We start from the raw sequence: 139,691 nt of genomic DNA, 5'->3' as shown, positions 1-139,691 counted from the left end.
AAGTCGTATGTTGAAGCCCTAACTCAGTACCTCAGAATGTGGACTTATTTGGAAATAGGACCTTTATATTGTTTTGTTTTTTTTAATATATTTTATTGATTTTTTACAGAGAGGAAAGGAGAGGGATAGAGAGTTAGAAACATCGATGAGAGAGAAACATCGATCAGCTGCCTCCTGCACACTCCTCACTGGGGATGTGCCCGCAACCAAGGTACATGCCCTTGACTGGAATCGAACTTGGGACCCTTGAGTTCGCAGGCCGATGCTCAATCCACTGAGCCAAACCGGCTAGGGCTGGAAATAGGACCTTTAAAGTGGTGATTAACTTAAAATGAGGCTGTTAAGGTGGGTCCTAATCTAATCTGAGTGGCTTCCTTATGAGAAGAGGACACACAGAGAGGCACCAAGGATGTGCTCACACAGAGGGACGGCCACGTGACGAGGCAGCAAGAGGGGGGCCATCTACAAGCCCGGCAGTGAGGCCTCAGGAGAAACCAACCTGCCGGCACCTCCACCTTGGACGTCAGCCTCCCGAACTGAGAAAATGAATTTGTGTTGTTTAGGCCACTCTGTGGTTCCTTGTATGGCAGCCCTAGAAAATTAACATGACTGGTGTCCTTATAGAAAGGGGACGTTTGGACACAGACACACACAGAGGGCAGACGGCGTGAAGACACACAGTGAAGACGGAGTGTCGGAGCAAGGCATCCTCAAGCCACGGCAGGTCACAGGCTGTCCTCAAGGCGCCAAGCCCGGAACAGCGGGAAAGATCCTCCCCTATGGGTTTCAGAGAGGGCATGGGCCAGCTGGCGCCTGGATCTTGGGTGTCTGGCCCCCAGAACTGCGAGATCATAGATGTCTGTTATCTAAGCCACCAGTTGTGGTGTTTTGTTCTGCCAGCCTAGGAAATGACACCGCCTCCCAGGGCCTCCATCCAAACCAGCACCTCACCTGCACTTTACTGTCAAAGTCAGTCTGGGTCAGCCCAGACCCAGATGGTGGGAAACAGGCTATCCTATATAATAAAGAGCTAATATGCTAATTAGACCAAATAGCAGAACCACCATCCGGACGACCTTCTGGACGAAGCCAGGGCTGGGAGGACCGAGGCAGCCGCGGCTGTGAGGGCCGAGCCCCTTGCACGAATTTCGCGCATCGGGTCTCTAGTATATATACACACACCCCTGGAAGGCAGGGGCTGCCAAGTCATATTGCAAAATGGTGGGGATACAGGGAGAACAATTGTGGCCATTTTTTGCAAACTACCAACCACACTTAGTTACTCCATCTGTGGAATGGGGCCGGTGATCATGTCCAACTCAGCCTTCTGGTGAGGAATCAACAAGGCAGTGTAGATAAAGCACTCAACACAGAGCGGGGCACAAGTCAGGGCTCCATAAATGCAAGGGATGGTCCGCCAAGTGGGCATTTCTGAGCGCGCGGTCCTTGTTCACTGAGCCCCAGGGCCTGGCATGGAATAGAAGTTCAGGAGGAGTCTCGTGAATTCCAGCTGGTTTGGTGCGGCGTCCCTGGCTGCCTGCAAGGGCTCACCCAGTGCCACGTCAGGGAGGTGCCCGGTCCACGGTAAAGAAGCTGCCATATAAGCCAACAGCCTCATTGCTCCGGCAGCTGCGGGGGAGAAAATGAAGGCCACTCAGTGGCCAGGCTCCCTCTTTCCGGAAGCTGCTTCCTGAGCACAGGTTCCTGTCTCCTGGTCCAGGCAGAGGCAGTGACTGCAGCAAAGAGGGCCTGGCCACCTCTCCCTGAGCCAGGCAGAGTGAGCTCAGAGGCGGGTCAGCTCTCCCAGGTGCACGACTCTGCGCCATCCTCTTCCCCACATTGCCACTGACGCACAGAGGTGTAAGCGCTTGGCAGCATCTCTTTCCTGCTCCAATTGTTCTGAACACCGAAGACATTTGAGTAACGGAGGGTTTCAAGGTGTCAGGCCGTGGAACAGAGGTCACAGGGCCATGTGCCACTCACCAGGCGTTCTCACAAAGCAGTATCAGGGATCCGGGGACATGCGTGGGCGTGCACATGACCTCCTGCTATGGGTTGAATCCCAGAAGACGGGATTTTCAAGCTTTGTTTTAGAGAAAGAGGGAAAGCGAGGGTGGAGGGGAGACATTTGCCAACCAAAGTGCAATTTATGAAACGAAAATCGGGTGTGACATTCAACTAAATTAGCAATTTATAGATAATTCACAATGCTCATATCATTAAGCAAATGCACTTTAAATTGATTTCAAATTAGTGTCCTAATGATTTCCCCCAGGTCCAGTCTCCGCCAGCCCCCAGCGCAGCGTGTTTAATGGGAGATAGGTGTGCAGTAACAGTCTCTTTATTCCATAATTGAAGCCATAATTGAACTTGAGGTCATATCCAAGGGCCCTATTGATCTACACAGAGAGGGAAAGTGCTGACAGTGACCGTCTTTAGGCCTGAGGGGAGGGGCGGGGCATGGGAGAATCCTGCAGTGGCGGATTTGGAGATCACCTCCTGTATGACCTGCAGGTAGCCTAGGTGGCTGATGAGGAAGTTCAATCACCTTGAGGCAGGCAGAGCTCTCCATCCCAGTCCTGCAGGGACTCCCTAAAAGTGATGTGAAGGGTCTATGTGACTCCGAGATTCCCAGAGCCCCAGGGTGCACCCCTCACCCTCTCTTATCTCACCAGGCCTACCTGCTCCCCAACTCTCCAGGCCAAGGGAATCTAAGCCAAGGTACATCAGAAATGTGTTCTACTTTCCCTTTCTCCTCACCCTAAGTTTTGAGTCCTTTAACCCTCAGCTCAGCCCAGAACTCCCCAACTCCATCTCAAGAAGGGCAGGTGGAAGGTATTTGGTTCTTTCTTTAAAAAAATATTTTTATTGATTTCAGAGAGTAGGGGAGAGGGAGAGAAAGATAGAAACATTAATGATAAGAGAGAATCATTGATCGGCTACCTCCTGCATGCCCCCCTACTGGGGAATCGAGCCCACAACCCAGGCACATGCCCTAACCAGGAATAGAACTGTGACCTTCTAGTTCATAGGTTGACACTCAACCACTGAGCCACACAGGCCAGGCGGTCTTTGGTTCTTGTTGGCATAGGTCTGATTGCTTTCATTTCATGAGTTACAGGACATTGCCCGCTCTATTACTATCTCTAAAGGGGCTATAAGAACCTTTAGCTTCATCTCAAGAGAACATTGGAGCCTCATCTTATTCTACACCAGCCATTTTGGCTGTTCTGAATCCAGGGGTCTTTTCTCCAAAAAGTATGCCAGATGAGTAAACGTGGGAGGAGAAAGAGGGGTCCAGAGGAAAGGAGTGAAGAGAGTGACAGACACCTTGTGTTGAAAAAGGAGAGTGGGGAGGGAGGGGAAAGGAAGAGAGAGAGGTTTCACAGAGGAGTAAATGTGTAATGGGAAATCTCATGATGCCAAAGTCAGCGAGAACAGCCAGACTGTGGGCACTGGATCTCCTAATAAATGTATCCGTTTAGGACAATCTGAAAAATACTCCATGTGCTTGGAGCTTCCAGGGCTCCTCCATGGCCCCAGGGTGAACACCATGCTCCTAGCTCAGCTGTGGGCAAACTACGGCCCGCGGGCCGGTTGAAATGAATAAAACTAAAAAAAAAAAAAGAACGTACCCTTTTATGTGATGATGTTTACTTTGAATTTATATTAGTTCACACAAACACTTCATCCATGCTTTTGTTCCGGCCCTCCGGTTCAGTTTAAGAACCCATTGTGGCCTCGAGTCAAAAAGTTTGCCCACCCCTGTAGCTCTTCCTGGCTGGATTCTTCTCTCAGACATGTTGCAGCCTAGGGTGTGGAGAAAGAGGGGGAGTTACCCATTCTAAACTCTGAATCATTATTGCATTCAGATTCCATTACAGGAGTCAGTCGTGGTGATAGCCAAAGAGAGGGAAGGTCCAGGGGAAGAATGTCTCTGGTTTCTAGGAAGAGATTAGTAGGGAATAGTCATCTAATCAATATTGATCAATAAAGTGTTCCAGAAAACCCTAAATCCACATTATTAAACAGAGCCTTCCCCAGAACATCTTCTCTGTTGAGCAAGAGAATGCATAAAAGGCAAAACCAGGAAGAAGAATTTAATTTGTTTTTTCCAAAAAAAAAAATGACTAACTTAAAACAGCCACTTTGGCAACATATGTACATTGTGACCAGCAATTCCACTCCTGGGTGTAGACTCAGCATAAAGAAGTGCTTTGTCCATAAAAAAAAAAGGCCTGCACAAGAAGGTTCACAGCTTTATTCAAATTAGCCTCAAACTGAAAACAACCCAAATGCCTATCAACAGCAGAATGGATCAATAAACGGTGGTGTTTCACACAAAAGAGTATCATAAAGCAAATAAAAAGAATAAACTAATGATATGCAGCAACATGGATGAATCTCAAGAGATAATGTTGAATGCAAGAAGTCGGACACGGCGGAGTTCATACTCGATTATCTCATTTATATGAGGTTGAAGAACAAGAAGAACTAATCTATGGTGACAGATGTCAGAAAAGTGGTCACCCTGGGTGGGAGGTGGCACGAGGAGGTGGTGCTGAAAACGTTATGTATTTTTATCTGGATGGTGGTTACACACACACACACACACTTAAGCTATATAGTTAAGATTTGTATACTTTATATAAGTTATACCTCAGAAATGTTAACCCATATTTTTAAATGGTCACTCCATCACTCCGAAATGTCAATCATCATCTGTCACTCACTTCTCGAGGGCCATGAGCTTTGCTTCCCTTTGCACCTGAAGGGAATCGGGGACATGCCTGCCCACTGTGCAGATGAATGAGGACACAGGTGCGGAGGATCTTTAGACAGGGGCACCCCTACAGACCACTCGGCTACGGCTGGACTGACAGGTGTCATGGCGAGTGCCGACTGTGACTCATGGTCTGTGGCACCTCTGTCCTTTCTCACGGCATCATCGATGCGGTTCACAACGCCTGAGGCTGGACACGCTCCTCAGAGCTGCCAAAAGGGCTCATCATCCCATAGCCCCGCCTCTCCCTAGAGCAGAATAGGATGGCTGTGGCAGCAGCTCCTAAATAGCTTCAAGAGATACCAAATGATAATTGAATTATAGTTCAGCCTTGTAATTTCCAGCAGCTATCATTTCAGAGTGACCCAGCTGTGGCAGGGCGCAGTGACCACACGCCCCAGGCAGCTGCCGGAGCTGTTTCAGCACCTCGGACAGAGGCGCCCTGCACACAGCCTGTTCTGTTATTCAGCACCCGGGACAGCGACTCGTTCTTTACATGAGTGTGGAAATAGACTGGGTTGGCAAAACGTATGTGCGGAAAATAATCTTCCCCTGGTTTGCTATTTGGGCACAACGTTACTGCTCCCAGCTTTGTAGGACAAATTAAATTCTGACAGCATTAAAAACGTACGTGTGAGGAGAAGACTGGTTTGGAGACCACCCAACAGTTACCTCATTTCCACCTCTACCTCCTTCCTCTAGCCCAGGTGTTGCCCCAGGGACTTGTGCACCAGGGAATGCCCAGGTAAATAGAGTTTCTCATATTTAGAATTGCCAGCGTAGTACATGAGTGGGAAAGCAGAACCCCTGGCACCCAACGTATTTTCCCTCTGAAACTTAGATGCAAGAATACCTTCCTCTCTGGGAGAGGAAAAAGGGGGGTTACTTAGAAAGCTTTCCCTTAAAAGATGTGCACCATCAATTAATTCATCCACTCAGCTACTAGTCATTGGAATCCTATTGTGGGCCAGGCCTTGTGCTAAGCACTGGAAATAGAGGGACCAGCCAAGTAAATACCCTGCTCTCGTGTGGTTGACATTGTAGTGGGAGGGAAACACAACAGATGCATAAGCATATCAGTAATTGGAACAATTTCAGTTCGTTGTAAGTTCTATGAAGAAAGTAGGCAGAGGGATGGGCCGGGTAGTGTCTGGGTGAGAACGTCTCCAGCTAGGAGCGTCAGGGAAGGCAGCTCTGAAGTGGTGATGTTTGAGTTGAGACTTGAACAATGAGAAGGAGCCAGGCTTGTGAAGAACTGGCCGAAATTCTTTCCAGGAAAAGGGTGCAGCAACTACAAAGGTGCTGAGGTGGAAACAGGTATGGCCTGTTCAGAGGACAGAAAGGAGGCCAGTAGCTGGAGAAGGGTGCCTGGGGGGAAGACATGGAGGAAGTAAAGTCTGAGAAGTTGGTAGAGGTCTGGTCACGTGGGCCCTGCAGGCCAAATAAGGAGTTTGGATCTTAAGCATGGGAGAAATGTGACCTGATTTATGTGCAAAACAGCCTGCTTTTTAAGCTGCTATGTGGAGAATGGACTGGGGGAGTGAGAAGGGAAGCTAGGACACCAAGCTAGCTGTTGCAGTTGGCCACTGAGAGACGGTAGGGATGATAACCCCTCCTCACCTCCCACCACATGCAATGGTATCTCCAAAATTAAGGATGCATTTCTCTGAGTCATGCTCCTTTCCTCTAGTCCCTCTTGTAACCAGTGCCACAAATCTGTGAGATAGTATGAGAGAACATGCACAGGGTGACGTGTTGTGGCTTATTTACTGTTGAATAAATGAATGCATGGTGGCATCACTTCAGAGCCACCTGGCTCATCTAGAAATATAATCTATAGGCTTTTTATGCCCTTTCTTCTCAAACTCTTTCTACTAAGGGCTACCACTTGGGGATGAGGGCATGCAGAGCATTTAATCCACTCCTCAAGGCTCCTCATCTGAGAAGCAAACCTCGTCACAGCCGGGGGGAGGTATGGGCTCATGCGGATGGGATGCTGATGGGGGAGACTCTGCACTATCCATTATGCAGCGAACAAAAGCATCAATACATATGACATTTAAAGCATGAATACTGCAGGGACATCACTTCCCATCCAGCCAGAGGACCCAGGGAGACCACAAAATGCACAGCGTGCAAGCCCACGCTCTACCCAACTTGGCTCACCAGCCATCGGAGCCTTGAGAATTCCTACCAATACGACTGCCGGGAAGGGAGCAAATGAACAATGGGGGGGTGGGGGTGGAAACAAGGACCGGCTTGGCTTAGCATCAGGGTCCCTGGCACTTGGTCTCATCTCATTCGCTAACTCACTCAAGGATGTCAAGCAAATCCCTTCCTCTCCTGGGGCCTCAGTCTTTTCAACTGTAACATGGGGAGATTTGCTTGAACTGCATCACCCTCCAGCTCAAGTCGTCTGTTAACGGCCCTAAGACCCACATTTCCCACACTCCTTTTGTATGTCCTCTGGACCTTGAAAAACCATTATTGTGCCCATTTTCCAGGATGGGAAAACTGAGACCTCAAGGACGCAAGGACTATTCACAAATGTACAAACGGAGCTACAGGAGGCTTAGATTCCATTACAACTCACCCAGGTAAATCCTAACTCTTACAGAAGGGGCTGACAGCAACACATTCTGCAAAACCTTGCTCTCCTCACTCTCCAGACCTCCCTTTCGCCGCCTCCCAGGCCTTCAAGCCCCAGCTGGGCCCTGCGACCTCTCTGGTCATCAGTAGGAAGTGCGCTGGGACTGCGAAGATGCCTGTGTGCCACGCAGCCTCTCGGTATGCATTGCCATTTCAGTTTCAAGACCACTGGCAAATTCCATCGTGGCCAGGCCCTTGCACTGGGCTCGTCCCTGGAATCTGTTCAGCTCATTAGCGTGGGGAAGGAGAGGAAGACACTCTGGGCTTTATTCTCTGGTCTTGATGTAGCAGGTGTTCCCTTTGCAGCGCCTTGGGCCTCGGAGGAATCTGTGACCCGCCTGCGTGCGCCTGTGTTTGTTATGGAAATTACCACTCACCACACATATAAATCTGCATGAGAGTCTCGTCATTTCTAATAGTTCCACAGGCTGCACCGGGAGGAGCCTGGGTGCGGCTGAGGCTATTCGGAGATGCTAAGACCTCCATCTTTTTGCTAACCTCAGAGGAATCTTCATCCCTACAGAGTTCACGCAACACGCTGTGCCTGGCACTGTGCTCACGGTTTCCCATGCACCACATCTAATCCTCTGATAACCCTCTGACCTCCATGGTTTAGAGGACAATACCGAGGCTCAGAGAGGTTTGCTCAATGCCACAGGAATGAACAGCAGCTACTCTTGTTACCCAACTTCAAGGTCATCTCCATGATTCTTGGATTCCCTGGGGGATAAAATTGTGGTTAGAGGAAAGGAAGGAATGGCGGTATTATACCCCACAGAAGGTGGGAAACCACCCCCCGCCCCCCAGCAGTCTCCCGCTAGTCTCCGCTGGAAGATATTCTGCCTTCCTCTGGAGGAAGCTTTTCTTCCCCAGAATGAGCCTTGGGGCTCAAAATATTAGTCCTTTACTCCCATGCGGCACAATCATCTCTCTCCCTCCCTTGCTCTGTTGTTGAGAATGCTTCCGGTTGTGCCAGAAACATGAAAATCCAGGGCAAAACCTGACTGGGGGCACGCCTCTACCCCAGGCGCAGGCAGCGTTGTTAGAACTCTGTGTCTCCAACTCCCGGCCCTGCAGCTGTCTGCTTGGAATCCTTCTGGAGGTAGACCTGCCACAGCTGGCAGCGAAGAGGGTCACCACGGCCCCAGAACCGCATCCTCCCAGAAAATTCCTCTCTCAAGTCCACAGATCGACACCAGGGAAAACTCTAACGACCCTGCTTGGGGCCTATATCCACTCCCAAACATCTCGCTGTTGCCAGAGCAATGGAGTAATCTGATTGACGAGCCTAGACAGGTGACCACCCCTAGGGGAACAAAGGGGACACCATAATGGACAACCTTACCAAGAGGGTGTGTGCGTTGTATCTTTGTCTACATGGCCCCCACAATACCTCCATCCCACATGCTCTTTTACAATGTGACATTGACATTCCTCCCATCTCATGGTCGAGTTTAAGTCCCTTCCCCTTAAATCTGGGCGGACTTTGTGGCTGCTCCAACCAATAGAACACAGCAACAGTGGTACTGCCCTCGTTTCCTGGCCAGCCCTTAGAAACGGGCAGCTTTCACTTCCTTCCTCTTAGGACACTGACCTCTTCCAGAAAGTCAGAGCCGCCGTGTTGTGAGGAAGCCCAGGCCACATGGAGAGGCCCAGGGCAGGTGTTTGGACTGACAGCCCCAGTTTAGGTCCAAGTGGACAACCAACAAGAACCCGCAGCCGTGTGAGTGACGCTGCCTCAAGACGATTCTTGCCCCTAAACTGGGTCCTCCTCGGTGAGGCCCCAGGCGTCATGTGTAAGCAGAGACAAGCCATCCCTGCCATGCCCTTTCCCAATGCCTGACCCCCAGAAGCTGTGAGCATAATAAAATGGTGGTTCTTGCCCTGGCCAGGTGGCTGTGCTGGTTGGAGCATTGTGCCATACACCAAAAGGTTGTGGGTCCAATTCCCAGTCAGGACATATATGGGAACAACTGATTCAAGTTTCTCTCTCACATCAATGTTTCTCCCCGCCCCGCCCCCTCCCTGCTGCTTCCTCTCTCTCTCTAAAAATCAACAAAAACATTTGGGTGAGGATTTTTTTAAATGGTGGTTTTTAGCCACTAAGTCTATGGTAATGGGTTATGTAGCAAAAGATAATTAGAATCGTTATCTTTTCTGTGTGTGTGTGTGTGTGTTGGGGAGGTTGCTCCCCACAGTAATTAGGAGGAGAATGGACAAGTACATTAGACAGACCAGCACCATATCTCACCTGAAGGCCTGCCCATGGTGCCCGCCCCTTTTAAATGCACGAACTGTCATTACCAGGAGAGTGATAATGCGATAAAGGCCATGAAAAAGCCGGTCCATTCCAGGCCGAGCCTCACATTACCCAGCTAGCTTGGCAGAGTGTTAAAGCCCTTACTAGGTTTGTCTGTATACCTTCCTCTTATTCTACCCAGGGAGCTCGCTGCCCCTCGAGGCAAAGTGTCCCTAAGCAGGGTCTCCACCCTGTCCCAATCCAGGATTTACCTTCACCTCATTTTCCTTGTAAAGGGCCCCCCCCCCACCCCACCCTGCCGCCGAGTTGCACCATGTCAGTGGCATTGACCTTAAAATCTCTGTCCCTTTCGCCAACCAGACCCAGGCCAGTCATTCTCACAGCCCCTGCAGCCTTTCCTAGGCTCCTCGCACTCCCCTGCTCCCCCTGCAGCCTCCTGGATCCTGACACAGGAGCCCCCTCCAAATTCTGCTCCTCTGCTTTCTTTTCTGCACCTATTTCTCCCTTCCAGGCTCTGCAGAGCTGCGCTGCCTTCTTCTCTCCTCTTTTCCGAATGCTTAGATTCTAGAGAAGGCTCCCTTTTCTCCACCCTCTGCTTCCCAGAGTCACCAACCCCCAGGAAGAAATGAAACCGCTCTCCCCCGGGGACCGGGGGCCGCTGTTAAGATGCGGGCTCTATGTCAGCCACCTGGCTGGAACTCCTGGCTCTGCCACCTGCCAGCTCTATGCCCTTTGGCACATTAGTCAGTTTCACCACGTCTCGCTGTCCTGTCTGCAAAGGAGAGATGACAATAGCGCCCACCTTGTGGGGCTGTGAGAATTAAGCAAGACAGCCCGGGTGAAGAACTCTGCACTTTGCTCCTTTGTGATGAAAGGAGACAAAGGCTCTCAGACTCCTGTTGGAATAAGAATCCCAGCGGGAGAAGAGGCGCGCCCACCCTCCTCCTCTGGTTTCCCAAAGACAACTGGCGAGTACTTCTACCTTCCGGAAAACAAACAGCCATTTCAATATCAGTGCCAGGGTAATAAATGACTGAGCGAAAGGATCGATCGGGATCTTGGGGTTTTTCTCTCGAAGAGTGCTTACCACGGGCGCTGCAATCACCTCCGGAGGCAGGGCGCCCTGTAAGCTCTTTTGTTAGCAGTAACAGGTGCAAGGATGGATTTTCGCCGCAGCCTGGAACCAGCTCCTCTTATAGCTGCAGGGGCAGTGGAAACACGTCTTTACTGCTTATCTCGCTGCGATTTCTTTCACCAGCCGTCAGGACTTAGAGTTTCAAGACTCAGTGTCGGAATTAGTCTGCGGGTAGGGAAGCGGGCGGGTAGGGAAGCAGGCTTTGGGAGGTCAAAGCTTACAAGATAAAAAAGAAAGAAGGCAGAATGGTGTTCTTAAATGAAATGTGAGCTAGTGGACTGGTTTTATTCCTACATGGGCACATTCAGGACATGTTCAGCACCCTTTCTGCCTTTGTTCTTAGGACAGGTAACCCTAGGAAAGCCAGCATGCGAAGGCCAGTGTCGCTGTGATGAACGTCGCGCAGTCTAGCAACACCCAAGTTATTTTAAACTATTTCAAATTCTTCAGCTGCATGTCTCACGCCTTTCGAAGGGGCGCATGCTCAGAAGAACTTCCCCGCTGCCTTGTCCCCTACCTTCCTTGTCTCTCCCACCTGCATCCCTCTCGTTCTACATCGGATTCTAGTGCCTCCTTCCTCCCAGACCACCCCCCTTGAGCCCTGGCTCCAATGCCCGACCCTCTTTATCCAGCGGGGGTGGGGACAGGTGGGGACACGCCAGAGTAATCCTTGGTGTCCAGTCACACCCCCACGCGTGTGACAAGGACCCTCGGTGGCTCCTGTCTCTCTCCTTCCTAGCAGCATCAGCATTCCCAATGTGACGCTCATTACACATCACCCCAACTCCAGTCCCCTAGGACTGCAGCAGATCAGACTCGGGGAGGGAGCGGACAATGCAGGAGAGAGAAGGTTCCACTTCTCCCAGCTCAGGCTGTTCACGGCACCAGGCCTGGAACATTGGGAACCGTCCTGGTGATGCTGCTTTTTTAATCTCAACCCACAGCCGGGATGCTGGCCCTGCCACCAACTCCCAGGGCAACTGGGCATGAGTTGCTAGAGTCTCCCCTGCCAGCGCAACCAGGCCCAGATCAATGTGAGGCTCACACATGGCAGCACTTTGGAGGCCTCCCTGCCCCTCCCCCCAACCAGAGATCCTCCCTCACCAGCCTCCACAGGCCCAACACACCACCGTTCATCTTCTTTCTTCCATTCAAGAAACTGCCTCTGATGGGAGAGAGCTATAATACTACCAACAATAAAAAATATATTTAATTTAAAAAAAGAGAAATTGCCCCCGAGACATTTCCTGAGAGCAGCAACCTTTCGGCCCTGGGGGATGAGTGTATTGGCCACAGGAACTTTGTCTGGCACAGAGTAGGTCCCCAATATAGGGAGGTCGAATGAATGAATCAGCGCCCACTGATACAAGAACGTAGACTAAGTTAGATCACGTTGTTCACTGACCCTTGGCAGAGAGCTAGTCTTTGAAGGGACAGGATGCAAAGGTTATTCATTCATCCTCTTGGCAAATCCTAGCTGAGCCTGCATGCCAGGCACTGTGCTAGGCACTGGGGTGTAGGTGAACAGGCAGGAACTGTCCCTGCCCTTGTGGGGGTGAACAGAGCTTCCCTGGTGTGACGTCAGGACACCCCTGCCCCACTCAGAGCAGAACTTACTCGGCGCCGCGGACCTCGTCTCCAGAGAACCAGCTCTCTCCAGGTTCCCCACTGTCCTTCCCTCCCTCCCCCAGGAAACTTAGAAAGGGAGAGACCAGAGGTGAGGGAGCCAGCGTCACTGAAAATGGCCATCATCAGGTTAGACAAACCCCAGGTCCCCAGCCAGCAATGCCCACAGCCCCAGCTGCCAACCAAAGGGATGAAAAAACTCATCCATATTTCATCACAGGCCCTCAGCTCCCTCTGCTGCCACAGCTTCCTCCTGTGGCCCATTTCATGCCTCCCTGCCCTGGAGCAGGCTCCAGATCAGAAGAGACATACAGCCCCTGAGCCAGCAGCCCCTTTGCCCAAATCTCTCTTCTCTCTCTCTCTCTCTCTCTCTCTCTCTCTCTCTCACACACACACACACACACACACACACACACACACACACACACATTCTATGATGGACTCAGGTCCCTCTTGAGCCCAGCCCCCACCTTCTGTCCCTTCCCACAGGCCAGAGGAGAGCCATTCACCCTTCATCAGGCAAGGCATCCCTGCCACCGGTGTCCCCACCTCCCCTGAGCGACCTGGCCCTGTGCCCGCTACAGACCTGATGGGCGTAGGCAAGTCAGCACAGGGCTGCCGGAGCCCACCTCCAGCCCCTGCAGGCAAATCTAGGACAAGACCGGGGATTTTCAAACATGGAAAGAACCTCAGAGTTGACGGGCTGCTGTTCATTTTCTCCCTCCCCCAACAGAGTGATCTGCATTTCTCTTTTCCTCCCTCCTTGCAGAACCAACTAAAGTCGCCGCAGGGCTTGGCGGGATGCAACAGTCTATGGAAATCACAGGATTGTATTAGCTTGGCCACCAAGAGGCCAGGGGAGGGGGGAGTCAGCTGAAACACAGCCCGGCTGGGTCTGGGGAAGGCATGAACGGGAGCGGGGACCGTGACGCCCCGGGGACACGGGGGAGCCTCGTTCTCACCCAGCTCTGGACTTAGCTCACTCGGTTGTAAATGAAAGAATTGAATCGGAGCAGTAATTCAAGAAAGAGTGCCGACTCACCCCTCCGGAGCGGGGCTTGTTAGCAGCCCGAGCTCCAAATGAGGCAGCTTCTGAGAAGAGCTTTGGGGTGTCCCTAGACTAACCCAGTGGTCCCCAGAGCGACCGGATCATCTAATCAAGAGGGCCCCACCCACCCCTCCAAGCCCCACTCTTCAGGATGGAGGGCCTGGGGACCTGTGTTTTCTAAAAGCTGTTCTGCTGAGTCTAGTCACGAACCAGGTTTGGAGACAGCTGAGCTGGAGGGTTGGGGGACGAGGTGGGGCAGGGACTCTCTGAGCTTCCACAGCATCGAGCAAGGAGTACGAGGGCCCAGGCTGTCTGGGGAGCACCTCCCCTGTCTCCCCACAGGGAGGGCACAAGCAGGGACAGGCATTCTGTGCCCACCCTCCCCCCCACCCCCAGAGGGGCCGGTGCCAGATGGGGCTTATCTGCCTCCCTGAGGCTTCTTGGCTTCTTTGTAGACACAGCAGGTCAAGGGCTCCCCTGTAGCCGGAGTGTCTGTTTACAGTTCATTAGCCATTTGACAGAGAGGCTCCCAGAGCAGGAGACATAAAGAGGAAGTGTCAGGGCCCAGGCTGCGGCAGACCCGTCAGAAATGAAGACAGAGCTGCTCCGAGATGAGGAGGTCTGACAGTGGCAGCAGCAGCCCGGCAGACACCCGGCCTCGCAGGTGAACACAGGCGAACGCAGCAGCTCAGCCACCTGCCCAGGGGCCGGAGACCCTGTGACCGGCCTTCCCAGGATCTTGCTGCAGGATCTGATCTGCCAGCTCCCACAGCTACGCACGACCCAGGAACCATCAACATGTCTGGCAGGAGAAATAATGCCATAGCCCTCCCTGAGGTTTTATCTGGCCATTCAAAATTATACTTACAAGAAACTTGTCATTTTGTGGGGAAATACTTATCTATATACTAGAGGCCTAGTGCACAAAATTTGTGCACTCAGGGGGGTCCCTCAGCCTGGCCTGCACCCTCTTGCAGTCCAGGAGCCCTCGGGGGATGTCCGACTGCTGTGGAGGTGGGAGAGGCTCCCACCACCACCACTGCGCTCACCAGCTGTGAGCCCAGCTTCTGGCTGAGCAGTGCTCCCCCTGTGGGAGCGCACTGACCACCAGGGGGCAGCTCCTGCACTGAGCGTCTGCCCCCTGGTGGTCAGTGTGTATCATAGCGACTGGTCATTCCGCCGTTTGGTTGATTTGCATATTAGCCTTTTATTATCCTATCTAATAAAAGAGAAACATGGTAATTGGCGTACGACCGCTACCCTTCCATTGGCTAATCAGCGAGATATGCAAATTAACTGCCAGCCAAGATGGTGGCCGGCAGCCAGGCAGCTTGAAACTAACATGAGGCTTGCTTGCTTCAGTGAGGGAGGACTCCAACGTTCCCCGCCTGCTGCTGCAGGCCTCTGAGCTGCAACTCTAAGCAACTATGTAACAAATATAGAAGCTAAACAAAACCCCAGAAACCTGCTTTAATCCGCCGGGCTTCAGCCAGCAGGATCGCAACATTGTAAGCAAAGGCCAGAAACCTACTTTCAGCAGCAGAGGCCTAAGAGCTGGAGCCAAGCCTCAAAGCTAAAGCTGGCCCAGAATAAAAAAGAAAAAAAAAAAGAAAAAAAGGAGCGGTTGGGAGCTTCAGTCACCCCCAGCCTGAAAACAGCCCTCAGCCCCTCACCCAGACTGGCCAGGAACCCCAGTGGGGACCCCCACCCTGAAGGGTGTGTGACCAGCTGCAAACAGCCATCATCCCCTCACCCAGGCTGGCCAGGCACCCCAGTGGGGACCCCCACCCCGAAGGATGTGTGACCAGCTGCAAACAGCCATCATCCCCTCACCCAGGCTGGCCAGGCACCCCAGTGGGGACCCCCACCCTGAAGGGTGTGTGACCAGATGCAAACAGCCATCATCCCCTCACCCAGACTGGCCAGGCACCCCAGTGGGGACCCCCACCCTGATCCAGGACACCCTTCAGGGCAAACCAGCTGGCACCCACCCATGCACCAGGCCTCTACCCTATATAGTAAAAGGGTAATATGCCTCCCAGCACCGGGATCAGCGGAGCCACGAGGCCTCCCGGCACCGGGATCAGCGTGACAGGGGGCAGCGCCCAAACCCCCTGATCGCCCTGCGGCTCTGTGTGTGACAGGGTACAGAGCCTCAACCCCCCTGATGGGCCCTGCTCTGTGAGTGACAGGGGGAAGTGCCCCAACCCCCTGATTGGCCCTGCTCTGTGCCTAATAGGGGGGAGCTCCCCAACCCCCTGATCGCCCTGCTCTGTGCATGACAGGGGGCGGCGCCCCAACTCCCCAATCGGCCCTGCTCTGAGCCCGACCAGGGGCTGCACCTAGGGATTGGGCCTGCCCTCTGCCACCTGGGAGCAGGCCTAAGCCAGCAGGTTGTTATCTCCCGAGGGGTCCCAGACTGCCAGAGGGCACAGGCCTGGCTGAGGGACCCCCCTCCCCCCCGAGTGCACAAATTTTTGTGCACCGGGCCTCTAGTATAGGATATAAAAGCCTAAGCAACCAGCCAACTGGCTGAGCGTTTGACCATCTGACCGGTAGCTATGACATGCAATGACCACCAGGGGGCAGACACTCAACACAGGAGTGGAAACCACAGGCATGGAAACATGGAACAGACTGATGAATCTCAGAGGGAAGGAGAGAGAGGGGAGGGTGGGAAGAGATTAACCAAAGATCTTTTTTTTTTTAATATTTTATTGATTTTTTACAGAAAGGAAGGGAGAGGGATAGAGAGTTAGAATCAATGAGAGAGAAACATCGATCAGCTGCCTCCTGCACACCTCCTACTGGGGATGTGCCTGCAACCAAGGTACATGCCCTTGACCGGAATTGAACCTGGGACCTTTCAGTCCGCAGGCCAACGCTCTATCCACTGAGCCAAACCGGTTAGGGCAACCAAAGATCTTATATGCATACTAGAGGCCTGGTGCACGTGCACCAGTGGGGTCCCTCGGCCTGGCCTGCGCCCTTTCGGAGAGCCAGTTTCAGCCCGATCCCCACAGGCCAGGCTGAGGGACCCCACTGGTGCACAAATCCGTGCACCAGGCCTCTAGTATGGTATAAAAGTAAATGTGTGTGCGGCAAGGGAGCAAGATACAAAATTGTGTGAACTGTATCAAACCTGTGAAATGAAAATCACACATAGGAAAGCAAATGAAATTTTCCAAAAATTGTTGATGATGATTACTGGGTGCTGGGTGCTCTCTTTCTCCACTTCCTTTTCTACAGTTCCCAAAATTTCTGTCCTGAACGTCATTGTTTTTGTCGTGGCAGCAACAAACTTTATGATTGAAAGAAAAAGACTCAGTCATTTACCACCTGAGCTTGCTCCACCTTGCCACCCACCGGCTTAGGACAGGCCTGATGGGAACATGGGATTCATGAAGTCCAGCCTTCCCTGCCCCAGATCTGGCCCCCTCAAGCCCCAAGCTCATGCTTCCTGCCTGAACTGGGGGAGGCCTGAGCCCCATCCTCAGCCTGGCAGCCCCAGGCAGAAGCCGGCTCTTGGAGAGAGCGGAGGGAGGCCCAGGGCACCCCGCCCAGGACCCTAATACATGACAATGATATGCAGGTCACACTGCAGTGTCCACAAGTCAAGTCCTATCAGAATACAGCCACACCTGCTTGTTTACATATCGCCTGTGACCGTTGTCCAACGATGAGGGACGTGGAGTTCCAACAGAGACCTCCAGCCATTTCCTCTCCGGCTGTTAGAGGCCTGCCCGCCTCGGACCTAGCGTCTTGAATTCCCTTTATCACCTGGCACAGCTGTTTAGGCACCGAAGAGCTGTTTCACCAAAGACCATATTTCCCATGCTCACTAGGCATCATGAGGAAGGGGGGAGGCCAGAAGAGTAGGCCGCAGAGACTGTGGGGGAGCCCCCGACTTAGAGACCTAGAAACTCCAAAACGCAGGCACCCAGGTTCCCACTGGCAAGTGAGAGGACCCAGAGGACCCCGGGTGGATGGGGAAAGACAAGGCCGTTTTTTCACCTTCTCTGCTTCTGACCTGGCGGCGGAAATGTGCAAGCACAAGGGTGGGAAGCAAAGGTCGCTGCTCTCCCCTCCCGGCCTCCCCGGTGCCAGCACTCCCGGTATGCGGGGCCCCAGCCTCGGCGCGCCCTGGAAATCGGTTCCCTTTAAGGAGGGAAAGCTATTTTCAAAAGGAAATTCTGTTATTCTCTTAAAGCAAAATCCTCAAATGAGTGAAGTCTCCAACCGTGCAGCCACACACAATGGAGAAAAGTCGCCAAGTAAACAGCCACTAATCAGCCCTGACCCACTTCTGGGTCTCGCCTCGCTAAGCAGCCTCGTCATGCTTATCTCTCATTGCCCCAGTTTTCCTCCCTGGGTTCCCAGGCCGGCTTCTCCTCAGCCCCAGGCAGACGCAAACGGTGTTATTTAATATCTTTCATGTGCATCTTTGAGCCTTTGGATTACAGCTGTAGTCGATTAGCAAACGCAGGCTGCTCAGAGGTCGTGCTGCTGTGCGGGCCGGGCCCCGCCCACCTTTGGGGGTTCTGCTCACACTTTGGGGTCCTAGGTTGGTCTATGAACGAGGATGACTGTCCAGGTGGCCGTACCTTGAGGAAGGGGCACCGTCCTTGAGTTTGCCCCTGAGCTGGCTTCTGAGGAAACAGCTATAACGCACCCCGAGGAGTCACTGTCCTCTCAGAACTCACAGTCTCGTAAGGAAATCAGACACTGGAGAGGAAATGACAGGGGGACAGTGAAAGGGAAGGGATGGCTGGGCCCGCATGGCTCCGTGGTTGAGCGTCGACCTATGAACAGGAGGTCAGGGTGCCATTCCCGGTCGGGGCACATGCCTGGGTTGTGGGCTTGATCCCCAGTGTGGGGTGTGCGGGAGGCAGCCGGTCAATGATTCTCTCTCATCATTGATGTTTCTATCTCCCTCTCTCCCTCTCCCTTCCTCTCGTAAATCAATAAAAAAAATATTTTTTTTAAAAAAAGAAAGAAAGGCAGGAAAGGATTGAGGTGGTACTCTGGGAAATCTACTTGTGGGGGATGGGGATATAGGAATCAGCCAGGTGACAGGGCGGGGGAGGGGAGGGCCGAGAATGTTCCAGGCCAGGGAGCATCCTGTGAAGAGGTGGCAGCAGGAGAGAGCATGTCCTCCCTCTCCAGGAGGGTCCTAGCCGCCCCTCAGGGCAGCCGGCGTCTGTCCCCGCACAGGAGCGCGTGTGCTCGGCCCCGAACATCCCCAAGAGGAGTGGTGTCACGCCTCGATGGAAGGAGAAGGCAGAACATTTCGGCTTGTTCTGTGGTAATGACCTGCGTCGTGGAACTGGGCCAATTTGTAAGTACACTTGCGCTTCGGGCTCAATCACAGGTGCCCGTGACCCAGAACACACTGCGTCTGGGAGAATGGACGTGGGAATCGAGGGGGCACAGCAGGCAGCTCAGCCAGACCCGGCCCAGGAGCCAGGCCCAGCAGGCTGCCACCAGGGAAGGATCCAGGGCACCCGAGGTTCAGCCCCACCTCATCCCGGGCCTCTCCTGGGCTGGCAGCAGGCCCAGGTAGTACTTATGAGCAGAGGTTGCCTGTGTCTGGACTCACCTCTGCCAGCTCTGAGCTGTGTGACCCTGGGCAAGTTACTAAACCTCTCTGAGCCCCGTCTATCCAATGGCATCATAAGAGAACCCTCCTCATCGTGTCATTCATTCACTCACTCACTCCTTCAACCATTATGAATGAAGTGCCCTCACGCAGTCCAGGTGTCTTGGAAAAACCCAGGAAGAAAACCCACGTGCAGGTGCAGCACGGAGCCTGGCCCACGATGATCTGCGTGACCACTTTCTATCCGCGAGCTCCCCAGACAAAGGCAGGTGGCAGCGCATCTGGGGGCAGCAGCGCGAGCAGAGAGGCAGTTCCAGGGAACCGCCGGGAGGCAGATGTCAGGGCCCTTATTCCCGATGGAGGTGGAGACGGGTCACTGGCTGCTTCAACATCCGGGTGGCGGATTAATGTACTGGGATGCTGAGTTGTGTTGTGTGAGTCTCTCTCTCTCTCTGTCTCTCTCTCTCTCTCCTCTCCCTCCCTCTCTTCCTGGCCTTTCCTTAGAAGCAGTGGCTCAGTGGATAGAGCCGAAGGGGGGCCAGAGGGGAGAGTAGGGTGGGGAGCTTAGCTCTGCTCAAGGATGCATACGTAGGTTGCAGGCTTGATCCTGGCTCTGATTGGGGTGCATATAGGAGGCAATCAATCAATGTGTCTCTCTCATCATTGATGTTTCTCTCTCTTTCTCCCTCCCTCTCCCTTCCTCTCTGAAATCAATAAAAAGAAAAAAAAAAAACAGTGGTGATTTGGCCAGAGTGGGGGTGGCAGACATACCTCGGGAGAGAGGTGACCTTTGCCACCAGCCTTTCAGAGCCACTAGCGGTGGCCGTAGGGTCATGCGTGAGCTCTGAGAGCTCCATTCAGCCTGTTCCAGTGGCCACAGCAGGGACCACACTTGCCCAGGAGCTGAAGTCTGGGCCACGCAGAACCAAAACGATCCTTAGAAATAGCCCCCCTGTGATGCGGGTTAATGGGGACGAAGGGAAATCGCAAGCTTGAGATCAGGAGGCTGGGTGGGGGGAGAACAGCCTTCTTCTGGAAGACCTGGAGCTACCCCCCCCCCCTGCCCCCCAGGCAGCTCTGGCCAAGGCCGGGCATCAACCCTGAGTCCCACCCTTGTCCTCTCCAATGCAGGGCTTTTTCATGTACAGGGACCAGGGGTCGCTGACCCCACCTAGACCTGAGACTCTCTAGATGTTCAGTTGGACGTGTCTCACAATTAAAAAAGCAAACCAATTATTCTGTTAGCGAAGGGTAATGAGGTTTTAATTTTTTTCTCCTTCCAACATTTTCTTTCGTTTGTCTGTTACTTTGAACTGTCGCACTTACCACGTCCTTACCCCGAGCCGGGCACTCTGCCCACATTAATCCTTGAAACACTCACAGCAGTTCTCCGTGGGGTCGGTACAGATGAGGGAGCCGAGGCTCAGAGAGGGGGCACGACTTCCCAGGACCACACAGCTCGGAGGGGACAGAGGCCGGCTGCTGGGTCCGCGCCCCTGGCCTCTACTCCATGCTGCCTCACAAAAACATGTGACAGCCTGTCCTTGGGCTCTGGTGCTAGGAGGGTGGCCTGGCAGGCAGTCTACTCCTGATGGCCGGAGGGATACTTCCTTTGGCAAGATTAGGCCACTAGCACAGCCGGTGTGGCCCAGTGGTTGAGCATCAACCTATGAACCAGGTGGTCATGGTTTGATTCTTGGTCAGGGCACATGCCTGGGTTGCAGGCTTGATCTCCAGTGTAGGGTGTACAGGAAGCAGCCAGTCAATGATTCTCTCTCATCATTAATGTTTCTATCTCTCTCCCTCTCCCTTCCTCTCTGAAATCAATAAAAATATACTTTAAAAAATGATTAGGCCACTAGAGGTGCTGACATTCCAATTCAGGGTGACTCACTCCTGCTCAGGACGAGCTCAGGGTCCTGGGTTATCTTCGGTTCACCCTCTCTTGGGCGTGAGCTGTGCGTCAGCTCTCGTCCATCTGCCTCTCATCCAAATGTCCCTGCCCCTGTGTCCCTCCTGCCCCCGGCACCCAGGTCAGTCACCCGTCCCCCTGCACTGGACTCCACGGGTCAGGCAGTCCTCTGGGGGTGGCTGTGTCCATGTCCTCCGAGGGCTTTTGAGACCATTGCTCCGTGAGCCCCATGGGTCCTACTGTCGGTGTCTTCTCATTGTCTAACAATGTGGTGACTTCGTGCCCTGCCAGTCTTCAGCCACGCTGGACGAAGGCCGGCCACTCCCTGCACGGAAGGGACTTCTGTCCTTGCTCGTCCCCAGGCCCCTGCCTTTCTCCCTGCTGATGATGGTAGGGGAGGCAGGGTACTGTCACCCATGAAATGAAAGAGACTGCACTCCAGGAATGCATTGGCTACAGCCCAGGAATTCAGGAGACGACATGGGGGGAAGAGGTGGTGCTCCATGTCGTGCCATGAAAGTCCAAACATTTCCCCCAAATGCCATCTCGCTCACTCGCTGGGTCAGACTTGCATTTGTGGTCATGGTCGCCGAGGTTCAGTAACAACCCGGGAGAGAGTCCGCAGCAGGCAGGATGCAGAGGCGGCGCTGGGTGATGCGTCTCCGTGAGTGATGCTCTCGGAGGGCGGGTGGATGGCACCAGGGAACCGCAGCGATGAAAAGACCTATGTTGTTCCGGCGACAGCAGGTTCCAGAGAGCCGGGCACCCTGCCAGGGTCTGAGCTCCATGAAGACAGGAGCTTGCCTGCTATATACCCTGAGCCTAACACTGTGCCTGGAACAGAGCAGGTGCTCAGTGGATGCTTGCTGAGTGCGAGAATGACCCGGCAGAGCCTGGAGGGAGAGAAGCCGTGGTCAGCTCTGTCCCTCCTCTCCTCTCGCCCCTGGTCCGTGTCAGTAATGGGCCCACAGCCACTCCGTCGGTAGGCACGGATCTGGGTCTCCCAGCCTTTTATTCTGTGGCCGGTTAGATGTTTAGAACATCTTTTCTGAACCACTTCCATTTAGATTTTCTTGGAGCATCTGATGAAGGGAAAACCACAGTGCCCACACAGAGCTGTGCTCAGGCGGTGGGGGATGGCTCCATGCCACTGCTGGGACCAGCAAAAGGGCATTCACATCCAAGACAGACCACGGGAGGGGAAAGGATGGAAGGGAGGCGGCCAGGACAGAGAATGGGAAAGGAGAAGATAAATGCCTGTGGTATTATTTTTCATTGCCTCTACACTATAGCAAGAACAATGGAAATCGAAATAGAAGGTGGGAAAAAAGCACCCATGGTCCTGATGCCCTCCACAAATCACGTTCTGACATATTTATCTGTGAGGACAGGCCTTGGACAGGGCTGTGGGCAGTGGCTCCAAGGACACAGCAGGGGACCGGATCCAGGGCTGCCCCCGAATTCTCAGCCTCGCTGCGATGATGGCACGTGAGCTGTGGCAGGTCCACCTAGGTCCCACGTCGAGAGAGGGACAGAGCCGCAGGAGCCTGCAAACACGAGTGGCGCATCCAGGAAGAGGCAGGTGCTGCAGTGAGATGAGAGGGAGCAGGGAGGGCACCAGACAGGGAGTCGATCTCAGTTCCACCCTTCCTGGCTGGTGAACTCAGGGAGGTTACTTAACCTCTCTGAGCCTCCGTTTCAGCCTTTGCAAAATGTGAATGCACTTATCTCACAACTTATTGTGGAGAGTAGATAATACAATGTTTAGACATTTACATTCATATATTTATGTATAATCTCTCTATATATAAAAACCTAAGCAACTGTAACGACCGAATGACCGGAATGACCAGAACGACCGGTTGACCAGTCGCTATGCATGCACTGACCACCAGGGGGCAGACACTCAATGCAGGAGCTGCCCCCTGGTTGTCAGTGCACTCTCCCAGCGGGAGCACCACTCAGCTGACCGACCTTTCCTGGTGGCCCACAAACCCGGCGGCAGCCACTCATTTCCTCAGCAGTCCTGCAGATCCAATCTCCTGAGAACGGGCCAGGCACTGACAGACCAGTGCTGCCAGCCTCCTCTGGGGCACCACAGCCACTTCCCCTCCCTAGACGCACCGCAAAGAAGAAACAATACAAAAGCAGCTTCCAGGTGGCTCCCAACAACTGGCGTGAATGTCAGCAGGACAGATCCGGATCCCGGGCCGGCAAGGGTGTCCCTCTGCCCATCCGGAGGGCCGATCGCATCCCGGGCCACCCCCTACCCACCTCGGGACACCAGGCCTCTAGTTTATATATATAAAAGCCTAAGCAACCGAACGACCAGTTGATCAGTTGCTATGATGCGCACTGACCACCAGGGGGCAGACACTCAACACAGGAGTTGCCCCCTGATGGTCAGTGCACTCCCACAGCCAACCTCCCACGGCCCGCCAACCTCCCACAGCCCCGATCAGCCTATGGAAATCGAAATAGAAGGTGAGCCCTAGCCAGTTTGGCTCAGTGGATAGAGCATCAGCCTACGGACAGAGGGGTCCCAGGTTCGATTCTGGTCAAGGACCAGATTTCGGGCTTGCAGGGAGCGTGCAGGAGGCAGCCAATCAATGATTCTCTCTCATCATTGATGTTTCTATCTCTCTCTTCCTCTCCATTCCTCTCTGAAACCAATTCTATATATATATATATATATATATATATATATATATATATATATAGAAGGTGAAAAAAAAATACCCATGGTGTTTGCTGGCCAGGCCAAGGGACTCCACCCATGCCCGAATTCATGCACTGGGCCTCTAGTAATATATATAAATATATATATACATATGTAATAATATATACAGGCAGTCTTCGGGTTACATCGGACTCGACGTACGTCGTTTCATGGGTACGTCGCCATCTCCCATTTATTTATATAAAAAAAAGTTCCATCCTTTCAACGTACGTACATATGTGCTTTATGTTTTTTATTATTTATTTGCCACAAGTAAAGGTCAGGAATTGTTATCTTTCTTTTAAATTTTTTTTGCTGTTTCACTTCATTACTGCTGCGTATGTGCTCCATGTGAGTGACGTAGGTGCGTATGTAGGCTTACGGAGAAAATAGCCTTACATCGCGCCGAAGGAATAGATCTCTGACGTAACCTGAGGACTACTGTAAATGCTGATACAATTCAGCACATCTGTATATCATTTTGCATATGGAGTAAACCCTCATCAATAATAGGTATTGCTATTACTGCTGCTGCTATTATTATTATTATTATTATTATTATTATGTTAAGGGAATAGCAGAGCGGAGAGAAATCAAGAATTAAAATGCTAGAAACTAAGATGGCGGCATAGATAAACACCGGGAAATAGTCGCCTCCCACAACAATTGAAAATTAGCCCAAAGGACGGAGCAAACATCGTCCAAAACAACAGGAAGGCTGGCTGAGTGTAATTTCTACAACTAGAAGAAAAGAAAAGCACGCTGAGAGCCAGAGGAGCTGCGGAGGCTGAGTGCAGAGGTACGCTGTGGCTCGCGCGCGCAGAAAGGGGGTGGCACCTGAGGACGCGGCTGTCTTTTTGAATCACAAGCTCCCGACTGCTCTGATCTCCGGTTCTGGGAAGTCTCTGGGGACCCAGGTCTCATACGGGCAGAGGCTGCTCTCTCAGGCGGCAGCGGGCGAACTTGGGGGCGGATTTTCCTTGGAGGTGCTTGCAGCCATTGCCGGGACACTGAGACGCGCGACTCCGGGCGCGGAGAATCAGCCATTGCTTCTTTCTACGCCCTTTGACTCCCTGAGACCCCGCCCCACCCGGGCTGCGGCAGAGGCTTTTGCATGTGAATGCCCCAGAACTTTGCAACCTGATAATTACCTAACTGCAGCCGGGCCAGCCAGACCCGGAACTTCCAAGAGAAGGCCCAAGGCCCTGCAGCTTGCATTGCTTCACAGCTGAGCCTCTTCGTGGCTCCTGCTGTGTGGCCTCAGGCAGGGGCTGAATTAGCACCTCCTTAGATCCAGGAGCCACTGTACCCAGTGGTCAGAGGGGGACCATTCTCCCACTTCAGACACAGCTGCTTCCCACAGCCAATTGGCCTGGAGGTCAATTCCTCCCAGTGATCCTACAACAAGCGAGGCACCAAGAGTGCACCAAGAGTGTCCACCCCAGGTAACTGGGGAGGCTGAGCCACTGGGCCCTACAGGACACCTGGCGCGCAGGGCCACTCTATCAACACAGGGAAGCAGCCAAAATGCGGAGACAAAGAAACAGGTCACAATTGGCAGAAACGGAGGAGGCCAGACGACTGGATATAGAGTTCAAGGCCACGTTTATAAGGTTTGTCAAGAATTTTATGGAAACCGCCGATAAATTTAATGAATCCCTCAAGGAGTATGGTGAGACCATGGAGGTCATGAAAAAGGACCAATTAGAAATTATGCATACACTGACTGAAATAAAGAATACTTTACAGAGCTCCAACAGCAGACAAGAGGATCCCAAGAATCAAGTCAAAGATTTGAAATGCACAGAAACAAAAAATACCCAACCGAAAAAGAAAAAAGAAAAGAGATTCAAAAAATATGAAGATAGTGTAAGGAACCTCTGGGACAACTTCAAGCGTACCAACATCAGAATTATAGGGGTACCAGAAGGAGAGAGAGGGCAAGATATTGAAAACCTTTTTGAAGAAATAATGACAGAAAACTTCCCCCACCTGGTGAAAGAAATGGACTTACAAGTCCAGGAAGCGCAGAGAACCCCAAACAAAAGGAATCCAAAGAGGACCACACCAAGACACATCATAATTAAAATGCCAAGAGCAAAAGATAAAGAGAGAATCTTAAAAGCAGCAAGAGAAAGACAGTCAGTTACCTACAAGGGAGTACCCATCCGACTGTCAGCTGATTTCTCAACAGAAACCATGCAGGCCAGAAGAGAGTGGCAAGAAATATTCAAAGAGATGAATAGCAAGAACCTGCAACCAAGATTACTTTATCCAGCAAAGCTATCATTCAGAATGGAAGGTCAGATAAAGAGCTTCACGGATAAGAATAAGCTAAAGGAGTTCATCACCACCAAACCAGCATTATATGAAAAGCTGAAAGGTATTCTTTAAGAAGAGGAAGAAGAAAAAGGAACTCTTACCATTTGCCACAGCATGGATGGAACTGGAGAGCAGATAAATACCACAAGATCTCACTTATTTGTGGAATATAATGAACAACATAAACTGATGAACAAGGACTGATCCAGAGACGGAGAGGCATTGATTGGACTGTCGGGCCTTGGAGGGAAGGTAGGGGAGGGTGGGGGCAAGGGGGAAAGATCAACCAAAGGACTTATATGCAAGCATATAGGCCTAACCAATGGACACGGACAACGGGGGGGTGAGGGGGTGAGCGGGGAGAGGGGGGGGGGTAGAGGGTACACATATGTAATATCTTAATCAATAAAAAATATTTAAAAAAAAAAAAAAAAGAATTAAAATGCTTTTCTTCCTGTGCTTAACCAACATTCTGAACCCAGTAGACGGAGGAGCGAGCTTCTTTGGAACTTATTCAAAGTGCAAGAAAATGGTTGTTTTCCAGAAAGATTGAAAAAAAAAGCATCATGACTTATCACGCACGCACACATATTCGCTCTAATCAAAACCCCGCTGACGGGAGCCGCTCCCGGTGCACTGGCCTCCGCAGGCTCCACGGGCAGAGCTCCCACCGCAGAGTCTAAAATCCACCAAGTGGGGAACCGACAGCTCAGAAAATTGCAAGAGGCCTGTGATTTAAGGAAACATGCGGCACGGGAGGTAAATAAGCTCCTGATTCTATCTGCCTCCCGTTTCTTCACAGGCGCCCGGAGGGAGCACAGCCGTGGGAGGGATGGGAGGCAGGAGGCGCGAGGGGACCGCACAGGCTCTGGGTCCGAGGCCCAGCCTCCTGCCCCCCTGGATGTGTGTCACTCTAAGCCAATCCATTGACATCGCCAAGCCTCCACTTCCGTCTGTAAACCGGATCACCGGAATCTCCTCTCCCTGGGCTGGTGTGACTAAGGAGATGGTGGGCAATCAAATAGCAGGATGACTGGCAGGTAGGGTGCCCTGGCAGAGGTGCCGTGGGCGCCCCCCAGGCCCACTGGTGCTCCCCATCCTGCAAAAGCCAGTGGCTTCCTACTGCAGCCCTCGCCCTAGCTTCACTCACTGCCCCAGCTCTTCCCGATCTGCAGGAATGCCGGGCAAGTCGGTGGATAAACACCTGGCTCTTTGCCCCTCCCCTGGGGCACCTCTAAGGTGTGCTCTCCGAAGGCTCCTGGGGTCCCCAGGGGAGTGAGCCCAGTTGCCCACAGTGGTCACCTGCTCATGAACACACCCTGTCTGGCCTCCTACCTCTCCCAACTTCACTCCTACCAACCAGTGTTTCCTGGGATCACCCTCGAATGCACTGCTGGCATTTGTGTCTCTGTCCCTGTCTCTGGAGAGACTCAGTCATGTCAACTTTCAAACAATAGGAAGGGGATCAGGCAACAATGTGGTCACATCTTGAGTCTGAGGTCCCAGCAGAACATCTAGTTCATGTCCGGTCTACCGCGCCAGAGAGAAGGCGGAGGAGACAACTGGGGATCCCCCACGGAGACCAGATTGGGCTTTGGGCTCTTGGTTGTTTGGTTCTGATTTTCCAAAGACTTTTAGAAGCAGAGACGAGTTGCTCAGACCCTCGTTCGGGTGGACTGAACCGCGCACATACATCCCTGAAGGGAGGGTAAGGCAGGTCTTGATAACGGGATCTGCAGCCAGCGCTTCCTCCCCCTTTGGGGGTGTGCGTGCCAAGAACTACCGCCTCGTTCTGTCCTCCATCTGTCCGGGGCTCCCGGGAAGCGGCAGGAAAGCGCCTTCAAGCTGATCTTGAAGATACGCTTTCTGTTTTGTTCCCGTTGGTGACATCTTGGCTGCACTGAGCGTGAACCATTTCCCCATGAGGTCACTGAGACGTTAGCAAGGTGTGAGGGTGGCGCCGCCTCTTCTGGCCGCAAGTCTGAGCAATAGCTCACTCACTGATAATCACGTGTGGATTCAGGGCCCAGGAGGAGAGGGACAGGGCGCTGGGGGCTGTTTGAGCGGATGGCAGCCAGAGGGAGGGTGTTGAGCAGGTTTCACGCAAATTTACAAAGGGACGTCCGGAAAGAAAAGAAGGCGCTGGGCAGGTAGCTGGGGGCACAGACATGTGTGGGGCAGGTGGGGAGAGGGAACCCGTGCCGAGGTTGACAAGGAAGCGGAAAAGACACAATTTCAAAGAGAGGTGGGGCCGGGTAGGAAGATATTTCATTATCAAATTAGAAAAAAAAAAGTGGATGACCATACCCAGTGCTGTGGAAGACATGGGGAAAAATACACTCCCTAACACAGTGGTTCTCAACCTTCTGGCCCTTTCAATTCAGTTCCTCATGTCGTGACCCAACCATACAATTATTTTCGTTGCTACTTCATAACTGTAATGTTGCTACTGTTATGAATCGTCATGTAAATATCTGATATGCAGGATGGTCTTAGGTGACCCCTGAGAAAGGGTCGTTCGACCGCCAAAGGGGTCTCGACCCACAGGTTGAGAACCGCTGCCCTAACACGACTCGTTGGGTGTCATTTGATGTGTTTTTTCTGGAGGGCAAGCGAAGAAGGTGTGTGCCAAGTCTTTAAAACATAGACACCCTCTCCAGTAATCTGGCTCCCAGTCACTCATGCTTAGATTTCATTTCTGAAATGCTCTTCATTATCTTGTTTCCAATCATGGAAAATTGGGAACCATCTACATTAATTCTCAAAGGTCCCAGGCACAGGTCAGAAGGTTGGGGTTCTCATGGTGGGATGTGTGCCTTTGTAAGAAGAGGCACCAGCAGCTTGCTCCCCAGCGCCCTTTCTGCCACACGAGGACATAGCAAGAAGGTGGCTGTCTGTAGGCCAGGTAGGGAGCTCTCACCAAGAACCAAACTGGCCACACCTTGACCTTGAACATCCCAGCCTCCAGAACTGTGAGAAACAAAGGTCTGTTGTATAAGCCGCCGGGTCTGTCGTATTTGGCTGTAACAGCCTGAGCTGATGATGTGCGTGCATTTCTGGGTTTTATGTGGCAAGCCAGACTTCTGAAGTCCGATCCCCTCCCACTTTTTAAAGGTAACCTCTTCTGAACATGGACCTCCACGGGCGTGGCTGCGTTGGCCGTTTCTGTCGGGTGGCTGTAGCCCCGTTTATGGGGAGTTCCAGGGACCCAGAGTCCCGAGGCAGGGCTCAGGGTGGCAGCTTCGTCCCGACTTAGCAGCTGGGTCGGGGTGGCAGGGGTGGTGGCACCAGTCACGGTGAAGAGCAGCCCTTCCATCTCCACGAGATGCTGCCCGGCCACAGGAGCGACAGCCTCTCCCTGTTGGTGGCCCAGCTCTGCTTGTGGCGGAACGAATCGGACCGGAACCTGGGCCTTCAGCCCCCAGCGACTCTCTGGGCCGCTGAAAACTCTACGGAACGTGCCTTCACCCTGACACCAGCCCGAGCGTCCTCACCTCATTTCAGGGGCAGAGGGAGGCAGAGTTAGGCCGGCCCTTCTTCTCGCTCTGTCTATGTTTATGGCACAAACACCACACCCAGCTTCCCCGGGGCCTTCCCTTTGGGTTCTAACAGTGACTTCCCAACCACTCCTGCCTCTTCGTGCTCCGGCCATAATTAATCCTGGTGCCCGACCAGGACCAGGGGTCTACAAGGGCCTGCAAGGAGAGGAAGTCGCAAACATCTTATTTCAAAGATCTAGAACCCCGTAACTGGATGTGTCTGATATTTAGAAATGGTTGTGTGTTACTGATGGATAATGAAGGCTAAATAAGAGGTAGCACGGGAAGTTGTGGGGGTGGGGGTACGGAAAGCCGTGGGGGACAAGGGAACAAACTCTATGAATCGGTTCCCTGGGAAGAGGAGTGGAGGGTTTGCCCACTGGGCCCCCTAGATGTGTGCCATCCGATGCCGTGGCCGCTGGCCACACGCGGCTACTAGGCACTTGAGAGACGGTTAGTCCCAACCGAGATGTGCTCTACGTGTAAAAATACCAGATTGCAAAGTTGGTACAAAAATAAAAATAAAAAGAATGTGAAGTAGCCCATGAATAACTTCTCCATTGATTACGTTTCAGGTTGCAGTGATAATAGCTGGGATCTATTGAGTTAAATGAAATATATTATTAAAATCAATCTCACCTGTTCTCTGTACTTCTTGCCTGTGGCTGGGGGAAGGTCTTACATCCCGTGTGTGGCTGGCATCCTGTTTCTACTGGATGGCACTGCCCTGGAGCATCTCGGGGAAGCCTGAGTTTGGGGGCCAGGGAGTGACTCGATTAAGGGGACATGAGGGACTTGGGGCAAGAATTCAGACAATTGGCGGTGAATTAAAGAGGGAGCGTGGTGAATGGTTTGAGGGGAGAAAGGGTCCAGGGAATGATTTTAGGATGGGGAGTTTGGGGGTACAAGCCAGAAATTAGGGTCCAGGAGAGGGAGGGCAAGTGTGCCGGAGAGAGGATGACTCTCTGAGCCAGCCCAGAGCGGGCTGGAGGACAGGGGCAGACTCTGAAGAGGAAGCCCTTTGCGGGCTGGTAACACAGTAGGATGTGAGCAATACGTCGTGTGTCATCGACAAAAGACGGAGTCAATCCCAAAATGTCAGCGCTCTCTAGGGAGGGGGACGACCATTTCCCTCCAGGTGGGTTTCTCTATCTTCCTAGTTTCCATTGTACGGTGCTGATCTTATCATTAGCCACCTAATAATTGCTTTCTTTTAAGAATCCAGCGTAGCTCAGTGGTTGAGTGTTGACCTAACCAGAAGGTCACGGTTCGATTCTTGGTCAGGGCACACGCCCAGGTTGCAAGCTTGATCTCCAGTAGGGGGCATGCAAGAGGCAGCCAGTCCATGAATCTCTCTCATCATTAATGTTTTTTTCTCTCTCTCCCTAAAATCAATAAAATATATATATTTTTAAAATAATCCAAGAGGCCTGGGAAGCTTCTAGGTCAGAGAAGGACACACAGAGGCCGTTGTTCTGAGAACCCTGAGGTTCACCCCAGGCCCCACCCGGGCTTCTGGAGTCTGAATCCTGGGCTGGGGGCTCCCGGGATTTGGCGAGGAGCCCGCCTCAGAGCCTGTGGCCTTGCCGCACAGCCCGTAAAGCTGCCTGGAGGCACCACGAGGCTTTAATATACAGGCGTGGGCTCTGCTTCCAGGCGGTGGTGTCATCCGTCTCTGAGATCGATGGCCCCTTGGGGTTGCTGGCTCAGCAGTCAGTTCTCAGGCAACAGCCAAAAGTGAGGGCTGCTGGGGAGCCTCCCAGCCAGACCTGAGCAGGGGGAGGGGGGGAGAGAATAGGGTCAGCCACCACCCTGGGGGCCCTGCACACCACAGGTGCCCAGAATTGCCTATTGCCATCAATGCCTCAAGCCCTCTGACCTTCATCCCCTGCTTCCTGCAAGAGCTGGTCTGGGCCATCACTTTCCACCTTGAGCTCAGGATAAAATGAGCTCATAACTCATGTCGGGAGCGCGTGTGCCCAGCACTGGGGAAGCGCTGGATGAGCCTCGCCCCCCTGAACCTTCACACCAACCCTGGAGGTGCTGGCCTATTACCACCCCATTTTACAGATGAGGAAACTGAGGCGGGGAGAAGGTAGGCCATTTGCCCAAGGGAATGAAGGCCCGGGCAAAATGAGAACACCGCGGTGTGCTCACTGCAGAGCGACTCTGAGCTTTCTTGTTTACCTGCCTCAGCCCTCAGCGTGCACACCTGAGAGTCTCGGGCAGATGCAGGGTTTGGACTCGAGGCAAGAACAGAATTTTGCATCTCTCTCTCCATTACCCAGCAGCAAGGTGGAGGATGCCTGGGGCTGGCCTCCTGGGTGCCAGAGAGGGGCCCAGAAGGCACTGTGCTCCATGCAGCATCATTTCCAACCTGTCGGAACTTGCCAAATGAATTACAAAATAAAGCCCCAAATGACAGAATAATGAGCCATTCATTTGAAATGTAAAACAAATAGGTAACTCTCCGGTGAGCAGGCAGAATGAATGGCATTTGGATGACATTTGGTGATTAAGTTAAACAGTAATGAACTCCTGAATAATGTGCGAGAGGCTGCTGGGGAGGGCGATCTATTCTTCCGAAGTGAGGACTTCGGGCCCCAGCTGTTCTAAGGAATCCAGGAGCCCAGCTGGGGGTCAAGGGCTCTGGGATTGGAAGTGGGCAACTACTTCACCAGAGAGCTGGCCCCGAGAGAGGACCAGCCTGTGCATCGGGGAGCAAAGCCCAGGGCACGGGTGCCAGGGGAACCTTCGAGATCGTCTAGTCCACGTTTACCATTTCATACCTTGGGCAGCTGAGACCTAGAAAGGTCTAGATCAGTGGTTCTCAACCTGTGGGTCGTGACCCCTTTGGGGGTCGAACGACCCTTTCACAGGGGTCGCCTAAGACCATCGGAAAACACATATATAATTACATATTGCTTTTGTGATTAATCACTATGCTTTAATTATGTTCAATTTGTAACAATGAAATTGGGGGTCACCACAACATGAGGACCTATATTAAAGGGTCGTGGCGTTAAGAAGGTTGAGAACCACTGGTCTAGACACTTGTCTAAGGGTGACCCAGGAAACCAGGACTGGGTCTTCTGACCCATCGCAGAGACCTGGGAACTCACTTCACAGCAAGACAAGTGTGGCCATGGGCCCAAGCTCATGGGCTCTGCTGGTCTCACCATGCCCCCCATCCTGAAGCAGCTGGCTTCGTAGAACCATGGAATGGTCTTTTGAAGACTCATCTACAGCGTCAGCTGTGCATCGAAACCTGGCAGGCCAGGGGCAAGCTTCTCCGAGGGTGGTTTGTGCTCTGGGTCGGTGTCCAACAGAGGGCGCCATTTCCCCAATAGCCTGGACTCACGGGTCCCCCCTCTTCCAGCCTCCTGAGCTAACAGACAAAAAAGGAGTCACAGCGCTGGCTGGGACAATAGATCCGGACTCCCAGGCGGACGCTGGACTACCACTCCACGATGGCAGTGAGGGAAAGCGGAGGACAGGAGATCCCTGAGGATGTCTCTTAATGAATGAAGTCAGTGAAAAACGACAACAAGCCAACCCAAGCAGGACTGCAAGTGGCCCGGGCCCTTCTGGAATCTGAAGCATGACCAGCTGAGGTGCTTTCCGAAGGCCAAGGGAGCATAGACAGGTAGTTGGAGAAGGTACTTGTAAATAAAACCAGCTATGACCACGTGACCAGCTACCGAAATCAGGGCTGTAATTGCCATGGCTGTTTCCTCCTCCTTTGCTATGATCATGTTTGTGTGCACATGCACATACACGAAGCAGATATCTCTATTTTCTTTCCTCTCTTACTCCCTTATCTTCCTATATGATAAAAGCCCAGCGACCATAATGACCAGAACAACCGCTCGCCCAGTTTCTATGAGGTGCATTGACCACCTCTCGGTCCCTTTCCCCGGCCTGCAGGCTCCGATCACTGGATGGCAAACGGGGAACCAGGGTGGGTGGCGGTGGTGGGGCGGGACTAGGGACTGGCGAACGGGCAGAAGATGGCCCTGATGGCAGGCTAGGCTAGGGACCCTACCTACGCACGATTTGGTGCACTGGGCCTCTAGTGTAACATAAGATGCACTGACTTCATGTCCGTGTTCACGTATTGTTCATTTTACATAGAATTTAAGCCACGGGATATGGGGAGGAGAGCAAACATCACTCAAGGACTCTACCTCCTCTTCTGGGGAAGCAGTTAGTACGGCTTCAGTGTCCACAGCACAGTTCTGTCTTGTGAGGTGGAATGAGGATCTTGTCATTGTCCTTATTTGGAGATGGAGTCTGGTTTAAAGCAGGCGTGGGGGATGTCTGGCCCACAGCCCCTATAAGGCCTGCAAAATCATTGGGTCGGGCCCTGCCAAGGCATGAGGGGTGAGTGAATTCAATGTTTGACCAACTATAGAACCTAATTTTTAAGTTGATAATTTTGCATGGCCCGCAAGTGATGTTATGACTATCCAAACAGCCCTCGGCGGGAAAAGGTTCCCCACTCCTGGTTTAAGGGATGCATCTGGTGCCAAGTTGACAAGGGGTGAACTTGTGGTAGTTAATTTTCTGTGTCAGCTTGACTGGGCTAAGGGGTGACCAGAAAGTTGGTAAGACATTATTCCTGGTGTGTCCGTGAGGGCGTTTTCAAGAGAGATCAGCATTTGAATGGGTGGACTGGGGGACGGTCACCCTCCCCAGGTGGGTGGGCACCGTCCACCCCCTCCGAGGCCTGGACGGAGGAAGGGCACAGTCCCTCTCTTTGCCTGAGCAGAGCACCCGTCTTCTCCTGCCTCGGACGCCAGAGTTCCGAACCCTCAGGCCTTCACACTCAGACCAGGACTGACACCATCGGCCCCCCACTCTCAGGGCTTCGGACCGGACTCGGTGACACCACCCGCTGTCCTGGTCTCCAGCGTGCAGACGGAAGACGGTAGAACTCGGTTTCCACAATCGCAGCAGCCAATTCCTAGAATAAATCTTCTTATATATATCCCATTGGTTCTGTTTCCCTGAAGAGCTGACTTCTACAGCTACTAAATCTGGGGCAGTTTCTCACACAGCAATTTATAATCGCCGTACAACTGACTTTTCCAAGACGGCACAGCCGTTGTCAGAAAGTTAAACTCAGTCCCCTCACTCGCTCGGAGTTTAATGTGGGTTAAACTTGACCTCTAGATCTTCTGTGAGACCCACCCCTCCCAGGTCCAAGGGAGCCTGTTAGAGGTCATGGAGAAACAGAGTCTCTGGTTCATTTGCTCATTCATCCAACAGACATGAATTAAGTGCCATCATGTGAGCAGTAAAGAAACAACTGGGAGAGAACCAGACATTGATTTCAGGCTTTCGGGGCTGACAGTTCCGCGGGAAAAACAGACACCAATCAAGTAACCTTGAGGGTCAAGCACAGGCCGCCACCGCGGCCACCTCCTCGTCCAGCCCTGATGACCTCAGAGGAGATGACACGCGAGGAGGGACTTGGAATCACTGTAAGTGGGCGGAGCTTGGTGCTCAGTAAATGACTGAGCGGTTGTTTTTGTTGTCATTGTTGCCACTGTCATTCACAGATGTGGAGGCGCTTTACAATGTTCTCCTATTTCCTCCCCAAATTAATGGGGGTCTATCCAGTCTCTTCTCACCGCCTACTTGGTAACCCACCTGCACCTCGGACACTCTCCAAACCCCTGAAACTTGATGTCCCCACATCTGCCTCCTCTCAGCTTTCCCCCCAACGCCACCATCCTGGCTTCCCAGCTCTGCCAGTGGCTCCGGCATCCGTGGCTTGGGGACACTAAGAGCTGGGAGAAGGGACAGGTGGAGGTGGAGAGTAGGCTTCCAAAAGCCCAGAAGAACAGGTGAGCACCCCCTATCTGCAGCCCTTCAGGGTCCCTGGCAGCAGCCGCATCTCCCAGGCGGGAGCCTGGATCCGCTCCCAGAGGCAGGAAACTAATTTCTCACTTGGAACTCAAGCAAGACCTCACTCCTCATTGTGCCAGAGGCGGCGGCCAGGTGGCTGCCCTGGGCATCGGTCACTCCGTGCTGTAGGGGTTGAGGCAGCTGCAGGACGTCTGTGTTTTAACCACGATCCCTTACATTTCAAGGATGACTCTCACCTTTCTGAAGACTGTTCAATGCTAGGAACCCTCCCAAGCCTCCCTCCCGCCCACCCCCCCCACCCCCCCCCCGCCCAGGGCCACCCGCTCCTGGCAGAAGCTGCTGGTGCCCATGCATGCCGCTCACCTCTACAGCCAAAGCTGCTTAATGCAAACACCTGTGACCCATTCCCCACGTCCTGGAAGCATGGCAGCCACTCCGGCCACACCCTGAGCACAGCGTCCACAAGGATCCTTGTGGGTCAATGAAGGTGGGGTTAAACTTGAACTCTACATCTCCTGTGAGAACCACCACTCCCCAAACCTTATCAATAGCACTAGAGGCCTTGTGCACAAAATTCGTGCAAGGGGCTCTGCCCCTCACAGCCCCAGCTTCATCCAGAAGGTGGTCTGGACAGTCATTCTGCTGTTCGGTCTAATTAGCATATTAGCTCTTTATTATATAAGATGATTTACTCAGCCTCATGCACCTGACCCCAAAGCTCAGAAGCCAGAGCCAAAGTGGAGGCCACCTCTCTGTTCATTCATTCATTTGAGACCATTTACTGAGCCAGGTAATGAGGGGTACGGGGACTACAACAGTGAGCCAGACACCCTCAATCCTAGGGGTGCTCTCTAGGTGAGGTCTTAGGAGACAAGTGTGGCAGAGCCTGGCTGGGTGCTCACCAATCCCCTTTCCCTCTTCCAGGGCACACAGGAAAACTACATTTCCCAGCTCCCCTTGCAGTCGGGTTGGGGCCTGGCTAGGTTCTGGCCAATGAGATGCAGAATGAGTGTTGGGTGCCACAGGTAGGTCCACCCATAAAACCCCCTGTATTTTCATCTACATTTTCCCTCCCACTTCCACGCTGACTTCAAAGGCACAAGTTCAACACGGCAGCATCATAAAGCGGAGAGAACCAGGATCCCCATTTCCTGCGTGTAGGATGGCAAACAGGTGCCAACAGGTGTCGGCAAACCTGCATGGATGCCAACTAGAGTGAGAAATATGACTCCCTTATGTGAAGCCACTGAGATTTATGGCGGAGCCCGCCCACCCTGACTATTAAAATACACTGGTGGCCGAGTGTGAGAGGAATATTTTCCAAAGAGGGATGAGGCGATATCTCCCATGCACACGACTCTCCTGTGATGTGACCTCAACACTCCTCCCACTGAGTCATGGGGTCTATGAGTTCCACCTCCTTGAGTCTGGAGGACCTCTGTGACTGCTCCAACAGAGGCGCTGCTCTAGGACCTCCACGTCTGGGTCCTAAAAGGCGAGACAGCCTCCACCTGGCTCCCTTGGGACGCTCTGTGCCTGGTTGTGACTTTCGTCCCTGGGAACAGGTGTCTCTCTGAGCCCGAGTGTCCAGCCACCCCCAGGACCTCTACCCCGGGGACAGGAAGGGCAGGATTAGAGGGGAGGTGCCCATACACAGAGAGCCAAGGGCAGGGGCTCCTGGAGAGGTGTGGCCAGGGGGAAATAAGGACGCTGAGCTGGGACCGCATCGTCGAAGAGTCACAGTGACCAACAGACAAAACAATGTTTTCTTCTGGGAAGTTGGGAGGCCCTATACCCAAGCCCGTTCCCCAGACACCACATGTGTTCATTCCCACCCCACTCCCTTCTGCCCGGATGTCTGAACAGGGTCCCTCCAGCCAATCCCAGCTGCGGGAAACAGGCTGGCCAGGGGCAGGGGCGGGGGGGTGGGGGCCCTTAGAACAAATGAGGAATGAGCCAAACATCTGCCAAGACAGGGAGATGACTGCGACCTCCATTTCCTCAAACACCTGGAGGTTGCTGGGGAAGGAGGAAGAGCAGAGCGGGGAGTTTGGGGCCTCTGACTGTAGGCCTGTCTCTACCCCTAAAGCCAGTATTGCTAAACTGCGGGGGTGTCTGCTCCTGTCCCCCACCTCTGCATGGGAATGTTATGAGGCTAAAATAACATAACTGGGGTGAAAGCTTTCTGGGATGGAGGTGTTCCGGCACTCTCAGGCACTGTGGCATGGAGGGGCCTCTGCGATTCCAGGTAACAGCTCTATGAAGGCACTGGGCTATTATTATTCAGCGTCATCATGAAGGCACTTTATGTCACTGAACTTCCCTCGCATCCTCCCCCAGGGACAGATAGGAAGAGATTCCAGAGCAAACCCTTGGGGGGCTGAGAGTCCTGCCTGAGGGGTGGGGGGGACCCTCCTTTTCTCTTTCCCTAGAAGAGGCTCTTGACCTATATGCACTGGCTCCTTCTTGACCTAGAAATTATGGGAGAGAGGAAAAATATTTCCACTAGTGAATTTTCAAGCCTCTCTCTCTAGCCTTCAGTGAGGGACTTTTCCTCGCATGGGTGTGGGAACCAGGAACACTCCGCTGACTCTCATTAGCCCCCAAGTATGTCTGTCCTGAGGTGCCATTAGCCTCCAGCAAAGGGGCGTCTGTGCTCTGACCTCAGGGCCTTTGCACATGCTGTCCTTCTGCCTGCATTCTTCCCCCACCCCCGCCACAATATGCACACAGTTTACCTCTCATTCACTCAGATCTCTATTAAAATGCCCTCTCCTTAAAGTGACCCCCGCCCAACCTCCCTCCTAAAAAACAACCCAGTGATCTTCATTGCTTACCTCGTCTAATCTTTCTTCCTAGCTCTCAGCACTGCTCATCGTTACATCATATATTCGTTGGTTTGGTCACAGCCAATCTCACCCACTGAAGCCTAAGTTCCCAGATATCGTCTCGCTCACCACTGTGTTTCCAGCACCAAGGACAGAGCCAGGCACAGCGTATTTTCCGATGAAAACGTGAACCGGATACCTATGCTTTTTATTCATTCCTCACCAATTCTCCGAGTGGCCTCTGTCCCGAAGGCCCAGAGATATAACAACAATAAGATCCAGTTCTGCCCTCCGGGAGCTCACAGCCCAATGGGAAGCAGAGGCGTGAGGGAGCAGCACAGCATGAGACCCAGCAGGGGACCGGCCTCACATTTATCAACTAGCATTCACGTCTCCAGCCCTGACACCCCTCTTGAGCTCCTGTCTCACACATCCAGACGCTTTTCTTGAAATGTTCAGTAGGGTGGGAATTCAAAAACAGAAATCTCAATTTCCTTCCACACCTGCCCCTCCCTCCTGTTCCGGGCTCAGTAGCTCAGGCACCAGCCTCCACTCCACTCTTGGTCCCGCCCGCTGCAGCCAACTGGCTAGTCCTCTGGGCTCTGTCTCGAAAATATACCCAGCGGTGAAGGCGCTGGAAAGGCCCGGCGGGAGCTTCACCAATGCCAAGGGCAGGCCAGGGACCTGGCCAAGCCCAGGACAGGAGGACTTCTAACGCCCTCCATCAGAGCATTTTGCCAACTATCTTTCAAGGATGCTTATAACTTGGCTCTCGGACTTGTTTGGCTCAGGTACTGACGAACGGCAGTGGGCTGTCCTCCCGTGTGTTCTATGGCCCGCCCGGGGTTTCTCACCAGGAGGAAATACCGCCGGCACCTCGCTCTCGCGGGCAATGACATCTTTATGAATCTAAAGGTCGTAATTCATGCAGTTGACCTAATGTCACGTTTTATAGACGTTTAACATTTATTAATTTCCATTTCACAGTTTGCTCTGCCCATGGTGGAGCCAATAAATATTTTAAGGGCTCAGATTTGTTAGCAGGATCCTGAAAAGCCGGGAGGTCCACAGAGGGAGTGTGGCCTGGAGGAAGGAACTGAACTTGCCAGGTCTCGGTTTCCCCATCCTGCTCTCCAGGGCCCTCCCAGCCAGCAGTGTGCCCTGCAGAGATGGCCCACCCCCAGCAGCAGCGCCAAGGCCACGCCCAGCAGAGGCTGCGGCCTGGGACGGAGCGACCCTCCGATCCTCACGAAGATGGAGGCAGAGACCTCCCTCTCACCCATGAAGAGCAAAGCAATAAAAGACGCTATTCTGCAGTCAGTTGAATTTCATTTGTGTGGTTCGGAGTGACTTTCTAGGTAATGAACCTGCCACGCTTATGACCTCCATGGAGAGAAAGGGGGCAAGAAAGGGGAAAGGCCTGCACTATTTCCCCTGCACCCCCAGCCACTGAGAGCGGCAGGGCTGGGCAGACCCGCCCAGCTGTGGATGCGACAGTCAGGTCAAGGGCAAGGTCTCTGGGGACGTGCTTATACATGCAGCCTGAGTGGCCTGGGTTAGGCCTCGGGGAGAAGTCCCCACCCCCACCTCCAGGCATCTTTCCTGAGTAAAAGTGACCGGGTCTGCTGCTGCCTCTGCCAAGCAGGCCGGAGGCTGAGAACTGACCAGTGCCCTCTGCCCTGTAGATCTGGAAGAAGAGGCCAAAGAGACTGGCACGTGCCCAGGGGAGGAGGAGAGGAAGGGATGCCCCTGGCAGACTTCTCCACCTATGAGTGGCAGCTTAGATCCTGAATGATCCATGACAGATGGGACCAGCGGCTCTGGCTACACACACACACACACACACACACACACACACACACACACACAGGCTCCCTCTCCTTCCCTTAGCCCAGGAGGGAGGAACCAGAGGCCCCAACCTCTGGGAATAAGCACCTTGACTGTTGCCCCAGCAGGGGGCATCTCCACCCACACTGGTCAGGAACTGTGGGGGCAGAAACAGGAGTGCTTTGCAAGGTGGCAGCGGGGGTGGGGAAGCCAGTCCCTGTCCAGCTGGGGAAAGCCCTCGTCCTCTCCGAGTTCTCCCTGCAGCACCCAGGCCCCGCTCACCACCCGGCTAACCTGTGCAGTAGTGACCGTGTCCTCCTCCACCCACGCACACACACGTATTCGCATCCACTGCACGCAGGCGGGGGTGGAAGGGACACCGCGGCCACCCAGGCAGACCTCGGCCCTGGGCCCTTGGAGCTCACAGCGCTGCTGGAGAGATGGACAGGGGCGGCAGTCACAGAGGACGACCCGCACTCTGACGGAGGAAATACAGCTGCCTGGGTACACTTTACCAGGTTGGGGGAGAAGTATCCAGGAAGACTTCCTGGAGGAGGGGGCAGCTCAGCTGGGAAGGAGGAGGGAGTTGTGAGAAGAAGCCTAGAGCACAGGATGGTGCCTCTGTCACCTCCACCCGAGCCAGGCCAAGCGGGCAGAGGTGTCCCTGAGGGGCTGGGCGGGGAAGCCAGCCCTGAGCCTGTCTTGGGCTGCAGCAATCACTCAGTCAATGGGGCTAAAGGAGGGGAAACAACAAAGCCAGTCTAAGTCCCCATTTTCAGGCTGCCCGGGCCTCCGATCTGCCACTTTCACAGCAGCATGAGAAACTGGCAGCAGACAGCAACCAGGCCTCCTGGGGGCTTTGCATTTTCAGAGGAATCACAGCCCAGAAGGAAAGGCCCCCCCCACCCCCGCCCCCACCCCCGTCAGCTCACTCTCCCTTCTCACCCCCCTTTTGAAGCTTGCCTACCCCTCCCCCCTCCCAAGCCTCCTCTCCTTTCCTCCCTCTGGTCTCCAGACCCAGCACCCATCTTCTGGGGTGATCACCATGGTAACCCCACACTGGCCTGGAGCACGCTGAGTCTCACACAGCAACCCCAGCCTTGGCTGAGCCAGCGCGGAGCTCAGTGTCTCTCAAAGGCTATGGGGCCGGACAGGGCGGGGGGGTCGGGGGGGGCGGGGAGGGAGATGGAGGGTGAGGCCAGGAAAGGAGGACTATGGATTACACATCCTCTAATCTGGTAAGGCCTTCACATGGTAACAGGAATGTCTAGCATCAGTAACGCCTTAGCCCCGAGGAGAGGAGAAGGCGGTGACGCGGAAGAACCCGGTCAGGGCACATGCCCGGGTTGCAGGCTCCACCCCGAGCAGGGAGCAGGGAAGGGCAGCCAAGGTTGCAGCACTGGTAGGTGTCCTGGCCCCAATCTGCATCCAAATCTATCTCGTTCCAAAGGCTGTGAAACAAACTCTACGCCATCAGGCCACAAAAACCGCTAACACCTGCCAGGGCTGCGTAGGTGGGGGGTTGGGTGGGTGGGACAGCACCTGCTAATGGGTTCTGTTGGGAGTTAGCAAGCGCAGGCCCATCTACACAGATGGCCCAAATCCTGCTCCAGTTGGCAGCTGCCGTGCGGAGATGTAGGCCCCAGGTGGCAAGGACATCTAATTTCCCAGAAAGCACGAGTCCAGGTCTTTATACAAGAGCCTCTGGTTTGTAAACGTTATCTAATTAAAGTACATTTGATCAGATGCTGTGTAGATCAAACAAGACACGCCTACCTCCCGTTTGCATGAACGCAGTTAATAAATATTTAATGGACACTTACGACGTCACAGGCTGGGTAGCCACCAAAAGTCCCACATCCTGGGACCCCCTCGGTCCCTCAGACAGGTGCTGAGCCCTGACCTTTTCTTGCTGGAATATCTCCCTGCCTCTGATCAAGCCTCTAAATCAGCAGTTCTCAACCTGTGGGTCGCGACCCCTTTGGGGGTCGAACGACCCTTTCACAGGGTTCGCCTAAGACCATCCTGCAGATCAGATATTTACATGACGATTCATAACAGTAGCAACATGACAGTTATGAAGTAGCAACAAAAATAATTTTATGGTTGGGTCACAACATGAGGAACTGTATTGAAAGGGCCAGAAGGTTGAGAACCACTGCAAATCAACTGCCACTTTGTAGGGACAAGGGACTATGTTCGATGACACCGTTAAAGATGCAACCAGAAAACTTCAGACAACTGGAAACTCTAAAATATACACAATTCAGCTTTTTTGGTTTTAATATATCGACCCTCCCAGCTCGTGGCTGTGTTTCACTAGGTGGAGATTTTTTAAAAATATGTTTTTATTGATTTGAGAGAGGAAAGGAGAGAGAGACAGAAACATCAATGAGAGAGAAACATCGACTGGCTGCCCCCTGCACACACTCACGCCCCAGGGATAGAACCCGCAACCCAGGCATGTGCCCTGGCCGGGAATTGACCCTCTTGGTGCATGGAATGACACTCAACCAACTGAGCCACATCTGCCAGGCCACAACTCAGCTTTTTCACCACATCAATTGCAAGGAGAGAGGGAAAGGGAGGGGAGGAGAGAGGGGCAGGGAGGGGGAGGGAGGAAGAGGAGGCGCAGGAGATGGAGAGAGAAATGATGTGTTAACCTACAATAAGGCTTAAGAGACATATCAACAAATTGCACTGTTCAGACTATCCTGTAAAGGTATTTCACAAACTATTTAGAAACTTTTATAAGATGTATGACCACGGCTTGGATGGAGGAGAACGCGCAGACCAGTCACTGTGGGGAACTGAACTGGGCTGCAGAACCGAGATGCGGAAAAGGTGCCCCGAGGCTGCAGAGGAGAAGGATGGGGAAGCGAGTAATGAGAGAGAGAGAGAGAGAGAGAGAGAGAGAGAGAGAGAGAGAGAGAGAGAATGGAAATCAGCGAGATTGTAACCTAAATACGACGGGTGTTCGGTGTTCTCGAGGAGAACAGAGCAAATGGGGCAGAAGCCTGAGCCAAGGGTAACGCGAGAGGATTCTTCGCTGAATGAAGAAGCCACCTGAACCTGGAGATGGGCCGGAAGCCGCGGTGCTCCAAGCAGAAAGGCAATAAAAATAAATGGAAACGTTGCTGTTACCAAGTAAATGTCTGAGCCAGTGGGGAAGATGTGAGCGCCGACGGGATGTTGAATGGCGCCGAGGGAATATGGTTGTATTTCTCAGGTGTGATAATACTGCTGTGGTTATGTTTTGGGGGGAAAGTCTCTTTATCTTTCAGAGATAATGCTAAAATATCTACAGATTAAATGACAAGATGTCTGGGTTTCGTTCCACAGCCACACAGAGGAGAAGTGGGTAGAGCTATAAATAAAACAAGACTGGTCGTGAATGAATAATTGATCTGAGTGATGGATAGAGGGGAGGTTTATTGTTATTATATTGTCTTTGCTGTTGTATCTGGTTGAAAGTTTTCCAGAATATCCCGGCCAGCGTGGCTCAGTGATTGAGCATCAATCTATGAACCAGGAGGTCACGGTTCGATTCCTGGTCAGGGCACCTGCCCGGGTTGTGGGCTCCATCCCCAGTGTGGGGCATGTAGGAGGCAGCTGATCGATGATTCTCTCTCATCATTGATGTTTCTATCTCCCCCTCTCCCGTCCTCTCTGAAATCAATATGTATATAAAGAAAGTTTTCCAGGATAAAAAGTAAAAACAAAGAAAACGGGATTTGGGGTGAGAACTTTCTAGGCCGAGGGTATCAGCCATCACTGAGGCCCTGAGGCGGGTGTGCATGCGTTTGGCCACCTCCAGGAGGTCAGTGTGGCTGGAGCACGATGGCCAAAGGCTACGGAAGTCAGAAGGGGTCAGACACACAGGAGGTGGCTGACCACGCAGAGCCTCAGGCCAGTGCCGTGAGAGAGCCGCGGGCTGGATGTGGAAGCGGTTGATCTATGCCTCTAAAAGATTTGGCTCGGGGGATAGAGCGTCAGCCTGCAGACTGGGGGGTCCTGGGTTCGATTCCGGTCTGGAGCACATGCCCAGGTTGCGGGCTGGGTCCCCGGTGGAAGTGTGCAGGGGGTGGCTGGTCGATGATTCTCTCTCATCATTGATGTTTCTCTCTCTCTCTCTCTCTCTCTCTCTCTCTCTCTCTCTCTCTCCCTTCCTCTCTGAAATCAATAAAAATATTTTAAAAATCTATTATATAAAAGCCTGTGGTTGTCACGCCATCACACCATAATGACCAATCAGCAGGAGGCTGTGTGCTCCACAGGCATGCACAGGTGGGCAGGGACATGCTGTTTGTTCCCTAAAGGTCAGAATACACAGACATTCCTCCGATCCACCTTCCTCCCACCGCCTCCTAGCGTCAGCTGCATCTGTTTGGGAGGACCTCAGGGAGCACTGGTTCCTCTGGGCTGGTCACCTGCCCACTATCCTTTCCCCCGACCTGTTTCCTGACCGCCCACCCGGGGCGGCCCAGACCCTGGTCAGGAAGTCCCTCCTTCAACTGACCCAGGTTTCCCCTGCGGTCAGTGCACCACTGCCCGTGCGGCGCACAATCGGACGGGTGTTATTTTAAACCCATGGACTCATTTTTATGTTGTTCTGAATTTATGACTACGGACGCTGGTTGGCCGTTTCTGGTGGTGATATAAAGTTTCCCTTTAAATGAAATCTAAGTATTTTTAAAGTGAGTGCATGGAAATCAAACTGGTAAGTAAATAATAAGAACAAGCAGTATGTCAATGCGGCCCAAATAGACCTGAAATGGCTGAGGTTTTAGAAACGCTGGATCCGTCGAAATGTCGCCTGCCACCATTCGACCTGCCTCCACTAGGCCTGCGCTCTGGGAAGGTGAAGGCCAAAGGACATAGTCCCGTGTGTTACGGAGAAGTGTTGACTCCCCCACCTGTGTCTGGCTTGGAGACCCGTGGCCCAGGTACCATGGCCTGTCCGGCCACCTTTCCCAGAATCCTCCAGGCCCTGGAAAAGGTCCCAGCACCAGGTCAGGGCTCCCAGTGCCTACCAAGCCAGCATCTCCCCAGGACCCACTTCCTCTCAGGCCTCCCAGAAGCGGAGTCCTGTTTTCCCACCTGGACCACCCACCAACATGGAAATAAGCCATTGCCCGCACATAAAGGCCTACGCGGTAATTAAAACCCAGGTCATTTAACTCGGCGGCAATATCCTCGCCATTAATAAGCTAGCTAAGCGCGCCGCTCAAATTAATAACTCGCAAGTGACCCAGGAGCCCTGGCTTCATGCCTTCGTTAAAAAAACAAAAACAGAATTTAAACAGTAAAGTGATTTTCACTTATGAGCCAGAATCATTATTCATAACTGGAGCCCTGTAAGGAGTAAAAGCTTTTTCCACTTAATTAAAATCTTAAACATCACAGGGAAAGGAGACCGCATCGAGCACAGGGGATGAGGAGTGCGCATCAAAAGGGAAACCCCCCCCGCCCCCCCACCTCACCCCCCCCATGTAGCTGCGGGTCTGCACAGCAGGACCTGGGTCTGTGCATCCACCGCAGCTGGAGAATGGAGCGCTGGCAGGCACGTCGGAGGCTGAGGCTGGCAGGGGAGAGACATGCAGAGATGCCAGCGTGTCATATCCGCGTCCTCAAGACACGCTGAAGCCTCATTTTAACAAGGAAAGCTGAGACGCCGGAAGGGAGAGAACAGAGGCAGCGAGTGGAGACGCAGAGGCGAGATGACAAGCCGCACAAATCCCGCATTTTGGGACAGGTAAGGAGGGAGAGGGCGGGGGACTTGCCCTGGGGTCGTCCAGCCGGTGAGTGGCGGAGCTGCCAAGCAAATCCAAGTCCTTCTGATTGCACGCCAGGCCGGGCCACCTAGCCATCAGCCCCTTCTGTTTGCACAGCTGTCTGCTGGGGTCATTCTCCCCTCTGCCCTCTCCTTCAAGCCCCCCAGCCCCCTGGTCAAGAGGGCACCATCCTCACAATTCACAGATCTGGGAGCTGAGGGTGGGACGAGCTGAGGGTCAGTCCTGGCCAGAGCCAAGGCTGGGACTTGAACCCAGGCCTTGGACTCAAAGTTCAGCGCTTGCTTCATACCAGGGCACAGACATCAGGAGGGCTGAAGGTTCAACCAAAACACACCGAGCGGGGCTGGGCCCCGGGCTGCCTGGAGGGCCAGTACCCACCTCCCCCCGCCCCTGGAGCTTGGGGGGAACAGTCAGTAACTGTATGGACATCACTGTCACAGTTCACCTCGATTATTAATGACACCAGCAGCAAGAGTTGCTCTTTTCAGAGCATTTGCACGGGCTGGGCACTGTGCTGAGCCCTCTCCCTGGAAATTCACTGAGGACTCACTCCAATAAGTAGACACTGTTCCCCTCCTTCTAGAAGTGGGGAAACTGAGGCCTGGGGAGGCCAGGCATCAAAGTCACATGGCCTATCAGTGGCTCAGCCCCCAGAGGCCTGCTCATCACCACTCGGGGACACGCCCTCGTACGAATACACTGACAGCAACGCCAGCTAGCTAAGTGCTGGGTGAGCACTGCCCTGAGGCCTCGGTCGTCCTTAGGCCCCCGGAAAGGTGCTATTGCCATCCCCCACTGGACACGTGAGGAAACGGCACAGAGAGGTGGAGTGGCTTCCCCAAGGTCACACAGCTGGGGGAGGCTGAACTGGGGTTTGAACCAGGAAGAGAAGCTCTGGGGTCTGTACCTTTGGCCCCTCCCCTCTGGCAGTACCAAGGGGGTCCTGGAATTGTGGATCCCGGAGGCGTCCTGTGGCTTCTCCCATTTCTACCCTGTCACCCACCTCCCCTGCTGAGCTCTTGCTTTTCTACATCCACGCCACCAGGTTGGCTGGGGGACTGAGCTGCCCACTGGATCCTGTAGGCTGAGCGCCTCCCTCCTTCTCCAACATGAGCAACCTTCCCATCGCCTCCCACAGCTCCCCACTGTGGCCTCTCTCCCCAGCTGAGTCCCCTCTAAGGCTAGATTAGAATCAGAATGCCCGAGCTCCAAAGCCCTGACAAGTCATGGCATCCATTCCCACACCCATTCTACAGGTGGGGAGACTGAGGCCTCGGAGCGGATGCCCTGATTGCCCAAGTTCACAGACTGCTCCAATTTCCCGCTCCACTCAAGCAGCCTGTGCCATGGGCTCCTGGGTCCACCCCAAGCCCACAACCTCATCGCTCCCCCGCATCTCATGCCCAGGCACTGGCATGGGCTGAGACCTCCTGACGATGCCCCAACATACTTCAGCTGGCAGGCCTGGTCCCCATATGGGCCACCTCCACACGTGGGCACAGGGCAGTCACCACAGGAGGCTTATGGTGAGTGTGGGCTCGGCAGGTACTGCCTCCCCAATTGTGTGCCAGACAGGCCTGTTCGCTGCCCAGCCAGCAGGGGAGGCCGGCGGTGCCGCAAACAGAAGCTAGGGCATTGTTCCCTTTGAGGACCCAGGTTCGGTAGCAGTGGTTCCCAAATGCCAGCTTATGAACCAGCCCCGTCTGAATCACTCCTCAGAAATACAGCTTCCTAGGCTGCACCCCCAAAGTGTGATCTGGCCGGGCTAGGAGAGGGCCCAGGAGTCGGCACTGAAAAGCCCTGCCCACCCTGCTCACTCAGGCAAGCAGGCTTGGGAACCACTTGAGTCACACAGGGTCACATTTGGGGGCAGCTCTGGCCCAGCCCACCCATTGTACAGATGCAAAACTGAGGCTTGTGATGGCTCAGTGGCAGTGCTACGACTCAGACCCAGGTGCCCTGGCTCCCAGGCTGAGACACTTGCCCTGCTGTTAAGCCATCTCAGGGAACAGCTCAGGGCTGAAGGCAGGACCTGGTGAAGTGTCTGAGGGGCATGAAGAACATTGGAAGGAGAAGATAGTGCCTGTTTCTGCCCCCTCTCTCCCTGTTCCATGAGGCCCTAACGGAGCTTAGTCACAGTGCTCTGCGCAACACACACACACTCACACTCACACGCACACTACACACACACACTCACACACACACTACACACACACACTCACACGCACACACGCACACACTCACACACACTAACACACACACTCACACTACACTCACACACTCACACACACTCACACACACACGCATACTCACACGCACACTCACACACACTCACACACTCACACGCACACTACACACTCACACACACACTCACACACACACTACACACACACACTCACACACACTCACACACACACTCACACACAGTGCGGGTGGGTGGTGACTGAACCCAGCTGCCAGAATTCTTACCCCTCATCACCACGCCTCCTCCTCTTGGGACTTGTGAGAAACAAACTGTGTTACTAATGGCAATTGCCTCCTGACCGCCACGCCTAAACAATAACACAACTGTGTTTCACAGACCCCTGAGCCTCGCTTTCCCTATTAATAACCCGGGTCGCATCCACCCGCGCTGCCTCAGAGGGTCTCGCAGGAATGAGATGTGATTATGCCTTAAAAAGCCTTAAACTACGAGGCTTGCCCACAAGACACGGCGTACCCGACCCAAAGGCAGCCCACAGAAACACCCCCTCACATGGCCTCCAGGCCACACCTCTTTGGAGCGGGTAGGGCCCAAATGATCAGCCCCCTCTCCAGATAGGTAAACTGAGGCGCAGCAAGGTAAATGACTGCCCCAAGGACATACAGCGGGTTCTCCGAAGATCCAGGCCTGGACAGCAAGGCTTGGGAGAAGGTGTAGTACAGACCAGAGAGCGGATCTTGGAGGAGGAGGGGTAGCGGGTAGATGGGCACACGCCTCACACGAGCACACGCCTCACCGATCACCCGCATGGATGTGCACACACGTGATCACACCCTCTCCTAGCAGCACTGGCAGAGTTAGGAAGGCGTGCGGTGTGGAGAGGACTGGCTAGTCAATTAACCTGCCACTCCCGCTCCTAATTCTGCCTCCTCGTCCTTGGACACAATTGGGAATCTCCTTTAGGCTCCCAATTAGGCTCCTTCTCCAACTGGCATTGTTTCCGCGCCTCACCACGTGACTCCCTGCCGGGGTCCAACCCCAGCAGGTCCAGGGGTCCCCAAAGGTGTGGACGGAGTCGGCGAAGAAGGGATAACACGGAGACAGCGTTCAGTTGATCAGCAGCCTAGCCAGGATCTCCAGCCAGGATCTCCAGCCAAGTTCTGGTCTGGATCTCCAGAGAGGTTCTGCTTAGGATCTCCAGCCAGGTTCTGTGTCCATGTTCTCTTGCTAGGTTCTCCAGCCAGGTTCTGTAGCCATGTTCCCTCACTAGGTTCTCCAGCCAGGTTCTGTCCAGGTACTCCAGCCAGGTTCAGTCACCAGGTTCTAGTCAGGTTCTCTTGCCAATTTCTGTAGTCAGGTTCAGTCCAGGATCTTTTGCTATGTTCTCTCACTAGGTTCTGTCTCTAGGTTCTGAGGCCAGTTTCTGTCCAGGATCTTTTGCCATGTTCTCTCCAGCGAAGTTCTTCTGTCTCTAGAGAACGTTCTGTGTAGGTTCTGTGCCTAGGTTCTGTCTCTCTCCGTTCTGTCTTCTTACATCTGTATTTATACCAGTTGATTCAATCCTATCAACCTCTATTCCAAAGGTTAGGGCATTTCTTATCTCCATTCCAGGGAGTAAAGATTATGTAGCTTAAGCATGATTGTTCATAGTTAAAGTGATTAATTACCCGCCTGGCACTTAGTTGAGGGGTTTTATTCCCTCCCTAACTTCAGGGGAAAATCCCTACCTGGGGAAACAACCTTTCTCAGAGAGGAGACCTTGGTTAAAACACATAGTGCCAAGAAGGTGAGCAAACATTTTAAGAACAGTATGCCATATATGCCAGGTCCTTTGAAACAGCAAGGATGGACCGGCTCCCGGCAACTCCCCCTCCCCAAGCTTTTCCGCCACAGCCCAGCGAAGCCACACAAATCCTCCCTGTAACGTGTATGTCTCAGGCTCAGAGTAACCTCCCAAATAACATAAAAAGCCTTCGAAGTGATTCCATTGGACTCAAAGGCTTCTGTGCACAGCGGCATTTTAGCGTCTGTTTTCTCCCCTGGTCATGAACGTTTCTTATCCCCGGTAGCCATTCAGGCCACGCCCAAGGACAGCCAGGAAGCCCATTGCTCCAAAGACCCCAAACAACCGAACCACAATGATTAGACACCCCCACCTTCCCGCCTTGAGTGCGCTGGGGGAGGAAGACATCTGGTCTCTTGTGAGGATAGAGAATAATCATTGCAGTCATTGTCAGTACAAGTAATTGCCACTTACCATATGCCAGGCACTGTTCTGAGCACTTTGCACTTACTAGCTCATTTGGTCCTCACCCCAGCTCCATGAGACGGGAAATATCCTTGAGCCCATTTCACAGATGGGGCACTTGAGAAGACTGAGACCCCCTGACGGCCAGAATCAGCATCCTCACGTGGCAATCACCATTGGAGCAGAAAAGACATGGCTGCCCCTTTAGGTGGCGCATGCACACTCCAGTTAGCCACAATCCCCACCACCCCCTATTGTCTTACACCCTGTCTGCCTGGCTCCTTTAAGCGACTTGCTCCACCCCAGCAAGTGCCTGAGCTTTCAACTCCTCCACCGCGCTGCCCCTCCCCTGGGCTTCCTCCACCCGCACCTGGTTCTGAAGGAATCAGGATCTGAGGCCTACAGACCTGCAAAAGCCTCCACGCTTCTCTGTGCTTTAGGCCCACCCCTCCAGGAAGCCTTCCTTGTTTCATCATCAGCTTCGCAAATGCCGGAGCTGCAAGGGTTCTTGGAGGTCATCTGGTCCTAACCCAGCAGTTACAGACGAAGAGGCTGAGGCCCAGGGAGCCATGAAGTACATCCCTCCCTCACCCGGTCATTCAGCCTCCCCACCAAGTCTCCGCGCCCCTTCCTACCTGTCGGTGCTGTTCTCATACCCATTTGACAGACGAAGGAACTGAGGTGGGACACTGGGTCTTTCTCTGCAACATACGAGGCGGCTCTCACTTCTAAGGTCTCCCTGCCCACCAGCCACAGCTGATTCCCTCTCCTGATCCCTGACTCTCCTGTTAGGCCGCCTCGCCTTCACCTGGACACAGGCCACGAGTAGCCTGAGCCTGGTGCCCCCATCAACCTGCCTCCACTGAGACCGGGACCCTTCATTCTGCCCCCCTACACACAGCTCACACCCACCCCAGCAACGTTCTCCTTCCGGCCCAGGCTGGGCCTGATTCTGCCCCTAATTCCCCAGCAGAAGAAGGCGCATCACAGAGGCTCCTGGTAGTCACAGCTGCTCCTGGTAGAGCTGAGACCAGCACCTGATCCCTGACCCCTGACCCCTGACCCCTCTTCACCGTGTTTGCCGCTGCACTCCGCTTGCCCTCCCCCTCCCCCCAGCCCGGCCCAGAAGCCAAGAAGGGACTCTGTGATGTCACTGTGACTATTCCCCTTGCTTGGACCTCCCTCCAAGCACCCTGATCACCTGGGAGTCACCCCCTTTTCTGGGTGGGCAGTGGGGTCTTGGGCTCACTCTGAGATAGTCATTTTCTCAGCACCTTTGCTACACAGGTCCTGGCAGATCCCTGAACTCCCCTTCCTCCTCCTCCCCAGGACCCTGACAGCTCTGGATGCCAGCACTGTCCATACAGCTGAGCAGGTGGCACACTGCCACTGCCCCTCCCCCCATCCCCGCCCCCCCACCCCCACCCCCAGCAACGTGCTGGCTTGCAGTCGTAATTGTCACTCACCAGGCATTGCCATTCATCCTACACAAGGCAGCTGCCAGCCACAGGTCACGCTGCAGCAGCCTGCCACTCCTCAGACCAGGGCGCCCTTCCTTCCCCACCCCTGTCCCCCCAGCCCCAGGGCCACTCAGCTCCCTCAAGCAACTCTGGCCGGACCTGGGGCCTGGCAGGAAAGGCCCCCCGAGCAGGGGGAATCTGGCTTGGCTACAATTAAATTCCGTCACCGCACAGGCTGCAGACAAAAGGGAATCCATAATAGGATTAGAATTGTCATAAATTAAAATCCTGAATTCAATCAATGCCTTATCGGCCTCCCTCTGAAAACCACTGGGCCACAGTGGCTGCCTTTGATAGGCTTAATGGAGAGGCCTTGGAAAGAGGGGTCAGTGCAACCAGGCAGCCTGCAGGCGGGCGAGACGGGCCGGGCTGCCAGCCCAAGTGATGGGGCCAGGGCAGGGGTCCTTCTCCAGAGAAGCCTCCTGCAAGGGCAGACCTGCCCATAGTGCTCCAGGACCTGCCGGGCTCCCATCACCCCCACGATCTGATCCAGCCCAGCTCTTCACCAGCTGACACACATCTCTGCCTCCCACCACATGGGCACCCATTGCATGGCCTTAGGCCTCCAATGGGTGGTGTGGTTGGATATATATCGACATGGCAAAGCTCTGGGTTTGAATGTGAGTCCAGCTCATGGGGTCAGGCACGACCTTGGACAGGTATCTGTGTTCAGGAGCATCTGCCTTCCCGCCCACCCCGAGAGTACCATCCCCCCACCCCTCCACCCATCCTCACATTCCTCACATCCTTACAAATTCCTGACTGAGTACCAGACTACGCTAACCACTGTGGGAAACAGCAGTGAGCCAGGTCCTCAAGGTCATGGAGCTGCCATTCCAATGGGGAGACAGACATAGCAGGCAATTTCATGAATAATTGGCTGCAATTGCAGAGGGGCCACAAAGGAAAAGCCCAGGAACCCAACCAAACTGGGGAGGAGAACATGCAGTGAGAGATTTATATGAAGGACTAAAGCTCAGGCTGAAGGATGGACCAAGAGGAGAGGGTAAGGGACGTATAAAGAGCTCTCAACATAGGGAGGCACATGTGCAAAGGCCCTGGGGTTGGGACATCAGGGGGACCTGAAGTTTATACAATTTGGGTGAGGGCAGGAGCTTTTTTTAAAAAAAAGAATCTAAGAGATGCAAAATTGAATTCTTCATTCAAAGGAATGCAAAATGGGGCATGAAAGTTAATGATTATTTAGAATTTTTTAAAAGTGTTAGTAAATTACATTTCCAAAGCTAAAAAATTACACCAACATCACACAATCCAGGGGGGAAATATTTTTATTAACTGCTTAATACAACTCTATAGTATTTTCTTCTTACACTTTTGGCTGCATGCTCTTGGATTCCCTCTTCATATGTCAAGATTTTGTAACATCATTTTCTACAGAGAAGATAGAAAGATAATGGCTGCACGGTCAGCAGAATAATGGCCTCCAAAGAATTCCATACAGATAGAATTCTAACTCCCAGAACCTGTGAACATGTTAGGTCGCATGGCAAAAGGTGATAACGATTGCAGATAGAATTAAAGGTATTGATCAGCTGACCATAAAATAGATTACCCAAGTGGGCCCAATGTCATCACAAGGGACCTTAAAAGTGGAAGAGGGAGAAGCAGAGAGCTGGCAGCGTGAGCAGTATTCTGTCCGACATCAATGAAGGAAGGGGCCACAAGCCAAGGGATGTGGGCAGCCTAGAACCTGGAAAAGGCCAGGAAACCTAAGGCCTCCAGAAATGAATGCAGTCCTGACACCTTGATTTTAGCCCCTGATCTGAGACCCATTTTAAACCTCTGACCTCTAGAACTTTAAGATAATAAATGTGTATTGTTTAAGCCACTACGTTTGTGGCGATTTGTTACAGTGGCAACAAGACAGTAATATACCTACAAACACATGAATTCTGATCAATTCTATGTTACATGATTACCTTCAAGAAAGAAATACACACAGACACACACACTGCATTTATTTGTAAACTAGAGGCCTGGTGCATGACATTCATGCACTGGCAGGGGGGGGGGGGGTCCCCTCAGTTCGGCCTGTGCCCTCTCGCAGTCCAGGACCACTTAGGGGATGTCCGCCTGCTGGCTTAGGCTCGATCCCCAGCAGGCAGACATCCCCTGAGGGGGTCTTTAGCCAGCCGTGAGCCTGGCTTCTGGCTGAGCGGTGCTTCCCTGTAGGAGTGCACTGACTACCAGGGGGCAGTTCCTGCATTGAGTGTCTGCCCCTGGTGGTTGACTTTCTAAAAGAGGTCAGTGCAGTTGTTCCTCCGTTCAGTTGATTTGCATATTAGCCTTTTATTTTATAGGATGATGCCTCCTCATGTGTATTCCTGACTGGAGAGAACACACTCCTCTTTGGATAAGGCCTCGATAAAAACCTCCACTTAAAAATTTCCACATCAGAGAAATTCCACTCCCCACTCCGCCTATGTCAATCCTTCTGGCCTGGGCACTGAAGGGCACGTACACCTCCTGCATCGACCCCTGGCCCTATGTCTTCACGTCATGAGCTTGGATGAGTCATGGGCGGGGCGTAGGAGTGCTCCTTAACTAGCCGCAGAGACCTTGAACCATGTGTGTAAGTCCCATTGAACCCTCACTAAATGAACCCCCCACTCCACTTGCCTTAGATGGATCCCAAAACTGCCCCGGCCCCGCCAGCACCCCTGCCCCAAGGGCAGGGAAGACGGAGAAGTCTGAGTGGACAGAGGCAATAGGCTGCAGCCTACGTTAGCAGAGCCCTGAGCCTTGAGTGCTGGAGCTTGTGGCAAATCCACACTTACCCTGTTGAAGTAAGTCAAAGCAGGTACGTGCCTGGGGCACAGAGAGCCTGGAGGGGTGATGGGGGCACGAGGTGGGCCTAGGGGAGGGGGCAGGCCAGGCAAGCAGGGCCTTGTAACTCAAAGCGGGGCCTTGAACCCGTCGAATCCACCCCGTCCAGGCCACCAATGGTGAGGTCACAGCAGCTGCTGGAGGTGAGGGGCTGGAGGAGGAGGAGGGCGTGGTGTGGGAAGGTTACTGCAGGTTCCCAGGAAAAGCTCGATGGAGCCCCATGGAGGCTGGGAAGGGGGCAGAGGGAGGAGGGGGGAGGGGGGAGAACCACCTAGAAGGCAGCAGCCACGGGATTTGGCGACAGGTTAGAGGTGGGGCTTGAAGGAAAGGCAATGTCAGGGGTGACTCCAGACTTCTGGCTGAGAGATGGGAGGACCCCAAGGGGCAGGACTCCAGGAGCAGGAACTGTGAGGGGAAAGAGGGGACCTGTGTGCCCACCTTCCCTCCCCACCCCCAGCCCACAGGACACAGAAGGAAGTCTCACCTCACTTCCCCTGAAGCCACCACACCCCCACGCTGGGTGAGACCAAGACCACCCCACCACACAGTCATGCTAACCGGGGCCTCAGCCCAGAAGGCAAAGAACTGGCAGAAACAGGCACGGGCCCTTTCCTGTGCACAGCACTTTCACAGCCTCTCAAGAACCCCATTCCCAAACCAGGTGCCCCCCCCCCCCCCCCCCGCAACCTCTCAAACCCCACCCCTGGCCCTCTGGAGGGTCTTCATCCCCCACACACCCAACTCCCAAGCCAGGGCCGGAGTCATTGCCAGCGCTGATTAAGCCACTAATTAATTGAATTTCCCCCTCATTGCATGCTGTTAATTAGTTCCTTGTAGTAACAGAGACTGTGATTCTTGGAAATAATAACTTGGTCCAGGAGGCAGTGTTAATGCTACTTCTAATTGCTGGAGGAGGAGGGGCCCTGAGCTCAGGTGGGCAGGGCCAATTCAGGAAAACTGCAGCGATTCTCTTATTTACACTAGTGGCCCAGTGCACGAATTTGTGCACCTTGAAAGGAACTGTGGGCCACAGTGAGCACAGGGGCGGGTCTCTGCCCATCCTCTGCACCCCCACCCAGCCCCTCCCACCACAGCCCCAGGTTCCCTGTCTGTCAGCAGCCCGGCTCCCGCTGCAGACACTCCCATGCACTGACAGCACTGGCCCCACTCGCACCCACTGACAATGCGGAGTGATTAGGGCTGGCTCCAACAGTGGGTGTGAGCGGTGGCTCCAGCGCCAGCAGCCGGTGCAAGCACTGGGCAGGACAGCAGCAGGCAGGAGCAAAGAATTTTTAGTAACCACTAGAGGCTCACCCTGATGACAATGACTGGCACCCTGCCTTGGTCTGGTGCCCCTGCTCACCTGCTCCACCATCCCGCCAGGGCTGACACCCGCCATGTTCCACGCTCTGCCACCTGCTGCCGACACCCACCATGTTTCACATGCACCCCCTGGTGGTCAGCACACATCATAGTGACCGGTTGTTTGGTTGTTCAGTTGTTGCACTGTTCAGTCTATTTGCATATGAGGGTTTTATATATATAGATGACTTTTCCTTTGTCTTAATGTTGTTCTGTATTTCCCAAATTTCCTCCACTGGAAAGCACTAATTTTACAATATCAAAAATAAAACAATATAAATAATCTAAAGCAGGGAAGGCCTTAGGGTGTTTAGGAAACCTGTGCCTGGGAGAACGAAGCCACAGCGCTGGCCTGGGGCCTGGGGCCTGGGGCGTGGCTGCCCTGGCTCCACAGCTTCTGTTCCAGGCTATCCTTCTCTGTTCCCTCCCATGACCCCACAGCTCGGGAGCACCAAAACCAGGGTACAAATCAGGGCTCTGACTATGAGCCGGGGACTTGATGCTGACCCAAGCTGAGTTATAAAAACAGCCGGGAGCCTGGCCGGCATGGCTCAGTGCTTGAATGTTGACCCATGAACCAGGAGGTCACTGGTTCGATTCCTGGTCAAGGCACATGCCCGGGTTTCAGGCTCAGTTCCTAGTGGAGAGCATGCAGGAGGCAGCCGATCGATGTTGTTTCTCTCTCATTGAGGTTTCTCTCTATCCCCCATCCCTCCCTCTCTCTCTAAAAATCAATAAAAACATATTATTAAAAAAAAATAGCTGGAGGTAATGTCTTCCCCAGATCAGGAATTGTGAAAACAAGATGCGTTGATGAGGAATAAGAAACATCTGGAATTGCTGAGGCCCTCTTGCCTCAGTTTCCCTGAGCCTGCATTCTAGTGAAAGAAACAAAGAAATAAGTAAACTAAAAGTAAGCTAAAAGGGGAAGCTGTGGGTGCAAAGGAACGTACCATGTACATGGGATGGTCGGGTCTCCGTGAGGGGATGACATTTAAGCTGAGGTCACAGGGATGGGGGGGGGGGGGCGGGTTCCAGCCGTACAAAACGGGTATTCAGAGAACAGGTCTGCGTTTACCCCTGAGAAGGGGCCTCAGTATCTGCCCTCCACCAGATTCCTGTGTCGTCCTCAGAGCAAAGCAACGAGCTATCACTCACACCAATAAAAGCACAGATTAACCTTGAGCAAGACCTCAATTAGCTGCAAGGTCTTAACTCCATCATCAGCCTGGATGTGAGTGCGGAGGGGAGTGGGAACCACATCTGATTCCCAAAATGGTCTGTAATGTTGAAAAGTGGCCAGAAAGAGGCCGGAAACCCCTGCCTCCCTGCAGTGGTGTGCTGATAAATGCTTGACAACCAGCTCCAAAGGGGGAAAGCCCTGGACGGTAGCATCTGCCAATTGCCGTGGTGTAAATACTCCCCCCAGGGCCAATTGCAAACTGCCCACCTGACGTCAGCAGCAAAGGCCCAGCTGGTAAGAGTCTGCTGGGCACATCCCTGCTTTAAGTACGACCCTGGGCAAGTTGCCTCGTCTGTGAAGTGAGGGTTGAATGAGATAGGTGAGGAACCTTACCATCTAGAAGGGCCTGCCACAGGTTGGTGCGGGTAAAGTAAGGGTTTCTTTCTGCCACCCGAGGAACGCAGAGGAGTCCTGGTGCAAAGCTGGGAAATATCACCAGAGGATTTAGGGAGTGGCTGTCTTGTTTAACCATCTGGGCAGAGATGGTGTGAGTGGGTTTGAGGTGGGGGGGGGGCCCGGGGGGGGGAAGGTGTGGGGGGGCCGGCCAGAGAATGTAGGGATGAATTCCCACCCCCAGCCCGAGCCCCGAACAAAGTCTCGCCTACTGAGTGGTAGCAGATGGAGGGACAGTGTAGCACGACTTGGGCTCCCCAGGACAGGGACCAGGCTTGGTGGGTTCACCCTTGTATGCCTAGCCCCCGGCCCAGTGCACAGCGAGAAACAGCAGACATTTCATACATGTTTGCCAAATGAGTGAATGAATGAATGAGAGTCCTGTCCCAGTGGAGGGTGGCAGCCTCCTCCCCATCTCAGCCCACGCACACGCATGCCAGGCCGCCTCCGTGGTGGGTTAGCAGGCAGGCAGCCCCTGGGCCACTGGGAAAGTGCCTTGGGGACTGCGGATGGGCCTGTGAGAGCAGGTGAGAGACAGCCCTGTGATTAATCGCAGCAAATGCCCAGGAAATAAGTATCACACTGCCTGTGCCCTTCCCACCTCAGCCTCTTATATCCTTTCTGCAGGAAGAGGCCCTATTATTCAGTGCCCGTGGTGACAGCTAACGAGTGAATCGGTGCCTGGCGATTGCTCCTGGGGAAACCGGATGTAGTTCCTGGAGGCCGGCGGCGGGGAGGGGGGGGGGTTCTGCAGGGGCTGTGTGGGAGGAGGGGGGTCACTTTGGGGAGAAGTGGGGCGGGGTTGGGTATGGAGAAACTCCCTGCCCATCCTCCTGCTTCCCACCCACTGGGGAGCCCCACCCTCGGTGCGGTCACTCCCCAGGTTCTCATCTGATTGGCAATGCCCCACCATTGCTTGCCTTCCTGAGACAGAACCAGAACCGGTCCTTTCCAGAGCCTGCCCCCCAGGCCCTAAATCCTGGACCAAAATCCACCCTCCTAGGCTGGGGAGGTGGAAGCATGTGTACCAGTCACGGTGATCAGAGACCAGAGGGTGGACACCTCATTCTTTGCTGTTGTCCTGGCACATCATAGCCCCTCAATCAATATTCGTTGTATGAATAGGTGAATAAACAAAGTCATGACGACGTGGTTACAGAACAGAACGGGCAAGGTGTGCCCTTTTCAGCCATCTCTCTGCCTCATTCTGTTCCTGATTTTCCCAAGGGCACGCCACCTTTTTTCGTCGCAGCAGCAACGTAATTCACTGGCTCACACTCACTTCTAGTCTCTTGCTTCAAAGTGCTGCTTGGTTCTGCTTCCTTTCCTCCTGCTGTCAGAGTGTCACTCCCCTGAAGTCCTCTCCCCCCTCCAGATGGTGGGTGTCATAAGCAAATTGGCCCGTGTCCACTGACCTCCTGGCCTTCTGCATCCCTGCAGGCCCCCTGAGGTGCCCTTCATGGTCAGAATTCCAGATGCTGGACCAGGCCATGAGCCACTTAGAGGGCAAGCGGGCTTTCCTGTTGCCTTGGAACTTCATGGAGGAGCAAGTTTCTAGGGGCGAGGGCCACCAGCACTTTGTAGAGAATGGGAGCCATGAACTTGGTAAGAGTGAAAGGCCCAGTCCCAAGTTCTTCCCGAGGTCAGCAGGCTGCAGCAGCGCCAGCCCCGCTGTCTGCCACTCTGGCGGATCTGTCTCCTAATTATATCTGAATTATGCAAATCAATACCAGTGTCAATTTACGATTTCCTCCAACAAGTTGAGAACAGGCAAGAAGTGAAGACCTGGGGAGACGGAAACCCATCTAATTAGGAATGAGCTTCTCTGTTTTTCTCTTGGCAGAGGGAACAGAAGGCTATGTGACAACCCCAGGGAGGGGACGGCCCGGGGACTAAGCAGGCAGAGGGCAGACGGAGCAGGACGGTGGGATGTGGGCTGGAGGGCTTGGGAGGTTGGGGCCGTGCTGAGAGCGTGGTGGTGTAGCACCAATCACAGAACAAGCAAGTTATCTTGGAAATTCTCTCTCCACTAAGCAGCTTAAAGTCCCCCGAAGCTGGAAGTCGGAGACCCAGGGACACAGAGCAGGCAGTCTCTTCCCCCAGACATGGGCTAAGAAGGAAATAGTGAATGAATGAATGAATGAATGAATGAATGAATGAATGATACAGCTGCCGTCATTGGACCTTTGCTAGGTGCCTCTGTGAAGCTCTCTACCTCCGTGTTCTCTTTGAATCCTCAACACGCCGAGTTAGGCGCTTACATGACCCCATTTCAAAGATGAAGACAGTGAGGTCACAGAGGTCAAATGTCAAGCCCAGGGTCCCATGGCTGTAAGTAAGACGCTGGACACCAACTCTAGTGGTCCCACTGCACCCCACTGCTTCATTCATTCAGTGCACCTGAACGGGGGGCCATAGGCAGAGCATGGACAGGCAGGGAGTTGCTGGTGGAGGGATGGAAGAGGAGGCGAGGACTCCCGTCTGGAAGCCATGGGGGCCTGGGGCACAGGGACCCCTTCCTGCCGCCCCCGCGTGTGCGGAAAAGGCAGCAGCCTGAGCTCCCAGCACAGGAAGGCCAGCAAGGTCTGGCTCAAATCCCTTTGGAGTTTCTGCCCGAGCACCTCGTTGTGGCATCTTCTCCTGAGACAGAGCCCGGGACACACCTGACCAGCTCTTCGTGTGTTTAGTGAACAAACATTCTCTAAGCTGAGGGCCCAGCGTGAGGCGCTATAGCATAGCGGTGAGGAGCCCGGCCTCTGCAGGCAGACTGCCTCCGTCCGAGTCCCAGCTCTGCCCCTGGTAACCACCCGGCTTATGGCAGTTACTCCCCAGGGCTCAGTCTCCCCATTTCTAAAATGGGCCTGATGACGGTGCTTGATATATAGCAAATGTTCAATACGTGTCAGCTGTTGTGATTGCTCTGGACAGGGCACAGGGTCTCAAGATATATGAGACTCTGAGGAGCTCATACGCGTAAGGGATGGGGAAAAGATAGCGCTGCGGTAAGAAAGAAGGGTTAAGAAGGAAGTAATGGTGCGTGGTAAGTCAGGGAGGTGACTAGAGGGCCATGGGAGACCACGAAGATAGCACTTACCCTTGTCCGGCTCAGGGCGTCGAGGAAGCATGGGGCAGTCAGGGAAGGCTCCCTGTAGGTGGTGACACCAGGGCTGAGTCAGGAATGTTAAGTGGTGCTCACCAGGTGGACAAAAGTAGCCGCAATGGCTTTGCAGGACGCAGGCTCAGCCCGTGCAAAGGCCTAGGGGCATTCCGCAGATGGAGGTGGCAACTTAAGCTGGAGAGGTGGGCAGGGCCTTGTCTTCCTGAGGCCTTGAATGCCGGGCTAAGGGGTTGAGATTTCATCCCAGAAGTGCCAGGGAGACCCTGAAGAGGGACAAAATGAGCCCTGCACTTTGGAGAGGTTGCTCCGCCTCTGAGCGGAGGCTGGAGAAGAGGGGACGAGGCAGGAAGCTGAGTCCTGGAGCCCAAGCCCCACACTCCCAGCTCCCAGCTCCCAGCTCCCAGCCAGACTCCCTCCGCCTCCATGGGGGCTGCGGTGGGAGCCGGAGCTCAGCAGGACGGGAGAAGTTATTAATCGCTCCACGATGCCGCAGGCCATGGTCCATTTGCTGCTTTTCTTGGTCTGTTTTGAAACTGTGAAATGAGCCCTAGTCTTTAAGGCAGCCATAATAACCATCCCGCTTCTGACATTTAAATTACAGATGGCATTTTCAATTAAACAGGCGCGCTCAGCAGGTTTAATTTAGCTATCAGTTCTGGTCTGTTCTTTAAGTGCTTAAAAAAAAAAAAAAAAAAAAAAAAAAAGCCAGCAGTGAATTCTAGAGCTCTTTCCAGGAGAGGGAGGGTCTCCACGACATGACACCAACGCGAACCTACTGGCTCCCACGGGGACTCGCACACCCTCCTGTAAGCAGTCACACTCCGCTGAGTTCACCCGCATGCACACCCAGGGCCACACACACCCAGCCGCTTTGGCGTCATCGTTGCTGCAAGGGTGCAGAGGCTGTGCGTCTCCCTCTGATCAGAGAGACGCTAAGAGACTCTGCGCTCAGAAAGGCCTGGATCGAGGTCCATGCTCCACCACTAACGAGCTATGTGGCCTGGAGCAGCTTACGTAACCTTGCTGAGCCGCATTTTCGCAGCTGTCACACGAGAAGGAAGATGAGGCCCCGTTGGAATCATGTATTCATGTCCAGCACTGGTTCTGGCTGGTAGAAGTGCCCAGGAATCCTTGTGCCTTCCCTCTGTCCTGCCTTAGACTATGTCACCCCAATTCGGGATTGAAGCTCCCTCATTCAGGATTTCCAGTCCTGGGGTCTCTGGCTTGTTGGCATGGGGGGGTGGGGGGGTGCTGTCCGTGGTGCTGAACCACACCAACCAGTTCTGTTATCTATCTACTAGAGGCCCGGTGCACAAAAATTTGTGCACTGGGGGGGGGGGGGGGGGCGGCCTCAGCCCAGCCTGTGCCCTCTCGCAGTCTGGGACCCCTCGGGAAATAACGACCTGCTGGCTTAGGCCTGCTCCCGGGTGGCAGAGGGCAGGCCCAATCCCTAGGTGCAGCCCTTGGTCGGGCTCAGAGCAGGGCTGATTGGGGTGTTGGGGCGCCGCCCCCTGTCATGCACAGAGCAGGGCGGATTGGGAGGTTGTGATGCCACCCTCAGTCACGCTCAGGGTAGGGCCGATTGGGGGGTTGGGGCACCGCCCCCTGTCACACTCAAGGCAGGGTAGATGGGGAGGTTGTGGCACCACCCCCTGTCATGCACAGAGCAGGGCCGATCAGGGGGTTGAGGAGCTCCCCCCTGTCACTCACAGAGTAGGGCCGATAGGGGAGGTTATGGCTCTACCCCATCACACACAGAGCAGGGCCCGTGGGGTGGGGGTTGGGGCGCCGCCTTCTATCACCCACAGAGCAGGGCCAATCAGGGGGTTGGGGCACCGCCACTCTCACACTCAGGGCAGGGCCGATGGGGAGGTTATGGCTCTACCCCGTCACACACAGAGCAGGGCCGATCAGGGGGTTGGGGTGCCACACCCTGTCACACACAGAGCCACAGGGCAATCATGGGGTTGGGGAGCTCCCCCTATCAGGCACAGAGCAGGGCTGATCAGGGGGTTGGGGCGCCGCACCCTGTCACGAACAGAGCAGGGCCGATAGGGAGGTTGTGTCCCCGCCCCCTGTCACACACAGAGCAGCAGGGCGATCAGGGGGTTTGGGCGCTGCCCCCTGTCACACTGATCCCAGTGCCGGGAGGCCTCGTGGCTCCGCTGATCCCGGTCCTGGGAGGCATATTACCCTTTTACTATATAGGATAGAGGCCTGGTGCATGGGTTGGGGCTGGCTGGTTTGCCCTGAAGGGTGTCCTGGATCAGGGTGGGGGTCTCCACTGGGGTGCCTGGCCAGTCTGGGTGAGGGGCTGAGGGCTGTTTTCAGGCTGGTGAGTGACTGAAGCTCCCAACCGCTCCTTTTTTTCTTTTTTTTTTTATTCTGGGCCAGCTTTAGCTTGGAGGCTTGGTTCCAGCTCTTAGGCCTCTGCTGCTGAAAACAGATTTCAAACAATGTTGCGATCCTGCTGGCTGAAGCCCGACGGACTAAAGCAGGTTTCTGGGGTTCTGTTTAGCTTCTATATTTGTAACATAGTTGCTTAGAGTTGCAGCTCAGAGGCCTGCAGTGGCAGGCGGGGAACGTTGGAGTCCTCCGTCACTGAAGCAAGCAAGCCTCATGTTTGCTATAAGCTGCCTGGCTGCCGGCAGCCATCTTGGCTGGCAGTTAATTTGCATATTGCTCTGATTAGCCAATGGGAAGGGTAGCGGTCGTACGCCAATTACCATGTTTCTCTTTTATTAGATAGGACTAGAGGCCTGGTGCACAGATTCGTGCACCAGTGGAGTCCCTCGGTCTGGCCTGCGCCCTCGGGAGATGTCGGAGAGCCAATCCCCACAGGCCAGGCCGAGAGACCCCACCGGTGCATTAATCCGTGCACTGGGCCTCTAGTACGCATATAAGATCTTTGGTTAATCTCTTCTCTTTTTGGAGTGACCCACCTGTTGCAACTCCAGTGTGACTGGTTGAATGAGAAGGGACTGGGATCTTCTCTCACCTCTAAGAATGAGCTTCCCTTCTGAAATGCTCATCGACTAAGACTTTATGAAATGCTGACGGTGGGGTGGGAGGGAGAAGACTGCTTAGACCTGCCAGTAGGGAAGGGAAATCACATTGAAAGGGAGAGGAAGGTGACGTTATGCCCTTCTTGTGAAAAAGTCAGCCCTTAGATTCTGAGAATATGGGGTTCTCTTAACAGAAATAGGGTGGATGAACAGCTTGGAAAGAAAGGTTCTGAGTTGGATTATATATACAGTGGGGCCTTGACTTACGAGTGTCCCGACTAATGAGTTTTTCGAGATACGAGCTGTCTCTCGGCCGATTTTTTGCTTTGAGTTGCTAGCTAAAATTCGGGTTACGAGCCAGCTTCAGATACCCCACCGCTAGTTGGTGCAGTGAGCATCACAGTGATTTGGCATACGAGTAATTTGAGTTACGAGCTCTGTCACGGAAAGAATTAAACTCGTAAGTCAAGGCCCCACTGTATGTTGATTTTATTAATCTTTTTGCTGGACATAAGTAGGTGGATTGTTGGTTCCCAGGAAACTTCTCATTGAAAATACCCTTCATAGCTCACCCCTTTCTCTGGGGAATCCATTTTCTTTCCCCCACCTTCCCCTCACACCTACACATAAAGCAAAAATGCAGTCATGTGATTTGTCTGGAAGCAGCCATTCTCTTACTCGACCCTGTCTTCTTGACTTTTATCATGGAATAAGAAGAGCACTTGACTCATGGGGGACCTCTCTCGGTCTCCACAGTGATTGGATCTGGGATTGACACATGACTCAGCCTGAACCTACGAAATAAGGGTGTCCCAAAATTCACGCAAGAACTAATTCTGATAGAAAACACAGGTTTATAATTAAAAATTGTAAATTTTTTATTGATTCATAAAGTATACAGTGTAAGGTTATGTATGGAATAGGATATCGGGTAAATGGATTATCATGTCACGATAGCGAGCACCATTAACTACTGTTCTTGCCTGACCAGCTGCATTAAAGGGTGACGGCATTAGGAAGGTTGAGAAGACCTGTAATTAGAAAAGAGTATCAGAGTGGTTATTTCCATCCAATATGACTAGAACCATGACAGAGATAAGCACAGGATAGCCCTGGGCCCCAGGGGAGAGGACCTGGCACAGACAGGAAAAGGTATTACAAAGACTCTCCTGGAGTACATACCCTTGACCAGAATCGAACCTGGGACCCTTGAGTCCACAGGCCGATGCTTTAGTCACTGAGCCAAACCACTCAGGGCTCTTCTCCTCTCTTCTTTTCCCTAGAAGAAGGAAAGCGGAAAGGCAGAGGGTTTTGAATCCGTACCAAAAGGAGGGAAAAAGAACTCTACATGAACACAGCAGTCCAAGTAAGACCCCAGAGGCTTGAAATAGTGTACAACTTGGGGGATTCGGATGTGTTCCGACCATAAAGTGAAAGAAAGGATGGAAGGAGATGAGGTTGGAGAAAGGGGGGTTCCAGGCTGTCCTCACGTGGAAGTCATTACAAAGCCTCTCTCTCCCACACTCCCTCCTCACTCTCTTTCTCCCTTTCTCCAGGTCATCTATTTGCTTTCAGATAACCCCTCCATTGAAAATTGAAAACAATTCAGGCCTTCGTCAGGATGTTCACCTTTATCCTGAGAACAATAGGAAACCATTTGGCAGACTTAATTAGATGAGTGGTCAGAGCAGGTTTTCTTTTTAAGTTTATTCTCGTTGCTGCATTGAGAATGGTCTGAGACGGAATGGACAGGAAAGATTTGGACAGAGCAGTCAGGTGGTGATAGGTAAGAGAGATCACGGTGAACTGAAGTGGTGGGAGCAATAAGATTGAAGGAGTATTGGGCAGGTGTGGAGAGTATTTCCAAGGTAGAATTGATAGGGCTTGCTGATGGGTTGAATGATCTTTTACCCTCTCTGCATCCACCCCCTTGGGCTTTTAACTTTGAAGTGTCCTCTGCCTCTGCCTCCTGACTTGACCCTGTGCCTGGCTCTGGGGAATAGAGTGAAGCAGAGGTACAAGTATGGTGCTTCTAAGTCTACAGCTCGAGAGGCCTTGCTCTTTCCTGTGCTTCTGTCATCTCCATAAATAAATAAATAAATAAATAAATAAATGTAAAAAAAGAAAACATTTCATGGAGATACAGAAAGGTAGACACTTGCCCAAGGCTGCCAGGCTTGCTAATGGTACAAATCAGATTTGAACCCAGCTCCTGGCTGACTCCCTTTTAAGCACACTGACCCTCAAAGAGGAACATTCATTCCCTCCCCCAACGTGGCCTCAGTTCCGGCATCGGTCACTGGAAAGGTGCAGGGCAGGGGCTGCCTGGAGAGCAACCCCTAAACAGACCACGGCAGCAGCACCCCACTCTGTGGTGGGTGCAAAGTAAGATGTTCATCTTCTCCGCCCCCTCCCCCCCTCCCCGGCCCCACCTTGATCCCTGGGGCAGGTGGCCACCTGCTAGAGGGGTCAGAATCTCTCAGATGGGGTTGGAAGGTGGGGAGTATAATATGCAAAGGCAATTACAATATTATTACATGACTTGATATTTGGAGGAAATAAAACAGATACCCAGTGTTTCCATAGTGTAGAACAGAGAGAACCAACTTGGCCAAATTGTCCTGGACGCTGGGGTATTTTCTACATGGGGAAGGGCAGGAGGAGGGCAGGGGTGAGCTCCGCTCAATCAGAGGCCCAGAGCCCCCTTGCCCCCTCCTCAGGCCCCCAGGCCTCTCTCCCCGTCCAGGCCTCCAGCCCCTGCAGAACCCCAGCCTGGACCAGAAGCCCCCTCCCCAGAATCTCCCTGGGCCCAGCTCGTTAGCCCTGACAGCCTGCTCAGGCCCAGGAGGAGCTCCAGCTCAGGCTCCTCTTCCCTCCCTTCCCCACATCATTAGTGAGAGTGCAGCCTCTGCAGCTCCCAGGGCCCCTCCCTGGGGATCCCCGGGCAGGCAGAGGGCTGAAGGCTGGGATCTGGCCTGGGGGTGGGCTGGGGGAGCAGATGAAGCCATGAGGGAGGCAGAGCAAATCCGGGCAGAGCCCCTCACATCCTGCCCAGGACACTGGCCCGGTCAGTGAACACGAGCAATCACTGTCCACAGGGCCCTGGTTAGCTGAGAGCTTGCCCTGTGCCAAGCGCTGGGCCAAACACCCCCCGATCCCTCCAGGGCCTGTGAGGCGGGGACTCTGTGTTAGTTTTTTGTCCCAGCACCCAGTCCCCTTTCTCAGGGCCCCACAGCATCTGCCCCCTTCCCTCAGCCTTGCGGTTCTCACTGGGTGACTGGACCCCAGGCCTTACCCATCTGGGCATCGGCCATCCCTCTCACCACAGGCTCAGAGGTGGGCATGTGAGTCCCCTGGGTTTACTTCTGGAAAGACATAGATGTGGGCCTACCTGGCCTCTCCTGGGGGAGCCTGCCTGGGATGAAGCCACACAGAGACAAGGAGAAAAGCTGAGTTCTGAATCCACCCTTGGAGCCTCTGGACTGAGCTATACCTGAAAGAAACCCACCCTAGGCTTTTCTGTCCTGTGAGCCCCAAATTTGCTTTTTAATTAAACCACTTTGCACTGCATTTCTCTCATTGGTCAGTGACAGAGTGGCAACCAGAGTAGGGATTTTAGTAAACCCCATTTTCAGATGAGTAAACTGAGGCCCAGAGAGGTTAAGCTACTTGCCCCAAGTCACACAGCTACGGATGGGCAGAACCAGCGTCCAGAGTGAAAAGCTCCCAACCCCAACTTATTCCATCTAAGGTTCCCTGAGGGGCCAGGAGCCAGCGGACAGGGGACAGAAAGGAAACAGACTGCCCTGCTGACCATGTCCCCGTGTGGCCTCGGACAAGCAACAGCACTGCTCCGAGCCTCAGGCTTGGAACAGATGTCTTCCCCTGCGGGGTGCAGGGGCGCCCCTGGGGCAGGCAGGATGGCTGCCTCTTGTCCCCACCCCAGGGGACTGTGAGCAAGGGCTCCCCCAGCCAGGGGACAGAGGCCAAGGTGGCAGTCAGACACCCCGCCCCCCATACACACACTCCACCTGCTTTTCAATGTCTCCAAGACCAAATTCAATTTGGTCTAACTCCGCCGGCTCTGCAGTGCAGAATTCATCGGATGAGGAGCCTGCTTTTCAGGGAATAATTCATTTTTCCGGTGTTGGAGAGGAGAGTAATTGATCCAGGGGGCTGATGTCTCCCTCCCTCTCTCCCCCCCCCCCCAGGACCATCTGATTCCAAATGCAGCCCGAGACTGTTAGACCAAAGTCACAGCAATAAATAGGAGGGGGCTTCTGCTTTAATATATTGGATTATTCCACTCGGTGGTGACAAAAAACAAGATTTAATTCCCCGAGAAGGCCAGCCGAGAAAAATCATTTCCCTTCCTGCTTCTCCCTATATTTTTTTCTTTAGGTTTTTTTTTTTCAGAGACATCTTTGTCTTTATGGCTTGGAGGGCCTGGCGGCAGCCTTCACTACCAGAGGCTCCCCTGCACCTGCCCGCCTGGCTAGGGCCTTCCTCCGCCGTCCCAGAGAAGATCTGGGACCCCCTGCACCCAGCCCCCTCAACCCTGGGTCCCTGAGGACAGAGACTTCCATTTGAATTTAGATGCCACTTCGGTGCTTAGTACATGGATGAATTATGACCATAAGCCCTGGGAAAAGGCCAGTGAGGACCACAGCTGTGACTGGCAGGGAGCCTCCTGGGCTAGGGAGGTAATTTAGCATCCTACCCTTCCTCAGGTCGAGCGTCCACTCACTGCCTCCTCCGAGAAGCTTTCCCTGATTGTGGTCCAGGTTAGATACCCCTCCTTTGGGCTCCCCTACTACAGGGGCTCCCCTGTCCCAGTCCTTGTACTATGGGACTGTCGTTGCCCGACTTGTTCCTTGTATTTATTTAACAAACTCATATACAGCACTTTCTATGTGCAGGCCCCCATCTAAGTGCTTTACAAATATTGGCTCGTTTGATCCGCATAACAACCCTGTAAGGTAGCAACTGTGATCGGCCCCATTTTGCAGACGAGGAAACTGAGACACTTCCTGGTTAAGTGACTTGGTCACGGTCACACAGGCAGGGACTTCAGACCTGTCTCCCCCTTTAGCCTGTGAGCTCCCAGGGGATAAGGACCTCGTTCGCTCACTGTTGCATCCTGGGAGCCAGCAAGGTGCCTGGCGCGCAGAGGCGCTCAGCACACGCGTGGCACTAGGTGCTTGCACATATGAACCGCAGGTCTGCCGCTGAGGCTCAGCTTAAAATCCCACTGGTTCCCCTAAACACTGCGGCCCTTGCCCTCCACCAACCCTGCCTCCCACAGGACAGGACTCCCCGTGAGAGTCACCTCCTGTGGGGAAGCCCACGGGTGTGGGGAGAACTCCAAGTCTCGGGTGGATTTCAGCCTTGCCTAGCGGTGTGACCTGGGGCGAAACTGCACTTCTCTGAGCCTCGGTTTGGCCACATGGGGATGAGAGTAGTACTTAAGTGTGCTGGGAAAATGAAATAAAACCATGTTTGGCCTGGCCGGTGTGGCTCAGTCTTTGAGCATCGACCTATGAACCAGGAGGTCCCGGTTCGATTCCAGGTCAGGGCACATGCCTGGGTTGCGGGCTCGATCCCCAGTGTGGGGCGTGCAAGAGGTAGCCAATCAGTGAGTCCTTCTCATCATTGATGTTTCTCTCTCTCTCTCTCTCTCTCTCTCTCTCTCTCTCTCTCTCTCTCCCTCTCCCTTCCTCTCTGAAATCAATACAAATATATCCATAAATAAATAAATAGATCCATGTTTGAGCAGTGCTTTGACACACCTTGCCCGTAGTGAGCACACAGTAGGTGTAAAATAGCGTGGGTGATAAAATGTGGACGATGGGGCTACTTTTGCCAGGCTCTGAAGATAACGAAGTACATGTAGCAAGCTCTGAGACGTGGATGGAAGGGTGGATTTTTCTTAACAGTAGAGGCGAGATGGGCGAGTTGCCGAGAATTACCAAGAAGGACTTTGTAAATCACCCCCAATCCATTTCCTCCTGGGAGTTACCGAGCGGTGGGAGAGTCTGAAACAGGGACTTACTGGACCGGAAACGGCACTTGACGGGCGTTCCATTCATCAGCCCAGCGCGTGATGAACGCCTTTCACGGGCAGGAAGCGACATGGATTCAGGGAGGAGCACAGCTCTGGGGCCTCTCAGACCCAGGCCCCGGCCCAGCTAGCTCTGCAGGTCACAGCTTTGTGACCTTGACCACTGGACCTTCCTCTCAGAGTCTTCGCTTCCTCTTCCATAAATTGAGTGACAAACTGAACCCTCCCCAGGGGCTGCTGTGGGCGGTCGATGACATAACGTAGCCGGGATAAGAGAGGAACAAATGTTAGCTCCCCCAGCCCCGCAGCAGTCAGCCCGTCCATTCGCCTCCGATCTGTGCAGAAAGCCCCGTAGGTGCTGGGAGCTGTCTGGGAACCGTGGGCACTTTAGCTCCTCGGGACAGCAGAGCAGGTTGGCAGGTGGGGCTGCAGGTCCCATTTTGCAGCTGGGACAAGGGACAAAGCCAGGTGAAACCCAAGTGTTTCTGTCTCCAGATCCATGCTCTTAACCCTGGACATGTAGCTTCCCTGATTCCTAGGAGAGGAAGGGAGGAGGGGGAGCAAGTGGGGAGGAGGTTGGAGACTTCTACATGCAGGGTCAGAGGTGACCCTGGAATGGAGCCAATGAGGCAGAGAGAGGCCACAGGGACATCCCCTGAGGGAAGGAATGCAGGGGAGGATGCAGGTGGCCTGGGATGGGGATGGGTGAGGTCAGGGGCTTCAGGGAGCAGGTGCCCAGTAGTGCAGGGGTCCAGGAATTCCCCTGGAGCCCCCTCCATGTCTCACAAACATCACCTGGGTGGGCGGTTCCATGACCTGCACATCCCCCTCCTTGACTCCGGCCCCTCCCTCTCCCAGGCAGTTCTTCCTCACATCTAACTGGGATCTTTCCTGCTGCATCCCCGGTGGGCCCCGGGCCTGCCTACCCGATCTGCAGAGCTCCTGGCTCTGGGCACTAATCCTCCTGGCAGTTCATTTGTTGGAGGAGAATGAATACCATCTCATCTTAATCTTCCTCATTATTCTCCTCATTCAGCAGAGTCAACACAAGATTAGGTCTAATTTATGGTGTAAAAAAAATAGCAAAGCCATTACTCACCAGGAGATCAGGATTGGATCTGCCTGGGTGGCCGGTGTTCATTGCAGGCCTGGGGCTCTGCCTAAGCGGGACAGACTGGGGGTTTCAGGACCCAGACCCACGTATGGTTAGATCCCTGGAGACCACCCACCCTTCCTTGTCTGATAGGACTTAGACCTCAAAGGACCCAGCCTCCTAAATGTTTCTCGGGAGCCTGTGGTGTAAGAGCGGCCCCAGAGCACGGCAAGGGGCCCAGCCTCTTCAGACCCAGACTTAGCCTCAAGCAATGGAAAGAAAACAGGCTTTGGGTTCAAATTCAGCCCTCTGAAGCCCCCAGCCCTGGGAAGAACTGGGTAGAACCAGCCCACTCTGGGTACTGCCTTGACGATGCTGCCACCTAGTGGTGTGGAGAGGAACTGCTCCTCTAGGTCCACAACTACAAACGTACCATACATACAAAAATCCAGATTTACAAAGTGAATGAATCAGAACGAGGAAAGGGGACTTTTTTCTTTTTTTATTGATTTTTTAAGAGATAAGGGGGGGGAGAGAGAGAGAAACATCGACTTGTTGTTTCTCGTATTTCTGCATTCATTCATGCTTGTATGTGCCCTGACCTGGATCGAACCCAAAATCTCCGTGTATGGGCACGTCGCTCTAACCAACTGAGCTGCACAGCCAGGGCCGAAAGGGGAATTTTTCTACTGCAAAATGGTTAGAGGGCTCCACCAAGAAATCGAAAAGAAAATTCATCTCAGGCCCTGACCCCTTAACACAAGGTGGCCCATGAACGCTCAGCACCTCCCCCTCCTCCTGGCCAAGAATATGCACAGAAGCCCTAACGCCCACAGTCCTTGCCACCTCCAGCTCTTTTCACTCCTCCTAACTGCTGCCCCTGCTCGGCCCCCTGGCATGTGCCCCTCTTTGATCACGTACCATGGCGAAGTGGCTAGGACTGGAGCTGGAGACCCAGCCTCAACTACTTACTCATTGGATGGCCCTGGGTCACTTGCCCAACCTCTCCAGAATGGAGCCCGTGAGGCTGAGACAGGCCCCAGGGACATCCCCCGAGGGAAGGGATGCAGGGGAGGGTGCCGGTGGCCTGGGATGGAGATGGTGAGATCAGGGGCCTCAGTGAGGCCCTCTCTGTGTCTTTGCTCTTTCCCCTAAAAAATAAGGATATCTGTGTCTACCAGAGAGGGCTGTGGAGCAGCTTAAATGGGCTGCTGTGCTTAGCACAGGAATTGGCACCTGTAGGGCCTCAGCAAATGCCTGTCATCGTCGCCATCATCCTCGTCTTCATCATGGTTCATCCTGCTACTCTTGGGGAATTTGGTTTCATCAACTAGACTGTCAGCTGCTGGTCTCTAACACCCTGTCCCAGCTCCTTCCTGTTATACAAAAGAAGGTTTTTCTGTAGAGGACACTGATAACATATCTGCTTCCCATAGCATTTATACCTTATATGTCAGAGCACACAGTAGGTGCTCAGGAAACTCTCAGAATTGCCTGCCTACATGTCCAACCTCGTGTCCAACCATTCCCCCCCATTTGCTCACTGAGCTGCAGCCACGTTGGCTGCCTTTCTGGTCTGTAAGTCAGTCCATTCCCACCTCAGGGCCTTTGCACTCACTGCTCCTGCAATGCTCTCCCCCCAGTTATCTGCACGGCTGGTTTCTCCTTAGCTCTCAAACGTCACTTCCTCAGAGAGGTCCTCCCTGGTCACCTTGACCAAAAGAGCACCCCCATCCTCCCGCTCTACTTTGCTTCCTACCCTGTGGAGGTCAAGAGCCGAAAAGAATTCCAGTTCTGCTCTTAGCTGTGCTTCAGTTCTCTCATCTGTCAAAACTGGAAGTAATAACAGCTCCCACTTCCTAAGGCTATTGTGAATTAATGTGCCTAAAGCTCTTAGCAGAGCGCCTGTCGTGGACATTAAGTGCTACACCAGGTTAGTGGTTTTCTTTTTCATTCATTTAACCTCTTGTGTTTAGTGTCTCCACCTAGACTGTGTATTCCAGGAGGGCAGCGTCCTTGTCTGTTTTATCTCTGCCTGACAGGTAGATGGTGCTCAGTAAATATTGATTAACTAGAAAGGGGACATGCAGGCCGCTCTCCTTAGCCAGTGCTCACAGGCCATTGAGCTATGTGGCTGGCTATAGCCTGTCTGCTCTCTCTGGCTTGGACACTCCAGTGTCCGGAAGGCCCTGAGGCGCCCCCTGCTGGACAGCGTGTAGGTTTCCCTTGAAGGAAGCTGGTATCCGCAGTCCTATAACTGTACGCTCCTGGGGGGTCCACTCTGCCCTGTAGAGCAGGGACGATGAAGTTGAGGGGTTAGCAAGCCCTTTGGAGCAAGATGCGCCTGGATTAGAACTTGTGCGTCTCCGATTACTCTGTGTGTCATTTGCCAGGAAAGTCTCTCACCCCCAGTCTTGTCATGTGAAGAAGGGGGATGGCAATACCCTCGCCCCCTTCCCCACCTCCTGCTAGGGTTCAGGGCTGGTGTGACAGGACGCCCCCTGGGCACAGTGAGCCTCGCAGGCCCAGCTTCCCCCTCCCTCCCAGCGTCAGCCCTCTGACAACTCAGGGGCAGCTGTCTTGCCTTCCCAAGCTAAGCACCACCAGTCTATCCAATGGGCCCTCCAGTGACAGGTGCTCAGGGACGGTGGGTCTAGACCACCCCAATATCTGAGCCCCTCAGCGCTCCTCTGCGGGCTCTGGGGAAAGAATCTGGTCTCTGGGCTTCTGGATCTTTCCTCTGAGAGCAGGCAGTTGGCTGGGGGTGGCCTTGCTGGACTTGCACCCTCTTACTCACTCCACCCCCCGCCCTGGCTTTGCTGTCTCCCCGTCAAAGCCCCAGAGACCAGGTTCCCTGGGCCCTCACTTCACAATTGTTTCCGGCCCTCAGCGGTGCCCTTGGCTTTGACTGCTGGCCACATACACTGCAACTCCCAGAACCCCAGACACCACCTGGCCTCTTTCCTGAATCCCCACAGGGGAGCTCCCCCACCTGCAGCACCTTCCACACACCCCACATCCCTGCCCTGACATCCAGTCCTCACAGGCACCAGGACCCGGATCCCAGCCTCTCAGGCCCACTGATCGCTCTGTCCAGACTCCACCCACAGCCCCAAGGAGTCCTCTCCCAGCTCATCCCCACCTGGCTCCCCACCTGCCCATCCTAGTTAGTCCCTCACCCCAAAGCTTCCCAGGTTACTCCTCTACTTGAGCCTGGGAGCTCATGGGCTGGCCCTCTTCCTCCGTGAATCCTCATCAAACTGGGCCCCCAGCGCAAGGCACTGCTTCCCCTGCCGACTGGCAACTCAGGTGGGTGTGGACGGTGCCCTCCCCACCGGACTGTGCAGTCTCCTAGGAAGGACTGGGAGCAGGGGCTGGGCCTCCGCCTTCAGATGGAGCATGTCCCCAGAGCAGGGGGTAGGCCTCCACCCTTAGACTGGAGACTCCCTTCCCGGGTCCCCCTCCTCAGTGTAGCCAGGACGATACCTCTTCCTGGGACGGGGAGTGTCTTGTTCACCCTGTCACTTCGGGACCCTACACAGGGCCTGTCCATGATGGGGACTTCAGGAATCATGAGTGCATGCATGAGCCCCAGCTTAAACCCTGCAATCCCACCTGACTAGCAGGGGGCATCATGGCTCAGAATCAAAGGAAAGCTGGAGGGGCACAGGGGTTTTATTGGTCCCCACGTCGGAGAGAGCAGATGTCTCAGGACCCGCCCTGGCCCAGGACCAGCAGCTGAGAGTCCTGGGGAGGGGCTGGTTGGAGAGCTGCTGGTGAGGCCAGAGCCTGACCTCTGCTGGCACAGAACCGGGCACCACACCCTAACCCCCTTCCCTCAAACAAGTGCCAGGGGCCAGCCCCTGGGCCAGGCTTAGAAAGTGACCTGTGAGACCAGATGCTAAGGACTCCTGTGCAATTCAATAGCAGGGCAGGGAGGACAGTGAAGTGGGCGTGAGCTGAAGAGGGATGCCAAGCTGGCCTTCCTGTGGTCCCCACCCTCACCTCCCCACCCCCCAGCCCAGGCCATGGGCATCCCTATATGAGGTGTTGCCATCACCCACCAACCTGCCTTCAGAAGGAAATGAGAATGGGGATCGAGAAAGGCCTGGAGCGTGGCCCCACACACAGAGCCCCCCCTCATTCCGGCCTCTGGGCAGCTTGGGTGTCAGTCAGGCGCCAGGCCCAGCTCCCCACTCCTGGGCCTCACAATCCCAGCCTTTGTCCACCGGCCCAGGCCTGGCTGGCTCTGCCCCGGCCCAATGGGCCCTGGAAACCAAAGCAGCTGGAGCCCCACCAAGTATTTTTCCAGGCTGAGCCAGGGGCCTCGGGAGACAGGGAAGGGTGCAAAGGAAGGGGGGTTTATTCATCCATTCGTTCATTTCTTCCTCGAACAAGTAATGTTTATTGAAAGTCCACTTTACGGCAGGCACTGTGCTAGAGGTGGGGGATTCCGCGGTGGGCCCGGTCCAGGCCCAAGCCTTCACCCATCTTATTTTCCAGGTGCAAACATATGCCAGCAAAACCCTTCTCTACCTGCGTGGGGGCTGGGCTTGGAGCGGGGCGGGAGAGGAGTGCGTGGGGAGGGGAAGGGGAGGTGCTACCACTAAGGCGTGTCTACCCCAGGCCTCTGCCCCTGCAGGGCAGCTGGGGGAGCGGGAGGAGGGGTCACTCAGGGCTCCACCCACACGCTGCTGTTGGTCACCCGGGCCCCGAACCAGCCCTTCCAGTAGACGGAGTCCTGTCCCGCGTGCTCGAACCGGACGAAGCGAACGCCGGGCCCGTAGTCGGTGAAAGTGTGGGAGATCTGGGGCGGGAGAGGAAGGGTCAGACACCCGGCGCACTAACTCGCCTCCAGCCCCAACACGATTTCTCAGCCCCAGGCCCTCTCCCAGCCCGTGGGCCCTTCCGCCCCGCCCACGGGGCGTGGTTTCCACAAGCCCCGCCCTCCGCCTCCCGGTCCGGCCTCGCCGCCCCAGCGCCTCCAGGTTCACCTCGATCCAGCCTCCGTCGTCGCTGTCCGGCGGCACGGCCACCTGCCCGCTGCTGAACTCGGCCAGCACGTCTTCGTGCTCCGACAGCAGCTTCACCGTGAGCTCATACAGGCAGCCGGCGTCGCTGCGCCCCGAGTACCTGCCGGGGAGGGAGCGAGCGGCCGGCCTCAGCCGGGGGGCGGGGCCTTCGGAGTGCCCCCATTTTACAGATAAGGAAACTGAGGTCAGAGAGAGAAAGTAACTTTTCCAAGGTCCAAACCCAAGGACTAAAATCCAGGTTGGCCAGACTCAACCTTGGGCCCAAAGCCAGCCCGCCAAGACATGTTTCGTTTGGACTGTAGATGGATTAAAACCAAAAAAAAAAAAAAAATTTTTTTTTTTTTTGCCAACATTTAAACTCAGGAGGAAATGTCACCCTCTCCTGGAGACCCGGCCCACATGGCCACAACCACTAGCGTGGGGAGGCAGTGGCCCTGAAGCAGGGTAGTGACTTTAGTCCCCTCCTCACCACCCCACGCCCACCCCACCCCCACCCCTTAAGTCCCCCAGGGCGGCTCACCAGTCCTTGACCACAATGGCCGGCTGAGTGGTGTCCAGCAGCTCCTCCCAGTAGCCCTCAGCCTGCAGGTCGATGACCTGCGCTTTGCGACACCACCTGGGGAAAGTGAGTTAGGAGGAGTGGAGGCCCCTCTCCCCCTTCCCGCCCACCCCCCTTATCCTTACTCGAAGGAGGAGGCGAAGAACTTCTTGACGCTCTCGTCGTGGACGAATTCCATCCCACAGTCTCCGGGCAGCTCCTCCACCCTCCAGCCGTCCCCGCCGTGCTCCACGTCGCACCAGCCCTCCAAGTCCTCTGCGGGAACAGGACAGCCCCACCCTCGTCACCCGGGCCCCGGGGAGGGTGTGACAGCGCTGGCTCTTGCCCCTGAATCAGGTGCTGGGCCAACTGGTACAGTGGGGTTGGATGGCAGGCACTTCCTGTTTGTCCCAGATTCTCTCTCCCCCCTGGGAGGGTCGTGGAAGAACCTGGGAAAGAGCCCCCCGGGAGCAGAGTTTATCGGGGCTCTTCTGTGCTGGGCATTGTGCCTCGCGCTTTATCTCAGCGAACCCTCCGGGCAGGCGGGCATTGGATGGGGCCCATTTTCCGGAGGAGCAAACTGAGCCCCCCAGCCACAGGCGCCTACATAGCCTGACCCTCACCTTCCCCGCACGGGTTTCGCAGCAAGTTGCGCCGCCTCTTGCTCAGGAAGTAGAACTGCTGCCAGTGGTCACGCTCGTCCTCGGAGCCGCCCTCCGGCACCAGCCCCTCCTGCTGGCACTTGAGCAGCCACAGGGGGGCGCCGTCCACCAGCTCCTTCCAGCGCAGGCACACCAGGCGGCAGGCCTGCACCAGCTCGGCGGCCGGCAGCTCGGCCAGCACGCGCAGCAGCAGCGGCTCGGGCAGCTCGTCCAGGTACGCCGTCTCCTCCTCCTCCCCGCCGCTCGCCTCCGGGAGGCACACGCACCCCTCCTCCTGCTGCTCATCCGAGCTCGCCTCCTCGGGCTGGCCCATGCTCTCTGCGGGGATGAAGGGGCGAGGAGGTGGTGACTCCCCCCTAGACTGTCCCCTTGCACGCCCCAGAACCCAGATGTGGCAGGTATCCGCCCCCACCCACCCTCGGACAATCGGCAGCTGGGGCCAGAGATCCTGAGACCAGAAACGGGTGCCCAGTGGAGGAGCTCGCTGGGGACCTCCCTGGGGACCAGGGCCACAGGCCAGCATCAAGTACAAAGAGCCGCCTCAGAGGCCTGTTTCCCCTGCAGAGCCAGTACACCCCATGCCTGCGCAGATGACAGCAACTGATACGATGAACAGGATTGCCTCACGTTTCACTTTCACATATGAACTTCTTTAATCCTTCCAACCACCCTCTGAGAGGCCTGCTCCTGTCACCTCCTCAGGGAAGCCCTCTTGGATTTACCCCCTGATATATCCTCTCACCCCCAGAGTTCCAGTCCTTTCCAGGTTTTGTCCTAGTGTGTGATGGTTTATAAAACACCTTAGACTGAGGACATGAGGGCAGGAACAAGGTCTGGGAAACTCACTGCTTCATCCCCAGTGCCTGGCATCTGGCACACTGTCAGCAGCTAATGTTTATTGGGCACTTAGCAAGTAAGTATAGGCCCTTTTTGAGCATTTTAAGTTCATTTACTCTTTTTTAAAAATATATTTTTTTATTGATTTCAGAGAGGAAGGGAGAGGGAGAGAGAGTTAGAAACCTCAGTGATGAGAGAGAATCGTGGACTGGCTGCCTCCTGCACGCCCCCTACTGGGGATCTAGCCTGCAACCCGGACATGTGCCCTTGACTGGAATCCAACCCGGGACCCTTTAGTCCGCAGGCTGACGCTCTATCCACTGAGCCAAACCGGCCAGGGCCATTTACTCTTTATAGCCCCAAGCATCTCTGAGGTTTTTTCCTATTGTTGTCCCAGATTCACTGCAGAGGAACCTCTGGCACAGAGAAGTGAAACAGCTGAGGGCCACACTGTGGTTGGAGCCTGGATTTGAAGCCAGGCAGCCTGGCCCCAGAGCAACCTTAAACCATCACACATCAAAAACATAATTCATTGAATTAGGAGGCACTATCTTGATTTTGATTCTGTAGGTGAAATTGCTCAGGCTCAGAGATGTGAAGTAACTTGCCAATGGTCACCCTGCTAGTATTAGGGAGGGGACATTGGAATCCGAGGCCCGAGGGGAAGGGGACAGGAATCTTTGAATTGGGAATGGGGGCAGGGGGGCTCATTAAAAGAGATCATGTGAGTGTGAGTGTGTGTGTCAAACAGGGAGATGTAATAAGTGTTTGGGATAGGAAGGTTTTTCTCACTTTGGCCCTCGGTTTCCTCGTCTATAAAATGGGGATGCCAGGCCATTCAGACAGTGTTGATGTTCAAGCCCCCTGAGGAGAGGCAAGGGCATTCTCGGTGGACAGATCTCAGGAGCTGCAGGCTGGACTATCTCCGGGATCCCAGCCGGCCCCAGCCAGGCCATTGAAGCCTTGAGTAAGCAGATACCAAGTGCCCAGTGTCTCTGGAGGAGGGAGAGACAGTGGGGAGGAAATGGGGCCACTCTGGGTGGGGGCGGCCACAGCTTTCCGACTTAGGATGGGGGGTTCCTAAGGGCTGAACCCTGAAAAGCTAAGGTGCCATGCACTGGGGGAGGGAACAGGCAGGGCCTGGACCCGAGACTGGGTGTTGCCCAGCCTACCAGCCCTCTACCTCCTCACATGCAGAATTTTCCCCCTCCCCACAGTCAGACCCTTGATAACTGAATCAGGGTTTACCTCTTCAGAGCTCAGAGCACACAGTGAGTCCTCCGTAGATCTTATTTAGTGAATCTTATTATTCCCTTCATTATTAGTTTTTTGTTTGTTGTTTTTTTGCCACATCTTTATGACATGGGGCTTTACCGCCTTCCTTTTGGCGAAGAGGAAAACTAAAGCCCAGAGACACTTCCTGGGTTTGCCCAGGTCACACTGCAGAAGAGTGGTCAGTCAGAGAGGAAAATGCCAGGCCCTGAAGCCATATCACCTGCCCATCCTGCTGCCCACAGCTCTCTGGGGAGCAGGGCCCAGTGTCCTCACCTCTCCACCCCTGCCCTGGCCCTGGTGGACACCTGATGCTCCCCGGAAAGGTGCACCTCGCCCAGTCCCCTCTCCTGGCCCCAGGCCTGGCACTTGAGGCCCCAGATCTGATTACGGCCCCCCATCCCCCGCTCGGGCACACACAACTCCCCACATTGTTGCTGTCGGAAAGTTATCTGGGCCCTGGAAACTGCCTCCAAGGCTGATTCATGCACCTGGATTGGGCCCTGGAGTCCAGGGAATAGCTGGGCCCTGAGAAAAAGCAGGAGCCATTCTGGGGCCCCGTAAAGGGTGTGGCGAGGGGGCCGGAGGATTGGGAGTGGGAGCTGAAGGCGCTGGGATTTTCAGGGCTGGGAGGCGGGGCCTGGGCGACCTGAGCAGGCATCAGTCTGTTTCCCATGGCCTCCCCCAAGCAGTGCCCACTCTCAGATGGGCCTGCTGAGGAAGGGGTTGGGGGTGGGGGGGCGCGGAGGAGTCTGCTCGCTCCCACCCTGACTCAGCGGGCAACCCCTCCAGGCCCAGCCAGCTCAAAGCATGAGGAGGGGGGGTCTTGGTGCCAGACAAGATGACTGGGCAGTCTCAGAAGGCCCTGAGCATTGGCAAGAGCTGGTGCTCCAACCTCCCTCACCGCTGGCCTGGTCCCCAATGGGCAACTGGCCACCCAGATGAAGGGTGGCCCCTCCAGACAAGGGAACCCAGGAGGAAGGCTGGGATGGGGTGGGGAGAGGCTGATAACCCCCAAGAAATCCATGGGGATTCAGGCAGCTCACCGGCCAGAGCTGGCAAATGGAAGAAGTTGACGGAAGAAGAGGGCTTGCAGCCTCCTGCATCCCAGATGCGTCCCAGGCTCCAGCCCTATGGACCTCGGAAAGCCGGAGGTGGGAACGTGGGATTTCGCCTCTGCTGTCTCCTGGGTAAATGGGACCAGGAGTCCTCCCTCCCTGCTGTCACCTCTCGAGGCCTCCATCCAAACCAAGGTACCAGACAGAGGACTGCATTCTAGAGACGGTCTCAAGGACTTTCTTAGGTAAAAGTTTGCGGCGCTGGGTTTGGGCTGCCCACCTCCCCACCGCTACCCCGCATCTCTCCAGCGCTCTCCCGCCGGACCCGCTCTCCCCTCCCAGACTGAGCGCGTGGGCCCGGCTACCTGGGTCCCCGTCTCCGTCCATCGCTGCGGAGGGCGATCCCGAGGGAAGGAGAAGCCGGAGCGCTGCGGGGCTGCCCGAGTCCCGCGGCGTTGGCAAGGCTGGGTGCTGCCCGCGTCTGGGTCGGCCCCGGCCCGCCGCGCCTCTTAAAGGCCCCCGCCTCCGCCCCCGCCCCTCCCGCCCCGCCTTTGGCCCCGCGCCCGGTCGCCCCGCAATCCGGAGCGGGCGGCGGAGGCCTGAGGCTGCAGGTTCCTCGGCGGACCCAGGGGGCCGAGAAAGGTCAGGAGTCAGTTTTGTGTGTGTGTGTGTGTGTTTTAATGGGGGAGCGGGGGTCCGATCTGAGGCTTCTCCCCGCTCCCTCCGGGGTGGCTGCTGGGAGGAGGAGGCAGAGGGCAGGGAGTCTAGGTCATGCGGAGGGTGCGGGGCGGGCGGCCCAGGCAAAGGGGAGGGGCAGAGGCTCCTCCCGGCACCCCCCAACCCGGGTAATTTTCCTATTTCCCGATGGGGGGCGCGTCCCGGGCCCCACGCACCACGTCGCGGCTCGGCGTGGAGAGGAAAGCGGGCGGCGAAGGGGGGCCGGGGGCGGGGCCAGGCGGGCGGGGGCGGGGCCAGGCGGGCGGGGGCGGGGCCGCATCCCCGGGAACGCGAGCAGCAGCCGGCTCAGCTCCGAGCGGGACAGCGCGGCGTCGGCCGAGTGCAGGTGACCCGCGGGAGTGGGCGCGGGGGCGCAGGCGGCCGGGGGCCTGGCGGGGGGCTCGGCGGCTCCCGGCCCCGCAGCTGTGCGCCCAGGAGGCCGGCGCGGACGAGTCCCAGGCTGCTCGCGGGAACTACGTGGCGCGGCCTCCTGCGGCGGTGCGAGCGGAAACCGGAGCTGGGGTCTGGCGTAGGGGTCCGAGCCCCGACTTTGGGGGACATTTTAAAGTCGCCACGAGGAATGGGAGGGTGAAGACACGCTAGGGAGCCTGGGGCTGGAGCCCAGCCACGGGCATGCGGGTGCGAGTGGGGGGGTAGGGAAGGTCTTTGCATTGCCCACCCTTCTCCAGGCCCAACTGGGCAGGTCATTTCCATTTCGGCCTTGAGAAAGTCGCGTGAGCCCTTTGGACCTCGGGCGGAGACAATCGTTACTCCTGCCCCCCGACATCGCCCTCCCCCCTCGGAGGACAGGGGAGAGAATGGAGAAGGCAGCGCACCGGCTGGAGTGCTCTGCGGGGCTGCGCGCCGTTACCCACTCTAACAACCGGCCTCTTGGAAAAGGCTGACTCTAGAATCAGAGAAGGCTCGGCCTCCTTCCCTCTGCTCCTGTCTTTGTGACTTTGGGCAGATCCGGCCACCTGGCCACCTCTCCGCAGGCCTCCCTAGCCTAGAGGCTGTTGGGAGGTGCCAGTTAAAAACAACACAACACTCACCTTGTACTGAGCTTCTGCTGTGTCACAGGCTCCTTGGACCTCCCAGGGGGTGGCAGGTGCTGTTCCTGGCCCCTGGCTACCGAGTTGGACACTGAGGCCCAGAGAGGCCCAGGGACTTTCCCGAGACTGTAAACCCGGGCTGGGGACCTCCGCCAGCACGGGGGGCTGCAAATACCAGGCCCAGGGAGAGGGTCTGTAGCCTCGCTTTTCAATAGCCACAGGAGTGTCCGGGAGCCGGGAGCCATGGCGGTGGAGAACATCAACGAGCTGCCAGAAAACATCCTTCTGGAGCTGTTCACCCACGTGCCCGCCCGCCAGCTGCTGCTGCGCTGCCGCTTGGTCTGCAGCCTCTGGCGGGACCTCATAGACCTCGCGACCCTCTGGAAGCGCAAATGCCTGCGTGAGGGCTTCATCACCGAGGACTGGGGCCAGCCTGTGGCCGACTGGAAGATCTTCTACTTCCTACGAAGCCTCCACAGGAACCTCCTGCACAACCCGTGTGCCGAAGGTGGGGTGCAGAGTGGGTCTGGCGTGCCCCCAACACAAACACTGTCAGGATACTAGCTAACATTTATTAAGCACTTATTATGAGCTAGGTACTTTGAATGGCCTAACAACTTTAATCCTCTCACAATAATCCTAAAAGGTAGGTAGGTGCTGGTAGTGTACCCATTTTTCAGATGAGCAAACAGATGAGGCCAAGAGTGGCATTTCTTCTTCCACCCTTAAACTGATATCCCCAGTGACCTTTCCTAGGAGAAGGAATGTTGATTAGTTGGGATTAACTATGCCCCAGGCACAAGACCAGGAAGTCAGCTGTTTTGTTGGCCCTAGTTCCCAGACTCCAGGGCTAGGCCTACTAGGACTGTCCCAGAGGTCAAAGGACTTTGCTTGTGGAAGAATAAGAAGTCCAGTCTTCTTTCCAGCACACTTCAGCCACTTCCAGCACTTCCTTGTTCCCTCCCTATGTTAACTCGTCAGCTAGACACTGGGATAGGAGAGGATGGGAGCCTCATTCTCCATTATGTGGCCAAATTCTGGAGCAAAATGATAAAACAGCTCCAAGCTCTCTAGGACTTTCAGATGCCTGCCTCATGTGACTCCCCAACAGCCATGTTCTTCACCAGCAGTTGACACACTATGGTCCATGAGCCAAATCTGGCCCAGGAGCTAAGAATACCTTTTACCATTTTAAAGGATTATTTTTAAAAAAAAAACAACAACAACACATACTATGCAATGAGACAATAGATAGCCTATAAAACCTAAAATATTTTGGCCCTTTACAGAAAGTTTGCCAGTCCCTAATCTTTGACCCCAGAGGACAAAACCAAGGCTCAGAGAGGGGAAGCAACTTGCCTGATGTCACACCGTCAGTACTGGTAGAGGCAGGACTAGCCTCAGATCTGGCCAGCAGCAGAGCGTTCTGCATCACAGAAGGAATCCGGTCCTTCATATCATCACGTGTCCCAGGAGTCCCAATGGAAATCACTCACCGTAGTGCCTGACACAGGAAGCACTAATCCCAGGCAGGCACCATTGATCTGCAGTTCCACAGCACAGGCCTGAGGGCAACTGCCGAGCTGCAGGGAGAACCGGAAGGAGGGGCTTCCCTCTGATGTGAACTGTGCTTTCCTGCCAGAGGGATTTGAGTTCTGGAGCCTGGATGTGAATGGAGGCGATGAGTGGAAGGTGGAAGACCTCTCTGGAGACCAGAGGAAGGAATTCCCCAATGACCAGGTCAAGAAATACTTCGTGACTTCTTATTAGTAAGATCCAAGGTCAGGGGGACTTGGGGTGAGGGGGAAGCCACAGTCACTGCCCCCCTGGGGTCTCTCCTCTCTGGGAAAGCAGCCTAGCCTCCCAGTGCCCTGGTGATGAGCCTCAGCCCAGCCCACCCTCCGCCTGCCCCCCAGCACCTGCCTCAAGTCCCAGGTGGTGGACCTCAAGGCCGAAGGGTATTGGGAGGAGCTGATGGACACTACACGGCCGGACATCAAGGTCAAGGACTGGTGAGTGCCTAGGGCGAGGGCCTGGGGGTGGGCCCTGCCACTCAGGTGCCCCACCCCCACCCTGCCCCCCCCATCTCCAAGGCCTTGATGGGCCTTCTCTCTGCCTGCAGGTTTGCAGCAAGGCCAGACTGCGGGTCCAAGTACCAGCTGTGTGTTCAGCTCCTGTCATCAGCGCATGCGCCTCTGGGGACCTTCCAGCCTGACCCAGCAACGATCCAGCAGAAGAGCGATGCCAAGTGGAGAGAGGTGTGTGGGACAGGAAGGGAGCAGGGGGCACATTGCCCAAGGCTGAGACTACAGCCAGACAGGCCTGGGTTCAAATCCCAGCTCTGCTGCTTCTCACCTGGGCTTCGGCTGCTCTGACTTCAGTGAAGCGATGCTGATAGAGCCACATTCAAAAAGGTTGACTATTATTAATTACTAATATTGGTGGTTACTATCATCTAGACCAGCGGCCAGCAAATGTTTTCTTAAAAGGCTAGATAGAAACATTTCAGGCTTTGTAAGCTGTCCTGTCTCCGTCACAACTACTCAAGTCTTCAACTCTGCCGTTGTGTTGTGAAAGCAGCTTAAGCAAGTGAACATGGCTGTGTTCCAATAAAACTTTATTTACAAAAACAGGCAGGCGGGCCATCGTTTGCCAAATCCTGACCTAGGCCAGCGTTCTCCAATAGAACTCTCAGCAGCGGCAGAAATGGTTTGTCTGCACTGTCTGTATGGTAGCCAATGGCCACATGTGACTGTCAAACACGTAATAAGAACCAGTTCCTAGTGTGACTGAGGAACTGAATTTTAATTTCATCTCATTTTACTTAACTTAAATAGCTAAATGTGCCCAGTGATGACTGTACTGGACACCCTTCGTCAGCCTGCGAAATTTCCTTCTGTTGCTCTGCGCCACACTTAGATAATCCTGTGGAGTGGCCCCTCCAGGAATCGACTCCATTTTACAGACGAGGAAACTAAGGCATAGAAGAGGGGAGGTGGTCTGCCCAGCTTCACAGAATGAGAACTAGAACTCAGCTCTGGCCCAGCACTAAGAGAGCAGCCCCTTCCTTGCCCCCCTGCCCCTCAGGCAGCGCCACCCTCAGGGTCAGCTCCCTGACCTCTCCCCCTCCCTCTACCTGCCCCCTTCCCAGGTCTCACACACGTTCTCCAACTACCCACCCGGCGTCCGCTACATCTGGTTTCAGCACGGTGGCGTGGACACTCACCACTGGGCCGGCTGGTACGGCCCGAGGGTCACCAACAGCAGCATCACCATTGGGCCCCCCGCTGCCCTGACGCCCCCGAGGCCCCGTCCGCAGAACCCTGACTGGTAAACTTGCTGTCAGAGAAAGGCTGGGCTTGGGAAGGGGCGGTGGGCCAGCTTCCCCAGACCTCCTAGTTCACCCTTGCCCCCCAGTCGCCTCTTTGTGGAGCCTCCCATGCTGCAGACAGCCAGCGCTCTGCCTGAGGGTGCGAGCTGAATGATGGTGAGGGCTGTGTATACCTTTAAGAGGCAGGGCCCTTTAGGGAGGTACAGGATGTTCCCCCAGGTTCCTCCCCAGACTCCTCTGAGGGTGGGTGTCCAAGCTCAGATGGCAACCTAGATCTGTGTTCCTACCTTCCCCTCCTGGGCCTTGCCCCCTATCTTTTTGGGGGGCCCTCAGAGCAGGGACGGTGTGGAGGACATCGGGCAAGCCTGGGGCTGCCCTGGACAGTCCAGATGCTGGGAGCGACTGTGTAGCTCAGACAGATCTGGGAGTGGAAGGAGGGCTCTGCCAGCCTGTCCCTGTCCCATTCTCTGCTGCTCCCACGCTCTCGCTAGACCTGCCTGCTCAGAGAGGTGGCTATGGCCCAGAGGCTCAGGCCTGGTCTGAGACGGGCAGGCCCAGGGTGGGGTGGAGTCGACGCCACGTCTGGACTGTCCTTACCGTCAGTGAAGTCCCAAAAGCCAGATGGGGTGGGACTCTCCAGAAGAAGGCTCTCTGGAATCCAGTGCGTGGGAACCCAGGGCAGGTGGGTGCAGGATTGGGCTCTGATTCTGAGAGCTAGGATGTGTGAGCACAGGATGAGTATGGGGTGGGGGGTCTTCAAGGACCGCCTGTCCACCTCCATGCCTACACCAGGCTCCCTGTGGCTTGGAGAGCAATCCAAGCCCCACCCCACATTGGAACTGCCATTCACAGACCCTTCCCACCCTGCCCTCTGCCTCTGCCTCTGCCTCCTCCGGCAGTGCTCTGATCCTACCCCTGCTGCATGCAGCCAAATAAAAGGTTTTCCCAGCCCAGCCTGTGCCCTGTGGTTTCTGGGGCGAAAGGGCAAACTTCCGGGGAGGCCCCAGACATGCAGAAGGTGCAACATGTGTGGCTTCTGTCCAAGGTACGGAGGAGTTGACATTTCAGGAGCCTGACAATTGCAGAACCAGGGCCATAGGACAAAGCTCTCGGTGAGCTGCAAACACCTCCCCCCAGCCGCCTTCAGCATTGCTAGCTTCCTCTGTGGCCTCGCCACAAGCCTGCGGGTCACACACCTCACGCTGGGTCAACAGTGACATGTTAGGCACTGCTTACTGGTGTTTCCCTTGCTCTGCCAAGAGCTTTACTGACATTAGATAAAGCCAAGGCATTGAGAATAGTGCCTGGCACACAGTAGGTGCTCAGTACTATTCAACTTAATGCTCTCAGTCATTACCAAGCGAGATTAGGGCCTCGGCCAGGGCAGGGACCGCCCCTCACGAGCTGTGTGGCAAATTAGCAGAGAACACCCTTCTTGGAGAAGAGACAGCCCTAAGGAGTTCATGTGATCTGGCCGGGCACCCCTGTGCAGCGCACAGCCTGCACAGCCTTTCGTGGCTCCCTGCAGCCCCGGGTGCTCCATCGTTATTTGTACAATGAAATGAAGAAAGCATCAATGAATTTAATCGTGACAAAAATGCGGAGAGATTTTTACCTTTGAGGACATTGAGGCTTGCCCTTGGTTAAGCCCTAGAGAAGGTAGGACTAAGCCTGGCTGGTGTGGCTCAGTAGGTGAGCATCAACCTATGAACCAGGTCGCAGTTCAATTCCGGGGGCTCCACTGGATCCCAGTAGGGGGCCTGGAGGAGGCAGCCAATTGGTGATTCTCTCTTATTGATATTCTATCTCCCTCTCCCTTCTCCAAAATCAAAAACATATTTTTAAAAAACTCTTAACAGCCTTAGCCGGTTTGGCTCAGTGAGTAGAGCATCGGCCTGCGGACTGAAGGGTCCCGGGTTCGAACCCAGCCAAGGGCACATGCCTGGGTTGCGGGCTCTATCCCCAGTGTGGGGCGTGCAGGAGGCAGCCAATCAATGATTCTCTCTCATCATTTATGTTTCTATCTCTCTCCCTCTCCCTTCCTCTCTGAAATCAATAAAAAAATATTTTTAAAAAATTATAATAAAAATAAACTTACAAAAGAAAAAAAGACTGACTTTCGCTTTCAGCAATCACCCTCCAGGGAAGGGCCCACCGGTCCGGGTCCTACCGCTTTCACTTCCCTTTCATATTTGGGGAGCAGGTTGAGAGGTCGGTGCAGCGGCTGGTGCAGGGACGGGCCTCGGGCTCCCCGGAGGCAGGAGGAAGCCACGGGAAGGAACGGTCCCGGCGGCCGAGCCGCACGCCGCCTGGAGGGAAAGGAGGAGGCCGGGGCCTGGGTTCCCGACGTGCGGCCCGGCCCCGAGGACTCCCGACTCCTTCGGCTCGAGAGCGAGGCCGAGGTCACCGGGTCGGCTCCAGGGGCGGGGCGCGCGTGACGTCAGCGGGGGGCGGGGCGGAGCGCACGGAGTCGCCGAGGCCTCGGACTCCGAGTCAATGCGCAGCTCGGTCCGCCGGCCGTCCCGCCGGCCGTCCCGCCCGGTGCTCAGGTCGCGGCCAGCAGGACAGGCAGGGGGGCGACAGGCGCGAGAGGGTGAGTGTCCGGCGCCAGCAGGGAAGGGGCACCGGGCGTCTCCCGCGGGCCGTCGCGGGCGAGCGGGCGGGGGCTCCGGAGGCCGCGGGGCGGGGCTCCCGGCTCTGCGCCCTGCGGGCATCCGGCGTCTCCCCGCCCTGAGTCTGACTCCGGGCCGGGCGGCCGGGCCACGCCCCAGCAGGCGAACGTCCCGGGCACCTCGCGGGCGGCACCCCCGCCTGGCACGGGAGCCCGACTTCCCCTCGGAGAAGCGGGCGCAGTGACAGCGCCTGGGGGGGTCGTTGGGAGGGTCCACGGAGCAGAGGCCAGCGCGCGACTTGGGGCCGGGCACGTGGGCAGCCCCCTAAGTGCGAGGTGGCTTCTGGGGCTGGAGTTCCCACCGCACACGCCCCGGGACGGGCTTCCCTTCCGCTCCCCACCCCGCGCGGCGGGGCCCACGAAGGACAAACCGGGTGGGTGGAGTGGTTACCGGGGACCAGAGCCAAAGACCAGGCTTCGGACGCCCGAGTGAGGAGTTGTGGGTACCGAACAGCCCAGCCACCTTTGCCTAGACAGTGCTTTTAGAAGCCACCGATGTTTAAAAAGTCACAGGTTCCATTTTATTTGTTTGTTTGTTTACAGTTTCTCCTGAAATATCAGATCTGGCCACATCAAAGTTTTTATCCATCATAATACTTTGCACACCGTACAGAGTGCCTTATATATCTATTGTTTATTCTCTGCCATGCTAAAATGCTCCTCTCTGCGCCCCCTCATTTTTGGGGGACAGGAGCCTAAAGAATCTGAACTGCTTCCTTATCCCAGGCTCTGTGGAAAAGGATGTCTTCCCAGTGCCTCTCGGTGTAGGTGAAGGTTCCCTCCCCCACCCACCAGGGGATCAGCTTAGTGATCTGTGTTATGGGAAACACCCCACCCCCCACCCCCAGGCAAGTGACGGTAAATTCTTCAGCACCCTTGCGCAGTTTAGATGGAAGAGGAAGGTGCTCTTGGTTTTGGTTTCGGTTTTGTTTTGCTCCGATGGTAGAAGTGTTAGTAATGACATCCTGTGCTGAATTCTTTCCTGGGCCATCTGAGGTTGGATGTCAGTTACCACCTTTACACAGCTTCTGGGTCGGTCACTGCAGGCCAGGGTTCAAACCCAGGCCCTCAAACTGCTTTTCGGTTTCTGGGCATTTCAGGGTGGGCTCTGGCCTTAGGTAGCCCAGTTGGTTAGAGCATCGTCCAATAATCAACCAATGAATGCATATACAACTGGAATAACAAATCAATGTTTCTCTCCTCCACCCCCCCACCCCCCCACACACCTTCCTCTCTCCCTCTAAAATCAGTAATTTTAAAAAAAAAAATTGGTCCAGCCAGTGTGACTCAGTGGTTGGGCATCAACCTTGGAACCAGGTGGTCACCATTCTGTTTCTTCAGGGTACATCCCCTGTGTGGGGTGTGCAGGAGGCAGTTGGTCATTGATTCTCCTTCATCACTGATGTTTCTCTCCCCCTCTCCCTTCCTTTCTGAAATCAATTTTTTTTTAAAATGTATTTTTAAAAAGTGGGCTCTGGCTTGACACCTCGCCCCCAGAACTGGGATGGGTAGAGCAGCTCCTCGTCTGGGTGTTTTATCACATCGGACTTCAGGCCATAAGCAGCAGCGTGGAGAGAAGTTGATGCCTCCGTACGAGCCCCACCACTTAATGAAGTTGTGACACAGTCTGGGGGTGTAGTAAAGATCTTATGACAGTGAACTCATACACTACAATATCACCACAGACCCTTACAGAGTTCACAGCCAACAGCGTGGCCTTGGCAGAATCTTACTGTTCACCAGGCCCACCAACTTAAAACTAAGCAATTATTTCCTTAATGGGGGAAAAGGCCCCTTAAAACTTAGTCCATATTCTGAGGGCCTGCTATGTCCTGGAAGGATGCTCAAATGCTTTTTATCTTAACCCCTCTTGTTTTACAACAGAAGCAGGATTAGGGGGCCCAGGCCCAGGACCCTGAAGATCTGAGGAATCCACCTCCTTGATCAGGGCTCATAACCACCATTGTTGCCCCACCCCCACCCCCACCCCCAGCCCCACCCCCGCCGCAACCCCACACACAGGCCTGTGTGTGCACCCCAGCTATGGCCCTGCTCACCATCAATGACCTGCCTGAGAACATCCTGCTGGAGGTATTCATATACGTGCCTGCCCGTCAGCTGGTATTGGACTGCCGCCTTGTCTGCAGCCTTTGGCGGGACCTCATCGACCTTATGACCCTCTGGAAACGCAAGAGCCTGCATGAGGGCTTCATCAACGAGGACTACGACGAGCCTGTGTCTGACTGGAAGAGTTTTTACTTTTTGTGCATCCTCCGCAGGAACCTCCTACGCAACCCATGTGCTGAAGGTGGGCGGTTTCCTTCCTCCCTTTCGGGAACCTCAGGGCCTTTGCACTTGCTATGCCCATACTAGCTGGAATGTTCTCCAAAGCTGAGCCCCCACCAGGCTCCCCTGATTCCTCCTCATTCTTGAGGTCTCAGTTCAGAGACCTGCCCTGGTCCATCCAGAAACAGTGCTCCCTACCTCCGTCCTATCACCCCCATTTAATTCCTTCATAGCACTTTTCATACCCTAGAATTACCTTTTTATCTCTCTTTTTTCCCCTTCAAGTTCCAGGGACCTAGTGGATCTAGCTTGCCACAGTACACCCAGTGTCCACAATTAGACCTTACATAGCAGGGGCTCAAGAAAACGTTCGTTGAAGAATCAACCAACTGCAGGTCCACCTTTCCCCCTTGAGCTCAGTCCAAGCTGCCTAACGTTTAGGAGGCTTCCTCTACGGGCGAGGCACTAGCCTGAACTCTTCCCAAATGTCAATAATCTTCCCATTACCCTAATTATACAGATGAAAATGAGGAGTTTGAGAGGTGACTGCAATCACATCATTGAGTTCCCTGTTTAGCTCGAGTTCTCTTGTATTTGCCAGGGTGTTTTCCTTTGTTCAGTACCTACTACATGCCAGGCACCTTGCTCCTTATTGGGGCCACGGCAGCAGTTGATGAACAGGCATTGTTTATTTACTTAGAATCCCTCTCATGCCTGTTTTTCTCTCTCTATCCTCACGTGGATCTCAGGAGTCGGCTGCGTGAGGAGGGTTAGCTCCATTTTGTAGAGGAGAATGTTGGGCCGCAAGCGAGATGTGTCTTGCCCAAAGATCCAGAAATGCTCAGCTGCTGGAGGCCCTCAGGCCCCTCTCAGAAGCTGCCCAGCCTAGCCACCAGCTCAGCTCACAACCCCAGCCTGCAGCCTTGCCTGCACGGAGCCCTGTATACCCGTCTGGCTCTCTACTGGGGGGACCCTGGGCACACAGGGAATAGGTGTGGGTTCCTTATAGAGGGAGCAGGGGGGTAATTTGGAAAAGCTCCCCTGGTGATTGTTCTGGAAAACCTTGGGGAGAAACACGCCAGTTTTCTAAGTTCCTCTCAGCTCTCTCTGAAGAGGGAGACCAGGACATGGTGAGCCAGCCTGGTGGGGATGCTCCCATGAATATGGGGTTACTACATGCCACCGACTCAGAGGCGCCCCTTCTCCTGATTATCATCCCTCCCACCCAGGCCAGAGGGTCCTATGACCCAGCAACAAACCACACACCCTCCCGATCTTAGTTACATAGTGAGGATGTCAGTTGTCAACGGAGTGATTCCCCACTGGGACAAATTCATATTAGCCATTAAGAACAAACGTACCAGCACAGGCCCTTCACAATGTTCTGAGAACTGAAACTTGGGTATTTCCCAAAGGGCATCAAGTGAAGATAGTTTTCCCCCCGCTTCATGTGGGAGTCAAGCTGGTCAGGCACAAGGGGGGGAGAGGTGGGAATGGGTTGGAGTTTAACTTTGTAGGGGTGCTCCAAGGCACAATTGGGGTGCACACCTGGAGATCAGAGCATGAGCGAGCCCTGCATTTCACCCTCGTACCAAATGGGGAGGACCAGGCTACACATTTACTAGGCTTCTATTTTTCCTAGAGGGTATGAGATCCTGGAAAATCGACCGCAATGGGGGGGACCACTGGAAGGTGGAGCACTTACCTGGAGGCCATGGGCAAGGTTTTCCTGACTCCAAGGTCAAGAAGTACTTCGTCACATCTTATGAGTAAGAAACTGAACTGAGCAGGCTGTGTTGGAGGAAGAGGGTCGCACACCTTTTGCCAAACCCCAGGCCTGCCTACCTCAGGGCCTCTGTGAAGCTCAAAGGAGGTGTTCCCCAAACCAGCTCAGTTACTGCCTCCTGGGGCAGAAGTAAACTCAGTGACTGGGGGTGGGGACCGGTTTAAGGGGGCTGGGAGCCCCTGGGGCAGTGGGCTGTCAGGAGTGTCCACAGGCTGTCCATAACCGAGGAATGCGAGTTCTTGGGGCCCCGGGAGACTGGGTATACATACAGATTGGGATCAGGTGCTGCCCAGGCACAAGGGAGTCAACTCCCTGTGTATTTCTCATGGGCCCACACCGAGGTCGGAGCCAGCATCAGCACCAGCCAGGAGCTGTCCTGTAGCCGTCAGGGGACACACTGCTGAGTCCCCTGAACCACCTCCCTGGGTGCAGGCCGCGCAGAGCATACCTAGGAATACAAGCTTTTCCTTCTGCTCCCCAGCTTATGCCTCAAGTCCCAGATGGTGAACCTCAAAGCTGAGGGCTACTGGGAGGAGCTAATGGACACAATCCGGCCTGACATCGTGGTGAAGGACTGGTGAGTGAGGCCCGGCCCCACACTGCATCCTCCCCTTTACCTGAGAACACCTGGAGGGAGTGCCCACTCTGCCCAGCAGTGCCTAAGGCAAGGGTAGTCCCCGAAGCCAGGCCAACCCGGCTGGCTTGTTCCCTGCCCCCTCCACCCCCAACACACACCTCCTGTGGACAGACCCAGCACTTGCTCATCCAGCAGCACCTCCTGGCCTCCCCACCATCACATCAGGAGGGGATAAACCTTAACCCCAGTTTACAGATGGGGAGACTGAGGCCTACAGGTGAGTTATCTCAGACATGCACGAGAGCAAGACACCCAAGACCCAGCTTTCCCAGACCTCACATCTGCGCACATGCCTTCTCATCTGCCTCCCCTGCCCCCTTCCACCATTTATCCCACAACTCTTTCTCAAGCTCCTCTCTGCACAGAGCTGTGCCAGCCGCTCTGCCTTGGCACATGGCAGAAACAGGGCCCCAGGGCCACCACTCTGAGGGTGGGCGGGTGGGATTTGAGGGGTGTGCAGAACTGCTGGGGGCGGGGGAGATAGCAGGGCTGAGCTCTGTGCCAGCCCACACCACACAGGCCACCCCTTGAATCTTCCATTGAACCCACAGCCTGGCCTTTACTATCTCTGTAGAGAGACTTTTGCCTTTTAAGATGCAATCTCTGAAATACCCAAAAGGGTTGCCCTTTTCCAGATGGGGTAACTGAGGCCGGCACAGATAGAGACTGCACACCCTGGGGGTACAGGGAGCACTGAAGATGGACCTCATGGGCCCCACAGGGAAACGGAACTCTAATCTGTAAGCCTGTTGCCTGCCCACCGCCAGGGCCACCCTTTGTCTTGGGGTGCAGTCCTAAAGCCCAGCCTCCCCTAGGTTCGCTGCCAGAGCAGACTGTGGCTGCACCTACAGCATCCGAGTACAGCTGGTCTCAGCCAACTACATCGTCTTGGCCTCCTTCGAGCCCCCACCTGTGACCATCGAGCAGTGGAGCGATGCCCAGTGGAGAGAGGTGAGACCTCAGCTGCTAGCCTGCCATCCACTTCCCCCAGGGCCTGGATGGCCCAGCTCTCCCACCTGGGACTCCCCCTTCTCCTCTCCAGTTGAGTAGTCACCCCATCTCACCCCCTCCCCAGTCCTGGTGGTCACTCCCTCTCCCTTCCTTCCAGGTCTCTCACACCTTCTCAGATTACCCTCCAGGCGTCCGCCACATCCTCTTCCAGCATGGGGGCCAAGACACCCAGTTCTGGGCAGGCTGGTATGGGCCCCGTGTCACCAACAGCAGCATCATCATCAGCCCTAAGACGACCAGAAACCCAGCAGCCTCCACAACTCAGCCCGAGACCACACAGGAGCAGGAGCAGGGGCAGGGGCAGGGGCAGGAGCAGAATCAGGAACGAGAGCGGGAACAGCCACGGCCATGGAATGCGTACTTTAATAACCTGTCCTCCCGACTTCGTTTCTGCAAACCCCTCTGACAGTCTGGATCCGATAGCCTTTCATCTGCCCTCTGTCCCCGCCAGCTAAGTGCCAAAGGTCTCCTCCAGGCAAGAGATGAGCCTGTGGTGGGCAGGGAGGCCCCTGCCCCGGGACCTCCTGCCACAGTTCTAACCCTGGGCAAACCCACTGTTGTCTGGCTCTCACTTGTCATAATAAATGTTCCCAGTAAAACCAGCCTGGGGTTGGGTCTAGGGGTAAGGAGTAAGGGGTCCGGGCTCTGCACCTGCCCCTCCCAATACAATTAGTGAGAGCCCAGGTCAGCCCTTGGGGCCCTTTATTGAAACAACTCACAGCACAGTATTTGAGACAGACAGTGTTGACCGGCTGAACCCCGGGAGGCTGAGAAATTGAGATCCCAGCACCTTCCTGCCCTCCTGGGGGGCCATTCCTCCGTGAAGGCAACCAGACCTGAGCAGCTCCGGGCTGGAGGATGGGCAGTCCGCACAGAGGCAATAAGAGCACTTGGAAGCGGGGTGGCCCTGCAGCGCTGCCCGAGGCTGGGGGCCCCCAAAGTCCGATAGTTGTGGCATCCATGGGGGCAGACACACTCTCAGCTGTTTTTATGAGCTCGTTCTTCCACATAGAGCTGCATCTAACGGACAGGAACACACAGCCGTGTCAGGTGGCAGTCAGGGCCCCTATGTGGAGGGTCTGCAAGCCCCTGGCAGGCAGATCTCTCTCTCTCTCTCCAAGTACAGGTTGCATGGCCACAGCCGGGATGGGGAAGGGAAAGGGGATGGGAGGAGCCTTGTGCCAGGTGTTGCCTAGTAACCTCCAAGCTTTGTCCACAAGGCCTTAAGCACACCCTAAATAAAGCATACCTGGTCCCCATGCAGCTCACCTTTAAAATGTCTGATGTCATGGTTTTTAGGGGTATCAGCCGGGGGTCATGCATGTGGACATCCTGCTCATCTGCCAGGATCCAGGGGAAGTCCTAGGGAGGAATCCAGGTGACGGGGTGGAAGGGCGCTGGACCTGCCTGCCCTCCCTTTGCCTTCCCCCTCTACCTCCAGAGCTGGGGCCCTCAGACTTGGGGACCATCAAATCACTAGGGAAGTGCAGAATCCCGGGCTCCTCCACTAGACAGGCCACGCCTGTGAGTCAGAGCTGGGCTGGGAACCTAAGTGACTTAATAAGCCCAAGCACCAATTCTGAAAGGGGTCAGAAAGGAGAACCTCACTGAGCTGGGGGCCCCAGCACACAGCCCACTCCTCCAGTGCTGCAAGCCCAGGTGTAGCAATGGCAAGCATGTGGCCGCAGTTAGCACACAACCAGAACCTACTGGGTGCCAGGCACTGTCTTAAGCAACGTTATGGGTGCAATGCCCACGGGCAGCTCCCTCCCACTCAGAACTGTGGCATCTGCTTACCAGAGCCTCCCGCTGTCTCACTGCCCACCCCCCTTGACCAGTCTCATCTCACCTTGATGACCTGGATCTTCTCCATGTTGCGAGTGGCAGCTTCCCTCGTGTGCACCAAGACGGTGAAGGTGCAGCCTGAGGAGGCAAGCGTTTGATCAAGGCCGGGCCACACCATGCCTGCCACTGGGCAGAGTCTCTTCCCACCTCCCTAGTGGCTCAGCAGCCCCAGAGATCAAAGTGTAACGAAAGCAAGTGTTAAGACAAGACACAAGTAAACAGAGACTGAAGACAGAGTGGAGTTAACCAGGGAAGTTCCTGGAGGACGCAGACTTTGAAAGGAGTTCTAAAAAGCAGGAAGAGACAAGGCTCAGAGGAACTTGAGAACATAGACCAACCCAAGATAGCCATGGAAACGCCCAGGGAAGAGGCAGTAGAAGGTGAGCTCACCTGGGGGGTTGTGGTCCAGGACAGCATCACACACACTGATCTTCAGGATGAAAGCTCGGAGCAGCTGCTCCACGTGAGACAGCAGGGAGTCCGAGCTGGGAGGGAGAGAAGAGGCAGGTCTGTCACACTGGTGCCCCCCTCCACAAGCAGTCAACCCCAGAAGCAGATGGGGTCCCGAGCCCCTCTAGTCCTTCTGAGTGTTGGCTTCTAAGGGGGCTACCTGTCACCAGGGGAGTTTAAAACCAGTGCAGAGCCCCATCCCAGACTAACTAAGCCAGGATGGGGGAAAGGGGTGTAGAGAGCCCCTATAGGTGGTTCTAACATGCTAATGTCCCCTTTCCCATCTGAGGACCAGGACCCCAGCCGAGAGGGCAAAGGGCTTGCCCAAGGCCATTCTATTGTCCTGATCTCACCACAGGAAGCCAGCAGCTGACCAGCCAACATTCCTGCCCAAGGTCAACTTTTTTTTAAATATATATCTTTACTGATTTCAGAGAGGAAGGGAGAGGGAGAGAGAGAAACATCAATGATGAGAGAGAATCATTGGTTGGCTGCCTCCTGTATGCCCCAACTGGGGATCAAGCCCACAACCCAGGCTTGTGCCCTTGACCGGAATCGAACATGGGATCCTTTGGTCCGCAGTCCGACGCCCTATCCACTGAGCCAAACCAACTGACTGGATTACACCACTTGATGGGAAGTTAGGACCCTGGATTGTGTCCTGGCTCTGCCACCATTTGGGTGACCCTGGGTAGTTCATGTCACATCTCTGGACCTCAGTTTCTCCATCTATAAAAGAGGAGGTTGGGACTAGCCATTCACCAGTGCCATGGTTTCCCACGTGTGACACGGGAGGATCTCCATGTAACCTGTGTGATGTCCAGAGACCACAGGGTGGCCTGCCTGCTAAGTTGGCATGCCTTGCATTTCCCCAAGGTATTCTGGGAGCTGCTTAAAGGCATGAAGGTGGGATACTCCTAAGGACCTCGCACTGTCTAGCAGGTGGATGGCGGAGAGGCGGCTCACCTGATGGACAGCAGTGGAGGCTGGGTGATTTCAAAGACGAATTTCTCCACTGGGCGATGCTCTTTGTCCAAAATTACCACCACCACTTTCTCCACATCATTCTGCAAGGACAGAAATCTCCTACTCCGGAACTGGGTCTCCCCCGCACCCCTACCCCAGGAAGGGTGGGAAAGGGCCCATTCACAGCCCTGCTCAGCCTCTAGGCCCAGGGTCCCCAAGACCCTGGAGAGATGTTTGACATGAGTGGTACAGGCTGAAGGGAGAGACTACCTGGGCCCCTTAGGGGTCACAGAAGGCGGACACCGTGATGGGCGAAGCCCAGATGGAACTTGGGGGTGGATGGAGAGAAACAGATGTGAGAACCCAGAACCCACCCAGGCAGGCCCCACCCAGAACCATCTACAACGGCTCTGGGCCCAGCACACCTTTCACAGAGCCCAGCACACCATTCTCTGGGCCCACGTGCCCTGGGGCCTGTCCTTGGGCTCAGGGGTCTCCAGGGTGCAGGAAACAGGCCTCTGGGTGTGAGAGCCCTGGGTCCCCTGCCAGGTCCAGCATCACCCCATCCCATATCGGGTGTGAGGTGGGCCGGTGCCCTCACCTTCTCCAGGAGCGGCTTGACACAGTGCAGCGTGTCCTGGATATACTGGTTCAACTCCGGGTGGCAGGACATCTGCGCACAAGGCCATGATGGCTGGTGAGGCCCCAGCACCTCTGGGAAGCCTCCCCCACCCCCTCCAGGAGCCCAAGCCTGCCTGCCTTCGGAGAGAGGCCCGGCAGCTCCCCAGGCTTCCCACCTGAGAGACCAGCTTCCCATCATGGGGCTCAGAACTCCGCATCACCCACAGACGGGGAGAAGCCAGAAGGTACGGATTCAGGCTCAACGTTAGCACGTCCAGCATGAGGGTTTCCTAACGTGGGGTCCTTCAGCTCCTCCAGAGTCTGAGAAACCCCTACGTTGTGTTTGAGTATATGGGCATTTTCTTTAAGAGAAGGGATCCAGAAATTGAATCAGTTTTCAAAAGTTAAGAATCTGGAACGAAGGAGCCATGTGGCCTTAGACAAATTGCCTCTTGGAGCTTTAACAAACTTCGTCTGTGAAGATCTCGAAGGCAGAGTGAGGATTCAGTGAGGTATGTACCTAGTGGGTGCCCAGGCAACGCTGCTGCTCTTTTCCTTTTCCCAGTACATTCCCCGAGCCCCACCACTTCCAGCATTCTAATGTTTCTTCTAATGTTTACTGAGTGCCTTGTAAGGGGCAGACACTTCTAGAGACTGGGAATCGAGTATTGGGGGGCTGTGTCTCCCTTTTAACCTACAATTAGGGAAAGTGAGGGCAGAGGGAAGGTGCCTGAGGTTTACAGAAATCCTCTCCCCCAACCAACCTCAGCGCAACTTCAAGACCAGCTTCAAGAACTCTTAAAATACAACCATGCCCCAGGGCAACTCCGCTGCGAAGTCCTGGTCCCTAACTCCTGGAGGGCAACTCCCAGCTCAGAGGGGATGGAAGGAGCCGCTGCAGCAGCGGGGGTTGGGAGGTTGTCAGGCTGCCAGCAGCCGCCAGGACCTGGAGGCCAGGTCCCCCCGCTGGAGAACGAGGGGAACCGGGCCTGAAGGTGAAACAGACGCTTAACATCCACTCCCTGCCCACTCTGGGATTAGGGGGTGACCGGCGGCGCCGGCCCGGCCATGGTGGCTCACCTGGACAGGCACGTTGTACTTCTTGCGCTTCTGGAAGATGCCCACCGGGTAGACCTCGCGCACGTAGAGGATCAGGTGCACGGCCACCTCCAGGAACTCGCACAGCACGTCGGCCACCACTGCAAGGGGCGCAACCCGCGCGCTCAGCAAAGTCCGCCCGCACAGACCCGCCCTCGCCCCGGACCCGGTCGGCAGGTCTCCCGGTCGGCAGGCCCGGCCTCTCTACCTTGGCCAAAGTTGAGGTCCTGTCGCGTGAGCGTAGTCATCCTTCCCGTCACCTAGGGAGTGGGACCGGAGTGAGGGCTAGTTCCAGAGACCCAGGCACCTGGGGCCCGCCTGCCTCCACCGCCCCTCCCCTCCCCTCCCCCTGGGGGGATCGGAGCAGGACCCCCCTGAACACAGGATCAGGGCAGCTGGGGACGACCCCCCCCCCCCGCTGGCGTCGTACCTCGAGGGCATCAGCTGCGCCGCGATTAGCCTGTTCCCTGGCCACCCACCCGCTGTCTCGGGGGTAGGAAAGGCCGGAAGGGCCGCAGAGGCCGGAGGCGCAGGGCCGGGAGCGGAAAGCGGCACCGGCGGGAGGAGAAGCCGGGCTGGAAGGAGGCTCCACCCCGGCCCGGGTGGTCCCTCCCCGGAGGGAGTCCCGCCCTTTTCCCTCCCGCGGCACCCGCTTCGGCCTCGGTTCGCGGGTCGCGGCTCCGGCCCCGCGCGGGGAACCACGGACCGGACCACTGGCGCCTCCAGCTCAATGCGCGCGGCTGGGCGCCGCTTCGTGACGTCCGCGGCGCGGCGGCGGGTCCCGGAGGCCGCTTGGGGGACACGCCTACTCCCCCCAGCGGCCGGAGCGGGGGCGGGAGGGAGCAGCGCCGGGGGCGGGGCCTCGGGGGCGGGGCTTGGAAAGGGGCGGGGCCACGCCTCCGCGCAGGCGATCCCGGGGCGCCACGCCGCCTCCTCTCACTTTCGGGTGAGCGCGAAAAAAGGCAATTTCGGTCTCCGGGTCGGATCGCTACGACCTTCCTCCCCCAGGGCATTTCTCCCGCTCAGGAGGCGCGGTAGGGGGTGGGCACGCGTTGCTGGTGCGGAGCAGGTGGAGTCACAGCTGGGAACTGTGGACAGCGACATCTTCCGCCGGCTCCGACTTCTGCGGGTTCCCGGACGCAGCCGCCCAACCGAAAGCGAATCCGCCGGCTCCGGGGCGGGGCCAGGGGCGGACCCGGGTGCACCTGGGACGCCCCCACCCCCACCCGGAACCTCACCAGCCTGACTGCACCCCCCCAGGCCCATGCACCCTAACAACCGCTGGCCTTAATATATACCAGGCGCTGGGCTGTGTGTGTCCGTGGATTATCTCGCTAAACTCTCATCAACTCTACGCGACAGTGACGGTAATTGTCCCTATTTTACAAATGAGCCAGCGAGGTTTAGAGGAGGAGTGAAGTAAAATGTCACACAGCTAGTGAGGGAGGGGCGGGCAGAGGTGTCTTCTGCCACTAGCTCGTGAGTCATCCCTTCCCTGCCCCACTCCCCGACTCTGAAAGGGCTGTGAGGCCTCTGGGAGATAATGATTAATTTTAAAATTACCAACATGGATTGAGCACTCATGTTCAAGCATTGATTTCATTCCCTCATTAACCTTAGGAGCTAGGCACCCATTATACAGCCCCACTTTCTAGATGGTAAATCAGGCACAGAGATGTTCGCTAATTTTCCAAAATCACACATTTGGAGTACAAATCCAGTTCTAACTCCTAGTCTAACTCCAGGAATTCAACTTATTTTCAGCCCCTAAGGTCAGAGAAGTGGCTATGGAGTTATGAGAAACAAGTCAGGATCAGAAGCCATAGACCTTGTCGCTGACAAGAGCTTGTCAGCAGTCACACTCATCTGTGGGTACACAGATCTAGCCAGCAATGTTGGGGACCTGTACCCCCCCTTTACCCCAGAAGCCTTCAAATCTTCATTTACACACTTCCGTTCAGGTGGGGGCAGAGGAAAAAATACCTAACCTGGCCCATTAAGCCAGGAATGCCAGCACAGCAGGTCTCAAAAGGAGCCTTTGGAAATCTACATCTTAATCCCTGGGGAGCCCATTAAACACTAGGAGCCGTGGCCTCCCTGACCTACCAGATCCGTCTGTGTGCACAGCATGGCACTGGCCCTTTAACAAGCTCCCCAGGGGCCCTGATGCCCAAGAAAGTATGGGCATCACCACAATGGGTTTGGGCAGTTCCCAAGGGAAGTCCGCATTTCATAAAACTGCAATGCTTAATCCACAGGGATGGATGATTTTTTTTTTTTTTTTCAGAAACTGATGCACCAGGCGGCGCATGTGGGACACACCAACTCTTCTCCAGACTTGGGGAGCCTGCTCACATCATGCCTTGCATAAGAGGACCATTTCCACGCAGAGCCAGCCAAGCAGCTCACTGGTTTGTGGAGGTGTCCCTGGCTCCTTGAGATTTAATTATTGTGATGCTTTGGCCACGGGGGAAAGTGGACATCCTTAGAGGACATCCTTCTTTGCTTCTCTCTGGAGCAAGCAAGTCAAACTCGTCATGCGGCCCGCTGGCCGCAAGTTTGACATGCTTGCTCCGGAGGCTACTCAAGTAGCTTTTTCATTGGTGACAGGAAGTGGCAGTTTTAGGGTGGTGATTCCTTGTAAAGGGCCCCCTAGGATTGGGACCTGAGGTGGAGGAGCTCAGAGCCCAGCCACTGTTGTGGGATGGCCTCCAGGGCATAGTGTGAGCAGCACGGGGCTCATGCCAGGCCCTCTGCCCTGAGAAGACACAGTGCAAGCCACCCATCCTGACACGCAGCTAAAGAACTCCGGAGAAATATTCGGGGACACACAAGCCACCACTTACATTTTTCCAACTGGGAAACTGAGGTCCCAACAGCCTTTGTTTGACACTGGGGTGCCCACTTTGTCAAAACCCGTAGATGAAAATGCCTGGGCTTGGGGCTTGGATTCAGAGTCAGCCATAAACAGAGGAAAGCAGGTGGGAGACAGATGAGGATTCGAACTGATCTGACCCCTAATCTCTAAAAGGCCTCTTCTCCTCATTTGTGAAAGGAACAGGCTGGACAGATATTCCTAAACCTCTAATGGCCTTGGGTTCCATGAGGGCCCAGAAGCTGGGGCTGGGGCAGGGACCGGGGGCTGGAGGGGAGCTCTATGCAAACTCATCTGTCATTTCCATCCACAGGGCTCTGCAGCATCTGGTTTTTCATATCTTAATCTCATCAGCATGATGGATGGTCGAAGGACCCAGATTACATGATGGGGTTAATGTATTACATTTCTGAATACCCGGTTGCTGGGAGACTGTTTTTCAAAGTTATTTGCATATTTTTCTCCATAAGGACAATATGTAGGAGGGTGTCTGGGAGGGAAGGATGGATGTTTAGGAGGAGGGAGAGCTTATTTGCCAACTGGAGCAGGTCCCTGAGGGTGTACAATGGGGACAGAGAGAAAATCACTCCCAGGGGACATTTAAATGGAAACTAAGAGAAGGCAAGATGCAAACAAAGTCTTTGCAAAGAAAGGCCTTGCACAGACTAAGGCCTGCATGGGCAAATGAGGGTTCCTGGGGTTCACCGAGCAAGCACCAATGAGTGAACTGGGAAAAGCAACAGACAACAGTGTCCAGACCGCTAAGATGCGTTCAAAGTCCCTCCCATACACACCAGGCTGATCACAGGCGAAATCATGGATCCAACCCCTGCCTAAGGTTCCCAGGACACCAAACACAGGGAGGTGGGGGAGTCACAGAGTCAGCCACATACAGCCTGGTGACAGTCCCACCCAATGCTCAGGGACCAGCCAGTTGGAACAACCCCTAAGCAGAGACCAAGCCTCATTCATCCTTTTAGTTCAGCACCTCACCCAGTGCCTGGCCAAATCCAGGTTCTCCACGTATGTGTGTTCAATGAGTGAATGAAAGAATGGAGGAACGAAACAATGGCAGGCAGTGGTCATTGCCACTTACCTGACTCAAATCCTAACAGCCTGGACAAGGAGCAAAGACCTTTGACTTCAGTGCTTTGGCGTGGTGTGCAGAGAAGAGCTGCTTTCGAAAAGAAGCAACGGATGTGGAATGCTCACCGCGGTGCCCCCACACGCACCCGCTGCTCGTGTATCCAACCTGCTGTTTCTCTCCCACCACCGCTGCTGACACAGCTGCTCTCTCTCAACCTCAGTTTCCTCATCTGTAAACTGGGATAGTGGTAGGAACAAGTCCATAGAGTTGGACGGGAGTAAATGAAATAACATTTGTAAAAATACAGAGTGCGCAATGCCTGGCACATAAATGCTCAATTAATGGCTGTTATGACAACGATATTAAAATGGACACACAGTACCTAAGCCCCTAGAGCAAACACTCCGGACCAGCCATCATGCTTAAGTGTCCCTCCTGCCTTGTTTTCATGTCCCAAAGCACCAGGCAGCCTTCAAGGTGCCTAAGGAAGGACATGCATCATCATGGCCCAAGATGCCTATCCAAGGGACTGCAGCAGACAGACAGCTCCTCTCCTCCCTCGCTGGACTTCTGGGGTAAGGCCTGACCTGTGCAGCTGCCCCAGACCCTGGGATCCACTGCCCACTGCAGACCCAAAGCCCTGACTTAGGCCAGTAACACTGCCCGTTCCCCCCCCACACACACACACTCCAGCCAGGACAGAGTTCAACTGGCCATCCCTTCCCAGAGGTCAGCTGACTCCCCAGTGTCCTTGACCCCTTGTTGGTCAGGAAGACTTAAAGATCATCTCTTCTTAAAATCTGAACCTCTGCCCAAGTGCGCAGAGACACTACATGCCTTCCACAATGTTAGGCGTGTCCAGGCCCCCGGAAGTCATCCTGGACCACAGGGTAAAAACCCTGATCTAGCTCAACTGCCACTTTTTAAAAATAACTGCTTTATTAACATACAACTCACAAACCGTAAGGTTCACCACCACCACACTTTTCTTCTCTTTTGTGAATCCTCCTCCGAGGATTTTTTTTTCATTGCTTTTCAGAGAGTGAAAAGGAGAGAGGGAGAGAGAGAGAGAGAGAGGGAGAGAAACACCAATGTGAGAGAGACACATCGATTGGTTGCCTCCTGCTCATGCCCCACAGGGGCCAGAATGAACCTGCAACCCAGGTCGGTGCCCTTGGTCAGAATCGAACCCGAGACCCTTTGGTGCACAGGCCACGCCCTTTTAAAGTGTGCAATCCTGTGATTTTTAGTAGAGTCACAAAGTTGTGCATCAATCACTACTGTCTAATTCCAGAACATTTTCATCACTCCAAAAAGAAAAAAATTCCACACACATTAGCAGCCAGTTGGAACAACCCCTAAGCAGAGATCCCGCCTCATTCATTCTTTTAGTTCAGCACCTCACCCAGTGCCTGGCCAAATCCAGTCACTTCCCAGCCCCGGCAACCGCTAGTCTACTTTCTGTCTCTATGGACTTGCCTCTTCTGAACATTTCACATAAACTCAGTCATGCAATATCTGGCCTCGTATGTCTGGCTTTTATGCCTTAGCATAATGTTGTCAAGATTCATCCAGATGTGGTGTGTTCTGGGCCTTCACTCCTCTTTATGGCCAAATAACAGTCCATTGGATGAATATACCACATTTGGTTGATCAGTTCATCAGTCGATGGATATTTGAGTTGTTTCCACTTTGGCCATTCAACTACCACATTTTACAGATGGCGAAACAGAGGCCGAGAGTCACCATAACCTGGATGGGACAGGAGCCCCGGCCTCCCCTAACATCCACCTTTTCCCACGGCATCGCCCTGGGAGAACATAAGGAGCAGAGGGTCTAAGCCCGGCAACAGATTCCCTGCTGGTTCACAGCAGCAGCCTTCAAACCGGAGTATCTCATAATCTGCTGCTGGTTCGATAAATGCCCGGCCACAGCTCAGCCTTGAAAAGGAGAATCATGGCCTCTGTCCCCCTCCCGGGCCCAAGTCACCATCCCCTCTTCTCTGCTCAGCTCCTAACTGGTCTCCCTGCTTTTCTCCCTGCCCCACTACCGTCTTTTCTCGATTTTAGGAACCAGAGGGAGTCGCTGTTAAAACCCAAGTCAGGTCACGTCACTGCTTTGCGCATAACCCTCCAGCGGCTCCCATCGCACTCAGACTAAAAGTCAACGTCCTTACTGTGGCCTCTGCATGCTCCCATGATCCTCTCCATCTTTGACATCATCTCTCTGTGCCCCAGCCTTGCTGTTCTTTCTCAAACACCAAGCACTCTCCTGCCTCAGGACCTTTGCACTGTTTCTTCCTTCTGCTTGCATCACTCTCCTCCTCACGGCTCGTTACCTCATTTTCTTTGCTAAAAAAAACTGCCTTACCAAAGAGGCCTTTCCTCAAAACCTTATGTAAAATAACTCTTCCCTTTCCTGTTTTCTCTACTTATGCTGCTTTTTTTTATAGTACTAATTACCATCTGGCATATGATATAGATATTTGTTCACTTGCTTCTCATCTGTCTCCTTCACTAGAATGTCAGCTCCATGAGAGCAGGGAGTCTGGTTCATGTTGTTCATTACTGTAGCCCCAGTGCCCGGGACAGAGCTGGCACATAGCGGGTGTTCAGTAGGCATTGAGAGATAAGGGATTCAAACCCTCCAGTGAATAAGCAGTCTAGCCCTTTCACCAATCCGCCCATCAGGCTGAAACTATGACAATAACAATAGCAGTTAATTGTTCTAGAGCATTTCCTATGAAGCCAGGACCTTGCCCTTAATCCTTGAACCCTGAGAGTTAGAGATGATAATGAGCTCAGAGAGGTTAAGCGATTTGCCCAAGGAGACGGGAATGGCATCAGAAGAGGAGCCCAGGCATCCTGCCTGCCTCCTGAGCAGCGCTCTTAAGCCGCTGAGCCATAATGTGCCATACTCTCAAGAAAGAAAACAAAAAACAAAACAGTTGAAATGGAAGCCACGGTTGAGCTCTGCGCGCCAGGCGAGACTGCGGCTTTCCGCGTGCGCGGCGGTCCCGCCCCACCGCTCTTTGATCTTTGCAGCGCCCGCGGCCCCGCTGACCCCGCCGTGAGTTATGGGGGCCCCGGGACCCATCACACAGCATTCCCGGACTCCCAGGGTCGGCAGGACGTGGCGCCCCGCGCGGTGATGGATGAGCCAGTCTCGAGCGCTGGCTTTGTCCAGGCAGAGCCGGGCTGGGGAGCATCAGACAGACTTTGGACAGGGCGTGGCGAGAGCCGGACCGCGTGTGTGTGTGTGTGTGTGTGTGTGTGTGTGTGTGTGTGATGCTTGGGTGGAAGGATTGTCTTGTTTCCTTTCCCGGGGAGCGGAGGGCGGGGGTGGGGAGGTGGGGAGGTGGGGGGGGCGAGCATTGGTGCGGTCGCCAGCACCCGGGAATCTCACCAGGTAGAGCTTTGAAGACCCCAAACCCTTACATCCAAGAGCGAGCTCTCCTAGAACCCCGCCCCCCACTTCGCGTACTTTCGGAGGGTACAAAGGCCCCGCGGTGCCGGGTCCCGCCTCCCTCGCCACCGGCATTTCTTCTGTCCCATTTGACAGCCTAGGCGGAATAATCCTTTTGGGGACCGGCCGGCCCCTACTGGGCCAGACGCGGCAGCAGCTGAGCGCTCAGGCCCGATCCATTGTTGGGGTCCGCCAGGGACCCCCCGCCGTGGCCCTTTGTTGCCCGCTCCCGGCGGGGCCGCTCCAGATGCGCCACCGCTGCCCGCGCCCCGCCCGTCCCACGCGCCCCGGGCCGCGCCGAGGCGGCTCTTACGCACCGGGAGGAGTGGGCCCGCCTCGCCCGGTGCCGGCAGCGCCGCCCGGCTGCGCCCGCCTTTGTCTGCCTCCTTTGTCTGCCCCGCGCACTCGCGGCGGCGGCTAGGCCTCTGGGGAGCGGGCCCCGAACGCCGAGCGCAGCTGGCGAGGGCGCGCCGCCGGGAGCGCGCGGGCCCGGCCCGGCCCGGGGCTGCCCCTTCGCGGGGGGCCTGGGAGCCGGCTCCCACCGCCCTTTCCCCGCCCCCTCCCCGCGCTCCCGCCCCTCCCCTCCCCTCCCGTCCGCCCCTCGCCCCCGCCCCCTTCCCTCCAGCCCCCGCGCAGCCCGGGCACATCCTGCCGCCCGCGCACCTCTCCGCGCCGTCCCCGCTGCGCGGTTCGGCCCTCGGCTGCGTTCGGCTCCCGCAGGCTCTCGGCCCGGCGTCCCTCGGCCCCCGCCTCCCCGGCCGTCCAGGTAAGGCTTGGCCTTGGCCTTGGCCCGCCCCCGCCCCGCCCTCCCACCTCACCTGGCTGTGCGCGGCGACAAAGGTGGGCTACCTGGCGCGCTCTGGGACAGGGTGCGCCCAGGACTTAGGCTGGAGGCGAGGATGCTGCTCTCTTCCCTGCCTCCTGGCCCTGGGACCCGTCGGTCCGTCCGTCCGCCTCCTCCCTCCTCGCCGCGTCTCCCCTCGCCTCCTGGCTCTGCTCCCGGCCCCTGGCTCACCCACCCTCCGCCGGACACTCACTTTTCCACCTGACACTCGCCTTGCGCGCGCCCTCGCCGCCCTCTCCTGGTCGCGGCTCTGGCTCCCTCTCCTCCTCGGCACTCGCCTTCTTCTTCCGGGACCCGGTCTCTCTTTGTCTCTCTGTCTCTGAGTCTCCGGCGGGGCGGGGGGTGGGGGGAGGGTCTCTCAGTCCCGGGGACCCCAGTTCACCACCGTTCCAGGAAGCTTCAAAGACTCCCTGAGCTCTGGATGGAGCTGCCAGGTGTGCCCTCCTGCCCCTTTCGAGGCTGCCCAGGGGGCCGAGAGGTGTTGCAGGGAGAGCGGACTCTGGGTGCGCCCCGCCAGCCTCGCGTTGGGCCCGCGTTTTCCCTTTCGGCAAGGACCAGGACTGCGCTCTATCACCCCGACGGCGCAACCCCGCTCGCTCCCCACCGCGGGCTGCTGTCCTCCTGCGCGCTGGGTGGGGTCTCAGCCTCCCGCGGACGGGTTGAGGCGAGAGGGCTGTTGGGTTTCCCGCCAAGTCTTGCGTCCTCCCCCGGATGCCCCTTCAGCTTCGCCTCCGTCTGGTGTCTGCGGCCCAGCGCACTCCTCCACGCTGCCCACCTCCCAGTCTGGTGGCTGGGACGCGAGGAAGTGCCCAGGTGCTGGTTTAGTTTCGCCCCCCTGGGGTCAGGCAGACATGTTCTGGGAGCGACTTGGACAAAGGAACACACTTCTCTGAGTCTCCGTGCCCCTTTCATAAAACGAGAAGAATTGTAGCTCCTACTATAAGGATGTGTGTGGAGTCCGTGAAAAAAGCATGCGGGATACCAGCGCAGGGCACACTCAGAGGCGCTGAGGGAGTGAGTATACAGCCCCTGGGTGGGGTTGGGAGGGGGGCCTCCACAGAAAGGGGGAAACGGATCAAAAATTCAAGGTTAGAGACACTGCAGAGAAAGCTGACTAAGCCCCCTTGCGCATCACTGTCACACCACCCACCTGCCCACCCCTGCGGGCATGTGCCTTCTCACAGACACTTCTCTCTTCCGCTGTTTGTCCTCAAATCAGAGTTAAAACATCAGGGCGAAAAGGAGTTCTGCTTTCAAAATGAGATCAGCGTGGCTGTCGGTGTTGCCAGCAGCTGGCCATTGATCAGGAGGCATCCCGGTGACTCATCCCCAGTTCTCAGGCTCCGTCCTGCACTGATTGCTTTTTCCGTGGCATTAGCTCACGGGCCATTTACTTTCCACTGGGGGATCCTCACGCTGGCCCCTGGACCTGCTGTGCAGTCGCCCAGACCCTCTGGCCATCATCACGGGTGACGCACCACCCCAGGGGGCCACTAGGATGTGGGCTGAGTGGCTGAATAAGGACAACATCGGAAGAGGGAAGCCTTCTCCCAGCCGGCAAGTTCTGGGCTCTCCTGGCTGAGTTTTTGTTTTCAGCCACAGCCAGGGCTGGCACCCTGAGCCTTTCTGTTTAGAGAGGCACGGATGGGACTGGGGGGACACTCACACCCATTCAGCCTCCACTCATGATCCTGCCTGGCAGACAGGCCCAACTCTGGCACCATCTCTGTCCCCCGCCTTCTTGGGCCACAGTAGCCCCTGTGCCTTCTAGGAACCTTGCTTACAGCCTCCTTGCCCTTCGTCCACGTGAAAATGACGGCACTTTCTCTGCCTTCCTCACCGTTCAACCCACCCCTCTCCCCAGCCCTAAGCCCCTCCACGGCTCCCTGTTGCCACTAAATTAACTGCCTGCCTCCCACCACACCCATCCACTGCTGGGGGTTCAGCCACGATGAAGGGCTAATCGTCTCCATGCCCCGACTCCCCTGGGCCCTTGCTGGAGCCTTGCCTCCATGTGAAATGTCTGCCCTGCCCTGTGCTCAGTTGACGGCTACCCATCCTGCAGGCCCAGGCCCGATGTCCCCTCCTGGGGGAAGCCCTCCTGCTCCCCTTTGCCTCCCCGTCTCTTTTGGTCCTCATTTCCCTGGGTGGTGCGGGGTCCCATTCCACCTGTGGTCCCAAGGCCTGACCCACAGTAGGTGCTCTGCACACACTTGTTCTGTGGAATGGAATCCTTGGTCAAGGAGACAGCAATGAACTGGGGATTGCGGGCCACAGGTCATCCCTGGGTGCGACTGGGTCCTGCTGGCCAGGCCAGGGGCAGAGTTGGTCCTGGAACAAGAGTGGCTAGGGAGGTTGGGGGCGGGGGGAGGGGGCAAACTGTGTGGAAAATCCCTGTGGTTCGGGGCGGGCCTGCATCCCTCTGGAAGGTGAGGGAGCGGAGGAAAGGGACCTGACAGGGAAGTGACTGCCTAGGTCCAGAGGAGTTGGTTGTCCCAGCGGATTGCTTAGCAGCTGTGTGACCCAGAGGCGTTCCCTCACTTGTCTCAGCCAGAACTGGGGCAGAGCTGGGGTCTGCGTCCCGGCCTCCCTGACTCCACCGCCTGGGAACAGCAGAAGCAGAGAGGGGCCCTGGGCATATTCCCAAGTGGGGTGTCCTATGAGCCCCCCGGTTCTGAGCCGTACAGTTGAGACCTGCCTCTCTTGCTGCTCCAGGTCCTCTGCTGGTCCCACCCCAGCCTTTCCTCTCAAGTGGGCCTCTGTGGCCAACGAAGCATAGACCTCCCCAGGAAGGACTCGAGAGGGTGGGAAGACTGACCACTAGAGGCCCTGTCCCCCCTCCCGCCAGGTCCCAGCTTTGGCAGCCACCCACCCCCCTACCCCACCCCCCACCCCCGCAACAGCAAGGCCTGGCATTGATCACCTGGACACATCCCTGGATGGATGTGGGGTCATGAGGGATGAAGTCCCTGCCTGACCCACAGCAGCTGGGATGAACAAATTGTAGAACCACACTTTCTAAGGGGTTCTCTCTGTGCGAAGCTCTGGGTTAAGGTCCCCAGAATGTGTCATGCCTGAGGGTCATGGAACTGCACCAGTATCAGTCACTGAATGTAGCATGACTGGTCAAGACCCTGCCTTTGGAGTTAGATGGGTTCAAATCCCAGCCCCACCACTTACTCTACTGAGTAACTTTGGGCAAATCCCCCAAATCTCTGTCCGGATGTTGAGCCATTGTCGCTATTAATACCTGAACAATAGTGTCCACTCAGAGGGCTAAACTAGATTGTGCATATAAAGCTCTAGGCTTAGCTTAGTAAATGCCCAATACATGACACCCAAACAGACACACTCATCTTTCAGATGTGGGACTGAAGCCCAGAGAGGTTAACTGACTTGCCCAGGGTCACACAGCTATTCAGTGCTGGAGCCAGATTCATAGCCAGGCTGTCTGATTCCAGGTGTCTTTCCACTCCACACTGGCTCCTCCAGAGCCAAGAGCAGGCATTTTTGTCACTTGATGATTAAGTGATGAGTTGACCAAGCAGCAAGTCATGTTAAATTGTCTGGGCACCGAGATCATGAAGTTTGGGGAGTAGGGGGTGGGAGGGTTGCCGAGGAGAAGAAGAGGGGGAGGAGCACCTGTAACCAGGAGGTAGGACTCTGTCTCCGGAGGTGGGGTGGGATATTGGGAGAGAGGAGCATCCTGCCCCCCCCCCAAAAAAAGACAATATCCTTACACAAATTTTTTTGAGGCTTTGTGGGGGGTAGGAATTCCTGAGGCTGCTGTGGAAACAATAAAAGCAGATGGGACTGCCCCTGCGGGGAAGCCAAACCTCATTTGCCAGACAATGGTCCCTTCCAGGCTGGCCTTGGCCTGTCCCAGGAAAGCCATCCATCACCCACCAAGGACTGAGGAGGGGCCCGCCTGCGCCTGCCCCTGCACATGCTGGCACAGATGCACACATGCAACCCCCCTCTCCCCTCCCCGTAATAACCAGTTATTGTCTATTGCGCCCTTACTGGGTAACACTGACTCCCTATACCTTTACCTCCTCTCATCCTCACATCCACCGGATGTGAGGCTCAGAGAGGTTAGGTGACTTGCCCAAGGTCACACAGCTCTTTGTACTCTGCTGGGTGGGGCTCTCCCAGGACTCAGCTTAATGGGTTTGGGCTGACATCTGTGTGTTCACATCAGTAACAGTCATGTCTGTGCCTCAGTCCTTCTCGGGACCTGTGGCCTCTCTGCCAGGTCAGAGGGGACACCTGAGGGCAGCGATGGTGTCTCTGCCTGCAGATGAGACGCTCCGTCCAGCAAAGAGCGTTTTCCCCATGTTCTGGCCAGAACTGTGTCTCTCCTCTCAGATCGGGAGGTTCCCACGGGCAGCCAGTGGAACTCAGCCTTTGGAATAGCCTTTCTGGGGCATGGGCTGCTTTTCCTGCTTAAACAGAGTGCCCTGCAGGCAGGAGCGATGCCTCTGGTCCGAGAGTGCTCTAAGGCAAGAGCTGGGTCGCCCCTGTTGCACAGGGACCTCCAGTCACACTGGCAATGCCCAGGAGCAGGGACCCTGCCTCCCCCTTCAGAGTGGAGCTGGTTCCCTGGCATGGCACCCGGAGAGGCTCGGCGAGGGGTGCCCACCTGGCCTCACCTCCCTGGAGTCTCCACTGCAAAGAAGCACCTTGTTCGCCGCAGGTTGAGAGGTGGAGTTCTCTGCGTGAGGCCGGGTTGGCACAATGGCCTCTTGGGGGGTAGGTGGGGCTCTGGCTGTTCTGAGGCCTAGAGGGAGGCCCCTTCCTGTGGCCAGGTGGCACTTTGGGGGTGCAGAGCTGCACAGAGGCAGGGAGATGGGTAGGGGCTAGCTCAGGACGGTCAAGACCCCCCGCCCCCCGCTGCCAAGGAGCACCTCTCCGGGCGGCTGATTAGAGTCCCACCCACCCCACCAGCGAACTCGTCTTCACTGCCTTCCAGCTCCCTTACCCTTCCTGGGCCCATCCTTACCCAGAACCACACGCACCGCACAGGACTGACTTCCTAAATAGATCTCAGACAGGCTAAGAATCCCATCCCCAGAAAGGAAAACGACTCACAAAGAGGGGATGGTGGGAGAGAGCATGAGAGGGGTTATAGGAACAAAGTCTTATCCCAAACTAGAGGCCCGGTGTGTGAAATTCATGCACGGGGGAGCGGGGGAGGTCCCTCAGCCCGGCCTGCACCCTCTCCAATCCGGGACCCCTCAGGGGATGTCCAACTGCTGGTTTAGGCCCCATCCCACTCCCCTGCCAGCCTGATGGCCCCCAACTGCCCTCCCCTGCCAGACTCATGGCCCCCAACTGCCCTCCCCTTCTGGCCTGATTGCCTCTAACTGCCTCTGCCTCGGCCCCCACCACCGTGGCTTTGTTCGGAAGGAAGTCGGACTGTAGGAAGATGTCTGGTCTCCCGGTCTAATTTGCATATTACCCTTTTATTAGTATAGATTGCCTTGGTAGGAGCCCAGTCCCTGAATTTAGGATCCACCCACCTATCCCCTACTCATGGGAATATAAATACTTTGCCTGAACAAGCAAAAGTGCCCATTTTCCAGCCCTAGGGGAACCAGCTCCCCCTAAAGAAGACAGGAATTTGCTCCCAGCGGGGCAGGAACTCTGAGATCCCCCAGCTGGAGACCCTGTGCTGGTCACCCAGAGGGAGCACATCCCAGCAGCTCGGCGGGTTAGGGTTTCATCTGTGCCCGGGTGTCAGGCACAGTGAGAGATGGACAGAGCAAGGCAGGGCACCTCCAAAAGTGAGTGTGGGGGATGGCCCTGGAATGGGGTGGTTATTATCATGTATCCTGACCCCCTCAGCCAGCCCTATCCCCACCCCCCTAACTACCTCCTGATTCTCCCCAACCTGCCATGCAGCTGGTGAGCTGATCAGCAAGGCAAGAAGGTGGGACCCTGCTCTAGCCCATATGCTCAGTGGTTAGAGCATGGCCCCGAGGACTGGAGGGTTCTGGGTTCATATCCAGTCAAGGGCACACACCTTGGTTGCAGGCTCAATCCCCAGGGGAGGCAACCAATTAACCTGTCTCTCTCACATCGATGTTTCTCTTGCTCTGTCTCTCCCCCTCCCTTCCACTCTTTCTAAAACTCAATGGAAAAAATCTCCTTGGGTGAGGATTAACGGAAAAAAGAAGGCAGGACCTTCAGCTGTCCTGGATTGCTGGTGGCAGCCCAGCTCCACAGTTGTCTGCCAGGCCGGAGCCCCCCATCTCACGGCCCCCAAATGCAAGCTGTTGGGGGGAGGGGCCCAGGAATCAAAGCCGGCTCCAGGCTGGATTAACTGCCTTCATTTGCATGTGATGCTGCCTCCTGGCAGCCTTCTGGATGGAAACAGCTTTGCAGCTCAACTCTGCACAGCATGGGCACAGGATAAGGGCACGGAAAAGCCCCTTTCCCCTCCTTGGTCAGTTTCCCCTTCCCAGCTGCCAGTGCCGACCTCCCTGCTGGGTCCTCACGGAGATGACAGATGCGAGGGGGGGGGGACGGGGGGGGGGCAGGTGACCCCTGATGGAGTGCAGGGCTGTCCCCTATGCCGAGAACCCAGGCCTTGAGTGGCTTGCCACTCACCAGTCGTGTCCTCTTGGATCTGTGGCTTCCCTTCCCAGAGTCTAGGTTTTTACCCTTTATTTTCTTTTTTTAAAAATATATTTTTACTGATTTCAGAGAGGAAGGGAGAGGGAGAGAGAGAAACATCAATGATGAGAGAGAATCATTGATGGGCTGCCTCCTGCATGACCCCCCAATGGGGATCGAGCCCACAACTCAGGCATGTGCCCTGACCAGGAATCGAACCGTAACCTCCCGGTTCAGAGGTCAGCACTCAACCACTGAGCCACATTGGCCGGGTTCGGTTTCCTTGTTTTAAAACTGTGAGAGGGATGCGATCAGAAATGGACGAAATACGCTTGCAGGAGCCTGGGCTTCGCAGCTGCTCGCGGAGCGGAGGCTCCCATGACCGCGATTGCTTTTGTTTTCTTCGCTGGGAATGAGCCACTGTTGGGTCTCAGTTGTGAGAACACCATCTCTGGGTGGTGGGTGTCCCGATGTCCCTGGACAGCTCTTGTCAGGGCGACTCCTGAAGAGCAGGCTTTGTGAGCAAGCCGCCGCAGCACGTCCATGGCTGGGAGGTGGGGGGGAGGGGGGGCGGGGAGCGGAAGGGGGTGCCTGCTGCCCCTTTTCTCCTGGATGCTTGGCGCTTTGTATGCCGCCTCCCCCTGGCTTCCAGAGCGACAGAAACGGATCGGCGCCCTTCCTCACTGGATCCTTGGCACGACTTCTATAGCAGCCCACGCTTCCTCGGTGGCTCGTCGCCAGGCTGGCATCTTGGCTGCTGGGCTGTGCCAAGATCTGCGTGCAAGCCCTGTGGGTTGGAGAGAGAGTTCCAAGCAGTTGTCAGGACAAAGTGGTGCTAGGTCCCCCAGCCCTCACTCCCTCCCCTGCCCACACACACACACACACACCCTGAGAATATATTTATGATTTTGCACTCAGGTTCGATTGTGCTCAACCCACTTTCATTTCTGTCCATAGTTGTCAATGCCTATTATTTGCAGGGTCCTGTAGATCTGTTAGGAACAGTGGGACAGAGCCCCTAGGATGCTGCTGCAGAGCTGGGCAGAGCTGGGCAGTAGCGCAGGGGAGGAAGCTCATCTAATTGGGGGACTGAACAAGGCTTCCTGACAGAGAGGGCGGGCGGGGTTTGGACACGGAGAGAGAATAGAATCGGGGACGATGGGGTGTGTTTGGGGCCCGGGGAATGGTCTCTGTTGGCTGTGAAGGGGAGGAAGTAGCAGTCAGGGCTGCAGAGGTAGGTTGGGGCCATATTAATCAAGGCCCTAAGTGCCAAAGCGAGGAGCCTGTGATTAGAGGGAAGGCAATAGGGAGCCATGGATGGCTTTGAGAGGGAGGGGTGTGGTAGTGGCATGATCAGAGTAAACTGGCAGCGGCACAGGCTGGGTATGGGGGCAGGACGGTGCTAATAAGGTCTGGGGAGAGGGATGCCACCCCCCTCCCCACATGGGTGCACCAGAACTGCACACTGAACCCCCGCTCCCCTGCCCCAGGCAGGCTGCATGCATGATTCATGGGGTACAAGGGGCGGGGAGGGAGCAAAGATGGCCCTGAAATTGGGGTTCCTGGGTACAATGAATGGATCCACAGCCATTGGCAGGATCTTGGCAACAGAACTTCGGGAGGGAGGGAGGGAGGGAGGGAGGGAGGGAGGGAGGGAGGGGAGAGAGAGGAGAGAAAGAGTATAGATGGGGTCATGATGCAGGGGGTGTGGGGCTGGGCTGCACCTCCTGGCTCTGTGGGGACACGCTGTCTTCTGAGACCAGTCCCCAGGCTGGTCACGGAGCTCAGGGGCTGGGTTGTGTGCGCCACAGGGACAGCAAGCTGCCCACACGTGTCAGTGGGTCTGCCCAGTCCCCACCCCTCTGCCAGCCTCCTCTGGACTCTTGCCTACACTTTTTGGGTGCCCTGCCTTGCTTCTCCCCACGGGAGGATGGGGATTCCATTCGCTGGCCAACACCTGGAAGGCTCCCTGTTGAGGGGTACTCTGTGGGCATCCCCACCCCACCCCCAGCCATCGGTGTCCCCCAGGACAGGAGGGCAGGGCTGGGTCCGGGGCAGCATCGGCAGAGACTCAGAGCCTTTCTCATCACAGGGAGCAGCGGGTGAAGCCTGCTAAAGGGTGGTCTGCAGACCAGCCAGCGTCTTCCTCAGTCCTGGGAACAGGGGTCCCTGGGAGGGGAACAATGCTCGATTGACAGCCCTTTGAAACGGGCCCCTTCCTCCAGCCCGACTGCCCAGCTGCTGGAGCCCGGCCTCCGGGACTTTGAGGGGGCAGAAGCCAATGCTGCCTGCCAGGTGGACAGGAAATCAGCCCCGAGCTGCAGCGTGAATGGTCTTAGGAATGAAGGGATATGATGAGAACCAGGGTTGTCACAACAAGCCCATCCCCGGTCCCACCCAGCTCCCCGAGGCTCACCCAGGCTGTGCAGGTGGCTCCGGGCGGGATGAGATGAGAAGTGACGGGACAGCCTGTCTCTGCGGTTCCAGGAAGAGCAGAACCGAGGGCCGTGGACGCCCGGCCCGGCCTCCCAGGGGACCAGGACACGCCAGGCGGGATGAGAGGACAGCAGGTGACGGGCGAGGCGGGAGGAGCTCTTCCCTCCCTCAGCCCCCAGCCCTCTCACAGCGGGTCAGCCTGGTCCAGAGCCAGCCATCCTGTCCCACCTGCCCTCCCTGCTCAGGACAAGGGCCCCGCAGGCAGGGTGGGCAAAGGGGAACATGGGGCGAGGGCCAGTGTGGGGACTGCAGGCACTGAGAGGGCTGGAGGGAGGCAGACGTGCGGGACCATCACAGGCCCAGCAGCCCGTCCTCAGCCCTGGCAGTTACAGGCCCGCACATCACGAGGAGACGGCGTGTGAGCACCTTTGGGAGCCTGATGAACTCTCGGGGACCGGGAGTCCATGGACATTCAATCAGCCCGGCCAGCCTGGTGCCCGCCTCCTCTGGGTGCAGTGAGACAGGTGCAGGGGTGGGTGCTGTGGGGGAGGCGCTGCAGGGGTCCCCAGAGTTAGCAGACATCCCCCCCTCCCCCGCATCCATCCCCCAGCCACAGGCCTCAGGAGCCAGCTCCAAGGTCCTCCGGAACATCCAGGGGTCCGATTCTTCCCCCGGGGTCAGGGGGAGCAGTGGGTCCCATGGGGGAGGCGGGGGGCACTTCCAGTGGGGAATGGGGAGCAGTCAGCTCACCCCACCCTGCAGGGTTCAGAGTCAAAGCCTCCAGAACCCCTCAGCGCAGCAGGGACAGGGGGTGCCAGAACCTGCCCGGACCCCGAAGGGAAGAAGGGTGCAGTGACAGAACCAGGAAGTCCAAGGGGAGCCATGTGACGACACCCAGCACAGGCCTGAGAATTGCATAGATGACCCCTCCCTGGTGTGACTGAACCCCGGGGCCTCCGCTTGCACTTCAGGAAGTGGTAGGAGCCGTGGCAGAGAGATCTTGAAAGGACTGGGTGTTGTGAATTCACCCAAAGCGCTGAGCACGCCTCCTGCCTGCAGCACGTGCTCAAACGCTGTTGTTGCCTTGGCTTGAATTTGGGCTTCGAGCCAAGTCCTGGGGACTAAAGGCGTAATTTCGAGAGGACGCAGCGAAGGGCAGAGGTTTGTGCAGAGAAAGGAATTCTAGGCTAATTGGAGCCTGGATGCTGCTGACGCTGTTATACGGGGCCTCGGCCCCAGCACTGTGGTCCTTGTGGGCCGGCCAGTCTGTCTCACAGGCTGTTCGCTCTTGTCCTCCGCCCAGTAGAGTCAGTAACACTGCCTGGTTTGTTTATTTTATTTTTTTAATGTTTTTATTAATTTCAGAGAGAAGAAGGGAGAGGGAGATAGAAACATCAATGATGAGAGAGAATCATTGACCCGCTGCCCCCTGCACACTCCCTACTGGCGATGGAGCCCACAACCTGGGCATGTGCCCGAACTGGGAATTGAACCGGTAACCTCTTGGTTCCTGGGTCAATGCTCAGCTGCTGAGCCACACCCGGCTGGGTGTACTTTATTTTATTTTATTACTAGAGGCCCGGCACATGAAATTTGTGCATGGGTAGGGTCCCTAGGCCTGGCCTACGATCAGGGCCGATCTTCCCCAGCGGTCAGCAGCCAGCCCTGCCCCTGCTGTTGATGGCGGTCGCCCTCTGTTTGTGGGGTGACCAGCAGGGCTGTCGGGGCCCCGCTCACTCGCACCTGCCTTGGCCTGGCACTGCCCCCTCCGCTGCCACCCACCCCTGGTTCCCCATTCCCCACCGGGCAATCAGAGCCTGCCAGCCAGGGGGAGGGACCAAGAGGTTGGCCAGCAGGCCCCGATCGGGCAATGGGGGCCTGCAGGAAGCTCCTGCATTGAGCGTCTTCCCCCTGGTGGTCAGTGCACATCATAGCAACTGGTCATTCCACCATCTGGTCGATCTGCATATTATGCTTTTATCCTATATGCAAATCGACCGGATGGCAGAACGACCCATTGGCTGGGGGTGGGGCCAGCGAGCAGGCAGCACCAGGCCAGCCAAGGCGTGTGCCAGCGAGCAAAGGGAGGGGACTGCAATTGGGGGGCAACGGTGACCAGCAGTGGCAGAGGGGTGATGGGGTGGGGGCGAGGCTGGCGCCATCCCTTGATCGGCCAGCCTGGTCACCTCCCACAGTGGGAGGCCACCAGTGGCAGCAGAAGGGTGATGGGGTGAGGGCAGGGTCATCTTCCACAGAAGGAGGCCAGACTGAGGCCGTCAGTTGGACATCCCCTGAGGGCTACCAGACTGTGAGAGGGCACAGGCCAGGCTGAGGAACCCCCCAAGTGCACGAATTTTCATGCACCAGGCCTCTAGTATATATAGATTGTTGAGAGTATTACAGATGTCCTCCTTTTTTCTTCTCCCCTGTGCCTGCCACCACCCAGTTCCCACCCCGCTCCCAGCCTTCACCACCCTATTGTCTGTGTTCATGGGCTATGCATATATGCATATAAATTATTTGGTTAATTCTCCCGCCCTCCCCCCCCCCTGCCCCCACTTGCCTCTGAGAATTGTCAGTCTGTTCCATGTTTCCATCCCTCTGGATCTATTTTGTTCCTCGGCTGGGGGGGTGAGGGGGGTTGTGTTTTTTATTTTCGTAACCTTTACTACAGTTAGTTTCTCTTTTTTAAAAAAATATGTTTTATTGATTTCAGAGAGGAAGGGAGAGGGAGAGGGAGAGAGAAACATCAATGGTGAGAGAGAATCATTGATCGGCTGCCTCCTGCACACCTCCTACTGGGGATCGAGCCCGCAACCTGGGCATGTGCCCTTGGCCGGAATTGAACCTGGGACTCTTCAGTCCGCAGGCCAACACTCTATCCACTGAGCCAAACTGGCTAGGGCTGTTCCTCAGTTTATTTTGTTCATTAGATTCTACATATAGGGTGTCCCAAAATTCACACAAGATTTGAATTTTGCGTGAGCATTAACAACAACAACAAATAAAAGCTTAATTTTACTTGGCTTATTGAATCAGATTCTAATATCTGTTGCCCTTTGATTTCAATCCCTTCAATTTGATAAGCATTACCAAGTACCACTTATGGCCCAGGAGCAGGGACAATGAAGACCAATGAAAACCACGGCTTTGGGTATGTGCCAGCAACGCCGTGGAGGCCATTTACCCGATGTGCTATTCCGTACATAACCCTATACTGTACACTTTATGGATCAATAAAAAATTTACAATTTTAATTATAAACCTATGTTTTCTATCAAAATTACTTCTTGCATGAATTTTGGGTCACCCTATATAAGTGAGATCATATAATACTTGTCTTTCTCTGACTGGCTTATTTTGCTTAGCGTAATATTCTCCACATCCCTCCATGCTGTCTCAAAGGGTGAGAGGTCCTTCTTTTTCACAGCTGCATAGTAGTCCACTGTGTAACTGTACCACAGCTTTTTTTATCCACTCATCTACTGATGGGCACTTGGGCTGTTTCCAGATCTTGGCTATTGTAAATAGCGCTGCTATGAACATAGGGGTGCATTCTTTCTGATTGGCATTTCAGGATAACACTGCCCAGTTTTGCCAACCCAGAATTACCAACTACCCCCTGGGGGCAAAGTCCCCTCTGTCCCTGTGGAGAAGTACTGGGCGGCAGGGATGTCAGGGAGGGGTTTGGGAGTGGGGAAGTGGAGGAGGAAGGCTGCCCAGCTGCCCCCTCAAATGCTGCTTTTCTTGCAGGAGGAGCCCATGGCTGGGCCCACCACCCACGTTGCCCCCATGCTGTTCCTTGCCCTCCTGGCGTTTCTGGAGCTGAGCCTGGCCGGCTCCCTGGGCCCTGGAACCCCTGCTCGAAACCTCCCTGAAAATCACATCAACCTCCCAGGCCCAGCACTGTGGATGCCTCCGGCCAGCCACCACCACCGGCGGGGCCTGGGCAAGAAGGAGCGGGGGCCAGGCATGCCTGGCCGGGCCCAGGATGGAGCTGTGGGCACCTCCACCAGGCAGGCCTCCAGGCTGCCAGGGGCAGGGGGGCTGCTGCCTGGGCAAAGTCCTGCAGGCCTGCTGCAGGACAAGAGTCTGCTCCTGGGGCTGGCCCTGCCCTACCCTGAGAAGGAGAACCGGTCTCCAGGGAAGAGACGCAGCAGGGAGCACAAGAGACGCAGGGAGAGGTTGAAACTGCACAGAGGTAGCTGGATATCTGGGATGGGGTGGGGTGTTGAGATGGAAGGGAGGGCGGAGTGAGGGACGGAGATGGCTTCAGGAGCAGGCCCGGAGGGGGTGTCCATGGTGTAAGGTCACTGGGAGGGCGTCCAGAGGCCCCAAAGGAGGCGGGCAATGGGCACCCAGAGGAGTGAGGTGGTCTCACTAAGGTCAGAGGGCTCTGGCGAGGGGAGGAGCCTGGGAGAGGCAGGGAGGGACGTGTGGCCATAGACGCTCAGTCTTTTTTTTTTTATTATTGATTTTTTTTTAAAAAAAATATATTTTATGGATTTTTTACAGAGAGGAAGGGAGAGGGATAGAGAGTCAGAAACATCGATGAGAGAGAAACATCGATCAGCTGCCTCCTGCACACTCCCCACTGGGGATGTGCCCGTAACCAAGGTACATGCCCCTGACCAGAATCGAACCCGGGACCCTTGAGTCCGCAGGCCGACACTCTAGCCACTGAGCTAAACTGGCCAGGGCTATTATTGATTTTTTTACGGAGAGGAAGGGAGAGGGATAGAGTTAGAAACATTGATGAGAGAGAAACATCGATCAGCTGCCTCCTGCATGCCCCCTACTGGGGATGTGCCCGCAACCAAGGTACATGCCCCTGACCAGAATCGAACCCGGGACCCCGCAGGCCACAGGCCGATGCTCTATCCACTGAGCCAAACCGGTTAGGGCGACGCTCAGTCTTATCAGTAGGTAATCCTCCCACGTCAGAAGCTCGACTTTACATCTGACCTGAATATACTGATTAGCCATGGACCAGTTCAGGGCCCTCCAAGGGCATCACTTCATCACCTCCGAGGCCTAGAGCAGGGCTGAGCGCATAGATTCTGAAGCCAGAATCCCCCCAAGTGACCAGCTGTATGAGTCACTGGTCTGTGCCTCGGTTTCTCCCTCTGCAAAATGAGGAAAATGGCCCCATCGAGCCCCAGCGGAGGTCCAGAGACCGCCTGATATGTGGAGAGCTTGGGGCGGTGCCTGGAAGGCGGCAGGGACGGGGAGCCGTTGCTGCTAGGTGATGCTCAGCTTCTTGATGCTGAACCAGTGTCCTCCAACCTGGACACAGAGGTCCCAGGGGGAGGCGTCTCATCCCTATCGCTCCGGCCTCTGCCCTGTCTGTTCCCTGCGGAGCTCCCCATCCCCTTAGCCCTCCTCACCTGCCTTCACATCTCCAAGCCCCTGCGAGCATCTAGCTGCCACAGTTCCCAGCGCCCCCTCCCTTTGCCCATTCGGTCTCTGAACAAACATTTCCCAGCGGCTACGCTCAACTGGCTCCTCCCCAGGCTCACCTGGCCTCCAGCCCGAAACCTCAACCTCAACCGCAGCTTCCAAGCCTCTTCCTGTGACAAGACTGCCTCTAGGGGCAGGGCTCGTGGTGCAGACACAGCACAGAGCAGAAGGGGTTCTGCAGGAGGAGGGTGGTGGAGCCTCAGCCCCGCCTCCCCCTGCAAACAGCTGGGGCTTGCTTTCCTGCCAGGCCTACTGGGACCCCCCACGTGGGCAGAACACAGTCTGCAGGTGTATGCGTGGCGGGGCGGGGGGGGGGGCAGCTTAGATCCTCAGCCCCCTACTCCTAGATGCTGGCATCTTTGAGGGACAAGCCAGAGGGCACACATGGGGTGTGGATCCATTCAGCTCAGCTCCAGCCCCCAACTCCAGGGGACCGGTGGGGCCCTAACAGAGCGAGTGGCATGGCTCAGTGGTTGAGCATCGACCTATGAACCAGGAGGTCACAGTTCAATTACCCTTCAGGGCACATGCCAGGGTTGCAGGCTCGATCCTTAGTGGGGGGCGTGCAGGAGGCAGCTGATCAATGGTTCTCTCATCATTGATGTTTCTCTCTCCTCCTTTCCTCTGTGAAATCAATAAAAATATTTTAAGAGAGAGAGAGTGCAAAAGGAGGAGGAGGCACGGGAGGTCTGGAGGCCAGGCCCAGCCCAGCCCAGCCCAGCTGACCAGCTGTGAAGCCTGGGAAATGAAAGGAACAGATTCGAAGGTCCCTAAGGGGCCTTTCTACTCTCTGGGATTCATTTCTGGAGAGTGGAGTGATCCCAACGACCCAACCAGCCTTAACGTCAGCTCTCGCCTGAGACAAAGAGGCAGGGAAGAGCCCGGGCCCTCCAGCTTCTCTCGAAGCCCCGTGTTCCCGACCACCCCAACCCTGCCGGGTCACACTCACCTACCTCATGCCCATATGTCTTGGAAGGTGGCATTGGTGGTTAAAAGTATTGATTTTATCCTCAGATGGAGCTGGGTTCGAATTCAAACTTTAGTATTTACCAGCTGTGTGCCCTCAGGGAGGTCTCCTAACCTCTCTGTGCTTCAGTTTCCTCCCTGGTGGATGAGGCTGACAGAGTACCTGCCTCCCAGAGCTCCTGCAGAGCTCATGAACTAATGCTAGTACCGCAGGACGGGGCATACACCGGGGTCCTCACACACAGAGGCACTCAGCAAACAGCGCGTGTTATCACCACATAGCCAGCCTTCCCTCGTGTGTGATAAGCCTCAGCTTCCCTTCCAGACTTCTCAGAGGCCTCTCCCCCTGCAACGCCTCTCAGCTTTAGCTCGCCTCTCAGCTTTAGCTCGTTGCTCCTCTACTTAAGCTTGACCTCCTCCAGGAAGCCTTCCATGTTAATCCTATTAGTTCCCATTTGCACCCAGCCATCCCAGACTTGGACTTGCTATGATGTTGCTTTAGATTGAGAATCCTTGGGCTGTCTCCCCAGCAACCCTGCAAGTTCACCCCAGACATTCCTCCCCCCCCCCCAGGCCCGGGTTTCCACCTTCCCAGGAGAGTGGGCAGCAGGGAGGTTTGGGAGCCAATGGCTAGCCAGGCTGTCAGACTTGTCACGTGATGCCTCTACCCCCTTGTTTGCAGCGGGAAACGTGGGTTCTGCTTTGGGCTGGTGCGGGGTGGCGAGCAGATAAAGGCCCTGTGTTTCCTGTTCCGTCTCTCAGGCCGAGCCTTGGTCCGAGGCCCCAGCTCCCTCATGAAGAAGGTGGAGCTCTCCGAAGACCAGGCGCTGGACGCTGCCATGGAGGAGTCGTCCACCAGCCTGGCCCCGACCATCCTCTACCTCACCACCTTTGAGGCAGCACCTGCCACGGAAGAGTCCCTGATCCTCCCTGTCACATCCCTGTGGCCCCAGGTAAGGCCTCGGAGCCAGAAGAGTGCTTGAGACCACATCATGCAAATCCCTCTGAGCCATTTAGGGAGACTGAGGCACGGGGGGTGGAAGGAAATTGGTGGAGGCCTCTGGGGTGAGCTGGAAACCAGGTCTCCTGGTGCCCGTCCAGCCCAGCTACAGCCCAGTGGGCACTCTGTCCTGAAAGGGCGGCCACTGTCCAGGAGAAGGTGGTCCTGGGGCTCACTCTGGGGACAGCCAAGGAAGCCAGTGCCCGCTCACCACACCGGTCTCTGCATGGAGAAGAGCAGGGTCCTTTGCAGAGAATTTTATGCAGACGGAAAAGTACAGAGAATAACAACACCGCAGAAAGCCCCGTCCCCACAACCCAGAAGTAACCAGTGTTAGTTAACACATCTGCTTCAGACCATTACACATATGTATGGAGAGAGCAGGTGAGCGCTTGTGGCCAATTTGCTTCCACCGGCAAATAGAGGAAGTGAACATGGGAGTTCATTGCATCATCCTTGCAATTAGCAAGATACGCATCATTGCACCTCTTCTGTAGCTTTGCAGTATTTTTCAAAATAATATCACCTAGCCCTAGCTGGTTTGGCTCAGTGGATAGAGGGTAGTCCTGCGGACTGAAGGGTCCCAGGTTTGATTCTGGTCAAGGGCACATGCCCGGGTGGCAGGCTCGATCCCCAGTGGGGGGCGTGCAGGAGGCAGCTGATCAATGATCCTCTCTCACCATTGATGTTTCTATCTCTCTCTCTCCCTCTCCCTTCCTCTCTGAAATCAATAAAAATATATTTAAAGTAATAATATCAGCTAAAATGATCAATAAAGTATATGTAGAAGAAAAGGGCTTTACTTTTTAGCAGAAGATCTTTCTTATTCTCTTTTGGGGTCTTGCACCCCCTGAGATTCTGAGAAAAGCTATGAACCATCCCCAAAGAATACCTGGTTATCCCTGCCGTCGCAGGCCCCCTGAAGTCCATGCACTGAGCACCAGCCCCGAAAGGCGCCTTTATTGCCCATGTCTACTGTGGCAGATCCAGCCCCGATGGCTGGCCCGGGGCTGTGAGTGCAACAGAGCTGTGGCCATGGCTCAGAGGTGCCCTGGCCGCTGATAACTTCCCCAGGGAAAGAGGGGCAGGGAAGTGAGCAGCTGGCTTCATCCAACGCCCTCTTTGTGGACGTAGAGGCCTGAGCAGGCCTTCCCAGCCCCTCCCTCAGAGGCCCGAGGGGTGACCCCTCTGTCTGCATCGGTCGCCTGTAGGCACCTTTCTGCCTGGATGTGAAGTGAGGACAGTACCCTGGTGACTGCTGCAGCAGGAACCTCGGTGACGGTGACCGTATGGATGTCCCAGGCTGGGCTTCTAGCAGAGGGTGAGCCCCTCTGAGGAGCCCCTCCTTTGCCCTCTGGCCCTGGGGCCCCACATTTCTGTTTCCACCTGTTGGGGCTCCATGTTCCCTCCTCTCCACCCACCTTCTGCAGGCTCAGCCCAGGCCTGACGGGGAGGTGATGCCCACGCTGGACATGGCCTTGTTCGACTGGACCGATTATGAGGACTTAAAACCTGAGGCCTGGCCCTCTGCCAGAAAGAAAGGTACGTCCGCCCAGCCGGCGGGCTCAGAGGTTGGGCGCCAACCGATGGCCTCGGCCAGTGACGGCGAACCTTCTGAGCTCGGCGTGTCAGCATTTTGAAAAACCCTACCTTAACTCTGGTGCCGTGTCACATAGAGAAATTTTTTGATATTTGCAACCATAGTAAAACAAAGACTTATATTTTTGATATTTATTTTATATATTTAAATGCCATTTAACAAAGAAAAATCAACCAAAAACATGAGTGTCATAGGTTCGCCATCACTGACCTAGGAGGTCACAGTTTGATTCCCAGTCAGGGCACATGCCTGGGTTGTGGGCTCGATCCCCGGTAGGGGATGTGCAGGAGGCAGCTGATCAATGATTCTCTCTCATCATTGATGTTTTTTTCTCTCTCTCCCTCTCCCTTTTTCTCAGAAATGAATAAAAGTATAAAAAATTAAACAATTTAAAAAATTAAAAACAAAACAAAACAAGAAAGGTACATCTACCTACCCCCCCCCCCCCCGGGCCTGGGCTCCCTCCCCTCCCCCAGCCTGACCTACAGATGTCCAAAGTGGGGGATGGGTGGGGCATGGAGTCCACACTGCAACGTGCACCCCACAGGGAAATACCACTATCGAGGACTTACCAAGTGCCAAACTCGTTCCATGTGTCAACTCATTTGATCCTGAAAAAGAAGGTTAGGTCTGTGCTATCCATGAGCCCGGTTTAGAAAAGAGACGGCTGCGGCGGAGTCCCCGCCACACTGGGAAGGCGGTGCGTGCGCTCCGACACCAGCGTCCGTGTGCTTGCTCTCGGCCCCGCTGGGCGGCAGCGTCTGACCGCGATCTTCTTGTCCCCAGAGAAGACCCGGGGTAAACTCTCCAGTGATGGCAACGAGACATCCCCAGCCGAAGGGGAGCCGTGCGACCATCACCACGACTGCCTGCCAGGTACCGACCCAGCGTCACGTTCAAGGCACCAGGCTGGGTGCTGGGTGCTGGGGGCCTGAGGGGGGTGAGGTGGACCTTCCCAGGCACACGAGGAGGCCTGTGGGGTCAGGACCCTCTCGGGGTAATAAGTAGTAACAACCCCAGCTACCCTTTCCTGAGAGTTGCTGGAACATTGACTTCATCCTCAGAGCAGCCCAGAGAAAGAGACCCTGTCACCCCCAATTTTCAGGCAAGGAAACAGCCTCAGAGGGTGAGTCTCAGCCAAGGTCACATGGCTGGGAAGTGGCTCAACCCTAAGTCGGCCTGAGGAGCCACTGCCCCACAGGCTGCCTTAAGTCCAGCTGACCCCTCCCTCTACTTCCTCCTAAAGTCTGGTTGGGCTTAATGCTGCCCTTGGCCCATCACCACACTGCCCAGCTTTCTGTGGATGTTCCCATAGCATCCTCGCCCGTTCAGCAGCTGTGCCCATCAAGACCCTGAAAGCAAGGGGCTGGTGTTTTGACTGATGCCCTAACCTCCAGGGGCATCTACTGAGGTCAAGTTAGATATGATAGAGGTTAGGGGGTGGGGGGTAAGGTCTCAGGGTGATAAGAGGGCGAGGAGCAGCAATGGCAGGGGAACCTGGGATGCAGTCTTGGCCCGGCCCTGTTACTCCTCCTCCCCACCCTCCTCCCCCCCATCGCTGGGACTGCTCAAGAGATAGCGTGACATGGGCCCAGGGTGACATCCTGAAGATGCTAACAGCTAACTGCTCTCCTCGCTGCTGGACAGCAAGTGCCACCTGGATCTTGGGGGGAGAGCCGAGTGGTACACCCCCAGGGGGACACATTGCTCATTCAGTGGCCGGAATAGTCTACAAAACCGCCATCGCATCAGCGTTTGGCATTGTGTGGGCCAGACCACCAGCTCCCCGACAGGCAGTTTTCTTTCCAAACCGTTGTTTTCACCCGGAGCAGAAAGAAAAGGCTGGCGTTTGGGCCAACTGGACAGTCGCTCTGAGAGGGGGCTCCATGGTGGGCGGGTTGGGGCCTGCCTTGGGGGATCTCACTGCTTCCCGGGGCGGGGGGGGGGGGCTTCGGTTTCTCCATCTGTCAAAAGAGGACGTTGGTGTCAATGATCCTTGAGGCGCCCCAGCTCCACGCTGACGCCACACCTGGCAGCCCCCAGCTGTTCCGCCCGCTGTCCCCGGGAGGTGATCCCACCGTGCTCCGCTCCTCCCATGATCAATCAATTGTCCATCTAGGGCAGCTGGGTCTCTGCCACCCGCCCGCAGGGCCCTGGGCCGTGACATCCGTCAGTGGTTCCGGCTGGGAGCCTTGCACACCAGATGGCCCCACCCCGCCAGGGCACGGCCCTGCCGCGGCGATGATGGATCTGCTGTCCGGTGGGACCGTGTGCGGGCGTGGGGAGGGTCCCCGCAGCTTGGCTGACCACGTGTGCTTGCTGTATTGGCAGGGACCTGCTGTGACCTGCGGGGGCACATCTGCATGCCCCACAACCGGGGCCTCAACAACAAATGCTTCGACGACTGCATGTGCTCGGAAGGTGAGCCTGGACTCCCCCGGGCGGGGGCGGGGGGTGCGGGGGGGCATCCCTCATGCCCTGAAGCTGGTTCTGCACGGAGCCCAGATGCTATTTCGTGGCGGAGGCTGCCCGAGGGGCCTGCGGCGAAGGAGGGGTGGGAGAATCCCTTGGGAGCTGACGCTGTGAGCATCAGTGCCTTCCCAATCTGTGAACTCATTTGGTCTCCAGTCCTGGTATCGTTTCTCAGATTTGCTTTTCTCGCTTCTCAAAATACAAGCTGGCTTGATCTCCCATGATCGGGAGGCGGGAGAAGGGAGGAGAGAGGAGACTATCTCTTTAAATAAGATCAAAGCCGAGAAGGCTGGTGCTTTCAGGCCAGAATTCTACCCCGGGGAGGCATTCCAAGTGCGATATCTGGGTCGGGGTGGGTTTCCCAGCCCGTCTCAGCGAAGGGTGGATGCACTTGGCTGGCTGGCTGCTGCTTTAACCTCTGAGCTCCCACCCGGAGCAGTAGGCGGCCTCCTGCCCAGGTGTGCCGGGCTCTGTGCTAAGCACTGAACTCTCATTATCCTCCTCACCCTCCTTAATCCTTAATCCTCACGCCTTCTTAATCCTCACAGCCATCCAGGGAGGGAGCGATTGTGATCTCCATTTTACACATCAGCAAACAGGCACAGAGAGGTTAAGTGACTTGCCCAAACTCACACAGCTGGAAAAGGAGGAGAACATTTTTAATTTTGTATCCTGAAATTTTTCAAGCATATATGAAGTTGTCAGAACAGTAGTCACTATAATAATAAACCCCGTTTCCCACCACCCAGCTACAATAATTGCCAACTCACTGCCAATCTGTGTCGTCTCTCCCCTGCCCAGTCCCCCACTCCAATATAATTTTGATGCAACTCCTGGGAGTTTTGAGAGATTTTATCTGTGAATATTTCAGTGTATATCTCTGAAAGGTAAGTACTCTTTTAAGAACAAAATACCAAAAATGAACAATAATTACTCAGTATCATCCAGTATCCAATTAGTGTTCATATCTCCTGAGTGGGAGGATTTGGTCTCGGTGCCTCTATTAACCATCCTCAGATACATGCCCTAGTTTGGCTCACAGCAGGCTAACAATCATCTGCTGTGAAAGCAGTAACACTGTGTTCGTCCCATCATTCATGCATCCATTCATTCAGGAAATATTTACTGAGCACGTACTATGTGTCTGGTACTGATCTGGGATTCAGCAGCGAAAAGAAGGAGCAAGTTCTGCCCTGACTGGTTTGGCTCAGTGGATAGAGCATTGGCCTGCGGACTGCAGGGTCCCAGGTTCAATTCCAGTAAGGGCATGTACCTTGGTTGCGGGCACATCCCCAGTAGGGTGTGTGCAGGAGGCAGCTGATCAATGTTTCTCTCATCGATGTTTTTGACTATCTCTCTCCCTTCCTCTCTGTAAAAAAAATCAATAAAATATATTTTTTTAAAAAAGGAGCAAGTTCTGCACCCAGAGTCCATTTCAGTGAGACAAGATCTTATCTCCCTGCCCAGTGAGATGAGATGCCTTTAGAAGCAATAAGGGCTGTGAGGAAAATAGCCCGGAGGTCTGCTGAAAAGTCTGGGTTGTTACAGAAAGGAGGGGCAGGAGTGGACAGTGGAACCAGCCACCTGAAGATGGTGGCTGTATGGGAGACCGTCCCAGGCGAGAGGCAGGGGAAAGGCAAGGATCTCAGGCAGGAGCAAGGCTGGTGCGCGGGCTGGGCACACGGTGGCCACGGGGAAGGTGGCACACGGGGAGTGGGGGAAGCTTGTTGGGAGGATCATGCAGAACCTGTTGGCCTTGTTTGAGTTCTAATTGGAAGTTGCAGGCAGGTTGTAACCAGGGGCGTGACATGGTCTGGCTTTGGGGTTAACAGTTCACTATGGCTGTAGGGCTGTGGGGGGCAGGAATGGAGACAGGAAGGACCAGCTGGGAGGGGAGAGGGGATGGAGGCAGCAGGCGTGGGAGATGGGGGGATGCTGGGAAGCTGCCTTCTGGTACTTGGATGCAGGGTCGAGGCCCCATTTCACAGAGGAGGAGACTGAGGTGCCGAGTGGGCAGGAGGCACTCCAGTCCAGGGAGCCCAGAACAGCGTTGGGGCCAAACCTCAGTCCTTGGCCTCCAGGTCCAGCCCACCTAAGTGAGGGGACTTGGCCCCTCTGAGCTGCATATGCCCAGTGGTGCCTGGCTGGATGCTCAATGGTGGCCCCTCTGCCCAGGAATCAATCCATTCCCCCTCCCTCCCTCCCTCCCTCCCTCCCTCCCTCCCTCCCTCCCTTCCTTCCCTCCTTCCTTCCTTCTTTCCCTCCTTCCTTCCTTCCCTCCTTCCTTCCTTATTTTCCCCCTTCCTCTCTTTCTCCCTCCCTCCCTGGGCCTCAGGTGGGAGGGGATGGCTTTCCAGGCGTCCAAAGGCTCTGTCTACAAACAAAGCCCCATCTGCTCATTTCCGCTGGCCCTCGCACTGGTCGGCTCCATCAAAACTCTTGCTTCCTCCCTGGAGACTCAGGCTCAAAAAAATGAAGAGTGGAAGCGACAGTTCAGGCAGCTCATTAAAGATGGCCCAGGAAGAGGTTGTCACCGAGATGCCACACCGGAGGGATCTGGGGGTGCCAGGAACCCTCGTGGGGACCATATCCCAAAACGCTGGACACAGGGCTCGGAGCTGAAGCCCGGCAGTCGGGGCCAGCCTGGGTTCCGGAGGGTTCCAGAAGGGCTTCTGTGACTACCAACCACTCCTGCTCGTGAATCCCCTGTCCACTCCCAGGTGTCACTTGTGTGGTCCCAGCTCTAAAAGCCCAGTGACCCAGGTGTCAGTTCTCGGCCATTCAGCACACACTTCATAGCAGCCCCTTTATTCTCTTGATGGTGACATAGTGGATCTTAAAGTAGCACTAGGTCCTCTCTCTCTGTGGTCACTCCTAACCTGAAATGTAGGGATTTGCTCGCTGACGTCTCTTTCAGCCACCATCAAGAGCACGTGGACGTAAATGAACAGTATGTCTACCCATGTGTTTCAGGGGGTGCCTGGGACGATGTGGAGAGGGACACACCTACTTTAATTAGGTGGGCAGGGAGGTTCTCTTTGAGACCTGAAGGCCATGAAGGAGCCAGCTATGCAAAGGGCTTGGGGAAGGCATTTCTGGCTGAGAGACAGCAAGTGCAAAGGTCCTGAGGCAGGAAGTGGCGGGATATATGAGGAAAAGCAAGAAGGCTAAGGTCAGGTTTCCTTTCGAGCACAATAGAGAACCTCCCGGTTGTATAGGGGAGGGCAGAATCTTCATTCCTTTAAAAAGTTTTTAATAGACTTTTTTAAAAGTCCTCACCCGAGGATATATTTATTAATTTGAGAGAGAGAGAGGGGGGGGGGAGAGTGAGAGAGAATGTGAGAGAGAAATTTGAATTGGTTGCCTCCCGTATGCGCCCCAACCGGGGATCAAACCCGCAACCTAGAAATGTGCCCTGACCAGGAATCAAACCTGAAACCTTTTGGTGTACAGGACGATGCTCTAACTAACTGAGCCACCCGGCCAGGGCTTAATAGACTTTTTTTTGGAGCATTTTTAGGTTTACAGAAAAAGTGTGCAGAAAATACAGAGTTCTCCTCCTGCAGTTCCCCCTGTTATTATCTCTCATTAGTGTGGCACACTTTCTACAAGTGATGAGTCGATCCGGATACGTGGTTATTATTATTTTCAAGAAGAGCAGTTTATTTTACATTTGTTGCTTCTAAAAAGGGAGAGAGGGGCATTTATTTGTTTTCATTATGTATGCATTCATTGGTTGATTCTTGCGTGTGCCCTGACCCAGGATGGAAACCAGAACCTTGGTGCATCCGGACGATGCTCTAACCAGCTGAGCTACCAGTCAGGGTGGTGCATTGTTGTTAGCTAAAGTCCTTAATGTTTGCTCCTCGTGTGGTACGTCCTGTGGTTTTTGATAAATGCACAATGACATGCATCTACCATTACAGTATCACACAGATTAGTTTCATGGACCTAAATGTCCCCTGTGCTCCATCTATTCACCCCTCCTTCCTCCGCACTCAGGCTGCTGTGAGGCGGGTGGGTTGGTTGTAGGGCAGAATAAAGAAGGGGGTGGTGGTGAGAGGGGGCAGGGGTCCCAGAGGGTGTGTAGGGGAGAGGATGGGGAGGGGACTGGCCCACTGCACCCCTGACCCCCTTGCCTCTCTTTGCTCAGGGCTGCGCTGCTATGCCAAGTTCCACCGGAACCGCAGGGTCACGCGGAGGAAGGGGCGCTGTGTGGAGCCCGAGATGGCCAACGGCGACCAGGGATCCTTCATCAACGTCTAGTGGCCCAGCTTGAGGCACCTCCCCGCAGGCCCGGGGACTGAGCGCTGGAGGTTTGGAGAAGCGACAGTTTGTTTATCACTAGCGGTGGGAGAGCAAATGGGGGACCAGATGTCTGAGGCTGCAGGCTCCGACCGAGGACCCGATCCAGGACCCGCAGCCCCGGGAGGGGAGCGCTGGGGAACTGCCTCTGCCCTGGAGCCGATTAGCAGCTCGTCCGCAACCCACACCCCTGGGGGACCCGCCGGGCCTGAGCCACCGGTGCCCTGTCCTCCGCGATGGCAATGTCGATAGTGCCCTCTACTGTCCGACCGCAGCCCTGCAACAGCTTCAAGTTTTAAAAGCGAAGAGGTTTTTGAACGGAAGAGAAATGGGAACTTGGGTGGGAGATGAACACGAAACACCTCTTTTGTGCCAGGCACTGTGCTAAATGCGTGACATACGTTATCCCGCGACCTTCTCGCCATCTTCCAGGTGAGGAAACAGCGCCGCTGTTGAGTCATCTGACCTGCCCGAGGTCCCAGCGCAGTGCTCCTCAAACCTTAACCTGTGGCCCAGCCCTCTGGGGTCGGGTGCAAATTCAGATTCCTATCCAGCCGATTCTGCCGTTCCCACAAGCCGAGGGCCTGCCCACGCCGCCAGCCCCACCGAGAGCTCCCACTGTGTCTTGGGGAGCAGACGTGGAGTTGTGATCGGAACCTGGCCCAACGTTTCGGGCTCCACACAGCGTTCTCGCTCCTTCACAACTAAGGACCATTGCAGGCTCTCCAGGGCTTTCAGCGAGAGAGGCGTGTTCCCTGCTAGTCCTTTCTCTGGGTGAAGCTGCAATGACTGACCGCTCTCCTTCCCTGGACAGCTGGGCATCATCTTTCAAACAGAACCAAATCTGCGCTAAGCACCTGCTTGTCTGTCTGTACGGCGTGGTCTGGGCAGATGGGCCCCTGCCCCCCGGGAGCTGGCATGCTGAGCTGGGACGGGTTCCTCGCATTCCTCCGGCCCTGCTCACCCTGTCCTGGCACATGTGCCTCAGAGTTGCCCCAGCACCCTCCACCCCCAGGGTTACTGATTCCAGAGGGGAAAGGGAGAGAAAGATAGAAACATCAGTGATGAGAGAGATTCATGGATTGGCTGCCTCCTGTACACCCCCCATTGGGGATGAGCCCACAGGCCGGGTATGTGCCCGACCAGGAATCCAACCGTGACTTCCTGGTTCGTAGGCTGACACTCAACCACTGAGCCACACCAGCCGGGCAGTTCTTTAGCTTTTGTAGTTCGTGCCCTTGGAGAATGTAATGCAAGCAGGGACTCAAAGCACACACACATTGCCATAGGCAGCCTACACCTTAGTGGCTCCCAGGCCTCCCGGAGACCCTACCAGGACCCCCACCCCACACTTCTGCCACAAGGCCCACTGAGGAGTTGGGGCCTCTCTGAGGTTGAGGTGCTTGAGGATAACTGCCCCCCACAGGCCAGACCCAGGATGCCCACCCAGAACGTCTCTCCACGCAGAGCTGGCTCTAGGGACCGCCTGACGCCCCCCACCTGGCATCTCATTCCTGGCCAACTCTCTGGTCCAGGGCAAACCAGGTCACAACTGACAAAATCCCTGTCCATCTGGATTCCTCGCACCTGCTGGGAGGGGGGTGGGCAGGGGGCACGCCCACAGGATGCCAGGGCTGTTTACTCCCCTGGGAAAATCAGTTGGGGTCAGGGGTCTGGCACCAAGGAACACAGACTCATCTAGCAGAAACCAAATAGGCTTGCTCTTTTCTCCTATTCCAGTTCGATGGGCATGGGCCTCTTGCCGGTGAGGCGGTGCAACTGAAAGAGATCAAAGCCGGCTCTTTGGAAATGGAACCCTGAGTCCGCCAGCAGATTGTCTGTGAGGGAGCAGACAACGCCTCTGCTGTGTGCGCCTCGCATGGGGGGCTGGTTGGAGACTGTGATGGAGCCCTAAGGGTGTGGCTGCAGGCAGGCCATGCAGCCTGAAGTCTGGGGGAGCGGGGGTGCTGTCAGGTGGCCCTGGACATTGGCAGTGGGAAACAGAAAGTCAGGACAAAGCTGAAAGGCCCCACGGAACTGTCACTGCCCTCGGGGGAGTTCCATGGCTAAGAAGTGGGGCCTGGTATCCATTTGACCTGGCTGTCTGCACTTGGCATTTGCAAAGTGGGGTGGGGGCGGGGGTGGAATCCTTTTATCTCCAGGGGGGTCCCAAAGCCCCCTCAGTGTTTAACAAACTTCTCTGACAAGAAGTTCTTTTTCACCCTGACCGGTTTGGCTCAGTGGATAGGGCATCGGCCCGCAGACGGAAAGATCCCAGGTTCGATTCCAGTCAAGGGCATGTACCTTGGTTGCGGGCACATCCCCAGTAGGAAGTGTGCAGGAGGCAGCTGATTGATGTGTCTCTCTCATCGATGTTTCTAGCTCTCTATCTCTCTCCCTTCCTCTCTGTAAAAAATCAATAAAATATATATATTTTTTAAAGTTTTTTCTTTTTATAAATATGTTTTTATTGATGTTACAGAAAGGAAGGGAGAGGGAGAGAGAGATAGAAACATCGATGAGAGAGAAACATTGACTGGCTGCCTCCTGCAAACCCTCAAGCCAGCGACCTGGCCATGTGCCCTGATCAGGAATCAAACCGGTGACCTCTTGGTTCATAGGTCGACATTCAACCACTGAGCCACCCTGGCCGGGCAACCAGGAAGTTCTTCCTTGTTTTCTGGGGGGGGAGCAGGGGGAGTTCTTCCTTAGGTCTATCTTAACTTTCTTCTGCTGGTACAGAAGCCAGTTTTCTCTGATCCAGGGGGTCAGCAAACTTTATCAGAAAGGGCCAGAGTGTTCCCATAAAACTATTTATGGACACTGAGATGTGAATTTCATATAATTTTCACAGGTCACAAACTGCTGTTCCTCTGTTGATTTTCTAAAGCACATTTAAAAAGGTAGAAACCTCGCTTAACTTGTGGGCCACACAAAAATCGGCAGTGGGTTGGATGTGGCCCACGGGCCACGGTTTGCAGATCCTGCTCTAGTCCGCTCGTCTCAGTCCACGCAGGACGTCAGAATAACCTGGGCAGCCTTCAAAGGCACCGGTGTCCAGGGGCCACCTGCAGAGAGCCCGCTGTCGTTGGTCAGGGTTGTGTCTGGGTTCCCTGTGTTTTCAAGGCTCTGCAGGTGACTAGCGTGGAGCCGGGCCCGAGAGCTGCTCTAGGCCTGCTCCACCTCTCACCACCTTCCTGACCTTAAGGAAGTTCCTTAAGGTCTCTGTGCCTTGATTTCTTCATCTGTATAATGGGGACAATGACTCTTCCTTCATAGGGGTATTGGGCGAAGTAATTGCAAATCCTTATAACATGCTTCTAACCCAGTGTTAGTTGATGTATTTTCCAGGATAATGTTAGGAGGTGTTTCATTCTTTGCTAACGATCCATCGCATCGTCAAAGATCATTTCTAAGTCACCACTCAGGCTCCTTCCCCGAAGCGTGTCCCCTGGACCACTGGGGCCATGAGATGCTCCATCAGAAAGAGGACGTGTCTTCTGGGTCCGAGGTTTGGAGATCTGCGTGCACAGACTCCGGGCCGAGCTGGAGGTGTGTGCGGCTTGAGATAACAGGTTCATGAGTTTTTTTAAAATGCACCCACCACTCCGGGGCGGGGGGGTGGGGGGGGCGCTGAGCAGCGGGCCAAGTGGAAACCAGTAGCTGCTGGGACAGTCACCCGGGCCCTCCCGCATTCCTCCTGTGGCGTCGTACCGCCGTTCCCCAGAGATAGTCACCGTTCCCACGGGGCTGCCTTTCTAGGATTTGTCTGGTGGCTCCCCAGGCTGCTGGGAATGGCCTGAGGTCAGAGGCCACGAGGGCCACGCCTCCTGGGAAAGTGGCCGCTTCGCTTTGGGGTGTAACTGAGACACAAGTCTGATCGCAAAGCCACGACCCCCTCCACCTCGGAGATGCTGCGGGTGGCTCTTCCTCCCAGCAGGTGCAACACCCCCAGTGCATCGATGCTGCGTGGTGGGCACACAGCCCCCGGAATGGGGTTCCCTGTGCAGCTGGAGAGGGGCGGAGATCCACGTGCCCTGCAAGGAACACGTTGATTCACAGAACAGCGAGGGAAGATGGGTGCTGGGAGAGGTGGTGAGAGAGGCCAAAGAGCAAAGCATGTCACAGGCTGGACGGGCGCGTCCCCCCTGTGGTGACCCTCACCCTCGGGGGAGATGGCGAGGAGGGTGCCTGAGTGTGTGTGCTGCGGAGGGAGCGGCCGGAACTAGCGGTTTGCAGAACCGGGTGCTTCCATTGTGTGTTTTCTGCATTCTGTCAGGATGGCTGCTGGGGTTTAGGACCCGTGGCCTCTCTGGGAGGCATCCTGGTCCCTCCTTTTTCCCCGTGCTCAGGACCCAGCCGCGTGGCATGGCCTGGAGCCGCGGGGAAAGGCAGGCCCCGGGGCCCACCTGCTGAATCCGAATCCCGGGGGAGTTTGGACAATTTCTCCGGGCCGTTCCCACGCGCTGTACCTGAGAGACAGGTCTGGGGCGGGAACTGTTGGGCCAGGGACATGGGGATGATTCAGGGACATTCACAGTCAGGGGGAGTTGTCAGTCCAGCTGGCCCAGCTAACCGGCCGTGACAACTGGGAGGCCCTGCCTCAGGGCTGGAACTGGTCTTTATTTTTAGAGAAAATCAAGTGGGGCGCCTGGGCCGCGGGCCCGCAGTTGGGTGTTCTGACTCTGAGGACCTTCCCGGGGGGTCTGCGGTCCCTCTTTAGAGTGGGAGGGGGTGCTACGCCCTCGTAGGCCTGTGTTGCATGTGGTCTCTTGCGCTGTAAATAAAGAGATGATGGTTAATACGCTGCCTTGCTGTCTCTCTGCCCCTCCAGGAGGCGGGCTGCCTGTGCAGGCAGTGAGCACGGTCGGGACTCCACCTGCCAGGTCTCTTGCATTTTCTCACCCTCACCTTTTACTGAGCGTTTGCTCTGAGCTAAGCAGTAAACCAGGAAGATGGGGCCTCTGCCCTCACCTGGGCCTCGCTGTGGTCCTTCGACCAGACCTTGTGGGTGGGAGTGTCATACCTTCATCTCCTTCCCCATCTTAGGGTTGGGGCAGCTAAGGTCCCACAGAGATGACGGGGCTGGTCACAGCAGGCCGGCCTCTGGCAACCTCATTCCAGGCCTGGGTGGCCGAGTGCCGAGAAATACTGATGGCAACTTTGGCAGGACGGGGAAGAACTCAGGAACGCCATGGAGGCTGGGCCGGGCAGGCCCCGATGCATCTTGGGAAAGCGTGCACTGGCGAGGGGGTGGCCTGGCTTTGCACCGGGAAAGGCGTCTCTTGTCTCAGTGGCAGCTGCAGCCAGCTCTGCTCAGCTCCACGCCCTCGGTGACCCTTATCTATGCTTTTGCTTTCCGTGGTTTCCGTTACCCGAGATCGACCTCGGCCTGAAATTATTAAACAGAAAATTGCAGAAATAACTCATACATTTGAAATCGGTGACATTTTGAGTCGCAGGATGAACTCACGCCATCCCGCTCTGTCCGCCCCGGACATAAACCATCCTTTGTCCAGTGTATCCACGCTGTTCACAAAACTCCCCTTAGCTGTCCGGGTTATCAGATCACCTGTGGCCAGGCTTGTGTTTGTCACCCTTATTTTACTTAATAGTGACTCACTCCCCACACTTGGTCTCGTCATACAGGCCTTGTGTCATCTCACACCATCACAAGAAGGGTGAGTCCAGTACAAGATATTCTGAGAGAGAGAACACGTTCCTATAACTTTTATGGCAGGATGTTGTTGTAATTATTCCATTTTTGTTAGTTATTGTCATTAATCTCTTACTGTGCCTAATTGATAAATTGAGCTTTATCATAGGTATGCATGTTTGTGTAGAAAAAAAAACAGTATACACAGTGCTCGATATATAGAGGGTTTGGTACTATCCACAGTTTCAGGCATCCACAGGGCAGGGGTGGGGGTGGGGGTGGGGGTGGTGTCTTGAAACGTCTAAGGCTGAGAAGGAGGGATGGATAAGGGGGGACTGTGCCTGTTGGGAGAGGAAATGGCAATGCATCCATCCAAATACAACCCTGGCCTCTGTTTATTGAGCTGTCCACTGCATGAGGCCCCCGTCCTCTGTGTAGCTGGAAACTGTTGCACCCCATTTTGCAGAGGAGAAAAACTAAGGCACTGAGAAATAAAGGCCTTAGTGACAGTAGTGAAGAGCCAAGGGCAACACCCAAGTCTCTCCGAATCCAAAACCTGATTATGTTCACCGGCCCCATGTTGCCTCTCCAATGCCTCAGTTTGGTCAGTCACCTAGCCTCAGACCCGCCCCCACCCCCACCCCAGCTCATCCAGGATCCCCAGGGCTGCTGCCAGGGCCTGCAGGGGACAGGAGCATCTCAGGCAGGCCCCTGCCCTGGGCTGCCAGAACCAAAGGCCGGGCACTCACCTTCACGCTGCCTCCAGGAAGGCCCCTGGGGTTTCCTCTTCCTCATTCTTCTCTTATCTCCCCCACCTGAGCACAGGCTCTCTTACTGCCCCTCAGGGAGCCAGGGAGCCAGACAGGAATGCTCTGCAGTGAGCCAGCCCAGCAACAGAGGGTGAAAGCAAACACCAGGAAAGCCCCAGGCAGAGAGGCATCTTGGGCAGCCACAGGGCTCCGTGGCTATCACTGGCCTTACTTGCGTGTCTGAGCGACCTCTAAGGCACAGCCAGAGCCCTCGTTGCCTCCCTTGGGATTCTATTCCGTCTACATGGAGAGTCGAGGCTGGACAGGGGGAAGGAGGAGGCTGCCTGAACTCGGACGGAAGTGTGACAGAGGAGCAGAGCCAGGACAGGCAGCGGGAGGCGGGAGGCAGGAGACACTCTGCACACATTTAGGGAGGGCCTGCGTGCGTGCACACACATGGACACGTGATGACATGAAAAGGATGGCTGGAGGAGGGTAAGGGGAATGAAAGGCCATAGGACAGAGTGAGGGCCGCTCGGGCGATGGGCTGTCTCTGTCGTGGGCAATGGCCTCTGAAACCCCTCTCTTTCTGGCTGGTGTCGAACACAACCGTTTCCCGGGATGCAGCCGCTCACAGGCTTGTCCTTCCTGCTTTTCCACACCCACTGGGTGGTCCACACAGCCTTCTGATGGGCTCTCTGCTGCCCCACCTGAGCACAGGGGGTGAGATCAGTGGTAATTTGCATAGGATCCTGATGAGATGGCCGAACAACAGGAACATTAGGGATTATTGGCTGCATTTTAAGGCTCAAGGAGGAGTATTCAAGGAGCCTGGCTGGGCCCATAACACTCGTCTGGTGGGGAAAAACCAAGTGTCTCTTCTGGAAAAGGGGGTTCTCACACCTTCCAGCAATGTCCAGGTTCCTCCAGAAAACGCGAGAAGAGGGAAGTAGCAGACTCGCCCACCTCGACTCCCTCCAGGCTCCTGCTTCCCCCAGGATCACACCCCCTTCTGGCTTTAGTGACTGGTGGTATGGACACCGTGGTCACACCCGCTTCCTGCTTTAGTGAGTGGAGGTATGGACACTGTGGTCACTCCCCCTTCCGCCTTTAGTGACTAGTGGTATGGACACCGTGGTCACACCCGCTTCCTGCTTTAGTGAGTGGAGGTAGGGTCATGATCATTTTACTGATGAGTCCTAATGGCGTCTGATCCTTTCAGATCCTGGGCCAAAGGCCAGGAGGAAGTCTGGAAGCCCAGGAAAGCCACCCGGCTCC

The 139,691-nt window shown here is 55.3% G+C and overlaps 5 protein-coding genes across 10 annotated transcripts; 3 read left to right on the top strand and 2 right to left on the bottom strand.

Annotated features, from left to right (window-relative positions):
* Positions 1-75,350: 75,350 nt before the first annotated feature.
* FBXO2 (F-box protein 2) lies at positions 75,351-80,931 on the bottom strand. Of its 2 annotated transcripts, none has more exons than XM_081085544.1 (6): positions 80,775-80,931; positions 77,204-77,560; positions 76,727-76,856; positions 76,563-76,658; positions 76,004-76,142; positions 75,351-75,816 (listed from the first exon to the last, which is right to left on the bottom strand). In XM_081085544.1, the coding sequence occupies exons 1-6, from the start codon at positions 80,794-80,796 to the stop codon at positions 75,682-75,684; spliced, it is 879 nt and encodes a 292-aa protein (XP_080941670.1). In that variant the 5' UTR covers positions 80,797-80,931; the 3' UTR covers positions 75,351-75,681. The 2 variants fall into 2 exon arrangements, with proteins under 2 accessions (XP_080941670.1, XP_080941671.1); XM_081085545.1 differs by lacking the exon at positions 80,775-80,931 and adding an exon at positions 79,328-79,349.
* Positions 80,932-81,392: 461 nt separating this feature from the next.
* LOC308515081 (F-box only protein 44) lies at positions 81,393-87,332 on the top strand. Its single transcript, XM_081085548.1, has 6 exons — positions 81,393-81,472; positions 82,394-82,686; positions 83,821-83,947; positions 84,095-84,190; positions 84,301-84,436; positions 85,330-87,332. Exons 2-6 carry the CDS (start codon positions 82,422-82,424, stop codon positions 85,510-85,512), a joined length of 807 nt encoding a protein of 268 aa, XP_080941674.1. The 5' UTR covers positions 81,393-81,472; positions 82,394-82,421; the 3' UTR covers positions 85,513-87,332.
* Positions 87,333-87,954: 622 nt separating this feature from the next.
* On the top strand, positions 87,955-95,173 carry FBXO6 (F-box protein 6). The gene is made up of 6 exons (XM_081085543.1): positions 87,955-88,102; positions 90,065-90,488; positions 92,109-92,235; positions 92,734-92,829; positions 93,705-93,840; positions 93,998-95,173. The coding sequence occupies exons 2-6, from the start codon at positions 90,224-90,226 to the stop codon at positions 94,304-94,306; spliced, it is 933 nt and encodes a 310-aa protein (XP_080941669.1). The 5' UTR covers positions 87,955-88,102; positions 90,065-90,223; the 3' UTR covers positions 94,307-95,173.
* On the bottom strand, positions 94,246-107,466 carry MAD2L2 (mitotic arrest deficient 2 like 2). 5 transcript variants are annotated; one of them, XM_081085553.1, is made up of 9 exons: positions 107,345-107,466; positions 99,089-99,140; positions 98,863-98,981; positions 97,763-97,834; positions 97,162-97,262; positions 96,136-96,230; positions 95,750-95,823; positions 95,170-95,262; positions 94,246-94,920 (listed from the first exon to the last, which is right to left on the bottom strand). In XM_081085553.1, exons 2-9 carry the CDS (start codon positions 99,126-99,128, stop codon positions 94,879-94,881), a joined length of 636 nt encoding a protein of 211 aa, XP_080941679.1. In that variant the 5' UTR covers positions 99,129-99,140; positions 107,345-107,466; the 3' UTR covers positions 94,246-94,878. The 5 variants fall into 5 exon arrangements, with proteins under 5 accessions (XP_080941679.1, XP_080941676.1, XP_080941677.1 ...); XM_081085550.1 differs by lacking the exon at positions 107,345-107,466 and adding an exon at positions 107,126-107,289; XM_081085551.1 differs by lacking the exon at positions 107,345-107,466 and adding an exon at positions 106,625-106,855.
* A 12,474-nt stretch (positions 107,467-119,940) lies between these two features.
* DRAXIN (dorsal inhibitory axon guidance protein) lies at positions 119,941-132,861 on the top strand (the record flags this gene model as incomplete). Its single annotated transcript, XM_081087608.1, has 6 exons — positions 119,941-120,406; positions 123,394-123,584; positions 125,062-125,173; positions 126,018-126,107; positions 127,563-127,652; positions 131,857-132,861. The coding sequence occupies 6 exons, from the start codon at positions 119,941-119,943 to the stop codon at positions 131,967-131,969; spliced, it is 1,062 nt and encodes a 353-aa protein (XP_080943734.1). The 3' UTR covers positions 131,970-132,861.
* Between the last annotated feature and the right edge of the window lie 6,830 nt (positions 132,862-139,691).

This window comes from Myotis nattereri, assembly GCF_964212035.1.
Source record: "Myotis nattereri genome assembly, chromosome: 3".
Classification (NCBI taxonomy): Eukaryota; Metazoa; Chordata; class Mammalia; order Chiroptera; family Vespertilionidae; genus Myotis; species Myotis nattereri.
Note: the sequence above shows the minus strand (reverse complement) of the source record. Positions and strands in the feature narration are given on the sequence as shown.

Bases quoted from the DNA above. Each gene is read 5' to 3' on its own strand.
- MAD2L2 (XM_081085553.1), bottom strand. From the start codon at position 99,128: ATGACTACGCTCACGCGACAGGACCTCAACTTTGGCCAAG. The intron at 97,263-97,762 runs GTGAGGGCACCG...CTGTCCTTGCAG, and splicing joins TCAAGCCGCTCCTGGAGAAG to AATGATGTGGAGAAAGTGGT. The intron at 96,231-97,161 runs GTGAGCCGCCTC...TCTCCCTCCCAG, and splicing joins CCTCCACTGCTGTCCATCAG to CTCGGACTCCCTGCTGTCTC.
- FBXO6 (XM_081085543.1), top strand. From the start codon at position 90,224: ATGGCCCTGCTCACCATCAATGACCTGCCTGAGAACATCCTGCTGGAG. The intron at 92,236-92,733 runs GTAAGAAACTGA...TCTGCTCCCCAG, and splicing joins TACTTCGTCACATCTTATGA to CTTATGCCTCAAGTCCCAGA. The intron at 93,841-93,997 runs GTGAGACCTCAG...CCTTCCTTCCAG, and splicing joins GCGATGCCCAGTGGAGAGAG to GTCTCTCACACCTTCTCAGA.
- LOC308515081 (XM_081085548.1), top strand. From the start codon at position 82,422: ATGGCGGTGGAGAACATCAACGAGCTGCCAGAAAACATCCTTCTGGAG. The intron at 82,687-83,820 runs GTGGGGTGCAGA...CTTTCCTGCCAG, and splicing joins GCACAACCCGTGTGCCGAAG to AGGGATTTGAGTTCTGGAGC. The intron at 83,948-84,094 runs GTAAGATCCAAG...CCTGCCCCCCAG, and splicing joins TACTTCGTGACTTCTTATTA to CACCTGCCTCAAGTCCCAGG.
- FBXO2 (XM_081085544.1), bottom strand. From the start codon at position 80,796: ATGGACGGAGACGGGGACCCAG. The intron at 77,561-80,774 runs GTAGCCGGGCCC...TCATCCCCGCAG, and splicing joins GGACGGAGACGGGGACCCAG to AGAGCATGGGCCAGCCCGAG. The intron at 76,659-76,726 runs GTAAGGATAAGG...CACTTTCCCCAG, and splicing joins TTCTTCGCCTCCTCCTTCGA to GTGGTGTCGCAAAGCGCAGG.